The sequence below is a fragment of the Primulina eburnea genome, chromosome 8 (genome assembly GCF_022965805.1).
Source record: "Primulina eburnea isolate SZY01 chromosome 8, ASM2296580v1, whole genome shotgun sequence".
NCBI classification, from domain to species: Eukaryota; Viridiplantae; Streptophyta; class Magnoliopsida; order Lamiales; family Gesneriaceae; genus Primulina; species Primulina eburnea.
Genome location: NC_133108.1, coordinates 15,116,169 through 15,260,347, shown reverse-complemented (window position 1 = coordinate 15,260,347; position 144,179 = coordinate 15,116,169). Strand labels below are relative to the sequence as shown.

At 37.3% G+C, this 144,179-nt stretch overlaps 3 protein-coding genes and 1 long non-coding RNA gene across 8 annotated transcripts; 3 read left to right on the top strand and 1 right to left on the bottom strand.

The window, feature by feature from the left end:
* Positions 1-20,612: 20,612 nt before the first annotated feature.
* Positions 20,613-24,841, top strand: LOC140837809 (uncharacterized). 2 transcript variants are annotated; one of them, XM_073203913.1, is made up of 4 exons: positions 20,613-20,999; positions 21,849-21,991; positions 24,182-24,274; positions 24,460-24,841. In XM_073203913.1, exons 2-4 carry the CDS (start codon positions 21,849-21,851, stop codon positions 24,551-24,553), a joined length of 330 nt encoding a protein of 109 aa, XP_073060014.1. In that variant the 5' UTR covers positions 20,613-20,999; the 3' UTR covers positions 24,554-24,841. The 2 variants fall into 2 exon arrangements, 1 of the variants encoding a protein (XP_073060014.1); XR_012119468.1 differs by lacking the exon at positions 24,182-24,274.
* Positions 24,842-69,869: 45,028 nt separating this feature from the next.
* On the top strand, positions 69,870-85,952 carry LOC140838898 (proteasome activator subunit 4-like). Of its 3 annotated transcripts, XM_073205513.1 has the most exons (35): positions 69,870-70,189; positions 71,224-71,326; positions 71,430-71,542; positions 72,032-72,154; positions 73,106-73,207; positions 73,297-73,462; positions 73,990-74,106; positions 74,199-74,266; positions 74,360-74,461; positions 74,534-74,750; positions 74,932-75,165; positions 75,242-75,369; positions 75,501-75,618; positions 75,704-75,922; positions 76,001-76,156; positions 77,014-77,090; positions 77,205-77,413; positions 77,789-78,005; positions 78,102-78,181; positions 78,267-78,384; positions 78,457-78,627; positions 78,882-79,047; positions 79,132-79,175; positions 79,267-79,309; positions 79,435-79,580; positions 79,800-79,894; positions 80,065-80,963; positions 81,965-82,243; positions 82,340-82,435; positions 83,058-83,236; positions 83,666-83,747; positions 83,898-84,022; positions 84,828-84,920; positions 85,490-85,643; positions 85,743-85,952. In XM_073205513.1, exons 1-35 carry the CDS (start codon positions 70,029-70,031, stop codon positions 85,782-85,784), a joined length of 5,442 nt encoding a protein of 1,813 aa, XP_073061614.1. In that variant the 5' UTR covers positions 69,870-70,028; the 3' UTR covers positions 85,785-85,952. The 3 variants fall into 3 exon arrangements, with proteins under 3 accessions (XP_073061614.1, XP_073061615.1, XP_073061616.1); XM_073205514.1 differs by lacking the exon at positions 69,870-70,189 and having other exon boundaries at positions 71,435-71,542; XM_073205515.1 differs by lacking the exons at positions 69,870-70,189; positions 71,224-71,326; positions 71,430-71,542; positions 72,032-72,154 and having other exon boundaries at positions 73,107-73,207; positions 73,297-73,401.
* A 15-nt stretch (positions 85,953-85,967) lies between these two features.
* Positions 85,968-87,164, bottom strand: LOC140838900 (transcription factor MYB80-like). The gene is made up of 3 exons (XM_073205516.1): positions 87,032-87,164; positions 86,808-86,937; positions 85,968-86,683 (listed from the first exon to the last, which is right to left on the bottom strand). Exons 1-3 carry the CDS (start codon positions 87,162-87,164, stop codon positions 85,978-85,980), a joined length of 969 nt encoding a protein of 322 aa, XP_073061617.1. The 3' UTR covers positions 85,968-85,977.
* LOC140838901 (uncharacterized) lies at positions 86,184-118,413 on the top strand. Of its 2 annotated transcripts, none has more exons than XR_012119678.1 (4): positions 86,184-86,313; positions 86,409-86,553; positions 86,662-87,455; positions 118,321-118,413. It is a non-coding gene; the product is annotated as an uncharacterized lncRNA (long non-coding RNA). The 2 variants fall into 2 exon arrangements; XR_012119679.1 differs by lacking the exon at positions 118,321-118,413 and having other exon boundaries at positions 86,662-87,170; positions 87,276-87,364.
* The last annotated feature ends 25,766 nt before the right edge of the window (positions 118,414-144,179 follow it).

Here is a 144,179-nt window from a genome sequence, read left to right as displayed (position 1 = left end):
CAATCTAACCCGTTCATAATTTAACGGGACGGAGAGGTCCTCGGCCACGTTCACCGACTTCCAAACCCATTCATAATTTGGTCACAAGACATTTAGCATACCTCAAAAACTTAAAAGATTTTCATTGCACGTCATACATACTTACTTGGCGTTGAGGGATTCGTTGGACTTCGATCGGTGCCATTGCTGCACATACTAACACGAATTTGCATACTTAACTTGCATAACTTAACGTAGAAATCATACTTACTCTCGAGTTCAATCATTACTTAGGACGTTCTAAAATTTCCCATGACACGACCTTGATAATCCTTGCCCTAAACCATGACGTCACACTTCAAAACATGTTACAAATATTTTCCCCAAAACATGCAAGACACGGACCCCGTGCCCAGGTCCGGCTCCGGGTCCGTGTAGGCACTGTAAAGTGTGTGTGCAGAAAAGGGGAGACACGGACCCCGTGCTTAGGTCCGTGTTGGGGTCCGTGTAGACTCTGGAAAAAGACATCGAAAAGGAGGAGGGGCACGGACCCCGTGCATAGGTCCGTGTGGGGGTCCGTGTAGCCTCGGGAATTTGGCACTGCGAAAGAAACAAAGGCACGGACCCCGTGACTAGGTCCGTGTGCGGGTCCGTGTACCCACTGTGATCGCGAACTCACGAAAATCTTGTACATGCTTCGCTCAACTTTCTAGACTCGGTTGCACTGACTATGAATCGACACCCCAAGACCCACCTTGGCATTCCATAACATCAACCAAATTCGTACAAACACCCAAAGCAATGAGTTCACCTTACAACATATACAATTCAAAGCATAGCAGTTGACACAAATTCGTTTCTCACGACTCCTAACGCATTCGAGTGCCTATCGACACTATACGACGTATCAAATGACATCCCAACATCATACTAATCATACCTAGACGCAGCAACGATCACCCGTCGATCCCCAACGAAGCCTGCAACAAAAACTTCAAGAACACAATTTTCTAAAAGTCGCAGTTTGAGCAGCCCCGCGAAAAACATCATAACTCACTCAATTTTGATCCAAAAATCTCGAATTTTATATCAAATCGAAGGCATCGAAAAGTTATAAAATTTTTTAGTTGAAAGTTTTCTCAAAATCTCGACAGAAAAATCGCAGATTTCAACAGAACAGTGAGTTACGAGTTTTCAGATCTAAAAAGTATTTCAAACGCATTCAAACCATTTTCCGCTCAAACGACGAATGTCACACATGGATTTTCACGCATAAAATAACAAAACGCATACTATGACAAGATCGATGCAGAAAGAACAGAATATACATGCCTTTTGATATTTAAAGATACCGTAACGACGACACCGAAGCGGAGACGGAGCGAGGCTTGATCCGGGACGATGGCGGCTCGTTTTTTCTTTGAAAGAAACCAACGAAATTTGCTGGAATATCAAGGGAGGGGGCGGCTGCTCTAGGCTAAGAACCCTAAGGTGTTTTTCTCAAAATTTAAAAGAGTTTGAATGAAATATGGGTGTGTGTTTGTGTTTAGGCGTGAATAGGTGGGTGTAAAAGTGTGTAGTGTGTGTGTGTGGCGTGAGTTAGAGATAATTTAAGGATAAAAATTTGTTTAATCTCTCAATTAAAACTGTTAATAACATGCTAATTAAAATTACAAATAACTTGATAACTCTTTAAATAAAATGCTAACACCCCACTAGAATACACCAAAACACTAGCATTACTACATTTAAAATAAAACACACACAAGTGAGAAATTTTAAGAGTTTTAAAATTTCTAAACTCACCTAAATAAACAACTTAAGCTTTAAACTGCTAAACTTAATAAATTACTTAAAACGCCCCATTCTCAACTTAAAAATAAAATTCCACCTTTAAGTAGCCAAAAATCGTCACCGGGTCTTTTCCTCAATCTCGCCTCGAATAGTCGCCTGAAACAAGAAACTTGAGAAAGACATTTTAACGTGCGTCACATGAACATAAATAATTTAAAACAATGCATTTCAATAAATCATGCACTATTAAGACTCGTTTTAAAATTAAATACATGCTTCAATAATCAAATAAATGCATGGGTTATACGTGTACTGAATTTGGGCACTACAGAACGTGTCACAAAGGTCATCATATGGTTCAAGAAAATTATCCATGGCCAGATTTTGCATGTCATAATTATGAGGAATGTGCTAGAAAATCGAGTGAGCATCATGTTAAGAAATATGTTATAGGAGACCAAATGACCTCAGATGCCACTGGGGGAAGACCCGGTCATGGAAAACATGTGCAAGTGGTAAAGTTGTCAACAAGTGAATGCTCGTGTAGGAAATGGACATTTTTGGCATCCCATAACACATGATATTTGCACAGCTGAATGGAATTCGCTATACCAAAAGCAATTGTGCGACCATGGTATAACATGCTTGAGTACTCAGCAACATATGTGACAAATTTTTAACACGTTGCAGATGAGAGATATTCGGATGAACCCACATTTGAATTGCATCACAACCATGTTAAACGTGAAATAAATAGAAGTGATAGAGATAGAAAATCTCATTTGAGGAATGAGATGGATAGACCTGTAACTAGAAAGAGACGACAAACAACAAATATATAAACGTGACATTAGGTTTGAAATTTTCAATTTCACTACTTTTTGAATTGTTATTATTCACAAATAATTGTTGTATTGATATATTTTATTTCAGGAACAAAAGATGACTGCCACATCAGGAATATCGATGATTGAAGAAGAATTTCCAGCATTGTGTATTAATATATGTGTTTTGTATCCTTGTTTGAATGACAAGTAAAATATGTTAGTAATAATATTATTTATTTTTCCTTTTCATTTATTATGATTTTTATTATGATTTATTTTTCCTTTTCATTTTGTTTGAATACTAGTTTGAATGATAGTTATTTATTAGTTGAATGTTAGTTATTGTGATGACCTATTCTTTTGATATTGTTAAAGTCATTGTTATCAATCGAAGACGTTGGAATAAATCGTCTCATTCTGAACTATAACATGGCGATGAATCTCTACAATCTCGGAGGAGAACAAAGGGCAAACATATCGCCAAGTATTATTATCGTATGAATCATTAATGATTTTTACGTAAATAACATTTTTGTTGTACACAATCTAATTAAACTGGAAACAATAATAAAAATTTAAAAAAAATTAGTAATTTTAGAAATATCTAATCATAATTTATGCAATCAAAAAAATCCCTTATAATTCTTACAGTATGCGTCGGTGTATCAGTGTAACTAAACACAAATTTCCACATAATATGTTGTATTGATATATTTTATTGATATAATGAGATTGATAGACATGTAACTGAAAGGGGGTCGATTAAGGTGCCCGAAAACGCAACGGACGTTTCAAAATATTTTTCTTAGCAAAAACCGAGCACCTCAACCGCTATAGTGTGTAGCAAATATATAAAAAACACATAATGATATTCGTAGTGTGTTTTAGAAAATTACCTATCAATCTTTTGAGATTGATGATGGCTCCAACCAAGTTGTAAACAACTTGGCTCTTGATAGGTAGACAAATCTACAAGCCTCCTTTGAGCAAACCTTGCTCAAAATAAAGCCCACCACCAACAAGCTAAATCCACTCTAATTTTGTATTAGAAAAATTAGAGCATTTTTCATTTGAGAAGAGAGATTTTCCTCAATAATTGAAGAAAGAAAAATGAAGGAAAATGAACTCTAAAATTTTCGGCCAAGGGGTTTAGAAAAGGGAGGAAAAAACTTTCTTGGTTGTGGAAAAATTGAAAAGAAAAAGTTGCATGTGCATGTCATGCCATTAACTCAAAAGTTGCCTCCAACCTTTCACCTCCCAAGCATGCAATTATATTTGGGCTTGTAATAATTACAAGGCCCATGGACTTTTATTTAAATGTCTCAAACACATTTGAGTCCATTTAAACTTACTTGATTTTACTCAAGCCCACTAGTTTAATAATTATTTCCAATTGGGCTCTATAGGGCCCAATGTTATTTAATTAATTCAACACCTGAATTAATTTAATTATTTGGACTCTACAAGGTCTACTTGTGTTTAATTAATTCAACATTTGAATTAATTTAGTTTAGTCCATAATAATGTTTATGAAAATCACAATTTTCAAATACATTATTTGTTTGGCCAACTTTTTAATTTAAGAACACTTCCTCAAATTAACAATTACATTCTCCTTATAGAAGTCATACTTCTATTTTTCTTTGCGCTTATAAACTCCTTTATAAGCCGTTCAACACATTGAACTATTTTTAACTTCTCAACGGGATCTATAAAGTTAGCACTTGTGTGACCCTCAATGGTTCATTGATACAACTAGCCGTGGGTTCATATCTCCATGTGATTCGACACTAAACATGTTCTTATATGAGCATACCTCAATTGCTCCATTCTTACTTATCAACTCCTTGATAATAAGAACGTCAGAAATCAAGTCTGATAGTACCCAACCAATCATGTTAAAGCTTAGCGGCATCGCTTACCTGATTCCCTAGGTATCAAATGATAGTGCCTGCAAGAATCATTCAATTATATTTAGCGTACAGTACGGTTCCTTCAACTCATATATCCCGACCGATTCGACAACTATTGGTATATCGAGGGCTACCAAAGAATCGATACTATGTGTCATGTCGTAGTTGCATCGATGGTGTAATCTATGAAACCCATTTAATAATTACCATCATACTCTGATCAGAGATTTCAAACTACATATACATGAGATCACATAGGATTTCCATACCCGAAGGTAAGCGGTGAATCTCCGACTACAATGCATCGACTCCTATATGTTTCGAAAAACACCCAACCTTGCCACCTGATGAACTCATTTCTACGCTTCATGACATGGTGAATGAGTAATAACAAGATTGCCTTATCTTTTAAGAAGGCCAGAGCTAAGCAAACTGATCTCATAGACAACAAAACTGAAATTGATGAATCAGTTGATCTGTTGAGTCTTAAAAGGGAGATTGCTGAGCTCAATGCTGAAAGAAGTAAGAATCAATCAATGATTCAGCAGTTGATGCTTGAAAATTCAAAGCAAACTGAGCTTATTAAAGCATGGAACAAATCATCTGTTGCATTAGCTGAAATATAAGAGAAACAAAAATCAGTTACTGATAAAACTGGTTTAGGGTTCAACAACCAAGATGAAAATTCCACCAGTGATACTGAGCCTAAAATGAACATGAACAAAGGGAAATACATGCACTTTGTAAAATCAGTTGTGGTACAAGAACAACTAGAGCCAAGTAAACAAGTTATACAGCCTATTGAAAATAAAAACAAGGCTAGAAGATATGGTATTTGTTATAGCCCAAAAATTTCAACTGACCCACAAAGTCAGTCATCAAAAAAGTTCAGTAATAAATACTTGAACTATTCAAATGGCTACTCCAATTAGTATAACATCAAGCCAGTTTAGAAAATATATCGGCTGAATAACAAGTTGAAAAAGGCTAAAACTCATATTGCTTCATCTGCACACTACACATCAAGCACACACAAGCCGAAAAAACTATCTGGAATACAGCAACTGGAAAGTCAGTTAGACTTGTCCAAGTCTGGGTTCCTAAAGTACTAATCAGTTTAGAACCCAAATAGTTATGGGTACCAAGATTATATATGACAGGTAAAAACAAAGAATCAATCTGGTATCTGGACAGTGGATGCTCGCGTCATATGATAGAGGATGCAAGTTTGATATCCCAACTGATCAAATACACTGGTCCAAACATAAGTTTTGGAGACAACTACAAAGGTAAAACTGTGGGTAGGGGGAAGCTTATCTATGGTAATTTTACGATTAAAGATGTTTTATTAGTTGAGAATTTGAAGTATAATTTGATTAGCATTAGTCAGTTATGCGACAATAAATTCTCAGTTCAGTTTGACAGACACACTTGTTCAGTTAGAGACTCAACTAATGAAATCATCCTAACTGGAAATCGTTGTGGGAATACCTACAAAGTCAGTTTGACTGAACAATCTTATGCACCAGTTTGTCTTAAAGCTTCCGAATCTTCTAAAAACTGGTTGTGACATAAGATATTGAACAACCTAAACCCTAAATTTATTGTCTATCTGAGTAACCATGATCTTGTAACTAGTTTTCCCAAAATAGATTTTTCAAGATAAAATTTGTTCAGCATGTCAGTTTGGTAAACAAGTAACATCTTCATTTAAAATAAGGGTTGTAAATTATCTTTCCGATGCTTAGAATTGCTACATATGTATCTTTTGGTCCTATACCAGTCATGAGCTTTGGGGGAATGAAATACTCTCTAGTAGTCGTGGATGACTTTTCAAGATTTTCTTGGGTTATTTTTCTCAAATCCAATTACCAAACTGTTGTACAACTGATTAAGCTTTTAAAATGACTATTAAATGAAAAATCAATTGAGATCGATCGAGTAAGGCCTCATCGAGGGACTGAATTCATCAATCAAAATCTTTCACAATTTTTAGAAAATTCTAGAATCAAGCATGAGGTCTCAGCAGCAAGAACTTCTCAGCAAAATAGTATAGCTGAGAGAAGAAATTGAATCCTTAAAGAAGATGCTAGAACAATGCTTGCTGATTCTAGTATTTCTCAAAGATTTTGGGCAGAAGCAGTAAACACTACATGTTATACTAAGAATAGATCAATGATTAACAAGAATCATGTGAAAACACCGTATGAAATCTGGCATGGACGCAAAGGTGTGGTTTTTAATTTCTAGATATTCGGCTGCAGATGTTTTATTCTTGAAAATAGCAAAAATCATTTAAGAGTCTTTGATTCTAAATCTGCAGAGGGAATATTTCTGGGATGTTCTTCAGTTAGCAGTTTTTTTAACAAATGCACTTTGAATGTAGAAGAGTCTATTCATGTTGTATTTGATGAATCTGTGCTAACTGATAAGCCAACTGATCCAGTTGAGCTAGTTGATCGATTTACAGATATCAGTTTGGAGGATGATAATGAAGAGGAGAATCATATTTTTCGAAACATACTTCAAACACCAGAACCAGAAGTGTTGGATCAATCAGTTGAACAAGAAATTATTACTGATATTCAGTTGGTGGAGCAAATTGATAACAATCAGTTACCAACTGATACAGCAACAACTGAAACTGAAGAAAATATTCAGTTGCCAATTGAAGCAGTTGCTGAGATGGATGCAACAAATACTGAATACAGATGGAATAAATCACATCCACCAGAACTGGTGTTAGGTAATCCATCTGATCCAGTAAGAACTCGAAATCAAATGTTTAATTTATTTGTTCATTCTGCTTTCGTTTCCCAAGTGGAACCTAAGAAAACTGATGAACCTCTTGCTGATCCTAATTGGATAAATGCAATGCAAGAAGAACTAAATCAGTTAAACCATAATAATGTCTGAAACTTAGTTCCAAGACCAGTTTCTAAAACGATTATAAGTACAAAGTGGGTATACAGAAACAAACTCAACAAAGATGGTTTAGTTGCGCGCAACAAAGCAAGACTTGTAGCACAAGGGTACATGCAAGAAAAAGGAATAGGTTACGATGAAAATTATGCATCAGTTGCAAGACTGGAAGCAATCAGAATGTTTCTTGCCTACGCATCTTTCAAAAATTTCAAAGTCTACCAAATGGCCGTGAAGATTGCATTTCTGAATGGTCAGTTGCAGGAAGAAATATATGTTGAACAACCACCAGGTTTTGTTAATCACTCTCTTCCTAATTATGTATATCATTTGAACAAAGCCTTACATGGTGTTAGAAAAGCTCCAAGAGCTTGGGATGAAACTCTATCAAAATTCCTAACTGATCATAATTGTACTGTTGGATCAGTTGACAAGACTCTGTTAAAATTCAATAAGAACGATCACATTTTACTTGTGCAAATATATGTTGATGATATTATTTTTAGGTCAACTAACCCTAAATTATGTGCGAAATTTGTCAAGCTAATGCAGGAAAAATTCGAGATGAGTATGATGGGTGAACTGACATTTTTCATCGGTTTGCAAGTGAAGCAACTGGAGGCTGCTATCTTTATCACTCATACAAAATACACGAAGGAATTATTTAAAAAATTTGGCATGGAAACATGCTCAGCAGCAAGTACTCCCATGAGTTCATCTTAGGGGTGTCAATCGGGTGGGTTGGGTCGGGTTTCGGGTCAACCCGCAAAATTTTTTTTATTTTTTTTTCAACCCGAACCCAACCCGAACCCGAAGCAACCCGAAAATCCCCAACCCGAACACGATCCCGTGTAACCCGACTCAACCCGTCTAACCCGCCTAACCCGAATTTTATTTATTTTTTAAAAAACATTAATGAAAAAAATTCAAAAAAATAAAAAATAATAATAATATTTTAATTTAAATACATAATAACAAAATTTCCGATTTAAATTTGAAAGTTTAATTGTAGAAAATTAAAAGTAAATTTATTAAATCAAATAAAAAATTATTAAAAAAATAAAAATATGCAAAATAAATATTAAATGATGAAAATTTATCATATAAATATACAATAAATTTTGTTCAAACATACAATATATAAAAATATAGGTAATATTTTCAAAAAAAAAGTTCGCGGGTCAACCCGCGACCCAACCCGACCCAACCCGAAACCCGCCTAACATGACACTAACCCGAACCCACCCAACCCGAACCGAACCCGAACCCGAAAAACCCCAACCCGAACCTGATTTTTTTCGTGTTGGTTCGTGTCGGGTTGACGGGTCGTGTCGTATTTTGACACCCCTAGTTCATCTATTAAACTAGACAATAATCAAGGGAGAATATCAGTTGAGACGACACTTTACAAAGGTTTAATAGGTTCATTATTGTACCTAACTGCTAGTCGTCCTAATATTATATTTGATGTTTGCATGTGTGCTAGATTTGAGGCAGATCCTAAGCAATCGCATTTTTCAGTTGCCAAACATATTTTAAAACATCTTAAAGTCACACAAAATGTGTGTTTATGGTATCCTAAGGATTCTTCTTTCAATTTAGTTGGATATTCAGATGCAGATTATGCAGGATGTAAGCTAGATCGTAAAAGCACCAGTGGATCATGTCAGTTTGAAGGATCGTTTGTAGAGCACCTTGAGTTGCTTCAAACAAAATATTCTCCAAGAGCTACAATAGCTCGTGTTCTAAGAATGTATACACGGATGAATTAGATCGAGTTTGGTATAGAACAAAGCAGAAAACACTCGAAATAATCCTTCATTAAGAAACACTGATATATTTGTATATTCTGTGTAACTAAATAACCAAAATACTAGATTAGTTTTTCAATTCATTAGTTCAGTTATGATGAGAACTGAACTGGCGGATGCTCTAACTGGTTAAATCGGTTTGAAAACAATAGTTAAACAGTTAAATACACAAGATATGTTTATGGATGTTCGGAGACTTCAACTGCTCCTACGTCACCCCTTCTACCACCTCGGGTAGGATTCATTAGAAGACTTTGATTTCTACAAACTACTTGTACAAATACATCCAGCTTGGGACTTATCCAATGCCTCAATGAACTCCTAGACTAGACTGAAGGCAGCACCTTCCAGTCAACACTTCTTTAATGTCTATGTGAGAAAGACTACATACAGAAGTTTAGTGTCTTTGTGCAAGACTGTATTTGACTGGTGGTGGTGTGTGTGAGAGAACTGATCTCTGAAAACTACCCGAAAGTGTTCTCACACACTGAGGGAAATATGCTTCTAGACTAAGCTTATAACACGATGATGTGTTCCCTCTGGGCTGATTGCCTCTTGTAAGCCGATATGCAATATGCGTGCCCTTTCTTCTAGACTAAGCTTACACTAGAGTATGTCCTCTCTCTTGTTCTTCTTGCTGATGGTCTTGAGCTTGTATATATAGAGGCATTGAGACCGTACTTCAAGACTCATCCCATGTGATCATTGCAGCTTTGAATGCATTCCTTGGTATTGTGTCTTGACTTTTCTGACATGCCTTCAGGAAATTCTCGGCTTTAATCTTTGCTGCAACGTCCATTATTGTACCTTTAATTGTACAGATATTTGTATCTTTGTGTGTAGCTGGAGTCCACTAAGATAAGCTTGTATTGATCTGTAACTAAATAGTTTCTAACTGATGTTCCTAACTGGTCATCTGAACTGATCTTTAGTTGGACTAGTGAAATCAGTTGGCTCGTCAGTCGAACTGATTTCACTCTTTCAATTGAACTGGTCAGCTGGATTCTTCATCAATTGAACTCTTCATCAGCTGTCCAAGCTTCTGAAGATCTTCTGCTGAATCATCCATCAGCTGGACAGTCAGTTAAACTGTTCTTTGATATGTCAGTTGAACTGAGTCAGTTTGGTCGATCAGTTGGTCTTTTCAGTTAACATATCGATAGCTTTAGTTTTACCTCGCTTAACTTATCAGTTAGAAGCATGATCAGTTCCTAGCTACCTGCATACTAAGGCAAATCATTAGAAACAAAATAGCAAGTTTTGTTAACATCAAAATCAAGATTTCGAACATGAAATGTTCCAATACAGTTTCTAGGAGACAGACTGATCTCATGGTTCAGCAAGAAGCAAACATCCATAGCAACTTCCACAATTGAAGCAGAATATCTTGCTGCTGGAAGATGTTGTGCACAACTGATCTGGATTCAGCAACAACTAAAGGACTATGAAGTCATTGCAAAAGAATCACCAATATTTTGTGCAAAAGAATCACCAATATTTTGTGATAGTACAAGCACGATTGCAATTACATACAGACCAATTCTTCACTCCAGAACTAAGCACATTGATGACAGGCATCAATTCATCAGAGATCATGCTCTGAATAAAGCTATCAGACTGGAATACATTCCAATTGAACAACAAGAAGCTGACATCTTCACCAAACCATTACCAGAGACAAGTTTTATCATTTTCGCAATATTCTTGGTTTAATTGATTTATTTTAATATTTGATTATGATATGTCAGTTGTCATTTTCTTTTATATAACTGTTTAGTTAGTCATAATTAGTTGTCATTTTTATAACTGTTCAGTTAGTCATTCTCACTTGTCATTTTTATTTAAATAATAACTTTTCAGTTAGTTATTATTAGTTAATTATTTGTCAACTGATATCAGTTCATTTGCAGATAAGGAAAGAACAATGAATCGAAACAAAAATTTTATTGATAAAATCTAAACCAAATTACACAATTCATCTCTGTTCCAGCGGCATCTTGCCAAAGAGCCAACCATCTAGTCAAATCATGACTGTTGATTCTCCTGGAGGCTTCTGAAGAAGAAATACTTTCAAGCACATTCCATTTCTTCATGAGCATCAGATGAATCAGCACATCATCTTTAACAAGCTCGGAAATATGATCAACTTCAGCATGTCTCTGATACTTCCTTGCAGTTGATCTCTGCTTAGCAGTAGCAGGAAACTCATCACTATGTATTGATTGGAGTTCATGAACCTTGGTCCAAGTGGACATAAATTTTCAAAAGACGAAATTTTCAAGAGCATTCTTCAGTGTATCCAAACGATGAGGTGCCAATGCAGGATGAGGGACGTTGGAACTGCTTGAACAATCCATCATTGTTTAGATTTTATCATCAAATAACAATGGTCTTTTTTATAGGCAGCCCTTAAAGAGACATGAGGAAGACGAAGAGTCATCCGTTACCAAAATGAACTTAACTGATCCAGACTAAGTTTCTCTTACCCTTCTTTTATTTATATGCATTTATTGAGGGGGAAAATCGAATATAAATGGTTAACTGAGAAGACCATAGTCAGTTGGTCCTCAACTGAAATGATTCAGCTCATAACTGGTCACTCAGTTGCTGGCCTAACTGATCTTCTCCATTAAGTTAACCGATAAATCGATAAATATTCCATAATAATTGATGTGACTATTAATTACGTATTAAATGTACGTCTTTCAATAAATAGTATTTTAAATTGTGGCCCCACGTAGTCCACTTGAATTCTACAGACGCTTTAATCACACGTACACATGATGTCACTTAATTTTCATGGACTGACACGTGTCAAAAAATTTAAACAATCACATACAAACATACTTATCCCCGTCCCATTTCAGTTCTTCTTCCTTTACGTGCAATTTCAACCTACAGAGCAAATCAACATCCTAAGCTTTCTTTCACACAGAAAATGAACTTTTTAATGGCAAACCAAGTTCCTGCACACCTGCTGAACGCTATAGCTATTGACTTAGATTCAGTCATGTCTGTTCAAGACAAGGCAATCAAGAATGTGTTTATCAAGATTGAAGCTGCTGGATTAAAGCCATTTCTTAGACTTTCTTCCCAAGAAATCTACCCTAAGGAGATTTAAGATCTTTATGCCAACAGAATCATTTCCGCTGATGGAAATATCACTACTACTGTCAACAATTTTCTGCTGATGATAGATGAAGATTCCTTCAGCAACCTCTTTCAGCTGCCAACTGATGGGCTAGCAAACTTCTCTGAGGTCAAATCTTCTGATGTTGAGGAGACACAAACTCTACTATCGGTTGACGGTCGGAAAATCAAATTTTCCGATCCAAAGAAGAAACTGAAGCCGGAAATCCAACTTCTGGCTGATAGTGTAGCCAAAGGGCTTCTAACAAAGGCATGATCATTTGCTGCACTTACTTTGGAGAAATTCCAAGTCATGACTGCCATCATGACTGGCAAAAGGATGAACTGGAAGGATATCATCTTCACCCTACTAAAGAATATGTTTTAGTCCTCTAAGCAGTCCAAGGGATTTTCCGTACAACTCAGCTATCTGCTGAAAGTTAAGGGCTTAGTGGGTGACTCGTCTGAGAGATAATCCAAATTCAAGATTTTAATGCTAAGAGTGTTCAGCTACCGAAGCTCAAGATGGACATCTCTCCTGAGTCAAAGTGAAAAAGAAGATGTGATGTAGAGGGCACCCAAATCAGTTAAGAAAGCAAGAATGGAAATTCAGTAAAAGGCGCTTAAACAAAAATTGATCGTCAGTGAGACTCACTCTGAGAAGAGCCTGTCTCCCAAGATACCAAAAAGCCCATAACTCAGAAGACAAAACCAGTGATGGTTGTGGGCATCATCCCATCTCAGAGGCTTATTCAATCTGGAGTTGAACAGCAGATCAAGGCTTGTAATGCCCGAGATTTTGATTACTGTAATCTGATATGATTTGTGGATAATTGTGATGTGATTATATACAGAACGGATCAGACCGGGAAAGTGAAAAGAAGACTGAAGTATGTGCAAGGAATAGACCCCTCGCGCATATGCGCGACCGAAGAGGGCACATATGCGCGAGGCAGGCAGAGAACCTCGAGCATATGCGCGACGTGTATTCGCGCATGTGCGCGAGGGTACCCGAGAGTTGTAAAGAATTTTGAAGGACCTCGCGCATATGCGAGGAAGAGGTGCCCGCATATGCACGAGCTGCTGTGAAGGTTACGCGCCGAGACATTATGTCTCGCGCATATGCGCCAGGGATGGTCGCGCATATGCGCGAGACGTGCATCACCTAGGAAGAGCCACTTGCCCCTAACATGCATGATATATAAATATATATAACAAGCTTTCTCTCCTCAGAATTCAAGGAAGAAGAAAACGAAATCTTTGGAGAAAACTTTAAATTCTTGACTCTAGACTTTGATTTGTGACAAATCCGTCCGTCCGATTTTGAATCCGACTTTAGTACTGTGTTCCTATTGATGCAGGCTTCATACGGACGTAAGTTTTCTTATGTTTTGATATTTCTTGAAATTATGCTATTGCCAGAATCGGATATGATTCATATATGATGTTCTTGACATATTAGACATCGTAAAATCGAAGTCAGATTGGAAAACAGATTGATTATGAATTCGTTATGATTTTCAGAGTTAAATTGATTGAGAATTGATATCAGAATTGTATTATTATCGATTATGAAATGTTGAGATTGATATTTGATTGATGTTATATCGCTGGGTATATTAAGACTGCGTCATTATGCCGCTGAAACAGAATTTGATTGAGTTCTGATTATATCCAGTATCGATTGAGTAGTGTATTGATATTATACTCTTTGATATTGTAATTTCCAGATTGAGTATTGACAGATTCGAATCAGAGACTTCGACAGAATCTGATTTACATAAAGAAAGGTATAAATCAATGTTGATTCGGGACTAGACAACTCGAGTTTGATTTAACTGGAGTTTCCCAAAATCACATACTGAATTTCCATTGCTTTGATATTTGCAATGTGTGATATTAATAGGCTTATTCTATTGAACCGCCAAGTTACTGGACTTTTGGGTATATCGATGTGCTTAGGAGCAGATCAACTTCTATTACAGATATTCGATATAGATAGCCAAAGTCTGGGAATAAGAACGTACCACCATCTGGCTCGGGAAAGTAGGTGGGAGAACATTGTATTCTTATTCAACCGAGATCTCTATATTAGAAATGAGTCGAGTCTGAAGTGACGAGTCTAGAGTTTTATTTATTACTTGATATCGATACATGTCTTTCAGATTTGATACATGCTATTGATATATGTTTCATGCTTTTATATATGCTTTTATATGACTTCATGTTTACATTATTTATACTGGGATGTATTTCTCACTGGAGTTATCCGGCTGTTGTCGTGTTTGTATGTGTGCATGACAACAGGCGGGACATGATCGGGGTTGAGGAGATGAAGAGAGATCGTGATTAGAGTGGAGACCACGGACCTTGATTAGAGATAGGGTTTGGACACTTGATATTTATTTGTTAAACCTTAGTTTGAATGATTGTATATAGTACAAGACTTGTACTTTAATACTGACATGTATATTAGAATGTATTCCATTACGTTCCGCATTTAATATTGTATTTTAAAAAAAATAAGACCCTGTTTATTATAATTGATTAAATTGTCCCAATGATGATTAAGAATATGATCAGTGCCCGGGTCCCCACAACAGGTGGTATCATAGCGATAGATCCTTTAGATAGAGAAAGAATTTAGTGGGCGGGGTAGATTGAGTTTTCCTTTCCTTGCTTTTGATTGCTAGCATGATTTACTGCTTTAATACATGTTTACCTGATTATTTGATTTTGATATCGTAATGTGTATTATTGAGAACGGATCAGAAACGATTCTTGATCAGCAGTAAGATGATCGGAGGAGGACTGAAACAGATTTGTGGTATTTGGTTGCTAACCCTTTTGATAATCAGATATGCCTCCTCGAAGAGTACCGGAACAGGGTAGCACTTCGAATCCTCCAATGGATGTGACAGCAACACCAATTGAGACATTGCTGAAGAGATTTCAGTCGTTCCATCCATCGACTCTGAAAGGTACTGAGACTTCAGTTGACTGTGAGTGTTGGTTAGACGATATAGAGATGTTGTTCGATTCCTTGGATTACAGTGATGAGCGCCGAGTCCGACTGATAGGGTACCAGTTGCATGAAGTTGCCAAGAACTGGTGGATCACGACAAAGAGGGCTTTGGAGCATCGAGGTACGAACATTATATGGAAGGTTTTTAAAACTGAGTTTTACCAGAGATTCTTCCCAGTGTCGTAAAGGAAAGACAAGGGAGCAGAGTTTGATAATTTAAGACAGGGCCAGTTGAACATTGAAGAGTATGTGGCCAAGTTCTCTACCTTGTTGAGATTCGCTCCACATATGGCTTAGAATGACTAAGCTGTGGCTGATCAGTTCATCAATGGTCTGAATCCAGAAATTTTTACATTGTTGAACACAGGGCGACCGAATAACTTTGCTGATGCCCTAGACCGAGCTAAAGGAGCTGAAGCAGGCCTGATTAGACAGAAAAGAGTTTCTTATGTTCCTCCATCACCGAGACCACAGCAACCGCCTCCCAGATTGAGAGTGGCAATAGTAATGGTGGAAAGAAAGATTTCCTGAAGACTAGAGGAAAGCAGTTTAAGAAGTCTGGCAGTAGTTCTTCTAGCTCTAGTGGTTCCAGACAGAGCCAGAGTTATACCGGGGCTTACTGTAGAACTTGCGGAGGGAGACATCCCACAGAACAATGCCAGGGAGTGATCGGTAGTTGCAACATCTGCAGACAGCAGGGACCTTTTGCGATAGTATGTCTATAGAGAGGTTCCCAAATATCCCAGGGAGCCGAATCATCAAGATCAGTAGCACAGACTGATAGACGATCAGCTGATGTTCATTCGTTCCAGCCAGCACCAGCTCAGTCACAGCAGAAGCCAGGACGAAGCCAGACTGTGAGCCAGACTCCTAGACAACTGGCCATAGTATTTGCTTTGACGGAGGAGCAAGCCCAGGAAGCACCAGATGATGTCGTTGCAGGTAACTGTTCCTTATGTGGTTACCCTGCTTATGTATTGATAGATACGGGTGCTTCTCATACATTTATTTCTGAAAGATTTGCATTGAGTCATGCATTGCCTGTTGAGTCATTATCATCTGTAGTGTCTGTCTCTTCTCTGTTGGGGACATGTTTGATATCAGTGAATTCTATAAAACATTGTATGCTACAGTATGACGGGCATGAGATTGAGTTAGATTGTATCGTACTTGGGGTCTGATTTTGACTGCATTATTGGTATCGATATGCTAACCAAGTACAGGGCTACTGTTGACTGTTTTCACAAGATTGTGAGATTCAGACCAGATATGGCCGATGAGTGAAAATTTTACAGTAAGGGTTCTAGATCTAGAATTCCTTTAATATCCGTATTGTCTATGACTCGATTGTTACAGAAAGGAGCAGAAGGATTCCTTGTCTATTCAGTTGATTTACTGAAATTGAGTCCATCATTGGCTGATTTGCCAGTGGTGCGCGAGTTTGCTGACGTCTTCTCAGATGAGATTCTGGGATTGCCTCCGACTCGAGAGATAGACTTCAGCATTGAGTTGATGCCTAGTACAGTTCCGATTTCTAGAGCTCCGTACAGAATGGCACCAATTGAGTTGAAAGAATTGAAAGATCAGTTAGAAGATTTACTGACCAAGGGTAATATCAGACCGAGTGTTTCGCCTTGGGGTGCTCCAGTATTGTTTGTGAGAAATAAAGACGGTTTAATGAGACTCTGTATCGATTACCGGCAACTGAACAAGGCAACTGTAAAGAACAAATATCCCTTGCCTCGTATTGATGATTTATTTGATCACTTGCAGGGTTCTTCTGTATATTCCAATATCGATCTAAGATCTGGATATCATCAGCTGAGAGTAAGAGATTCTGATATCTCGAAGACAGCATTCAGAACCAGGTATGGACATTATGAGTTTATTATCATGCCGTTTGGGTTGATGAATGCTCTAGCTGTGTTCATGGGTCTGATGAACCGTATATTCCAGAGATATCTTGATGATTTCGTTATTATATTCATCGATGATATTTTCATTTATTCCAAGAATATGATTGAGCATGCTGAACACTTGAGAACTGTATTGAGAATTCTGACGGCTGAGAAATTATACGCTAAACTGTCAAAATTTCATTTTTGGCTGAGACATGTTGTATTTCTAAGTCATATCATATCCGGAGACGGTATTTCTGTTGATCCCATTAAAGTTGATGCCGTGATCAGTTGGCCCAGACCGACATCAGTACCCGAGATTCGTAATTTTAAGGGTTTGGAAAGATATTATCGACGATTTATCAAAGATTCTCCAGTATTTCCAAATCGATTACACAGTTAACTCAGAAAAATGCTCCATTTGTGTGGTCAGAAGACTGTGAGTCCAGTTTTCTGGAGTTGAAGAAGAGACTGACCAGTGCTCCGATACTGACTAGCCCCTCAGGTACTGGTGATTTCATTGTGTATTGTGATGCTTCTCACAAGGGGTTATGCTGTGTTTTGATGCAGCGAGGACATATTATTGCTTATGGCTCGATACAGCTGAAGCCACATGAGACTCGTTACCCAATTCATGATCTTGAATTGGCTGCCATCGTCTTTGCATTAAAGATATGGCGACAGTACCTGTACGGTGAGAAGTTTGAGATCTATTCTGATCATAAAGCCTGAAATATCTATTTTCACAATCAGAATTGAATATGAGACAACGAAGATGGCTTGATTTACTTAAAGATTTCGATTGTGAGATCAAGTATCAACCAGGAAAGTCCAATGCAACAGCTGATGCACTGAGTCGTAAGGTATGTTCTTTGTCCTTATCGACTATTGGTGTGTCAAATTTGATAGAAGATTGATGTTTGTTTGGATTGGTATTTGAGACAGATCATAGACCGTTGAGATTATATGCTGTTCAAGTTGAACCAGAGCTGATTTTGAGAATCAAAGCAGCTCAGAAAGTTGATCAGAATGTACAGAATTCGATATCGATGGTCAGAGCAGGGCATCGATCAGAATATAAGGTACGTGACAGCGTACTGTATGTGAATAATCGTCTTGTTGTGCCAGATGTTGCAGATTTGAAACAACAGATATTGTCAGAAGCGCACAGCAGTCGATTTAGTATTCATCCTGGTGGCAGAAAAATGTATAATGATTTGAAAAGACAGTTTTGGTGGAAACAGATGAAAGCTGATATTGCAGAATATGTTTCCAGATGTCTGAATTGCCAAAAGGTAAAAGCTTAAAGAAAGAAACCCGGAGGTTTATTATAAAGCTTCTCTATTCCTGAATGGAAATGGGATCACATTTCCATGGACTTCGTGACGAAGCTACCGAGATCCTCCCGAGGTTGTGATGCTATTTGGGTCGTAATTGACAGATTGACCAAATCCGCATGCTTAATTCCGTACAAGATGAAGTACCGACATGATCAGATGGCAGAGATTTATGTAAGAGAAGTGGTCAGATTGAACGGAGTGCCGAAGTCGATTGTTTCAGACCGTGATCCTCGGTTTACTTCGCACTTCTGACAAAGTTTACAGCAGGCCCTTGGTAGAAAGTTACATCTTAGTACCGCATATCATCCACAGACCGACGAACAGTCAGATCGGACTATCCAGACACTGGAGGATATGGTGAGAGCTGTAGTGCTTGACTTTAGCACTAATTGGCAAGATGCATTGCCACTTTGTGAATTTTCGTACAACAACAGCTATCAAACGAGTATTGAGATGGCTCCATTCAAAGCGTTGTACTGAAAGAAATGCAGATCCCCTCTGTATTGGGATGATATCTCCGAGGTTCCTGAGACTGAACCTAACATGATCAGAGATATGACAGAGAAAGTGAAGCTAATTCAGAAGATAATGAAGGCAGCTCAAGACAGACAGGCCAAATATGCCAATGTCCGATGTAGACCATTGGTATTTGAGGCAGAAGACCGAGTATTCTTAAAGATTTCACCTTTCCGAGGAGTTGTCAGATTTGGCAAGAAAGGGAAACTGTCTCCACGTTGCATTGGGCTATATGAGATTCTCGAGAAGATAGGAGATCGTGCCTATCGACTCGCACTACCGCCTTCATTATCTGGGATACATGATGTCTTTCATGTATCCTTATTGAGGAAATATCTTCCTGATGATTCACATATTATTCAGCCAGACGAGGCCGAACTTTATGAGACATTGAGCTATTTTGAAAAGCCGATTCAGATTCTCGATCGGAAGGAAAAACAGCTCAGAACGAAGACTATTCCGCTTGTGAAAGTTCAGTGGAGTCGTCATGGCATTGAAGAAGCTACTTGGGAGACAGAGTCAGGCATGAGACATAGATTTCCTGAGTTATTTCACTGATGTGAGTATTCTTATTTAGCTTCTACTATACATTTCTTTCTATTATGATTTGATTGCCTGTGATTTCGGGGACGAAATCAGATCTTAGGGGGGGAGAAATGTAATGCCCGAGATTTTGATTACTGTAATCTGATATGATTTGTGGATAATTGTGATGTGATTATATATAGAACGGATCAGACCGGGAAAGTGAAAATAAGACTGAAGTATGTGCGAGGAATAGACCCCTCGCGCATATGCGCGGCCGGAGAGGGCGCATATGTGCGAGGCAGGCAGAGAACCTCGTGCATATGCGCGGCGTGTATTCGCGCATGTGCGCGAGGGTACCCGAGAGTTGTGAAGAATTTTGAAGGACCTCGCGCATATGCGCGGAAGAGGTGCGCGCATATATATATATATATATATATATATATATATATATATATATATATATATATATATATATATATATATATATAACAAGCTTTCTCTCCTCAGAATTCAATGGAGAAGAAAACGAAAGCTTTGGAGAAAACTTCAAATTCTTCCGTCCGTCCGATTTTGAATCCGACTTTAGTACTGTGTTCCTATTGACGCAGGCTTCATACGGACGTAAGTTTTCTTATGTTTTGATATGTCTTGAAATTATGGTCTTGCCAGAATCGGATATGATTCATATATGATATTCTTAACATATTAGACATCGTAGAATCGAAGTCAGATTGGAAAACAGATTGATTATGAAATTGTTATTATTTTCAGAGTTGAATTGATTGAGAATTGATATCAGAATTGTATTATTATCGATTATGAAATGTTGGGATTGATATCTGATTGATGTTATATCGCTGGGTATATTGAGACTGCACCATTATGCCGTTGAAACAGAATTTGATTGAATTCTGACTATATCCAGTAGGGGTGTTCATTATTCGGATATAACCGAAAAAACCGATCGAATTTTGTAATTCGGTTTTTTTGGATCGGTTTTTCGGTTCGGTTTTGGATTTATTTTTTGAAATATTCGGTTTTCCGGTTCGGTTTTGGTTTTTATTTATTGAAAACCGAAATATCCGAACCGGCCGCATTTTATGTTATATTATTATTTAGACCCTAGTGTTTCCAGCTTTTATAGATTTTAGTCCAAAACTTTTATTATTTATAATATAATTTATTTCCATATCTAACATTTAAAAAACTTATCCGGTCCTAGCAGAAAATGAGCGCTTTCTCCCTCACAGAAAATCAGCGCTTTCTTCCTCTTCTCTTGAGTCTTGACTGTGTTGTTCGTTGATTTTCAGTTTTCAGGTACTTTTACGATTTCTCGAATTTTTATGTTTCTTTTTTTGGGATGGTGAAGTGGATGATCTTCTTTGTGTGTGTTGGTTGTACGTTCTGGGTTTGAGCCCTCCTGTGTGTATGTCAAGATTTGTAGTTTAGGTGTTTTTTTTTCGGTGGGCATGTAGTTTCGAACTTGGGATGAAGTTTCTTAACCCATTTTTATTAATAGCTCAGGAACGAGAGAGTGAGGGCCGAGGGGAAAACAAATTCAATTATTGGTTACTATTTTTGTAATTGGTCTATTTACTTAATGGAATTTGAGTTTCAACCGATTTGTATGTGTGGGGGCACAAATTGAAGGCGTCACAGCCAGGTGTTAATTTCCAGAAGCTTGTGGGGCTCAAAAATTGTGCTATATTGAAAATCATTGTATCTTCCATAGTTTTTAATCCTCTTAATGTTAAATGTTCATTTATCTAAGAGGGATTTAACACCGGATGAACATTTGTTTTGCATTTGATGAATTGGTTTTCGGGAAAAAATTGTTTCCAACTTTTTCCAGAGTTTCGTTGGGATTTTAATTGGATCTGGTGTATGAATTTGGCGAATATGCGGTGTTGTATGCGGTTTGCATATGTGAATAATAATTTTTGTTCATCTGTATAACTTCTTTTTTTGCGTATATGTGATTTTGTAATTTTTTGGGTGTAGTTTTGAATTTGAATAATGGACAGCTTGTTAATTAAATAAGGTTACTTTCTGTGTAAATTTAGCATTTATGCTGTTGTTTATCCTTATTTTCTAAAATTTTACCTTTGTTGGATTTTTTCATTTTTTCTTATTTTAATCTTCATATTATGTTTATTGTATTATTAGATGGCTGAAATTGATGGTACACTCGGTGAAAGTAGAAATTCAAATAACGAGCCACCTATTGATTCTTCTGCAAAAACCACTGAAGATTCAAAGAAGAGAAAAACCGTAAAGCCTAGATCAATTGTGTGGGAACATTTTGAAAGGTATGTTGATTGTGATGGGAATAAAAGAGCAAGGTATCTTTATTGTAGTTCAAACTATGTTGCTGATTCAAATGTCAATGGAACATCTTCTTTAAATAGTCATCTGAGAAAGTGTACGCAAAATCCTCATAATGCTGGGACTAAACAAGCCAAATTAAGATTTCAAGAAAATTCAAAAGATGGTGAAAATTCAGTTAATATTTGGATATTTGATCAAGAAGCATGTATAAAATCATTAGCTCAGATGATAATTATGGAGGAACAACCTTTTAGTCTTGTTGAAAGAGAAGGGTTCAAGCATTTTATTAATTTAATACAACCTCTATTTCGAATTCCTTCCCGTGCTACAATAACGAGAGATTGCTTTGAAATTTTCTTGGAAGAAAAGAAAAAACTTAAGTTGTTTTTCAAAGACACACAACAAAGAGTATGTCTCACAACAGATACATGGACTTCAATGCAGTGAATCAATTATATGTGTCTCAAAGCTCATTTTATTGATAAAGATTGGAAACTGGACAAGAAGATCTTGAATTTTTGTCCAATTAGTAGTCATAAAGGTGATGATATGGCAATTGCAATCACTAAGTGTTTGATTGATTGGGGTTTGGACAAACTGTTCACTGTTACAGTTGATAATGCTAGTTCAAATGATACGGCAGTGAAAGAACTTTCAAAACAATTAAGCAAATGGGGAACTAATTTCATGGATGGTAGTCACCTTCATGTTAGATGTGTTGCTCACATAATCAATCTTATTGTTCAAGATGGATTGAAAGAAGTTGGTGATTCTGTGAAACGTGTGAGACAAGCTTTGAGATACATTAAGCAATCTCCTGCAAGGATGAAACGATTCAAAGATTGTTGTGAAATTGAAAAAATAGAGAGTAAAAAATCATTGTGTTTGGATGTCCCTACTAGGTGGAATTCGACCTATTTGATGTTGAATACAACACAAGAATTTGAGAATGCCTTTGTGAGACATGGTTTTCTTGATCCTGGATTGTTGGATAATCTTCTTAATCACACTTGTGAATATGGGAATATTGTGGGTGCTTTTGTTAATGATGACGGGAAGAAAATAAGACACATGGTAAAGTTTCTTGAAACTTTTTACGAACTTACCTTAAGAGTATCGGGGTCATCATATGTTACTTCAAATGTTCACTTTCATGAAATTGGTGAAGTTGCTTGCATTTTGAAAATGCTATTGGATAGTGATGATACTGATTTGAGTTGTATGGCGGAGAAGATGAAAGCTAAATTTGAAAAGTATTGGGGCGCTCCAGAAAAGATGAATAAGATGATTTTTGTTGCTTGTGTGTTAGATCCTCGTTTCAAATTTGAGTATGTTGCTTTTGTTCTTTTGAATATGTATGGAGAAGAGAAAGGAGGAAAAATGAGAGATGGTCTAAAGCTCTATGTGATATATTTATATGATGAGTATCGAATAAGAACTTCAAAAGAATCTCAATCTTAATCATCGGCTTCAGCTAGTAAAACAATTGACAATGACATGTCAAGTTATGGAAGCGCACATAAAAAAACCTTAATTCAACAAGAATACTTGAGGCACAGAGCCATGTGTGGAATTATGGGTGCTAATTCAGAGTTGGACAAATATCTTGGTGAAGAAGTAGAGCCTGGAAATGAAAATTTTGATATCTTGCTTTGGTGGAAAGTTAACAAGCCTAGATTTTCTTTTCTTGCTGAAATGGCTCGTGATGTGTTAGCAATTCCTATTTCTACTGTGGCGTCAGAAAGTGCATTTAGTACTGGAGGTTGTGTGCTTGATCCATTTAGGAGTTCGTTAACTCCTAAATTAGTGCAAACTCTTGTTTGTGCACAAGACTGGATTCGTAATGAATCTTTACATATTACAGTAGAAAAAGACTTGGATAAGCTCGAGAAATTTGAAGATGGTAAAAGTTACAAAATTTTTAATATTAATGTGAGAAATATTGTATTTTTTAGTTGATAAAAATATTTTTTTTCCAGATTTGGCCAACTTGGAAAGAGGTGTTCCTTGTATGACTGACATATAATTGCATCTATCAATCAGGAAATATCAATTAATTTATATTAAATTTTTGTATTAAGATTAGGAATTTATGATTTATAGACTTTCATATTTGATTGTTGATTTAATAATTAGTGGGATGATTAACATTTGTGCGTTTGTTTTTTAAGATGTTGCATTGATTTAAGATTCAGTAGGCAATCTGGCATCAACTACTTGGATCACCTCCCTTTCTTCCTTCAAAATTGCGACACCATCATCAAGTATTATCTTCAGTAGCTTTTTCCTTCATATTTTTTTACTTTATTGCTATGATTTGAATTTTGAATATATGTCGGTGTTAGTTCATAACTGAGTTTGTGTATATTTTCCCTTGGTTGTATTGCCATTTTACTTAAACAAACAATGTCTCTGTACTAACCTTTTTTTAATTATGTGTGAATAACAGATTGGGAGTACGAGAGTTCATCGGGCTATTATTAAGAGAAAAAAGGCAGCTGAAAAGCCTCAAGCTGTATCTGAAGAGGAAGCAGCTGCCATGAAGGCTAGGGAAGCTGCAAGGAAGAGAGCCGAAAAGAGAGAAAAACCATTGCTCGGACTTTATTATAAGCATCTAAATTAAATGTTTGAAAAAATTTATGTTTTTTTCACTTTATGATATATTATTAATTAAACCGAACAAACCGAACCGTATAAATCGGTTCATTATATTACCAAACCAAAACCGAACCGAATTACAATTGATCGGTTTCGGATTACATAATTCAAAAACCGAAAACCGGAAAACCGAACCGAAATTAGATAAATTAAAACCGAACCGACCGATGAACACCCCTAATATCCAGTATTGATTGAGTAGTGTATTGATATTATACTCTTGGATATTGTCATTGCCAGATTGAGTATTGACATATTCGAATTAGAGACTTCGACAGAATCTGATTTACAGAAAAAAAAAGGTATAAACCAATGTTGATTTGGGACTGCACAACTCGAGTTTGATTTAACTTGAGTTTTCCAAAATCACATACTAAATTTCCATTGCTTTGATATGTTGCAATGTGTGATATTAATATGCTTATTCTATTGATTTATAACAAAGCATGAGTTAGAGTCTGGGGCAGATATGCCTAGTCTTTGGCAGAACCGCCAAGTAACTGGACTTTTGGGTATATATCGATGTTCTTAGGAGCAAATCGAATTCTATTGCAGATATTCGATATAGAAAGCCAAATTCTGGGAATAAAAACGTACCACCATCTGGCTGGGGAAAGTAGGTGGGAGTGTAACGACCCGAAAATCAGACTATGTATAAGCCATGGATAATTATTACTATTTAAATTTAAAAATGATTTATATATATATATATATATATGAAGGGTCTAATTCATTTGGATATATATATATATATATATATATATATATATATATATATATATATATATATATATATATATATATATATTATATATGAGGGGTCTAATTCATTTGGATATTTGACAAGTCATAACTATTTATTTTAAATGCAAAAGTTTAATTTTATCTTTTCAAGATAAATACGCGAGGTCGGACCGGAGTTTAGATATTTGAGATAAGATTAATAATAAGACAACTATTCCTAAATTTAATTTAAGGCAAGAAATAATTTAATTTGAAGAAAATGAATGTTTTAGGATTTATTTAATTAATGGGAATCAAATTAGTAAATAAATTCTATTAGGTTCAATATTTAATTAAAGTTTAAGTAAAATGTGTAAGCAATTGGGGATGAACTAATATAGGGTAAATATATTCAAGAAATTAAACATAGCATTTAAACATTTAAATTGAGGTCATGTATGCCTTGCAAAAGTTCTAAACAAGATGCTAAACTAAATTAATTTGTTAATGCATTAAAATAAATATAAGGAAGGTTTAAAATTTTAAACAATTAAAATGCAAGGTTTAAATAAAAATATACAATGCAAATTAATAATAATAACCAACATTTAAAATATTTCAAAGGTTGGTAACCCTCAAGTCAAACCATCTCTAATTGCACTTCTATAGTGTATTCATTCTCCACCTTTAAGTCACCAATTATGATTAATTCAAATACTATAATGCACCTTAATCCTACTCAAGCCACTAACCTAGCAAATCAGCGTGTACATGCAGTAAAATAAGAACAAAGCATCGGCTGTTATGAACAAGAAGAAGTATTTCAAATTCCCTCAACCCCTAGACTTGTAACCCCCAACTTAATGGATATTATTACACCTTTAAGACCTCCCATATCATTCACTTGCATCCCTTACACTTCCTACAACCTTAAGTTTCGAAAACACCAGAAAGATCAGCAGCTTAGATCGTGAATGTAGCAGAAAATCAGTAAGAGATCAAGAGGGAAGCCAACTCCGATCCCGTCGCGTCGTATTGTCGTTTTGATTAGTTTTTCTTCAAAACAAATTCCAGGCATGTATATTGTGAGGCCCGGGGCCGAAGAGGGCGGGGGGTGATCGCCGGTGTCATGAGAGGTGGCACGGACAATGAGCGGCTCCTGGCAGGCTTCTAGGTGGAGGGAACATGAATGAACCGTTCTTACACCGGAAAGAGAGGGATTCCGAGACTGTTCAATGTAATGGACTGTACAGTTGAAGAGGGCTTAAAAGATTTGATTTGTACTACTCATATCACGAAGGTGCATCTTCTTTTCGGTAGCTCATCACATAAGAACTCCAAAGTTAAGCGTGCTTGACTTGGGGCAATTTTGGGATGGGTGACCTCCTGGGAATTTTCCTAGGGTGCGTGTGAGTGAGGACATAAGCACGCTGGAAAGACTCGTCTTGATACAGTGAGGACAGTCGTCGAATCTGGGGCGTTACATATATATTGTTTCTTTGCTCTTCAATCAAGTCATATTAGATATTTTTAAGCATTATATGTTCATGAACCAAGCAACATCACGAAAATTACAGCAACATCCAAGCAAAAATCTACACAGAATTTCTTGGCTTTCTTGTTTTCCACTTCACGGTTTGGTGTGTTTTTGGTTGCTCACAGGGAGTTGCTCGGTTCCAGGCACACATGGCTGCTACTAGGCATGAATTAGAGTGTGTTAGAGTGTTAGTGGTTCAGTGGTTTACATCCATACACGCACAAACAAAGTAATGACAGCAACTTTTCCTTAAGTGCAGAATTTGAGTCCAAGGTTTTATCATTTGGTGGTTTAAGGTGAGAGTTCGAATCATGGTTGTCCTAGGGACTGTAGCCATGGTTAGAACCCTTCCATACCACGTCTAGGACGTGACCAAGGTATCCTTTCAAGGTTTGGTTCATGGTTCCCTCAAAATTTTTAAAACAACAACACAAGTGCATAGTTCGAATTTTCCATTTCCTGTATTAGTGTGTCTTCGATTTTGGGGTGTGGTTTGGATTGTGGTTGGCTTCTAGCCCTTAGCCATGGTTCAAGCCATGCCTTAGAAAGTTGGTAAGAGTCCTTGGGTGGTGATTCAAGCCATTGGTCAATAAATTTCAGAGTTTACACCCCAAACACACAAGTTGCCACTGCTGGATTTTTTGACAGCAACTTACATCTTCGGTTTTGAGGTTGGTTTGAGTTCTTGGTTGGCTTTTAGCCCATGGCCTTGGACTGGACAATACCCTAATGAGTTAGGAAAGTCGTGTTTTTGGCCGTTCATGATTTGGTCGAGTTTAGAGGTCGTACGAGAATTTACGGTGAAAGGTGCCAAAATGACTCTCGAAAGAGTGTTTTATGTTTTTGAATTCCTTTCACCTATTTTCGTGTTTTATAGTTATAATGCATATTTTTCAGTATGTTTGGGGTATTTTTAATCATGGTTAAACGTCGGTTTAATGTTGGTTCGGGTTGGTACGAAGCCATGGTTAAAAATCAAGTTGTTGGTCCGAACCGTCTCGTTTTTGAGTTATTTGTTAAGTTTTTGTCAAGTTAAAACTATTTGCATGTGTCACATATTAGAATTAAGTCACAGCGAGCCTGGGAACGATTCAACTCATCCAGTAAAAATAAGGTTATAATTATATTACGTGCATAAAAATATAAAATGTTTATTTTTGAGATATATGCTATATGTCTTGTGGCCACCTTATGCTTATGGGTTTGGAAGTCGGTAGGCGCAACCGAGGACCTCTCCGCCCGGTGACTTACGACCGGTTTATGATTATGTATGGGTACGGACATCCAGTCCAAGGGCTGTGATTGATCTCTACCGCCCAGTATACTGTGGTTTAGTCTGATCAGGCGCTTACGCTATGTTATGGGCCACTTGCTTAGAAACATTATCTCTACCAGAAAATTATGATATGTTATGACAGAGCTCTATTTAGCAAAGCTTTTACGTATGATTTTTAGATATGCACGTAGTTATAATTATTCACGATACGATTTTCACCATGCGCTTTACGATACGTTATTTTTATGATGCACGCGATTTAATGATATATTTACTTGTTATTCACGATATATACATGTTGAGTCATTAGACTCACTAGACTTGATTGTTGTAGGTATTGATGAGGCCGAAACCGCGGGCGGAGACCAGTGAGCGATCTTGGGACAGCAGTAGTAGACCCGAGGACCTCATGATTTAGTTTATGCACCTTTTATCATTTATCATTCAAACTCGATTTTAACATGTTGGATTATTTTTAAATTGTTGTTTGAAATACAATGTTGACTTCCGCTGTTATTTTAAAGTTAAAATTATTTACATGTTTATTTTATAAATTGGGCAAGTTAATTATTTATTTAGAAAAATTTTAATAATTCTGCAAAATTATGAATACGAAATACGGGCCTTTACAGGGAGAACGTTGCGTTCTTATTCAACCGGGATCCCTTGATTAGAAATGAGTCGAGTCTGAAGTGATGAGTCTAGAGTTTTATTTATTACTTTATATCGATACATGTCTTTCAGATTTGATACATGCTATTGATATATGTTTCATGCTTTTATATATGCTTTTATATGACTGCATGTTTACATTATTTATACTGGGATGTATTTCTCACCGGAGTTATCCGGTTGTTGTCGTGTTTGTATGTGTGCATGGCAACAGGTGGGACAAGATCAGGGTCGAGGAGATGAAGAGAGATCGTGATTAGAGTGGAGACTACGGACCTTGATTAGAGATAGGGTTTGGACACTTGATATTTAGTTGTTATACCTTAGTTTGAATGATTGTATATAGTACAAGACTTGTACTTTAAGCTGACATGTATATTAGAATGTATTCCATTACGTTCCGCATTTAATATATATTTTTTAAAAAAAAATTAGAACCTGTTTATTATAATTGATTAAATTGTCCCAATGATGATTAAGAATATGATTAGCGTCTGGGTCCCCACAAGGCTACTCCACTAAGAGTGATACCAGTTGGAACGTCAACTGATGATCATTTACCTCTAGTTGCTGCTCTCAAGAATACTATCACTGAATATGGTGATAAGAAAAAAATCTGTTGGAGTTAAGGCTCCACTCATCACTATATCCGGCCCAACCTCTCTGCCAGCTGCAAGACCTAAGGGTGTAGTGATTCGAGAACAAGTTGATTCAACTAGATTAGGACTGAGCATCTCTCATGTTCTGACTGATTCAAAGGGCAAAGAAAAGATGACTGAAGAGCCCAGACCAACCAACACCATTCAAACTCACATTGACCTTATCTGGAAGGAGGTCAATGAATTCTCTGAGGATAAACTCAAAACTTATGATGAATGTGTGAAATTTAGAACTGTTGTGTTTTCCAGACAGTTGCAGAAGAAATCAGTTTTAAAGAAGTTCATTGCCCTGGAAACAATTGTTCTAAAACTGGTCGAAGCCGCTACAGTGGTTCAAGCACTGAAAAGAAAGAAATATTTCTTTGATCAGGTATGGGCAAAGAAGCTAAATCAGAATATTGGTCAGCTACGCCAGAATTATGATCCCACCACCAGCCCAACTGCTCTTAATGACAAAGCAGTTCATGACCAACTCGACATGGATCTGTTATCTCTGCAAATGGCGATCAAGAATTGAGAACTGGATCAGGAACTAATCATTCCAGAAGATTCTCAAGAACTTTCATCAGATGAGCTAGCTGATCAATCAGCTCAACCAGAAAATCCATCCAAGGACCCGGTTACTGACTCTGTTGAACAGGTAAATGATCCTTCTTCAAAGGATGCACACCAGTCAACTGATGTTCCTCAGTCCTCAACTGCTGGATCTGAACTCTACACGGACACTGAATTATCATTGGCAAATATTGATGAATTCATCAAATCAGTTGCCTCTAATATTCAACTAACTTCTACCGAAGCAGTTGAAAATTGTTTGCAACTGAAGAACTAGTTTTTCAAGAACAATCTCAACCAACTGAAGAGACAGTTCAGTTGACTTCCACAACTGAACAAGCAGTTTTGAGAACTGAAGAAGCAGTTCAGGCATCCTATATTACTGAACAGATTATATTTGAAGAAGTGCCAGCTGAACAGCCTTCCATTATTTCAGCTATTCAGACAACTAAAGCATCAGCTGAGCGACCAGTTCAAGAAACAGCTGCTATTTCAACTGATCTTCCACTTGAAGCACCTTCGGATTCTGCTGCTGATCCAACTTCTTCTTCTCCACAGCCTCAACAGGCAGCTTTACCAGAAGATATTTCTGAAATGGTCAATCCTTCAATTGAAACAACTGATGGGGCCCTGGTAATCTTCGATCAAGAGAACAAAGAGCAGGAACCAGAAACCTCTGGAGCCATGTCTCCTGGCATCTCAATAGAAAACGAATCTTTGTTGGAAGAAATTCAGGCAATTCAGACCAACCTCGTCGCAAATTCAAAAGGACGTAACTTCATTATTCCTTCAAATGGACGAACTTCGGAAAGACAAAGTGTCAGCTAAAGCTCATTTCCAGACTCAAGCTTTGGTTACAAGACGCCTTGAATTTCTGGGAAGCACTATGTCCAAAAGAATGGATTTACTGCAAGATATACTATTGAATGCATTGTCTAATCTCTCCTCAGATGTGCAAATCTTATCGAAAAAGGTTGATGGGTTTGACAAAGGGGGAAGAACAAGAACAAGGAAAGGATCGGCCAGAGAAATCTTCGAAGACTATCAAGAATAAATAGAAGATTATTTTATTCAAATTATTTGAAGATTATTTCATTCCTTCATTCTTTTATTCTTTGTACGAATCTGTACATTGAAAGAGTTATTTTATCTACAATGAGTTCAGTTGATCAGTATCAATTCTTAATTTCAAAGTGTTATATTTGAAGAACACATAAAATGCTTCAACAATGCATATTTAAAATAATGGAAATGATAAGTAAATGCAATAAACAAATAGACACGAATTTTTTTATGGATGTTCGGAGATTTCAAACACTCATACGTCACCCCTTTTTCTCCTTGGGAAGGATCCACTAGAAGACTTGATTTATACAACTTTTTGTACAAACCAATTCAGCTAGGACTTACACTACTGCCTAACTGAACTCCTAGCACTCAAGATTGTAGGTAGCACCTCACAATCAGCATATTGTTTAATGTTTCATATGCAAAGACTACAAAAACAATGTTTTACGTCTTTGTGTAAAGACTAACTCAACTAATAATTGAAGTTCAACTCTCTTGTATATATGTGAGTGATTGTGTGTAAGGAATCCATTACAGTGTACATTTCAAATGTATCCTTACATAAAGGCTTGTACTCTCAACTAGCTGATTTCTTCATGCTAACTGTCATGCTTTGAATTCTCTTCAAAAGCTCTTGTTTGATCTACAAGATGTTGTATTTATAAGTCCCAACAATGATATATACGTTAGACACAAGAATATGATCGTTTGTAAAGTTTCTGTACTGTTTCTGAAATTGCATCGGTCAAATTCGTCTTTCTGGACATTTTCCCGACTGGTCAACTCAACTGGTCATTCAGTTCAACTGGTTAGCAGCTGGTTCAGTTCAGTTCAGTTGGTCAACTGATGGTTTGATTCAGTTCATTTGGTTCAGTTGGTCTGGTTCAGGTGATCTGCAGCTGGTTCAGTTCAGTTGGTCTAGTTCAGTTGGTCAGCAGCTGATTCAGTTCAGTTGGTCTGATCTATTTCAGCTGGTGTGCTCAAAACAGCCTAACTAATTTCAGTTTGTGCAGAACCAGTAGCTTCATCATCATTTATCAACATCTCAAGCTTCGATTCAGACTTTGACTTCTGAAAATGATTTGTTTATCATCGTCTTATCTTTCCAACGCATACTAAATTGCTTCATTGCAATAACCGAGCTGAGAGATATGACCAAAATAACGCAGCTGCTCAAACTCAACTGATTGTTGTCTTCGTGCGATCAGTTATGATCAAATACAATCATTTTGACCTAGATAACATCCGATTTTGCCCAACTGACATGAATTACGACTTGCTCGAAATTGGGTTTTCTGATCAGTACAGTTGGCGGAATGTCATTTGAATCATCCAGTTGAGAGAAATCATCAACATACCGAAGCTTGCCAGAAATTCAGTTTGTGCAGAATTCAGTTTCAGCTTGCTTCTTGTGTTAATAACTTCACACTTGAGTAAATATGTTAGAAACACAATAACAAGTTTTGTTAACATCAAAATCAAGATTGTGAACATGAAATTTTCCAACACTAAATACGCTCGAAAACTTTGAGATAGTTGCGTAAAACATCCAGCGGAGAGACGAGGGAGAGATTCTTTGAAAGAAACTTGAGAAAACCTAAGGAGAAAGCTGCAGGAAATTCAGAATGTTGATGCTGAATATTATGGGGGCGGCCATGAGTGAGTGGTTAGGTTTAGGGTTTGCTAATGTATAGTTTAAATCATAATATAAGTTGCTAATGAGTCCTTAATTAAAAATAAAGGTATTAAAAGGGTTTTGAGCCCATTAATCAATAAAATAAACTCATCAAGTCCAATAACACTTCTGAAAAATATTTTCTTTATGTACGTTTTGAAAATCATGCCTGAACCCTCAAAAAGTCCCCCGACTTGCTACATTTTACGTATCAGTTTAAAATATGACCGGACGAGTAAAAATACCTTAAGAATGCCTATTTTCAAAAATCACCCTTATTAACACCATATATTAAATAATTAATAATTATTATTAATAAAAACATTTTTCCTTAATTATCCCCGGTCTCCGTTTCTCGTTCGAGCGTGAAAACTATTAAAATCCCTTATGCATGAAACTTTAATAAATCATGAAATAAACACATATCCATGTAATAATCATGCAATTAATGCATTAAAATAATTTAATAAAATACATAAGAAATTTGATAACTTGCATGGATGAAGTTCACGCGAACATTCAAATTTTTGGTATGTTACAAATGCGATGACCTATTCTTTTGATATTGTGAACGTCATCATTATGAAGCGAAAGCGTTGGAATAGATCGTCTCATTCTGAACTGTAGCATCACTCGATTGGGGCGATGAATCTCTACAATCTCGAAGGAGAACAAAAGGCAAACATATCACCAAGTATTATTATCGTATGAATCATTAATGGCTTTTACATAAATATCATTTTTATTGTACACGATCTAATTAAACCGCGAAAAAGGAAAAAAAGTTAAAAATAATAAAAATTAAAAAATAATTAATAATTTTAGAAATATCTAATCATAGTTAATACAATGAAAACAATCCCTTATAATTCTTACAATATTCGTCGGTGATGGGTGTAGCTAAACTAAAATTTCCACATATTACATTAAAAATGCAAAAACTTGTGTGAGACGGTCTCACGGGTCATATTTTGGGAGACGGATATTTATTTGGACCATCCATGAAAAAGTATAACTTTTTATGCTAAGTATATTACTTTTTATTGTGAATATTGGTAGAATTGACACATCTCACAGATTATAATCCGTGAGACGGTCTCACATGAGACTCACTCCATTAAAAAATATATTTACATATTCGATATTTTTAAAAGTTTATATATGACATCAATTTTCAAATATTATTGTTCACCTGTGGGAGCAACTGGAAATATTTGGGGGCCACCAGCAAGCTCAATAATAGATACACCATGTCTGTCAGGTTTAAGACATTTAGTCACACTCAAGACCCATCTCTGTCAATAATAATAATAAAGTTAAAAAAATCAAATGATGTAATCAATAGTCAAATACTTTACATATATATGCAGGATGTGTAAAGGTTCAGTTATAATACACTTTTCTTATATGTGTTACACTGCATACCTCGCGATATAGAAATGTTAAAATCCCACTCCCCAATTGTAAGATTGCACTCAGTTGATATCCCGGAGTAAATGCAAAAACCATAGCTTTGCTGACTATCTTTGATAATCTGAAAACATTATTCATGTGATTAGCATCAACGCCACATATCAGATATATTTAATCACATCAACCTTCGAGGTGTCATTATCAAAACCTGTATATTCACAATTAACGTGTAATTAAAGTGACCGCTTTAAAAACACGATGGTTGTTGCGTGATTTCTTGATTGCTCGCAAGCGCACGACATCAAGTTATAGTAAAATGTACTTTTTGAGTGCAAGTGTCGATCTCACGAGGAGTGTGTATAAAAATGTATATCAGTTCTTGTAATTAAAATAGTCAAGACTTTATTTAGAAAAATCAAAAGAGATTTTGTTTGTTTAATCGAACTAATTGAAAACAAAGAATTAATCTAATCACCGAGTTGAGAAATAACAATGAGAGAAAATATCTAGAGAAATGATTTCACCAAGTTTCCACGTTAATTATTCCCAGTTAAATTTACATTCATGAATTCCAATTATTTAATGGCCAAGAACACTTAATTATTTTATTCCCCTTTCCCAAGTGACGAATAAAGTGTATCAATCAAACTCCGATTCAATTATTCGTAATAAAATCTAAGTTCAATTGATAAATGCAAACAATGTTCTTACATAAGCCTCGCTAAAGTTATACGCCTTCCGAACGCTATAAACATTCAACGATGTGTCTCTAATGATCTATAATCATAGTCCCTCTCCCGAGTTGTAAGATCAATCAAACAACGCACAATTTATGGCCAGTAAATTGCGGTAAAATAAACACAGAGAACACAATTAAACAACAGCGGAATTCAATCAAATAAACAACTGCGTCAGATCATCGTATCCACAAAGTTACGTCATTGTCTAGACTAGAAAATTAGTTCATGATGGATTCTAAATAAAAGCAAAACATGTTTGAATATTTAGACATCGACAAAATAGAAAATAAAGACAAAAGAATCAGATAACAAATTGGAAGTGTCGTCTCTGTCCCCAGATTCGTCGTTCTTCGTCTTTGATCTTGTTCCCTCGCGTCTTTCCTCTCGAGAACGGCTGCGTCGTATGTTTCTTCGCCTAGCACGAATGATTTTCTCGTATAGTTCTTTCCCAAGGCGGCTGCTCCGTTTCTGACCTAATTCACGGCTTTTATAAATTTCTGGAACGCGGTGCGCGCGGTTGCGCGAGCGCTACTGCTCATCTGCTTGTGTCTGCGCGCGCGAGGTCGCGCGAGTTGTGGTGCTGCCGCGCGCGCTTCTCGGGACTTCCTGTTCTTTTGTGCGTGCACGGTCGCGCATGATGTCGCGCGGTGGCGCACGAGCTACTGGTTCTCGCATGTATTGGTGCGCGCGCACCTGCGCGTGATGTGGCGCGGCCGCGTGCGCACCTCTGCCCATCATGCTGTTTTTAGGCGCGCGCGACTGCGTGTGAAGTGGCGCGGCCGCACGCGCACCTTTGTCGGATAGAGTGCTCAAGGCTGTGCAACTTATCCTCTTTTGCGCACCGCTCTGTTTTCTTGGTCCAATTGGCTTCGTTTCCACTATTTTCTTCATTCCTGGAATGACAACAAAAACAAACCAAAAATCGCATAATTCTGTTCGAAACAAGCATAATTCAAAATGGATTCTAATATAAATTAAGTGCAAATTTTGCACTTATCAAACCCCCCAAACTTGAACTTTTGCTAGTCCCCAGCAAAATAAAATAAAAGCAAATAATTAAGAAAAATTAACGCTAACGACTATAGTCATGGATATGCAAAAAGTGATGTTGGCCTCCGACGTATCTAATTTCATGTGATTCACGATTTCCCAAGAGTCACGTGCGTGTGTGATATGTCAATGTTCATTTATCTAATCGAATGCTCAAATAGAGTTGAAATACACATTCGCCTTATAGAATCAAGAAATCATCAGCTCAGTGCAACTCACACTTCATTAAAATACAAATTCACATTCATAGATCAAATAGGACTTTATCGGTGATTATTTGGCTCGAAATATAGTCAACACAAGTATGCCAAAGATGAGATCACACAATGAGATGCTTGCAAGCAAGTGATTAAAGTTTATACGTGTTGAAAATTTTTTTCAGGTATCCATAAGCATGACTTGAACAACTTTTCTCCACTAGTATATTGGATAAATGTGACAAAGTCAATAGGTCTTGTAGGCTTGTACGTTAGGCTACGGCTCATGGCTACAATAAAGGTATGGAGATCAAGATTTGAGAGAAATAATTGAAATTTATAATTCTCATCCTCATTTCATTCACCATCACTTTATGGTTTTCTTCCCAATCATATCCTCCATTTTCCAATTTTTTCTTTTTTAACCACTTTTGTTTGATTCATTCCTTTGATTGTTTTTCTTCTCCTTCTTTTTTGTATATTTTCAACTCCTTTTTGCACACTTCAATTTTTTCGTTTTCTTTTCAAGGAGTGTTTGAATCATTACAACACCCATCAACTTATTTCTCTCTAAATTAGGTAGGACAATAAGTGAATAAGCTTCATTAGGTAGTTGTTGTGGAATGTAGAATAGATACAAGTGGGGGCTAATTGTATGTCATTGACATACACCACTTGATTTATAGCAGGCTCAAAATGGGACACTAGGGATATTTCATTTTCGTTTTGTAGGCTCGAAGGCTCAAAACGGCTCCAAAGATCGCCTAAATCATTCCTATGTCACATATTATCCGTATTTCGACTCGAAAAGTGTTCAAACAAATTCTAGATTTCCGTCAATCCATTAGTCAACTCATACAAACTAATCACATGTATTTGCTCAACCAAAAATGATATACGAGGTAGGTACAAAAGAAATTTTAATCATCTCAATTAATTCGAAGCTCAAAGGGCTATAATTGACAGTAAACAAAGAATATATGCTCAAAGATATTGTGAAAAAAATTGCCTAGATCATTTCTATGTTTGCAAAAGTGTCAATCAATGTCATGCAAGAATTACCAAGAATCGGATCTCCCTAATCTATTTAGCATCACAGGCATGCAACTTGTCTCTAAGCAACGATAGTATCAACAAACACGACAGTGCAAAATAATTGTGACTCCTAAGTTATCATGAACACATATATATTTCAGGATCGCAATTCATTTTTCATCATCGGTCACCCATTTTACTTATCCATGACTCTACCTAACAATTCTAGCATGCAATAAAAAAATCAAAATAACTACTGAGAAATAAAAAAAATGCAGAAACAAAATTGTAACAAGCAATTTTACCTCCCCCCAAACTTAAAGTATGCATTGTCCTCAATGTATAGAAATAAAGAACATGACAACACATACCTCGCTCTCGAGTGTTAGAACTCGGGGGTCGAGTCATCGTTCTTGGTATCTTCAGCATCATCGTCCATGGGCTGTGGCGGTGATAGATTTGGTGGTGGGTACTGTGTTGGCCATGTTGGATATGGTGCGAAGGGAGCATCCCCGGGTCCAGTAGGTGGAAAACGTTGGGCGAGCACCGATGTGAAGTCCATCATATAAGACATGAAATACCAGTAGTGTGTCGGTGTTCGGCCAACTCTTGGCGCTGAGCCCGCATATCATGTTCCATTCGTAACATCCTGTCAAGCAAACTGGTCCGAGGCATCGATGGTGGTGGCGGCGGCTGGCGTTCTCTGGCCCTCTGATTATAAGCTGTCCTAGCCTCCTGTCTTTCCAATTCGCTTTGAAAGCGCATGCAGTCTGGAGTATATACTGTGATTGGGCCCTTTGCTTTCAAAACATGTTCATCTGCGCCCCATTGCAAACCGGCATGAAGACATAGGACAGTGATAGTATGTGCACAAGGGAGGCTGACGGTCATGAGTCCCGTACCAGCACGCATGATAAAACTGTGAATGAGCTTCCCAAGATCCACGATCTTCCCAGTCCTTATGGCGTAAATCAACACAACTTTATCCTTTGTAATTTCTGTCTAATGTGAGGAGGGCATGATTCGTGATAGAATAAAAGATGCCCAACTACGTGGGTCACGGCGTAACTTCAGAGTGACTGGGGAGCCTTGGTTCAAGCGCCATTCTGCACCTTCGATGCATAAGCTCCTGATAATCGCATCGTAATCAACATTTCCAGCAATCAAAGTGGTATACTTGTCATTTTCAAAACTCGGCAGATTATAGATAGCATTAATGGTTGCCGAATCGAAATAGACCAGTTGCCCTCGTACCAAAACTCCGTATTCCTCGTGTTTGATTCTCAGATTCACATAGAATTCCCGAACTACAGATATAACTGCATCTGGCAGTGACTGGGCTATATCTACCCACCCTCTGTGCACAACTTCCTCAATTACAGCACAATTAAGGTATGTAATATCTATCTCTCTTTCTTTAATAATCGACCTAGACATTGTACTCTCGTAAACTCGGAATGCTTCCTCGTTCCAAAATTTATGAGCATCATAGGAACGAGAAGAGGAAGCCACATCCTTCGATCTCTTTCTAGGCGGAATGATTATCAACAATACCCACACTTATAATCAACAAATATAGACACAATGCCACCAACAATTGCTTGAAATCTGAAAAATATCCCCACACAATAACAACGTAGAAGAAACGGTAACCTTGAGTATAGAAGATTAACCGTAGATGACTGTTGGAAACTTAATTCCGGCGTTTGACAAAAGACTCAACTGAATTCAGCAACTAAAAGCTACCAACTGATCGACTTAACTGAACCTAGCTTAACTGATATTTCAGCAGATATTCTCGCCAGTTCATTCTCGCCAACTGATTTGTTATCAGCTGATCTTTCAGCTGTACACGTCATAAAGTGAAAACGACAACCGACAAATAGTACAGTCTTCTGCGAACTGGTAGTGGATCGCCGCATTTCAGAAGTTGCAGTGTACGATCTATCAGGGAATATTGACGTGGCAAACAACGGCTGTTATTCAAATAAATGTTACCGTTGACAGAAGCCTATAAATAGTCGAAGAGAGCAGCTGAAGAACTACCGATTCTGAACTACTCATTTTACTTGCTGTTACTCTGCGAAAATATTCTCTCAACTTCGTCAAATCAAAGCTCAAGCTTATCAGTTTTATCAGTAGCATTCAGGCTACGTTTTGAGCTAGAAAAAGCACTTTGTAATCTTTGATAAATTGTACAAGTTGTGCTAAGATCACTTGTGATCTGTAAAAGAGTTGTTAACTAAGAGTTTCAGTTTTGGCAATAGATAAGTCCAAACTGAAGTGGGTCAGTACACGTTATTGTATTTGATCAAAGTCTTTTAGTGAATATCCTATCTTTGTGATAGAAGGGGTGACGTAGGAGTTATTCAAGTCTCCCAACATCCAGAAACATTTCCTGTGTTATTTACTTTCAGTTATTCATTCTATCTTTCAGTCAGTTAGTTTTCCGCAACTGTTTTATTCAGTTTAACTGATTGTTATCGACCGACGAGATACTTGAGTCAGTTTGTAACAAAACTGTACCCAACCTTTCGAAGAAGTTTTAATCTAGCAAGTGTTTATTCAACCCCCCCCCCCTTCTAAACACTTTCACGTTGAGTTAACCGATCCTATCAAGTGGTATCAGAGCGAAGTTTATCTTGTCGTAGAACATATTCTCTCAACTGATTCAGTATGTCTTCTTTCAACAAAATTCCTATGTTTTCCAGGGAAGACTTTGATGACTGGAAAATCAGAATGCAGGCTCATTTAGCTGCACAAGATGATGATATGTGGTACGTCATAACTGACGGGCCAATGAAAATTTTGAAAGCAAACACAGCAGTTGCCATCACCGAAGGGGCACCTCATAGAATTGAAAAACCCAGAGATGAGTGGACTGCTGAAGATAAAAGAAAAGCAAACCTTGACAATGTAGCCAAGGACATACTGTATAAAACACTGGACAAGATAACGTTCAGTAAGATCAAGATGTGCAAGACAGGAAAAGAGATATGGGAAAAGCTGATTCAGTTATGCGAGGGAAATGAGCAAACAAAGGAAAACAAACTTTCTGTTGCTGTACAGAAGTTTGACAACATCAAAATGAAAGCTGGAGAATCAATGCTTGAATATGATGAAAGAACCAGTGGAATCATAAATGAACTGAATGCACTTGGAAAAGTGTATACAAATAAAGAAGTGGCTCTCAAGATTATCAGAGGACTTCCCAGGGAATGGGATGTCAAGACAATGGCCATGAGGGAATCAAAAGACTTGAACAAAGTTGAAATTCATGATTTGTTTGCTGATCTGAAAGCTTATGAGTTTGAGTTACAAACTCGAGGAGAAGCAGAACCATCAACACCTTCATCAACTACTGCTCTAACTGCTATAAGAACAGAACCAACTGGTTCAGTTGAAAAAGCTGCAGATCTATTGAGCAATGATGCTATGTCATTGTTTATCAGAAAGTTTGGTAGATTCATGAGGAAGAATCAGGGAAATTTTCAGAAGAGCTACCAAAGAAATAACTCCAGAGAAGATTCAAACGCTTGCTATAACTGTGGAAAGCCAGGACATTTCATTGCTGACTGCCCAAAACCAAAGAAGGACAGTCAAGTCTCAACTGAACGGAAAAAGAAATCATATGAGCACAAAAGGAGACCTAAGGATGAAAGGAAAACCTATAAAAAGAAGCATGAAGTGCTAGTAGCTGAAGAAAGCAAAGCCAAATGGGCAGAGACTGACAGTGATGAGTCAGAAGCTGAAACTTCATACAGTTCTAGTGAAGAAGAGGAAGAAGTCAAGTGTCTGATGGCTGATGAGACAGAAGATCAATCAGACAATCAGCAGGTATTCGACTTTAGCTCAACTGATTTCACTAGAGAAGAGCTTATTTCGACTCTTCATAACATGGTCAGCGAGTATCAAAAGCTTGCTCTATCATTTGATAAAGCCAGAGCAAAGCAAGATGATCCCTTGGACAACAATACTAAAACTGATCAGTCAGTTGATATGTTGAGTCTAAAAAGGGAAATTGCTGAGCTCAATGCTGAAAAGAGCAGGAATCAATTGTTGATTCAAAAATTGATGCTTGAAAATGCAAAGCACAACGAGCTCATTCAGGCTTGGAATAAATCTTCAGCAGCTCTAACTGATATTCAGAATTCGCAAAAATCAGTTGCTGACAAGACTGGACTAGGGTTCAGTAGTCAAAGTGAGATGTCTTCCAATGATACTCAGCCACAACTGAATATGGACAAAGGAAAATTCATTCGCTTTGTCAAATCAGTCGTGGAACAAGAACAGCTTGAACCAAGTAAACTGATTGAACCGCCCTTTGAGAACAAGAACAAGGCAAATAGATATGGTATTGGATATAGTCCAAAAATTTCAACTGACTCTCGTGGTCAAACATCGAAAAGAATTTCAAAACGATTTTCAAATGAATACTCCAACTACTATAACTGTAAGCCTGTTCAGAAACGATATCGGCCGAACAATCAGTTGGGAAAGGCAAAATCACATATTGATTCACCTATGCATCACACACAAAGCACACACAAAACGAGAAAGACCATATGGAATACAGCAACTGGACGGTCAGTCAGACTGATCCAAGTTTGGATTCCTAAAGGACTAATCAACTTTGGACCCAAATAAACAAAGGGTACCACAATCTTATTTTGTATGTGAATGCAGGTAACAGGTACAACTGAAGATTCAGTTTGGTATCTGGACAGTGGATGCTCAAGACACATGACAGGTGATTCAAAACTGCTATCCAAACTGATCAAATACGATGGTCCAAAGATTAGTTTTGGAGACAACTCGAAAGGTACAACTGTGGGTAAGGGTAAGCTTATCCATGGTAATTTTATCATTAATGATGTTTTATTAGTTGGAAATCTCAAGTATAATTTGATAAGCATCAGTCAGTTATGCGATAATGGATTTTCAGTTCAATTTGACAAACTTATTTGCTCAGTCAAAAACTCAACTGATGAGGTCATTCTAACTGGCAAAAGATGTGGAAACACATACAAAGTCAGCTGGAATGATCAACCTTATGCACCAGTATGTCTTATTGCCTCAAAATCTTCGAAAAACTGGTTATGGCATAAGAGGTTAAACCACTTGAATTTCAAATCTATTGCATATTTGAGTAAACATGATCTTGTGACTGGGCTGCCCAAAATGGATTTTACAAAAGACAAAATTTGCTCAGCATGTCAGTTTGGCAAACAAATAAATCTTCTTTAAGAACAAGGGTCGTAAATCTTCTTCCTGATGCTTAGAACTATTACATATGGATCTCTTTGGTCCAATACCGGTGATGAGCTTAGGGGGAATGAAATACACCTTGGTGGTTGTAGATGATTTTTCTAGATTCACTTGGGTCATTTTTCTCAAGACCAAAGACCAAACTGCTGCTCAACTGATCAAGCTTTTCAAAAGATTATCAAATGAAAAATCAGTTGGAATTGACAGAATCAGATCCGATCGAGGAACTGAATTTATCAATAAAATTCTTTCAAACTATTTAGAGAATACTGGAATCAAACATGAGCTCTCAGCAGCAAGAACTCCTCAGCAAAATGGTGTAGCTGAAAGGAGAAATCGAACACTTAAGGAAGCTGCTAGAACAATGCTTGCTGATTCTAGTATCTCTCAAAGGTTTTGGGCAAAAGCAGTGAACACTGCGTGTTACACTCAAAACAGATCAATGATTAATAAGAATCATTTGAAAACACCGTATGAGATCTGGCATGGAAGAAAAAGTGTGGTTTCTTACTTTAAAATATTCGGCTGCAGATGTTTTATACTCGACAATGGTAAAACTCATTTAAAAGCTTTTGATGCTAAATCTGCAGAAGGAATATTTCTTGGTTATTCATCAGTAAGTAAAGCTTACAGAGTCTTCAACAAAAACACTTTAAATGTTGAAGAATCTATTCATGTTGTTTTTGATGAAACTGTACTAACTGATAAGCCAACTGATACAGTTGAGCTAGCTGACAGATTTACAGATATCAGTTTGGAGGATGATGATGAAGAAGATACTCATATTAATCAAAGCAATCTCCAAACACCTGAACCTGAGATATTAGATCAGGCTGTTGAATTGGAAGCTAATCAGTTAGTAGAACAAACAAATGAGATTCAGTTGCCAACTGAAACAGCTCCAACTGAAACTGAAACCAATCAGTTACCTACTGAAGCAGTTACCAATTTGGAATCAACAAATGCTGAACTCAGATGGAAGAAATCACATCCTCCAGAATTGGTGATAGGTAATCCATCTGATCCGGTAAGAACGAGAAATCAAATGCTTAACTTATTCATTCATTCAGCTTTTGTATCTCAACTGGAACCAAAGAAAACTGATGAAGCTCTTGCTGATCCTAACTGGATAAATGCTATGCAAGAAGAGCTAAATCAGTTTATCCATAATAATGTCTGGAACTTAGTTCCAAGACCAATTTCCAAAACTGTTATAGGTACAAAATGGGTATACAGGAACAAACTGAACGAGGATGGTTCAGTTGTGCGCAACAAAGCAAGGCTAGTTGCACAAGGATACAGGCAGGAAGAAGGAATTGATTATGATGAGACATATGCACCAGTTGCAAGACTGGAAGCAATAAGAATATTCCTGGCCTATGCATCATTCAAAAATTTCAAAGTGTACCAGATGGATGTTAAAAGCGCATTTCTGAATGGACAGTTGCAGGAAGAAGTCTTTGTTGAACAACCTCCAGGTTTTGTTAATCATCACCTTCCTGATCATGTCTATCATTTGAACAAAGCCTTATATGGTCTTAAACAAGCTCCAAGAGCTTGGTACGAAACTCTTTCAAAATTTCTAACTGATCATGATTTTTCTGTTGGATCAGTTGATAAGACGTTGTTCAAATTTTCTAAGAATGATCATATCTTACTTGTTCAAATTTATGTTGATGATATCATATTTGGGTCAACTAACCCCAAATTATGTGAGAAATTTGCTAAGTTGATGCAGGAAAAATTCGAAATGAGCATGATGGGTGAACTGACATTCTTTCTTGGATTACAAGTGAAACAATTGGATTCAGGCACCTTCATCAGTCAAACAAAATATACAAAGGAATTTTGGCAAAAGCAGGATCATTCGCTGCTCTAACTTTAGAGAAATTTCAGGCCATTACCGTTATTATGGCTGGTCAAAAATTTAACTGGAAGCGTCTCATTTTTAATGTTCTGAAGAATATGTTTCTGTCTTCTAAACAATCCAAGGGCTTTGCAGTTCAAATCAGTTATTTACTGAAAGCTAAAGGCTTAGTGGCTGAGGACTCTGAGAGAACATCGAAATTTAAGGTGTTCAATGCAAAGAACACAATGCCAATCAAATCCAAAATGGACTTGACCACTACTCAGTTTGTGAAAATCAAACAGGAAATTGGGACTCAGTTAGCCGCTCCCAAATCAGTCAAGAAAACCAAAACGTTGGCTCAACTGCAGATTGCCAAAAGAAAGTTGGTTTTGAGTTCATCAGAATCAGAAAAGACTCCATCTCCTCACATTGTGAAGAAGCCAAGAACTCAAAGGGTTAAAACAACTTCTGAGGTAACCAGTCCGACTGACAAAATGATTTCCTTCACTGATCAGCAACCTATAGAAGCAGTTCCTCTGCAGATTATTCCACAAGATGATTCAGCAAGTACCATAAAAAAATCGGTTAGGACGCAAGCTCCTGTTACTCAAATATCTCGACCAATTGGTGTGGCACCTGCAAGACCTAAAGGGATAAAGTTTATAGAACCGGTGGAATCAACTCGAACAGGACTGGAAATCCCTCATATCTTGAGTGGTGATAAAGGAAAAGAGAAATTGATTGTGGAACCCAGACCCTCAAACCCAATTCAGACTCATATTGATCTCGTATGGGCAAAAGTGAACAGTTTTGCTGCTGCAAAGACTAAGTCCTATGACGCTTGGGTAGCCTATCGTACTGAAGTTTTTGCCAAGCAACTGAAGGAGAAGTCCGAACTGAGAAAATTCATCAAGTTGGAGGCCCTCGTTCTCCGCACGGTCAAAGCTGCAACTATTGCTCAAGCCTTGGAGAGAAAAAGCTATTTCTTTGATCAGCTGAGAGCAAAGAAGTTGGCTCAAATTGTTGCTAAACTTAAGAACAACTACTTGCCAACTGCCCCTACTGCATATGCTGATCAAGCTGTAATCACTCAGCTTGACACTGATCTGATGGGGATACTATCTCGAATCAAATTTTGGGAATCGGATCAAGAACTCGTGGTCTACCAAGGAGATTCAGATGATGACAATGAGGAACAAGTTGAAACAGCATTCTATGACAAAACAGCACCATCATCCGCCTTAGTTCTGGTTCCAACTGGAGAACAAGTTTCTGATAAGCTTCCTTCACCACCTGTTGAACAACTACTATATACTGAAGCGGAGCTATCTCTTGCTCATATTGATGAAGTGATTCAAGCAGTGGTAGAGGAGTCCCACTTTAGTGCACCAGTTAATGATCCAGTTGATCGCTCTGCTGATCAAACCAATCTACAGGTCACTATTTCTTCAGTCGAAATTGTTCCACCAGACCAATCTGCTGATCAGGGCTTACAAATTGATATGCCAGTTGAATCAATTGATCATTCACTAGAGGCATCAGTTCAGGTTGTGTCACCATCAACTGTACAACATCCTCCCTCACCATCTTTAGATCAAGAAGAAAAGACTGCTGATGAGACTCCGGTTCAAGGGACAATAACTGGAACTGATACTTCAGTTCAGCCAATTGCTGATACCAAGATAACTGACCAAGCCTTGGTCATTACTCAGCAAACAACAAGTGAACCAAGCACTTCTCATCAATCCAACCCTCCATCTTCAGCAGATTTTGATCTCATTTTTGAGGAAGTCCAACATATGCAGGACAGCATGAATCAAATAATTTCGGCCATTTCCAAAATTCAAAATACGCAACTTTCGCACAGTGTGAAGTTAGACGATACTCAGGAATCCATCAAAAGACTGAAGGCCATCGAATCTGCTGTTACCGCTCTTTCTTTTGCAGTCAGTGACATTCAGAAAAATAGAGGTATCATATCCGGTCTGACTGCCACTCAAGAACTCATTAATCAACGCGTCAACAATGTGGAATCGCTTATGTCTCGGAAATTTGATCTACTGCAAGTCACACTGTCTACTGCTATTGAAAATATGTCATGCTCTGTCACGGTTCTTTCTTCTCACGTTCGCAAGCTATCTGACAAGATGGAGCAGTTTGACAAAAAGGGGGAAGAGCAGAAGAATTCTTAGTAGTACAGCAGTATTGATTGTATCAGATTTCTATTATTTCAGTTGTTGATCTTATTTTATCTACTATGCAGAATTCAGTTATTTATTCCAAGTTTTGTCAAAACACCATAAAGGGGGAAATTGTTGGAAACTTAATTCCGGCGTTTGACAAAAGACTCAACTGAATTCAGCAACTAAAAGCTACCAACTGATCGACTTAACTGAACCTAGCTTAACTGATATTTCAGCAGATATTCTCGCCAGTTCATTCTCGCCAACTGATTTGTTATCAGCTGATCTTTCAGCTGTACACGTCATAAAGTGAAAACGACAACCGACAAATAGTACAGTCTTCTGCGAACTGGTAGTGGATCGCCGCATTTCAGAAGTTGCAGTGTACGATCTATCAGGGAATATTGACGTGGCAAACAACGGCTGTTATTCAAATAAATGTTACCGTTGACAGAAGCCTATAAATAGTCGAAGAGAGCAGCTGAAGAACTACCGATTCTGAACTACTCATTTTACTTGCTGTTACTCTGCGAAAATATTCTCTCAACTTCGTCAAATCAAAGCTCAAGCTTATCAGTTTTATCAGTAGCATTCAGGCTACGTTTTGAGCTAGAAAAAGCACTTTGTAATCTTTGATAAATTGTACAAGTTGTGCTAAGATCAGTTGTGATCTGTAAAAGAGTTGTTAACTAAGAGTTTCAGTTTTGGCAATAGATAAGTCCAAACTGAAGTGGGTCAGTACACGTTATTGTATTTGATCAAAGTCTTTTAGTGAATATCCTATCTTTGTGATAGAAGGGGTGACGTAGGAGTTATTCAAGTCTCCGAACATCCAGAAACATTTCCTGTGTTATTTACTTTCAGTTATTCATTCTATCTTTCAGTCAGTTAGTTTTCCGCAACTGTTTTATTCAGTTTAACTGATTGTTATCGACCGACGAGATACTTGAGTCAGTTTGTAACAAAACTGTACCCAACCTTTCGAAGAAGTTTTAATCTAGCAAGTGTTTATTCAAGCCCCCCTTCTAAACACTTTCACGTTGAGTTAACCGATCCTATCAATGACTCTCGGCGGTAGAAGGCGGCGGCGGCTGGATGATGTTGGTGGTGTGAAAGCTTTGATATGATGACTTGTGGTGTTGAGATGAGGGAAAGTAGGTTGTGAGTTGGAGTGGAGGAGTTGTTGGAGTTGAGTACTTTTGGAGGAGTTTGTGGCAAAGGGAGGTGATGGAGGCGGTGATGTGAGGAGAGGATTTGTTTTGAGAGTAGGGTTTGAAAAGAATGGGTGAGGAAGATGAGAAAATCGGGTTTTTTTTAAAAAAAATCTACGGCGCGCACGGTCGCGCATGAAGTGGCGTGGCCGCGCGCTTACTTCTGTCTCCCAGCCAATAATTGAGTGTGCGTGGCTGCGCGTAAAGTGGCGCGGCCACGCGCGCGCCTCTGGTTTCCTTCGATAATGAGGTGCGCGCGGTCGCGCGAGAATTTGCGCGGTGGCGCGCGAGCTTCTGTGCTTGCCCACTGGTCTCTAGCGCGCTGCTGCGCGAGTTCTCGCGTTGTGGCGCGCATGCGACTGTCCATTTTTTTTTCTTTTCTTTATGTTTTTTTTAATATATAAATCACACCTTCAAAAATTAAAGCAATTTAGTAATTCCTTCTGCAGTTATTTCTGCGGATAAATGTGGGGACCCGGGCTCTAATGCTTTTCTTTGGGATTAAAACGGATCATTAATATAACAAGTGGGTCAAATTTTTGCTTTTACATTAACTCAAACGAAAGCTAACATAAGAAGTCTCTATGTTATTCAACAACAGAATATACAAACATAAGATACAAATATGTCTGGTTCCAAACCATATTAGACAACTAGTAATTAAATACAGTACATGCCAAAAGTACAACTACTAGTTCTTCTGCTATGCCCGAGATCACCACGCTATGTCCATCTCTCATCCTCTGCGTGACCCAGATCCTGCCCCACCTGTTGTTATGCACACATACAAACATAACAACAGCCGGAAAACCGGTGATAACAAATCCCAATATAAACATGTATACATGCATATAACCAATCATAACATATAAAACATGCTATTATGAATAATGTACATATGCACATGTAATGCGAATCAAATCATGTCTGGACTCGACTCGACTATAACTCTAGGGATCCCGGTGTGAATAAGACGTCACTACCTACCCTCCAATCGGGGTAATGTACGTCTCATTCCTAGACTTCGGTCTGAGCTGTATCAACGGCGGCAATAAGAGTAATACCTACTCCTATGCTGAGATACACCGAAACGTCTAGCTATTTGACAATGCCTGTCAAAGACTCTCCTATCTTAGATGCAATGAATATCAATCTGTAAACAAAGTATCATCATATTCATATCTGAATATCACACTGATCATACATGCTTGAATACACTTCTGAAATCAAAGCATAAACATGTTAAAAGATTGAATATAATGCTATACACAATTCATAAACATGTTACAATATATCTAATAATACTAGTATGTGATTTTGGTTGGGAAACTCAAATAATATCTTATTTGAGTTACATCTCCCCAAACAAAACATGACTTATACCTTTCTTTGCTAAACCTTTATCGATGTCGAGGTCTCGATGTCGAAGTGAGGTAAGATGAATCTGAAATGGAATGTTGATACACAATTTATCAATTACTAATCCAAATCAACACCTATCCACTCTCAATACTTGATCTTGATATAATTTGACGGCATAACGACGTAATTCTCGACACCGGTCAAATCAATACAACATAATCAACACCAAACTATATCCTCAATTCATAATCATCACAATATCCAAGTCAAGATCTCAAAATCTGTATATACTTCATTCTATACATGCTGAAAAATCGTAATAATAGCATACGATATCCGTTCCTCGATCCGATTGTACTTCTACGGTGTCAATAACTACAAGAACACATTCTAAAGCTTAAACCATAATTCTCCCAACATATATAATTCAAAACATGCTGGAATCGAAGAAAACTTACATCACCTTGTAGCTAATAAAGAGAGGAGTTCAAAACCGAAGTCGGATCAAAGTTTGGATGCTTAAATCTTTCACAATCACAATTTACAAGTGTAAAGAAAAGGTAAAGCTTCCCTCTCTGAAATCTGCCGAATTCTTGCTGAAATAAGAAGGAAATCGTGCCATGTTATATATATATTGCATGCCTACACACACATGGCAAAGCTTTTGAAGGACACGTCTCGCGCATATGCGCGGCATTACTCGCGTATGTGCGCGAGACCTTTGGTCTCGAAAATACAACACTCGCGCATATGCGCCGTTCCTTTCGCGCATATGCGCCCAAGCTGCTGGACCGACTGCGCATATGCGCGACTAAACTCGCGCATGTGCGCCACAGCTGCTGGAAATATCGCGCATGTGCGCCACTTCCTTCGCGCATATGCGCCGATGCTACTGTAATGCTCATGCATATGCGCGCATTTCTTCGCGCATATGCGCCATAGCTTCGGCCCTTTACATTTATTCTTAACCTTTCTCCTCTTTTCTCATGTCTTTCCTATTCCCATTTTACTTAGTGTTTCTCATGCAATGTCATGCACTCTCACATCCTCAATACCGCATTAATGAAGACTAATAAATCTTGAGCCTTACATTTCTCCCCCTCTGAGAAATGATTTCGCCCTCGAAATCCAAGGCACTCTATATACAAGATGTAATAAAATTAACACTGACTAAATACTTACATCATAAAAATAACTCGGGATGTTTCTGTCGCATATCTGCTTCTGTCTCCCAAGTCGCTTCTTCCACGCCGTGACGACTCCACTGAACTTTCACAAGTGGAATAATCTTCGTTCTGAGCTTCTTTTCTTTCCGATCAAGAATCTGTATCGGTTGCTCAACATAGCTCAAGGTCTAATCAAGCTCCGCTTCGTCAGGCTGAATGACATGAGAAATATCTGGCATATATTTTCGCAACATCGATACATGAAAGACGTCATGTATCCCAGATAGAGAAGGAGGAAGTGCAAGTCGATAAGCTCGATCGCCAATCTTTTCAAGAATCTCGTAAGGACCAATGTATCGAGGAGATAATTTCCCGCGTTTGCCAAATCGAACAACGCCTCTGAACGGAGAAATTTTCAAGAATACTCTATCTCCCGCCTCAAATACTAACGGTCTACGTCTGATGTTGGCGTATTTCGCTTGCCTGTCTTGCGCCGTTTTCATCCTCTTCTGAATGACTTTCACTTTCTCTGTCATGTCACGAATCATATCTGGTCCAAGTTCTGGTACCTCTACAATGTCATCCCAGTATAGCGGAGATCTGCACTTCTTACCATATAAAGCTTCAAACGGTGCCATCTCAATGCTCGTCTGATAGCTATTATTGTAAGAGAATTCACAAAGAGGTAGAGAATCTTGCCAACCAATGCCAAAATCTAGCACGACGGCTCTCAACATATCCTCTAGAGTCTGGATAGTCCGTTCTGACTGTCCGTCTGTCTGAGGATGATAAGCAGTACTCAGGTGTAAAGTCGTACCTAAGGCCTGCTGTAAACTGTGCCAGAAGTGTGAAGTAAATCGTGGATCACGATCTAATACGATAGACTTCGGCACTCCATGCAATCTGACTACCTCTCGCACATATATCTCCGCCATCTGATCGTGTCTATACGTCATTCTGTACGGAATGAAACAAGCAGATTTGGTCAGTCTGTCAATAATGACCCAAATCGCATCGCAGCCTTTAGATGATCGAGGTAACTTCGTCACGAAATCCATGGAAATGTGATCCCATTTCCATTCAGGAATAGACAAACTCTGAAGTAACCCTCCGGGCTTCTTCCTTTCGGCCTTTACCTGTTGGCAGTTCAAGCATTTAGACACATACTCTGCAATGTCTGACTTCATCTGTTTCCACCAGAACTGAAATCATTGTACATCTTTCTGTCCCCAGGATGGATGCTGAACCGACTACAGTGTGCTTCGGACATAATCTGATGTCTCAAGTCTGAAACATCTGGCACTACAAGGCGGTTATTGACGTACAAAACATGATCACGTACCTGATATTCTGATACATGTCCTGCTCTGACCATCTGAATTGATCTTTGCACATTCTGATCGGTTCGTTGAGCTTCTTTGATCCTCCAAATCAGGTCTGGCTCAGCTTGGATAGTAGCGAGTCGTAGTGGCTTCTTATCTGTATCAAATTCTAATCCAGAGAAACAGCAATTTTCAACAAGCTTCGTAACACCTATCGTCGATAAGGATAAGGCACATACCTTTCGACTCAAGGCGTCTGCCGCTGCATTTGACTTTCCCGGATAATATTTGATCTCACAGTCAAAATCTTTCAGAAGATCTAGCCATCTACGCTGCCTCATATTCAGTTCTGATTGAGAAAATAGGTACTTTAGACTCTTGTGATCGGAAAATATCTCAAATTTTTCGCCGTAGAGATAATGACGCCAAATCTTTAATGCAAATACGATAGCCGCCAATTCCAGATCATGAATGGGGTATCTAACTTCATGTGGCTTTAATTGTCTCGAGGCGTATGCGATCACATGGCCTCGCTGCATAAGAACACATCCCAAACCCCTATGAGAAGCATCACAATATACAACGAAATCACCCGTACCTGAAGGTATCGTCAGTACTGGAGCACTAGTCAGCCTTTTCTTCAATTCAACAAAGCTAGACTCACACTCCTCTGACCAAACAAATGGTGCATTCTTTTGTGTCAATTGAGTTATTGGCTTTGCAATACTGGAGAAATCTTTGATAAATCTTCTGTAGTATCCGGCTAAGCCCATGAAACTACGTATTTCTGGTACAGAAGTCGGTCTCGACCAACTGCTCACAGCTTCCACCTTACTTGGATCTACAGAAATACCATCTCCAGAAATGATATGCCCCAAAAAGACAACTCGATTCAACCAAAACTCACACTTTGATAATTTCGCATACAGTCGCTCGTTTCTCAACGTCTGCAAAACAATTCTGAGATGCTCTGCATGCTCATTTCTGTTCTTCGAATACACCAAAATATCATCGATGAAAACAATGACAAATTCATCCAAATACCTCTGAAAGATTTGATTCATCAATCCCATAAATACCGCCGGAGCATTTGTTAAACCAAAAGGCATGACAATAAATTCTTAATGTCCATACCTGGTTCGAAATGCTGTCTTCGGTATATCTACATCTCGAACTCGGAGCTGATGATATCCGGATCGCAAATCAATCTTAGAATACACAGAGGATCCCTGCAACTGATCAAATAAATCATCAATCCTAGGCAAAGGATATTTATTCTTGATCGTTGCCTTGTTCAGTTGCCTGTAATCAATACATAAACGCATCGAACCATCTTTCTTTCGCACAAATAGCACCGGAGCGCCCCAAGGAGATACACTAGGTCTGATATATCCCTTGGCCAGAAGATCTTCTAACTGTGCTTTCAATTCTTTTAGTTCGATGGGTGCCATCCTATACGGAGCTCTCGAAATAGGGACGGTACCTGGTACAAGATCAATACTAAAATCTACCTCTCGAACCGGAGGTAATCCTGGGATTTCATCTGGAAAAATATCTGGAAATTCCCGTACTACTGGCAAATCTGCCAACGCCGTGCTCGACTTCTGCATATCTACAGCATAAATAAAGAAACTATCTGCTCCTTTTTGTAACAATTTGTTCATAGTAAGAGCCGAAATCAAGGGAATCCGAGATCTGGAACCCTTTCCGTAGAATTTCCACTCTTCTGCCATTTCTAGGCTGAACCTGACAATCTTGTGGAAGCAATCCACGGTGGCTCTGTACTTTGTTAACATGTCAATTCCAACAATACAATCAAAATCATCTAACCCGAGTACTATGCAATCTAGATCAATTTCATGACCCTCAAACCATAAGATGCAATGTCTAACCGTAGTCACCGATATCAATCCACTTCCTAACGGAGAAGTAATAGACACGACATCTAGTAACGACTCAACAGGCAGAGAATGCAATAATGCAAATCGTTCTGATATGAATGTATGCGATGCACCCGTATCTATCAATATATAAGCAGGATAACCGCAAAGGGAACAGTTACCTGCAATAATATCATCTGGGGCATCTTGTGCTTGCTCTTCAGTCAAGGAAAACACCTGAGCCTGTTGTCTCTGAGGCTGACTCCCTGGCTGGCCACCTCTGGCTCGAGGCGGGGTCTGTGCTGGTGGCGGCTGAAATGAGTGAACAGATGAAGCTTGCCTCTCAGGTTGAGTCACGGAGGCAGACGATCCTGCAGCCTGGAATCTCGATGCACCACTTCTCTGAGGACAGACCTTGGCATAATGCCCCGGTTGCTTGCATACGTTACACCTGCCCACTACACCTTGACACTGTTCTGTGGCATGCTTACCTCCACAAGTACTGCAATATCCACTTGCCACCTCTAGACTCTGGCCAAAGCCTCTCTGTCTGGACCCGCTGGAGCTCGAAGAACTGCTCCCTGCCATCTTAAACTGTTTACCCTTTGCTTTCAACTGATCTTTGCGTCCGCTGCTGCTACCACCACTTTCGAATCGAGGAGGAGATTGTACTGGAGGTAGTGGCGGTCTTGGACTCGGAGCAACATACGGAACACTCCGTTGCCTAAGCAATCCGGCTTCTGCTCCTTTGGCACGGTTCAATGCTTCAGCGAAATTATTGGGTCTCCCGGTATTAACCAATGTAAAGACATCAGGATTTAAGCCGTTTATAAACTGATCTGCCATGGCCTCATCATTACCTGAAACGTGAGGTGCAAAGCGAAGCAAAGAAGAAAATTTAGCAACGTACTCTTCAATGTTCAATTGCCCTTGCCTCAGGTTTGCAAATTCAGCGCCTTTATCTTTACGGTAGGATACAGGGAAGAATCGCTGATAGAACTCCGTCTTGAATGCTTTCCATGTAACCTCGGTGCCACGCTGTTCTAGTGCTCTCCTTATATTCACCCATCAATACTTAGCCACATCTTGCAGTTGATGGCCAATGAGTTTCACTCGTTTCTCGTCACTATACTCCAGAGACTCGAATAACATCTCGATATCCTCCAACCAGCTTTCACATTCAATTGCATTTTCTGTACCCTTTAAAGTCGGGGGTCGGAATGACTGGAATCGTTTTAATAGAGTCTCCATGGGCGTAGCAGTGACGTCCATCGTATCTCCGGATGTGCTACCCTGCTCTGGCGCTGGTGGTCGTAAAGGAACGGCTGCTCTTCTAGGAGGCATGTATCTAATAATCCAACTGATTAGAATACAAGATATACAACTGTCTCAGCCCTCCTCTAGTCAGTTACCTCTGATCTAGAATCGGTTCTGATTCAGTCTTAACCAATACATGCTGTAATCAATCAAATAACGAACAACATGTAACAAGGAAAGAAATAAACATGCTAGCACATCATAGAGCAAGGAAGAAGACTCGATCTACCCCGTTCATTCTATTCTATCTCAATCTATACAACCTATGGCTCTGATACCACCTGTTGTGGGGACCCGGGCTCTAATGCTTTTCTTTGGGATTAAAACGGATCATTAATATAACAAGTGGGTCAAATTTTTGCTTTTACATTAACTCAAATGAAAGCTAACATAAGAAGTCTCTATGTTGTTCAACAACAGAATATACAAACATAAGATACAAATATGTTTGGTTCCAAACCATATTAGACAACTAGTAATTAAATACAGTACATGCCAAAAGTACAACTACTAGTTCTTCTGCTATGCCCGAGATCACCACGCTATGTCCATCTCTCATCCTCTGCGTGACCCAGATCATGCCCCACCTGTTGTTATGCACACATACAAACATAACAACAGCCGGAAAACCGGTGAGAACAAATCCCAGTATAAACATGTATACATGCATATAACCAATCATAACATATAAAACATGCTATTATGAATAATGTACATATGCACATGTAATGCGAATCAAATCATGTCTGGACTCGACTCGACTATAACTCTAGGGATCCCGGTGTGAATAAGACGTCACTACCTACCATCCAATCGGGGTAATGTACGTCTCATTCCTAGACTTCGGTCTGAGCTGTATCAACGGCGGCAATAAGAGTAATACCTACTCCTATGCTGAGATACACCGAAACGTCTAGCTATTTGACAATGCCTGTCAAAGACTCTCCTATCTTAGATGCAATGAATATCAATCTGTAAACAAAGTATCATCATATTCATATCTGAATATCACACTGATCATACATGCTTGAATACACTTCTGAAATCAAAGCATAAACATGTTAAAAGATTGAATATAATGCTATACACAATTCATAAACATGTTACAATATATCTAATAATATTAGTATGTGATTTTGGTTGGGAAACTCAAATAATATCTTATTTGAGTTACATCTCCCCAAACAAAACATGACTTATACCTTTCTTTGCTAAACCTTTATCGATGTCGAGGTCTCGATGTCGAAGTGAGGGAAGATGAATCTGAAATGGAATGTTGATACACAATTTATCAATTACTAATCCAAATCAACACCTATCCACTCTCAATACTTGATCTTGATATAATTTGACGGCATAACGACGTAATTCTCGACACCGGTCAAATCAATACAACATAATCAACACCAAACTATATCCTCAATTCATAATCATCACAATATCCAAGTCAAGATCTCAAAATCTGTATATACTTCATTCTATACATGCTGAAAAATCGTAATAATAGCATACGATATCCGTTCCTCGATCCGATTGTACTTCTACGGTGTCAATAACTACAAGAACACATTCTAAAACTTAAACCATAATTCTCCCAACATATATAATTCAAAACATGCTGGAATCGAAGAAAACTTACATCACCTTGTAGCTAATAAAGAGAGGAGTTCAAAACCGAAGTCGGATCAAAGTTTGGATGCTTAAATCTTTCACAATCACAATTTACAAGTGTAAAGAAAAGGTAAAGCTTCCCTCTCTGAAATCTGCCGAATTCTTGCTGAAATAAGAAGGAAATCGTGCCATGTTATATATATATTGCATGCCTACACACACATGGCAAAGCTTTTGAAGGACACGTCTCGCGCATATGCGCGGCATTACTCGCGCATGTGCGCGAGACCTTTGGTCTCGAAAATACAACACTCGCGCATATGCGCCGTTCCTTTCGCGCATATGCGCCCAAGCTGCTGGACCGACCGCGCATATGCGCAACTAAACTCGCGCATGTGCGCCACAGCTGCTGGAAATATCGCGCATGTGCGCCAGTTCCTTCGCGCATATGCGCCGATGCTACTGTAATGCTCATGCATATGCGCGCATTTCTTCGCGCATATGCGCCATAGCTTCGGCCCTTTACATTTATTCTTAACCTTTCTCCTCTTTTCTCATGTCTTTCCTATTCCCATTTTATTAGTGTTTCTCATGCAATGTCATGCACTCTCACATCCTCAATACCGCATTAATGAAGACTAATAAATCTTGAGCCTTACAATAAATCTCCATAAGTAAGAATACTCCAATCTATAGAGTTTGTTGGAGATTTAGATTTCAATCTATTTTTTACTCTTTATGCAAAAAGAACTGGAAGTCCAGAAATAAATTTTTCTTTCCAGAAATTTGCATTGCAATCATTTCTGGTTAAAACTTTTGTCATAAACACATCTTTATACCATCTGAATTCAGATAGTATTGGACATCTTAAATTCATTAATTGTTCTTGAGATTTATCTAATTGAAGTTCATTTGCTCCAATAAAATTAGATAGAATAGTATAAATAAGTGTATTAACCGCATCAAACTCTTCTCTTCCATTTAAATCAATTATAGAAGAGTTGAGAATTTTATTCTTTGCATCTTTTGAAAGATAGAAATCCCACCAACCTTGAAGTTGGCGAGTAAAACCAGTGATAATAGCTTGAGAAATTTTCCTATCATTATTATCTTTTATTTTTGCTGCAGAAGAGTATATTAACATTTGTTTAATAACAGTTTTAATCTGATATTCAGACTTTTCATCAATGTTTCACTCAGTAATGGCTTCACCATTAAACTGAACTTAATCTTTCTTTTCTTCAATTTGAAGATCTATAGGTGTTGCCTTTTTATAAAAAGGTTTTACGATTGAAACTTTATGCATTTTATTAATCTGCATTTCATCTTCAGAAGAACATGAAAAAATTTCAAGTTGTTCATCTTTGGTAATTACCGAAATAGAACCTTTTTCTTTTATATTTATTTTTTGTATTTGGTCTATTAGGCATTCCATAAAATCTTCATCCTTTTTAGAGTTTAAAAGAAATTTTTCTTGCTTAAGAATAGGTGGAAGTTTTATCATCAAAGCTTTTGAACTTTCACCTCTAGAAATTTCTTTTTTAGGTTATGAAAGAATTTCTTCTATCCTAGTGGTTTGATTTCTTAGAGAATGTAAAGTGAGATTAGTAAAATTATTTTGCTGAATTATATAGTCAAAATTACCATGTCCTATTTCAGATTTTATGAGAGTAGCATTAATCTCTTTATTTCCCTTTTTAATTTGTAAAGTAGTAAAAGGGGGATGAATCTCTCTAGATTCTTCTCCAGTTTCATGAACATATAATTTATATGTTGATTCAAGAGTATTATAAAAGAATCATTGGTAAAATCTGGAAATATTTTATTTCTTGCTGGAAAATATAGATTTTCTAACCATTTGAAAAAATCTAAATTTAATTTAGTTTCTTCCACCCATTCTTTATATCTTAAAGAATATAAAGCTTGTTGCTCTGAATTTAAACAACTTAAAAACCATTTTTTCTTATCTAAAATTTTAACTTTTTCTAAACTTTTTTGAATAGGATTATTGTGATTAATAACCATAACATTATAACTCATATCAGAAAAAGTAGGAGAATCTGATTTTTTATTATTAACAGAATAACTTCTTTGAAAACGAGAAGTGCTAGATTCAGGAAGATCAACCTTATATTCCGGTTGAGATATATTATCCTTAGTTTTTTGAAGACCAGATATACTGATTTTTTCAAAATGAGATATAGATGAAGTAGAATTTCTACTTTCTTCTGGGAGTTTAATTCGTAAATGTCTTTGGGATGCGAATTTTATTTCAACATCACCATCTACATATTGAACTATACTTTCTAGTTTTCTAGATTCTTCTTTAATAGTAGGAGCAATATTCTCCATTTTCCAGATTTCTGGTAAAGTGACTTGATTCCAATTTATTGTTTTAGGAATCATAATATTAATTTTATTAATATCGATGATAAAGAGAGTAATTTCACCTCTTTTAGAACTAATTTGATTAGTATTAATTCTAAAATTAGAGATTGTAGAATTCATAACTTTATAACAAATTCTATATAATAGAACAACATTTTCTGTACCATCTATCATATTGAAGCCTTCAGTTTTTATATTTAAGGTGAGGGTTTTTATGATATTTGGATCAGAAAGAGATATAAGGAAATTAGGAAAACAACTAAAATGTATTGGTACTTCACATAATGAAGACTCTACTATTCCTAATAAGGAATCTTCAAACTTATTATGCCTTTGATCTCTTACTAAAATTAAGGCAGAAGTATTTAAACCTACTTGTATCATGCCCAGATGCATAAATCTATAAGTTTTCATATGAATATTTATAAGATTTTGAGATAACAAACTGAAAGAATCATAACATCCTTTTAGGGGAATAGCTTTTTCTATAGTTTTTATAATATAGTCAGATTTAAAATTAAATCCTTTGGATCTATATATCTTCGTATTAGAAGATACTGGTAATTTCCAGTTTTGAATATTTTTCTCGAAATTTTTGGAAATAATTAATTCTTTATTTTTAGTATTACTACTTGAAGATTTATTCTTGTTAAAAGATCGTATTATTTTATCCATTCAAGAATTTAATAGATACGGTCAAGGATTTACCCCTTACCTTACCTTTTGGCTTTACAGGATTTATGGAACCCGACTTGTAGAGCTACTGCCTTCCTTAATAAGATAAAAGAATATGATATATTACAAGAATAAAACTTTATTGAAGATTTCTTCAAGATTTGTGGCTCTGATACCACTTACAACAAACAAATACTTTAAAAGCTTATTATAACAAACAACCTTAATTTAGGTTGTAAGAAGATCTTCAAATCTTCGCCTTTAAGCAACTAGTTGAGAGCTCTGTTTTTCGTATGCCTTTAAGGTCAGCTTTGATCTTTCCAGATGAGGATATGTAAACCACTGTTTATAAACAGAATTTGTTTCTGGATCTTTTAATTGATTTTCAAGATGTTCAATTTGAGATTTTATTAATTTAATCTTTCTTTTTAAGATTACAAAATAATTTGCAGATGGCATGATATAATCAAAGGGAGGATCATAAATGTAATTATAAGGCATATACTTACATAGTGAAATCCTGAAATCTGAAATAGGAAAGTAGAACTCTGAAGAAATTGCTCGCAAACTTCTTTTATTTAGAGAGAAGCTATTTTTTGGTGTGTGGTTCACAGAGGGTAACCACTCCTCTTATAGATTCAAAAAGAAAACAGTACTCTCACTATCTATATTACTTAAACCAATACAATAAGGACACGTACACAATAAAAGATAAGATTACAGACTCAATAATACAATCTTTTTACAAAAGGCTTTTAGTCGGTGATGGCATACAACTCACATATCCACTGAATTATGCATTAAGTAATGCAAAAATGTCATCCCCATCATAAGGATCTTGTGCATCTTGATCTTGATCAACATTCTCTGTCATAGGAGTGTCATCTTCCATTTTATCTTTTCCTTTTGAGGAGGTAGATGCTTGTATGGATATATTTGATTTTTCACCGAATACTTCTGAAAACATAGAAGTAATGGTGTCTTTATCCAAATGTTGGAAAAGTTCTTTAAGTAAGGTGGTCTAAGTCGGGGTGTCATGATTCATATTTCTCATAGTCTCTTTAGCTGATCCAAGAGCAATTACTCCATGTCGATCATAAGTTTTACCTTCTGCAAAGAAATATTCTTTGCCCCACCATTTTATTAAAATTTTTCTAATTAAAATAGTAGGGGCGAATTTGATTTCAAATTTTTCTTTAGCCATTTCCTGAAGTCCATATTCCCATCTTATGATCCAGGGAACATTATATTTGTTTTGATGCTATTACTTTAACATCTTTTAAAAGAATATCTTTGGCATTGCAATCGACTCTTAATAAAAACTTCTTGTTTAAAAGATCACTTCAAATTTTGTAATACATTTAACAATAGAAAGAATTTATTTCTTTATTGTAGAATAATTCTTTTGAGTATTATTCCAAGTTCCAGAAGTATATCTCTCAAGAATTTCTTTAGATGTATTATCTAATTTTTGTTTAAGTATTCCTCCATATCCAATATCAGATGCGTCTATTTCAACTATTTTGAATGCTTCAAAATTAGCAATAGATAAACAAGGGAGTTCTTTAACTCTTTCTTTTATTTTTTGTATTGCCAAAGTATGACTATTAGTCCATGGTTGAGGATTTTTCTTCAACCTTTGAAATAATAATTTACAATCTTGTGCAAGATCTTTATAAAAATCTCCGATATAATTAAGACTTCCAAGAAATCTTTGTAATTGATTTATATCAGTGATTTTATCTGGAAATTTATCAGCAAAAACTATTGCTCTTTCTATAGGAATCATTATTCCATTTTCAATATAATGTCCTAAAAATTTTATCTTAGTTTGAAAAAGTTTTACTTTTTTCTGATTTACTGCTAAACAAGCTTTTTTAGTAGCCTGTATAAATATATTAAGATGTTTAAAATGCTGAACTATATTATCAGAATAAATAAGTACGTCGTCAATATAAACTATGATATAATCAATATATGAATTATAAGTTTCATTCATTATATTTTGGAATTCCATTGGAGCATTTTTTAATCCAAAGGGCATTACGTTCCATTCGTAATGTCCAAATGGTAAAATCCTGATTTTAAATCAAAAGAAGAGAATATTTTCCTTTTAAATAATCTATTTAATAAATCTCTTTTATTTGATAATGGATGCTTTATCCATTTTAATGCTTTATTAAGAGGTTTATAATTGATAACAAGTCTTGGAGCTCCTCTCTCAATTTCTGCTGCATTTTCTACATAAAATGCAGGACAACTCCATGGACTATTACTTGGTCTTATCAATTCTTTTTTAAGAAGGTTATCAATTTCTTCTTTGCAATAATTTAAAAGTCTAGGTCCCATAGCTATAGGCCTAGCTTTAGAGGAATTTTGTCCTCAATAAAATCATCCGTATAAGGTAGACTAACTTGATGTTTCTTCCTATTCCAAAAGGCATTAGGAACATCAGCACAAATTTCTTTAGATATATTTTCTGAAATAATTTTTATTTTCCTTGAATTTTTTCAGAATTTATTTTTTCTTTAATATTTTTAAAAAGAACTTCATCTTTTAATGAAGTAACAAAATTTTCTTTATTATTTACTATTTTTTGTAAAATATTAATAGATTATGAAACAAGTATAGTGGTAAATGGGAAAAATAAATCATTTCCCTTAATGTTAGTATATAATCTTTTTTCATTAGTTTTATTAATAGGAAACAACATTTGGAAAGAGGGGTTCCTAAAATAACAAGAGTAGATATATTTCTAATAAGCATAAAATTAGTATTTAAACAAACTCCAGAATTACATATTGTCACATCAGACAATTTGTAATTAACTATAAGAGGTTGCTTAATAGCAGCTGTTATAAATTGAGTAGTCTTTCTATAATATTTAGAGGGAACAATTCCTTCACTGATGCAATTTACATCAGCTCTTGTATCCAGAAGTGCTTCAATAGTAATTTTAATTTTTTTATTAATAATTAATGTTACTTTTGAATACCATTTTTGAGAAATGATTTGATCAATTTTATTGACCCATACCATTTGATTTATTTCATTATCATCTTTGGGTAAAATATTTTCTTCTTCTTCTTCATCAGAAGTTGAATCTTTTTCCCAAATATGATCATTATTAATACTAAGAGTATTTACTCTTTCTTTTAAATATTTTATCTCAGATTTTATCTGATCTATTTCTCTTTTTAATTCGGAGATAGTAGGTTCTCTTTCTTTTTGTTTAGCTTTTTCTAACATTTTATTAGAAGAATATAAATCATGTTCTTGTACAGTATGTTGTACAAGTTTAGTAGGCTTGTGATTTGCCATATTTAAATAATGTTCTATAGCTTTTCTTTTTTCTATGGGGTCTTTTATTTGTTCTATAAGATCTAAATTGAAAGTTTCTTCATTTGATATTACATTTATTTCTAATCCCATAAAATTTATGAGACAAGTATCACAATCACAATCTGGATTACAAATTTTAATTTCTGATATTTCAAAATCATTATCTGAACTACTATTAGAATATTCAAATGATTCATCAATAATGTTGATATAAAAAAAATTTTGTCTTAAATCTTCTTCTTTATTATGAAGAATATTTAACAATGATTCTTTTAAATCATTGGTTATATTGAAATTTTTAATCTTTTTCTTGACATAACATTTATTAGCTTTATGTCCAATTTTTCCATATTTCCAGCATACTGGAACTTTAGTAGAATCAGATTTCATAGGTTTTTTAAACCTTTTCTTATAATATTTTTTAGGTTTTTCTTTTTCTTTTGGATAATGTTTCTTTCTTTTGAAAGGAAATCTTTTTCTTTTCTTATCCCTTTTAGGATATTGTATTGGTTGAAAACCTATTTGCTCGCAAAAATCACCAATAATATTTCTATTTTCTTCTTTTTGCATATCAAGTTGTCTTTTTAACTTGATATCATTGCAAAGAGTAATTCCTTCTGCAGTTATTTATGCGGATAAATCTCCATAAGTAAGAATACTTCAATCTATAGAGTATGTTGGAGATTTAGATTGAATCGTGGGTTGCCTCTCACGCAGCGCTTGGTTTAATGTCATCAGTCCGACTGTCACTAATCCTGTTCATGGTGGGTCGTATGATGTCTTGGATGCCCTTATTGCCACCAGTTGACCTTCAACTGAAAGGGGATATGGTGACCGGAAGCGCAACGGAAGTTAAAAATTTTAATTTTTCATCAAGAAATTCGGCCACCTCGTGATATTGTGTAGCAAATACAAAAACACCAAAATGTCATACATAGGGTGTTTATAGAAATGTACCTATCAATCTTAAAAGATTGATGATGGCTCCAACTAAGGTATAAACACCTTAGCTCTTGAATGGCAAGACAATCTTCAAGCTTCCCTTTGAGCCCACCTTGCTCAAATATTAAGCCCACCACCAACTAGCTAGAACCACTCTAATTTTGCACTAGAAAAATTAGAGCATTTTTCTTTGAGAAGTGTATTATTTCCTCAACAATTGAAGACCAAAAATATGGAGGAGAATAAGATGAAATTTCGGCCATAGCATGTTTTGAGGGAAGGGGAGACTTTTCTTGGTGTGTGAAAAAGTTGTTGTGGTGTCCCAAAAGCATGCCATGCCTTGGACATTGAAAAATTTGTCTCCCAACCTTTCACCTCCCCATGCACATTCTATTTGGGTTTGTAACAATTACAAGGCCCATGGACTTTTATTTAAATGTCTCAAACACATTTGAGAACATTTAACATTTACTTGATTTTACTCAAGCCCACTAGTTTAATAATTAATTCTAATTGGGTTCTACAAGGCCCAATGTAGTTTAATTAATCCAACACTTGAATTAATTTAATTATTTGGGCTCTACTAGGCCCACTAGTGTTTAATTAATTCAACACTTGAATTAATTTAATTTAGTCCATAATAATGTTTATGAAAATCACAATTTTAAAATACATTATTTATTTAGCCAACTTTTAATTTAGGAACACTTCCATAAATTAAAAGTTACATTTCCCTTATAGAAGTCATACTTCTATTTTTCCTTACGCTTATAAACTCATTTATAAGCCGTTCAACACATTGAACTATTTTACTTCTCAACGGCATCTAGAAAGCCAGTACTTGTGTGGCTCTCAATGGTTCATTGATACAACTAGCCGTGGGTTCACATCTCCATGTGATTCGGACTAAACATGTCCTTATACTAGCATACCTCAATTGCTCCATTCTTACTTATCAACCCCTTGATAACAAGAACGTCAGAACTCAAGTCTGATAGTACCCAACCAACCATGTTAAACGCCTAGCAGCATCGCTTACATGATTCCCTAGGTATCAAATGATAGTGCCTGCAAGAACCATTCAATTATGGTTAGCGTACAGTACGGTCCCTTTAACTCATATATCCCGATCGATTCGACAACCATTGGTTTATCGAGAGTTGTCAATGAATCGATACTATGTGTCATGTTGTAGTTGCATCGATGGTGTAATCTATGAAACCCCTTTCATAATTACCACCATAATCTGATCAGAGATTTCAACCTACATACACATGATAACACATAGGATATCCATACCCGAAGGTAAGCGGTGAATACCCGACTACAATGCATCGACTCCTATATGTTTCGACATAACACCCAACCTTGCCACCTGATGACCCCATGAGAGTCGGTAAACAAGTCAAAGTGTAATTCTAGCACATAGAGTCTCAATGTTGTCCCAGGTCATAAGGACTAATGGTGTACAACCATAAACTAAGACATTTCCACTCGATAAGTGAGAACCACTTGGAAAGTCCTTTATGGAGGGTTGTTCAGTGCACTCTACCAGGAGCATCTATCTGCATGCTCGGACATCACAATGTCCCTTACCAATGAAACATGGTACTCACATCGCAGATACTAGTCTCTAACTCGAGCGGCCTATATCCTTCTTAGTGGCGGATGAATCGACTAGAAACCGTTTATAATATACAGTATTACAAATATGAGTTTCATGATACTCATCATATGAGCATCTCATATTCTTTCTACTATTTGTATGTTCAAGGGATTTATCTATGTAACTAGCATGGGTATACAGATAAAGATTTGCCAAAAAAATAATTTCAAATATTATTAAAATAAAGATTGCTTATACATAGAGTTTCATTGTGAACACTCGGACAACACTTGGCTCGATGGGCACCTACTCCAACATCAACTTCTATGGTCATCTTTCCTCGTTTCACGTCAATGATTGCTCCAACAGCAGCTAATAATGGTCGTCCTAGAATGACGTGAACGTCCTGACTATTATCCTTATCGAGTACCAAGAATTCTGCTAGAACTTTCAATTTGTCAATCTTCAGTTAAACATCTTCCACCATGCCCAATGGTACCTTCACTGATTTATCTGCCAGCTACAAGCTTAATTCTTTGGGTTTTATCCTGGTTAGTCCAAGTTTATCGTAGATAGAACTTGGCATTATATTTATGCTCGCGCCTGAGTCACAGATAGCCTTTTCCACTACATGACCCCCTATTTCACATGGTACGATAAATTCACCGGGATCTAGCAACTTCTGAAAAGGATTTTTTCGTTTTCCCTTCTGTAAATTCACCTTCCACCTGCTCTACAAACTCATCATTAGTGTGTAGGTTCTTGAGATCTTCAAGACCTTTTTTCTTTTGAAATTCAGCTTGTAATTGTAAAAATCTCTGGGGGTAGGGAAGTAAAGAGATATCAATGCATTGATTTAAATCACACCTCTCAGATTTCTTACCTCGGGCTCTTTTGGTTGGACTTTCATTCCGAACAGGTTTGAGTTCAACATCCTTCTCTTCTCTACCTACCACACCAATCTCTTCATGATGTATAAAAATGGCATTCACTTCTCTTAGGTTTGGGTCTGCAGTCTTTTGAACTGCACCCGACGGTTAAGACGTGAGTTGCTTCGTTATCTGCCCCACTTGCGACTCAAGGATTTTCAAGGTTGCACCAATACTCGCCATGTGTGTCTCAAGCTTGTCCAGTCTATACTCAGTTCTAGACATCCTTTTACCAGATTCAACAACAAATGTTCCAACTAAATCTTCAAATGATGGTTTTCCTTCCCCATTTGATGTATTGAACCCCGGTGGAGGATTCAACACATTTTCATTATTTGCATAAGAAAAATTTTCATGATTTCTTAATCTTGGATGATAAGTATTAGGGGGAGGGTTACCTCGATATCCTCCGAATCCTCCAAAATTTCTGTTGTTGACGTACTGAGCTTCTTCAGGAAGAGCTTGTTCTTCAGCGACAGTCGATGGACTCTCAGTTTCTGATGTGATTACTTTATTCATCGATGCTATTTGAGTGGTCAATGCAGATACCTGAGCAGTGAGTGACGTAATAGGATCCACAGCATAAACTCCAGCTGTCCTTTTTACTCCTGTCCTTTCAGACGACCACTGATAGCTATTATCGTCATCTGTTCAAGCAAGTCATAAGCTTGCTCGGGAGATTTAGCAAAGATCGTGCCACCAGCTGCAGCATACACTGTTCCTCTTGTTTGCCTATTTAGACCGTTGTAGAATAATTCAATCTGCACCCAGTCTTCGAAGCCATGGTTTGGGCACTTTCTCAACAGCTCCTTGTATCTTTCTCATTCCTCATACAATTGCTCAAAATCAGTATGCCTGAACGTGCTAATCTCAATCTTCAACTGTGCAGACTTTGCAGGGGGGAAGTATTTTGCCAGAATTTTTGTCGCCAGCTCCTGCCATGTTGTGATACTTCCCAAGGAAGGCGATTGGAGCCATCCTCTAGCTTGATCCCTGAGAGAAAACGGAAACAAACACAGTCTAATAATATCATCAGGAACATTATTAATCTTTACCGTATCTGTTATCTCCAAGAAGGTCCTCAAATGAACGTGAGGATCAGAAGTGGCAGTCCCAGCAAACTGGTTTTGCTGAACCATATTGATTAGAGCAGGTTTCAGCTCGAAATTATTTGCGTTGATGGTCCCGTTTCAATACAAGAGTAATGATTGTTGTTCACTAGTCTGAAGTGATCTCTGATAGGTATAGCCTCTAGTGGGATGTGTCTGTCATTTTCTCTGTGTTCAGCCATTGCTTGGATCTCTTTCCTCCTTGTTTTTCTTAATTTTCTCGCAGTACTTTCGATCTCCGGGTAAAAAATCAGCAAGTCTGAGTTTTGCGATCTTAGCATACACTGTCAAGCAGGAAAAATGAAAAACTTTATCAATATAAAATAAAATAAAAATAAAAGCTCTAAATTAAAATCTAGACTAATTGGTAACAATACTGATATAAATTCAAATTTGACACTCCCCGGCAACGGCGCCAAAAACTTGTTGCGTGATTTCTTGATTGCTCGCAAGCGCACGACGTCAATTTATAGTAAAAGGTACTTTTTGAGTAAAAGTGCCGATCCCACGAGGATTGTATATAAAAATGTATATCAGTTCTTGTAATTAAAATAGTCAAGAATTTATTTAGAAAATCAAAAGAGATTTTGTTTGTCTAATCGAACTAATTGAAAACAAAGAATTAATCTAATCATCGAGTTGAGAAATAACAATGAGAGAAAATATCTAGAGAAATGATTTCACCAAGTTTCTACAATAATTATTCCCAGTTAAATTTACATTCATGAATTCCAATTATTTAATGGCCAAGAACACTTAATTATTTTATTCCTCCTTTCCCAAGTGACGAATAAATTGTATCAATCAAACTCCGATTCAATTATTCCTGATAAAATCTAAGTTCAATTGATAAATGCAAACAATGTTCTTACATAAGCCTCGCTAAAGTTATACGCCTTCCGAACGCTATAAACATTCAACGATGTGTCTCTAATGATCTATAATCATAGTCCCTCTCCCGAGTTGTAAGATCAATCAAACAACGCACAATTTATGGCCAGTAAATTGCGGTAAAATAAACACAGAGAACACAATTAAACAACAGCGGAATTCAATCAAATAAACAACTGCGTCAGATCATCGTATCCACAAAGTTACTTCATTGTCTAGACTAGAAAATTAGTTCATGACACATTCTAAATAAAAGCAAAACATGTTTGAATATTTAGACATCGACAAAATAGAAAATAAAGACAAAAGAATCAGATAACAAATTGGAAGTGTCGTCTCTGTCCCCAGATTCGTCGTTCTTCGTCTTTGATCTTGTTCCCTCGCGTCTTTCCTCTCGAGAACGGCTGCGTCGTATGTTTCTTCACCTAGCACGGATGATTTTCTCGTATAGTTCTTTCCCAAGGCGGCTGCTCCGTTTCTCACCTAATTCGCGGCTTTTATAAATTTCTAGAACGCGGCGCGCGAGGTCGCGCGAGTTGTGGTGCTGCCGCGCGCGCCTCTCGGGAGTTCCTGTTCTTCTGTGCGCGAACGGTCGCGCATGATGTCGCGCGGTGGCACGCGAGCTACTGGTTCTCGCATGTATTGGTGCGCGCGCGCTGCGTGTGATGTGGCGCGGCCATGCGCGCACCTCTTTCCGTCATGCTGTTTTTAGGCGCACGCGGCTGCGCATGAAGTGGTGCGGCCGCGCGCGCACATCTGTCGGATGGAGTGCTCGCGGCTGTGCAACTTATCCTCTTTTGCGCACCGCTCTGTTTTCTTGGTCCAATTGGCTTCATTTCCACTATTTTCTTCATTCCTGGAATGAAAGCAAAAACAAACCAAAAACCGCATAATTCTGTTCGAAACAAGCATAATTGAAAATGGATTCTAATATAAATTAAGTGCAAATCTTGCACTTATCAATGGTAGATGCTCATATCCCAACAAATGGAAGCATATGTGTCGTCATTCATTCACTCTATGTGAATAATCTACTTCAGTCATGGTCTCACCATCAATTTTAAGCCTCAAATAATTAAAATATCTTGTAACATAATTATTGTCTCATCATAGCTAAATTGAAACGTATGTGTCTCACGGTATCACCATTCAACAAACCCCTAAGATTTAAATACGTCAACACATGATTGTATTTATTATTTCCAAAATATAACACCCAGATAAGATTATTTCGTGCTTCACTCGTATAATATTATCAACGTTTTCAAAAGAAACTACTGATGAAACACGCTTGTAAATACAGACCATCGAAATCGACTGAACCTCAATTTGCAGTCATCCTATAATTCAAATCTTCAAATATGAAGTTTACGTAAATATTAGTAGTATGTTGCTGAATGTAAGTGAACAAAGGACCTGCATTGTTTACTGGTCGTGGACCATCTGCACCGTCAGGCACGAACCTACATGTAAATTATTTATAAGAAAAACCGGTTCAAACCGCCATCCGGTCCGGTTGCTCGTTGTCTTCTCCTCATCCTTACATTTCATTTCTTGTGGGAAAAGAAATAAAAAAGGAAGACCGACTAAAACAATCGCATATAAACACAAACTAACCCCGGGCTTAAGCAAGTTTCCATTCTTCACATCACCGCCCAGAGTTTTTCCCGATTCGGAATTTTGTCTCAATAACGATTTAACTGCGGAGTATGCATCTCTACAATGCATGGTTGCCACCCCCGGTGGCTGAGGAATCGAAGCGAGAGAAGCTGGCTTTTGCTGGAATCGTTCAGTCTGTTAAGGAGTCATTCAATCCGGACGATCCTGAATCCGTTTATGCTTCTCTTAAATGGGTCTCCCTTCTTGACCTGTAAAGTATTATCACCCTTAATTCTTTATCTTTCTCAGCTTAACCGCATTTCAGTTAATCATTGTTTCTGTGATTGCTTGAATCTGCAATTTTGTGATGTATTGAGTTTTGGCACCCGTCCTCAATTCGGTATTCTGTCTTGAATTTCAGTAGAATTAATCATTTTGGTACTTTTGGCTTCCATTTTCTAGTAGATAAGTGCATTGTGGTCATCCCACTCCAGTTTTAGCATATGGTTTTTTGACTGGAACAGGAATCTTTTCCCGGGAACAATAGAGTTTTGGTTGAGATACTATCTACTGATATAACATAGGAAGGTTCAACAAAAAATTTGAAGTGTTCAGTTTTGTTTAACAACAAAAGTGAAAGTTCTGGTGCGTTCTTCTTTGTTTAGCAACACAATAAAAAGACGAACAAGTTCTGACCCCATTTCTGCCTGTGCCACTTGGAATACGTAATTAATTACATTCTCTTTCATTCACAAACTGGGGAAGTGAAGGGGAATTATTAGAATTTAAGGCCACTTTCGTAATTTGTAGTGTAATAAGGTGTTGAGGAGAGAATGACAATGTGAATTGGCTTTGTATTTGACAAGCAGAGTAAAAACTGTAAAATGGACAGCCTTATGGACCCATGTGGTTATGCTTACAAACTATCAATGTCGACAGAAATTGAAATGATAATGAACCAGGATGGATCAACTTTGATTTGTTTACTGGGAGGCCTTAATTCGGGAGGCCTTAATTCAGACGTAGGTGCCTGGTGGCGGGATGCCTTGGGCCAAGGTTTTTGTCTTATGTTTTTATATTTTAAACATTGTTTCCTCTTTCACTCTCTGCCGCCCTCCTTCTTCTTATACTTATGTTTATTTGTCATGTTATTCCTATTTTTTACGCACTTTGTGTTAATTAGTTTTTTTTCTTTAGTTTTTCTTGATGGATCTCAAGGTTTTCTTTATCAGATGCAGATATTATCTTGTCATACACAGTATGTCTGTTTGATTGTTCAAGTTTTACTCTTCATCCATTGAGCAGTTTTATAAAGGCCAAAAGTGAGCTATCTCTCGAAGATGTCTCTGCCATGGTAGAAATTGGAATGAAACTATTTCAAATATCAGAGAACAAGCTTCATAGTCAGGTTGAGGATTTATGTAATGCTGGTTCCTGCTGGAGGTCTTGTTCACATATTTTTAATACGTGCTCTGATTTTTTTTTTTTTTTGGATGTGATTTCTTTATTAGGTTAGATGGGGAAACCTTCTAGTAAGATTGTTGAACAAATACAGGAAAAAACTGTCCTTGAAAGTTCAGTGGAGGCCTCTATATGAAATTTTGGTTCACACACATTTCTCAAGGTGAGCTCATAATTGGGACAGCTATTTGGTGTTAGTGATTCTATGAAGACATGGTTTCACTGGGTTGAATAAACATTTTTGTTACATTAGAACGTGGCATTAAATTAAGCAGTTCTTTTATATACATACGAATTTCTTTTCATTCACTTAAGCACAGTGGTTTCTTTCCCTTGTTTGCCATGTTGCATGGACTAATCATGACATGGCTTTGGGCACATTTATGTTATCAACCTCGGGGTTCATTTAACATTGTAAAGCTTACACTGCACTTGTCTGGATGTCTATGTTGACAGAGGTACTTGAGCTTTACCAGATGATTCATGTAAATAATTGTTTTGTGGTTAGATTTTTTTTAGTTCTCTATAATTGTCGCATATATATTACAATCAAAAGGTTGTCAGAGTCCTGTGCTTTATGGTATTCTATGGTGTCTTCTACTTTTGTTTGCAAATAGTACACATACAAATTAGGTCTCACTTTCTGATACAGGAATACTGGCCCAGAAGGATGGAGATTGAGACAACGACATTTTGAGACAGTAATTTCTCTTGTTCGATCTAGTCGGAGATTTTTTCCTTCAGGTTCCGCCTTAGAGATATGGTCTGAATTCAGGTATTTTTGTCGTTTATCTTCTTTGAAATTTATTTTTTAATGTTTGAGACATAAATCACGAGTTTTGCATTATCAATATCAGGAGGATAATGAGTTGAAGTAATCTGTATCATTAAAAAAGTATACATTTCTTGTATACTTAAAATTGTGCCACTCATTTGACCAGATCATCGGATGTGTGACACATAGATTATAGTGTGTGTGGGGGGTGAGGGACAATTTAAGTGACTCAACTTCTGATTACTTGACGAAAAACAAGATGAGCTATGTCACTATCGGATGAAAAGAAGGTTTTATATAACAGGCCGAGTATTTTTTTGCTTAGATGCAGCGTCGCACACAAATATGATATAGGATTTTTTGTGTCTTGAGTTATGCTCAGGAATTTTTTTCAGGAAAGGATGCTAGTACCTCTGTAGTACTTCCTGGTGCATTATATCATATACTCTCTAAGAATGGGAATCTATAGCATCATAACAAGTTGGCTTATTACATACTCAGTGGAGATTACTTCTCAGATTTATTTGCTGCTTTTTTATTTGTTTCTTTCTTCTTCGAATGGCTGTAGGTTAAATAGTTAGTTAAGTTTTTTGATTTCTAACTTCATCATTACTCATTTTGACTTTAGTTACCTTTTTATTGTTTAATTTCTTACGAGTGCATGCAACTTTTTAATTTTTGGTTTGACATGACTTCAAGAAACTGCATCTTTTAATTTATAGCCAATTGTTCATGTCTTCTGTTGATTTGACTGTTCAATATTTTTTTCTTTATTTTAGTCCTGACTTGTGGTTCTGATCTCGTGAACCGTTGTTATTCATTGTTTGATATTATTTCTGGGAAAAAAGAGCAACTTTTGCCTATCCATTACATTCTTCCGATGTGTTCAATGAATTTTATCTCAATTATTAGTTTTTAACACATGCTTTATTGGATGAAATACATTTTCAGATCTCTAATGGAAAATCCATGGCATAATGCTACTTTTGAAGGTGCTGGATTTTTGCGTCTTTTCCTCCCTACAAACTTTGAAAATAAGGATTTCTTTCTGCGGTAAACGACTACTTTGTTTTTGTAGATTATTTTCTGATGACTTAGACGTTACTTCATCATCATCTTGATTTTTTCCCCTTTCATTACAGGGAATGGGTGGGAACATGTTTAGATAATTGGGGTTCAATACCAAACTGTCAATTTTGGAATAGCCAATGGGCCTCTGTGACAGCTCGTGTCATAAAGAGCTACAGGTTCATTAACTGGGAGGATTTCACACCAGTTTTATTCAATATATATTTGAATATGTTTGAGGTAGAATCTGTTTAGTTAACAGTTTTAGCTGGTGTATTGTCATTTTTTAAATGTTAGTTAATAATAATATATGCGTTACTGGAGATTTTCTACTTCATTAATGGTTACCACAAGAATCATCAAAAAGTCCCCTGAGAACTAGGTGCTGCCATAGAAGTCAGCTAAGCCCCAGTTAGTGTGCTTGGTAGGTTTTAGCAGGAAGTTTGGCAGACTGGCTTGACCTCTAGGGTTCAGATTTGTTTATACTTATTTAATATACATTTGATGCTATGTTCGTTAATTGAGTTTCAACTCGTACTCTGCTTTCTATCTCTTATTTTCCTATGATCTGTTTCGAGTTTTGAGGAATAGCGAATATTTCATTTGTCAGATTGTATTCTTCATTTACAAACCAGTCATTCATTTCATATAAAAGAATCAAAGAATAATTTATGGTTGAGTATACTGTTGGAATCAATACAAAATCATGAAACATTTGTCCAAGAAACTTATGTTCTGAAATGTGTGCATGCATGATATATGTGTAGGTGCCTGTGGCAAATGGGAGTGGTTCATGTCCTTTTTCTGTAGATGTTCCGAGGAACACGATATTTCTATTTGCAAATCGAACTGGCATACCATCAAAGGCAGTTGCTAAATCAATTGTAAGGCTTGTGTTTACTACCTAAGCAATCTAGTGGTGGTCCACTGAACTTGAAGTAATGGTTTTAATTACTTTATCTAATTGCTAATGCAGGTGTATCTGTTGAAACCTGGTAGCTTGGCTCAAAAGCACTTTGACGATTTAGTCAACCTTTTAGAGCAGTTTGTTTTCTAGAATTTTATTTACATTTTTTTTTATACAAAATGTTGGTTTTATGCATCGCAATTTATATGTTTTGTTTTTCGATTTTTTAGATATTACCATCCTTCAAATGGTGGTCGTTGGACTTATTCATTAGAACGGTTTTTGTTTCATTTGGTGAATTTATTCCAGAAGCGGTTGCATCAGGAGCAATTGTAAGTTTTCTTCAATACAAGAGTACTATTATGCAATGTGTTGGTATACTTTTTGATGAGTCATTGTTCCAGGAGTAAAGATGCCGGTGAGCAATCTGAACTATTCATTACCCAGGTTGATAAGGTTTCTTTTGTTAAGACCGTGCTGAAGTTGATTGACCGGGGTCAGTATAGCAAAAACGAGCAGCTTTCTGAAACAGTTTCCGCCGCAACTTCTATTTTGTCATACATAGAGCCATCATTGGTTCTGCCGTTTTTGGTGTCTAGGTTTCACATGGCTTTGGAAACTGTAAGTTGCATATATGAGTTAACAGTTCCACATTTTGGAAAGATAACTGATTTTTCTCTCTCTCTTCACTTCTAAATTTTCAAATCAATATATGTCCGTGACAGCAGCATAAAGTTAAAAACCTACTTTTTTGTAGTCATGCTGACAACTTTATTCATGATCAATTTAATGGTATTATCAGATGACAGCCACCCACCAGTTGAAGAGTGCCGTGACATCTATAGCTTTTGCCGGGCGGGCACTGTTTTTAAATGCTTTATCTCCCTTGGATGTGAATTCAACTAGTGTCAATGGACCTGATCCATATGCTGATCTGCTGATGGTTGCTTTGTCCAACGCATTACTTGGAATGGATGCCAATGATCCTCCTAAAACCCTAGCAACCATGCAACTGATCGGTTCCTTATTTTCCAGCGTGAGGGATCTTTTCACTACACATATCCTTAACACATGAGCTGTTCGGACTGAGCTCGATCATCTTTTGTTTGCAGATGTCTACCTTGGAAGATAATATGAATGGAGCTTCAGTAATTCCTTCAATTCGCTTCTCGGAGTGGCTTGATGAGTTCTTATGTCGACTATTTTCCTTACTTCAACACTTGGAACCTAGTGGTGTCCTGTAAGTAATTATATTTGCTTTTTTATCTAGTTGCCTATACACACATTTACATATGCACGCACAGTCTGTAGCAATATGTAACAGCTTCTCTCAGACATTACCGTCGGTCTAAGTAGCCATTCTTGCTGCAGGAATGAAGGCATTTATTCACCAGCAAGTTCAGGGACTTTCCTGGTTGAGGATGGTCCCTACTACTTTTGCATGCTTGAAATAATGCTTGGGAGGCTCTCAGAATCTCTCTACAAGCAGGTGATTTCGATATCAATATGAGTTTCTTTGTATTTAAATTTTTGTTTGAAAATATTGTTGTGAGATTGCAAATAATATCAAACAGGCACTTAAAAAAATTTCCAAGTTTGTTGCTACAAATATTCTTCCTGGAGCAATTGCAGAGGTTGGACTGCTTTGTTGTGCTTGTATTCATTCAAATCCACAAGAAGCTGTTGTTCAGCTCGTTAAACCAATTTTAGAGTCAGTTATGTCCTCATTGAAAGCAACACCAGGCACTGGTTTTGGAAGTGGCACAACTTCAAAAGCGTCATCATCTAACAAGGTTATTCTTCTCTAAATGACTCCGATAAGTTTAATTCCCACCAGGATATTTTATCAGCTTATACTTATGTTTCTTTAGGTAAGAGGCACTCTGTCACCAGCTCTTGAGACATCAATTGTTTATCAGTTGAAAGTTCTGTCAGCTGCAATATGTTATGGTGGTCCGGTGCTTCTACATTATGGGAAACAATTCAAAGAAGTTATTGTTTCTGCATTTGATTCAAGATCTTGGAAGGTTTTTCTTCTATCTTATTGACATAAATCTTAGAGAGTTCTGCACATACATCTGGTCTAACTGTCTAAGTAGTTTGTTTAACACTTGAAAGGTAGTTGAGGGAAACTTTCAAGCATGAATTTTAGAGGCTAACGGGATTCATTAATTACATATTTCTCTAGTATCCGGAATCTCCAATGCTATTCCCCCAAGTTCTACATGTTTAAATGAGTTAGTGATTTAATTTTGAGAAGAGACGTGCAACTATTTCTGAAGGTGTGGTAAAATTATGTTACTCTTGATCCAAGGCACAAAGATATTAGATCACCTGTGTATTCTTGTTGTTTGAAAATGCTAGATTTATTTTTGCCCATCATGATGGATCACAAGCTGATTTGAATAGCATTTTTTTATTGTAGTATTTTTTTTATGGTTAATTTGAGGTTGGTTTCTTGCTAACTATACAATATGGAGTAACACAGTTGGAATCTACTGAGTGGAAAAAGAGTGTCATCTCATTGTTTGATAGCACACATGAAATCCTATTCTTATTCTGGTTAATTGTGACTTCATGCATTTGGTATCCATGCTAACTGTATTTGTATGCCCTAGTAGAGTCGCGGAAATGTTATTAGAAAGTGTATGATATGGAACTTAACTCAAGCAGAATTTAGTGGGTGAAGAAAATATTCGTTTGTTTATGATTAGACACAAGTATTAAGCCGTATTCTTATCTAGGTGTATAATTCCTTCATGCACTTGGGATGGTAATTGGATTAGTATGCCTTGGTGGAGTTGTGGGCATCTTATCTATTCTTTTCGGTAACTGTTCTTGGAATTCGAAATTGGATGTTTATAAAGTTTTGAAAAAATTGCAGGTCAATGGGGCTGGTGATCACATCCTCCGTTCTCTTCTAGGCAGCCTTGTTCACTATTATCCCATGGATCAGTACAAGTATGCCAACTCTTGTCACATTTGGTTCAGATTCTTTATGCGACATGTGGGCAAGCTATATGTCAATTTAGCACGCTTGTTTTTGACTTGTGTTGTAATATCATGTCTTTTTAGGTGTGTTTCGTCTTACTCTTTTGCTACTACACTGGAAGAATGGATTGATGCAAAAGATTTTTCCCTTGATAAGCCACTGAAGTCACCAAAGTGGCATGTACCTACTAAGGAAGAAATTCAATTTGCAAATGAGCTACTGAAAATGCACTTTGAAAATGCATTGGATGACCTGTTAACAATATGTCAGACCAAAATCCACTCCGATGCAGGTAGTACCTGGTTGCTCATCTTAAATAAGTTTATCTGTGCATGTAGCTTCCATAAATGTTCTTTTACCAAACTGCTTGGTACTGCTGTGGAGCTTTATACCATAAAGTTATATATACGACAATTTAGCGAGATACACATGCGTGCATAATTGTGTTTATGAGTATGTGATCTAAGGCTCTATTGATGGCTGTAAGTTGTCATTGTGGAATGCATTACAGAAATGATTTCGTGACAACCTTGATATCTAGTTTGCATTTACGTACCAAGAAGATAAACACAAGTTTTCTTTCTGTTTTCCTGTCCTAGAGTCATCAGTAAAAGATTCTATAGTTTCTTTGCTATCTTATTGACTGACTATGTACTTTAACTGCCAGGAGAAGAGAAAGATCACTTGAAAGTGACGCTTCTGCGTGTTGACTCTTCATTGCAAGGTGTTCTATCATGTTTGCCTGATTTTGCACCATCGTATCGGAATGGAATGGGCAATGATGCAAGCAATGTTCAGTTTTTGATTGCTGGAGCCACAGGTTCATGTATTGGTAGCTCAGAATTACGACAAAAAGCTGCTGATGTCATCCACGAAACTTGCACGTATATTATGTTTCTTTCTTTCTCTGCTAGTGTTGTCTCCTTGCAATCACGTTGATGCTAACTTATCTGAAACTCATCATTGTTGCAATCCTGCAGATATTTGCTGAAGGAGAAGTCTGATGATAGCATTTTGTTTCTACTCGTCATTCGTATAATGGACACATTAGGAAATTATGGTTGGGAGACCTCTTAGACAGTTCTCATTTTTGTTTCTTCTTGGTGTTTGATATCATGCGAATTATTTGTTGGTAAATCCTCCAGGAAGTGCTGAATATGAGGAGTGGTCGAATCACAAGCAAACCTGGAAACTGGAATCAACTGCCATTGTAGAACCACCAATCAATTTTATTTTGTCATCTCACTCTAAAGGAAAAAGAAGGTAATGAATCCACTGTTATATCCTGTTGCTATGTCAAGGTATGTGTATTTTGATTCTGTGTGCGTTATATAGGCCTCGGTGGGCAATTATAGACAAAGCTTATATGCACAATACGTGGAGATCATCGCAGTCATCATATCATTTATACCGGGCTTCTGGGAACATTTTTCCATCTGACCATTTGACTCTGCTAATGGACGATCTTCTTAAGCTCGCTTTGCACAATTACGAAACAGTTAGAGGGTAAGTGTATTACTTCTTTTTTTTGCCTTTGTTTTTCTGCTTGAATGATATGGGAATTGAGAGATTAAGAAGGTTATCCTTTAATCTCGTTTTGTACTATATTATATGTGGAATTCTAGTTTCAGCATTTTTGAGTGGTAATCAAACTCTCTCCTCTCTCATCATGTCAATGTACATGTAATTCCAACCAAAAGTTCTCCACTTCCTTTTTCCTTGATTATTATATATTTCTAAATTGTTTGTAATATCCTCAGAATGGCAACAAAGTGTGTCCTCAAAATGATGAAAAGATGGCCATCAACAATTTCAAATTGTGTGCTCACTCTTTCTGAAAACTTGAGAAATCCCACCTCGCCTGAAAATGCAGTCTTAGGCTCTTGTGCAATACTGTCATCCCAAACGGTTCTCAAGCGTTTGACGGTACAACTTTTTTTTAGGTAATTTGCGTCAAACACTGTAAAGTTACTACATGCTAATTCTTCTCTTCTTCTCCCTTAAATCCAGGACATAAAGGCTCTTTCTTCATTTCTTTGCGGAATTTTGTTCAGGTAACATTTTATGATGTTTACATAGTTTTCGCTCCAAAAATCGCTTTTCAATGAATGACAAGAATTTTATTTAACATCTTGTTGCTTGTAGTTCCCACCATGAATCACTGAAGGCTCAGAAAGCAATTACTGAGGTGAGATTGTTTGATTCATCCCACCTTTCCCTGTGTTTTAGCCGGTTTAAATTTTCAAGATTACTCCTCAAGGAGTTTTTAGACCATATCCTATATGTGAATAACATTAGATGTGATGATAACAGCTTTTCGTCAAGTATAATATTCATTTTTCTGGAGTATCAAGAAGCTTTTCCCGGGCAACTGGCAGTCATGCGGATGGGACTGATTTTACAGATCTCATTACTGAGATTGGTTCTATGAGTTTTGAAAGCTCCAACTTGCATTGGCGGTACATATTGTTCTCGTTATGTTTATTGGAATTACTGTTACTTCTATTTTCTTGAATGGGTTATTGATACTGTTGTTGCAATATCATCATCCTTAGGTTATAGAATGTACAGTGTCAGGCATTATGCATATCCTCTGCTGTGACTTCCAGATGTGGTTACTTTCCTTTTGTGGTGTGCATACCTACAGATTTGATTAAATTATTTTGTTTTAATTTCAGGTATAATTTAATGGCTAACAGAGTTCTGCTGTTGCTGGCTATGGCTTCTAGAAATGATCCAAATTCATCTAGAGAAGTTTTGAGTGAAATTGCTGGTTTGTAATTAATATCTTGTCATGCCTTCTATATCTGAGTGTACTAAGCTGAAGATTGGTTTCTTATTATTTGATTGCTTTATTATCCATTACATTTTCTATCTGCTGTTTAATTAGTAAAATTCAAATTTTTCTCTGATTCTATAATGTTCAAATCCTACCCATTTCAGGTCACTTTTTGAAGAATCTGAAAAGTCAACTGCCACAAACCAGGATACTGGCAATTTCTGCTCTAAACACGCTTTTGAAAGAGTCACCGTACAAGCTTCCTGAACAGAATTTAAATGTTAGCGGTGAATTGCAGAGAGATGCTAAGTCATCCCTTGAAGGAGCTTTGACTGATATTTTTCAGGAAGAGGGATTTTTTAACGAGACTTTGAATAGCCTTTCTCATGTTCATATTTTCTCAGATGCAGATGGTGTCAGTTCTAGAGGGCATCATGGGATCAGTTCCTTGCAAAGTTTTGCTGACAAGTCAATAACTCGTTTCTACTTTGATTTTTCTGCTTCCTGGCCTCGTACCCCTAGTTGGATTTCTTTATTCGGAAGTGATACCTTTTACTCAAGCTTTGCACGAATTTTTAAACGGCTTATTCAAGAATGTGGCATGCCTGTTTTACTTGAACTAAAAAGTGCGTTAGTGGATTTTGCGGATGCTAAGGAGAGGTCAAAGCAATGTGTTGCTGCCGAGGCTTTTGCTGGAGTTTTGCATGCTGATGTTTCTGGCGTCTTAGAAGCATGGGATAGCTGGATGGAGGTCAAATTGAAGGACATTATCCATGCGCCCTCTCTGGAATCTATTCCAGAGTGGGCGGCTAGTATTCGTTATGCAGTCACTGGGAAGGGAAAATCTGGAACCAGGGTTCCTCGTTTGAGGCATCAAGTGATTGGCTGTCTGATGAAACCTTTACCTCAGATAGTTGCTACTTCTGTAGTCTCCAAACGCTACACTTTTCTTTCATCAGCTTTCATTGAAGTATCTCCACCACAAATGCCTGAACTTGAAATTCAGATGCATTATGAACTTGTAAATGAACTGCTGAGTAATATGAGTCATTCATCTGCACAAGTAAGCAAAATTATTCCCTTTACACATCCTTAAGAGTGTGCGATGTTGATTTCTACTTGTCGAACTAAGTGCTTTATTATCTTCCATGCCTATGGTTATTGGTTTTTTCTGAAACTAGAATTTATTAAAAATGGATTATTCTTTTAGTAATTTCCATAAGCAATTATCTTCTACTCGGGGATTACAAATAGGGTTTTTGGTACGACTGTGTCTTTCCGTCTAGGCTTGAAAATTGATGGCCAGAGATTGTTGTGATTTACCTGTGCTTTAAAGCTGCGGTTGTGGGGAAGAGATCTATTTTCGGATGGTTGGTGTTATTCCAGCAACCTAGAAAGGAAATTTAGTCAAACCCTGTGCGGAAGCAACTTTTTACAGTTCTCTAGTTTTCGTCGAATATTGTGCTCATGTGTTTTTCCATCCTGTCAATTATTCTATTTTCGCAATTTTTTAATACTTTTAGAGAATTATCTTGATTGTATAATAACAATCAGGAATTGAGAATCCAGCCACAGTAATCTCACTTTTCCATTTTAACCTGTTTGCTACTTTGTTTCCATAATTTTACCTTTCCTTTTCTCTATTTTTTTCCCTATATAATCGAAGTTCTTCTCTTCCCTTCTATTTTTAAGTTATTGATGGTCTTCATCTTTCTTGCGATCCATTTTCTCTTGCTTCTGGACTTGCGTAAAATTCTGCTTCAAATCTTCTTGGAATACCGTTGGCTTATATATGTAATGTTTTTTATGGGATGTTTCTTCTTGTCGTCTTTGGCAAGCGCTTTGAAATGATACGAGTGATTCCAATATTTGTAGTTTCACCACCGGTAGATCATAAATTTGTCCTATTCATAGTATCTGTTGTGCTGTCTTAATCTACACTATGTGAGTGCTCTTAGCAGAAACCAATTTCTCATTCCCATGTGGAAAATATTACTTCTTACACTCTTTTACCCACAAATGTACTGCTATCTTCTGTCAAGTTTATTAGTCTTCTCTGTACAGGTCAGAGAATCTGTTGGTGTTACGCTTGCTATCTTATGCTCAAACCTTCGGCTTCACGCTACTTTTGGTAACGATCACTTGCATAATGTGGGTGCCACATATGCGGATTCAGGGGTTGCAGAATCCTGGGATCAATTTTTAGTAAAGCGCGCATCTGGACTGGTAGCTAATATACAAAACCTTAATGCATTGGAATCTTTGGTGATTCCAACCGGAAATATATCTGAGAATGGGATCTCAGATGACCATTCTAAAGATGATATAAAATGGATGGAAACGGTATTTGTGCTATTAAATTGTCATATTTATCTGATGGGTTGGTTGGTTGGTTGTCATTTAGTAAACAACTAACACAGTTCTTTGCGACGTGGGCAGTTGTTTCATTTTATGATTTCATCTTTGAAGTCTGGAAGATCCTCGGTTTTGCTGGATGTTATTGTGCAACTCATGTTCCCTGTTATATCTTTACAGGTAAATTTAGTCAGTCGCCTTTTGGGGTTCTGCAGTGATTTTTTTCCCATTTTTATTTCTGAAAATGCATGTGATGCAGCACAAGTTTAATGATTTCCCTATATATATATATATTTTGTATCTGGTTGTTTTTTAGATTTATTTTTAAAATCACCTAATAGCAGTTAAACTAGAAATCTAATCATCTGAAAGTGAAGGTCTGGATTAATGTTTGTTGCTGCGAATGAATATTTTTCTCTTCTTCACAGAAAAGTAGATGAAACACAAACAATTCAAACTAAAGTACTAAACTAGCTTTAATATTTTAAAAATTGGATCATTTATTCATGAATTGTTTACATGTTGCATGGTTCAACTAACAGGTGTTTGGATGTATGACCATCTCTCAGTTGTCCATGTATTATTCTAACGATTACACTGTTAACCCTGATTTCTATCATTAGTTTGTTATTGTAGTTTTAAGCTATCATTCGAGTTAGAAAGTACTGCGCTGTAATTTACTACATGCCAAAAAGAAAAGGTTATGTTGGCCTGAAAATTTCTCTTTATATATCTGTTTACAATGCTGTGATTTTTGTTGTGCCCTAAGTCTACAATTAAGCTTGATAGTTGTTCCTGATAGGAAACATCAAATAAAGATCTATCGAATTTGGCGAAGGCAGCATTTGAATTATTAAAATGGAGGGTGTTTGGGGAACCCCATCTACGCAAAGCTGTGCCCATTATTCTTTCTTTAGCCGAAGATCCCAATTGGAGAACTCGATCTGCAACTTTGACATTTCTGCGAAGTTTCATGTACAGGTATCATAACTGATTTTGTAAGGCACAGGCAAGATTATGTAACATGCTCTCATGTTTGTCATAATTCACCTAACCATATTTTAAATTTCTTACACCTTTGATTGATTTTCCAACACTGGCTATTAGATGTGTATTTTTTAGTATCTAATGAGAGACTTGGTTTTCTCAAATGTCCAACTATCTAAATTATTTTTGATTGTTTCTTAAGTATGCATTTTATAAGATCTCCCTGCATTAAATATTTGTAAGTTATGATAATTGTACTAATCTTGCTTTTAGTCATGAATGATACATTGTTAGTCAGCTCCAAAGCAGCCCTACCTCTGTTTCGCAAGTGGGAAACTAATATAGTTGTTAGTTTTAGTATGCCAAAGCTACTCTTTGTGATTTCCTAACAATGTTTAATATTACTTCGTCATCCTGTTCCAGGCACACTTTTATTCTCACCAATGTGGACAAACAGCAGATATGGCAGACCGTAGAGAAGCTGCTGACAGACAATCAAGTTGAGGCAAGTTTCTCATCTGATACATTTCTTGTTTAGACAATTTACAAATTTAGCTATTGGTATCAGTTTACAAATCAAATGTAGCATAATCAATTATCAGTCACATCTCACTATATGAGTTCTGGCAAGTATGATCATCACAAACTCGTTCAGGTTAGGGAGCATGCTGCGGCAGTTTTAGCAGGGTTAATGAAGGGTGGGGATGAAGACGTAGTTGATGATTTTCGCCGTAGGGCTTATGGGAAAGCAAATCTTCTACTTAACAAGAGGAGGCTGAGGTTGTTTTCTTGCTTGGACTTTACATATGCCATGCTCTTTATTGTCCTCCTCCCACCCGGCATTGCCTACCATTACTTCCGAAGATGACTTTAACCCCTTTCCATATGAAATTTTTCAGTCTTTGATTTTTTTTTTTTTTTTGTAATTTTTATGTGCTTGTTCTTCTAGTGAAATGCATATGCAATATGGTAGCTTTTTATATTTATTGTTTACTGAGCTAAGATTAATTTGTAGAGCACTGCTACATGGTTCTTTTATATTTTAAATAGCATTCAAATAGATATAGCCCGCCCTAGAACCTAAAGAAATTTTTAACAATTTGCTAGATCTAAACCTATTTTGTATGCTGCCCTTGCAAGTCATTAACTTGTGCGATCTTTTTTCGAAAATATATAACTTTTTAGCTCGCAATTTTTTCTGATTGACCATTTAACAGGGAAGAAAACCACATGGAAACTTGAGTCACATAGGAATTTTGAAAAAAATACTCCTTTACTGAATTGTAGTAGTTTTGCTCAAATTGAAGAGTGGTTATCATTCTATCCTTTATGGCATTTCCATGTCCATAATGTGGTAATTATTGTTGACCAATGGTATCGGTGTCAATGTATGGTTATTTTACTAGCGTGTAATTATCTATTTCGTAATTTCTTGCATGTGCATAGCTGGTTTGAACATTATCTATGAGAGGAGAGGCAACTTGAATGTGATGTGGGTTTTGGCTCCTGAAATACCACAGTTCTATATGCACTCCATGAATCAGTGTCTTTGTCCTGACCCTTGATCACTCCTTCACTCTTACAGAAGTAAGGTTTCTGCAGTGCCGATGGCATCTATACATGGTTCCATACTTGCTTTGGCAGCTTGCGTGTTATCGGTTCCTTATGATATGCCCAGGTATGTTCGATTCTGGACATATTTATCTCGCACCAAGATAGTCAGGAAAGAGCATATAAAATGAATAGTGGGCGTTATTCTCTTGCACACCGCAATTTACTTTACTCATGTTCGAATAATCTAATATCAAGCTTGTATTTCACCTTTTACTCTGTATGATGTTCTGTTATTTTTCTAAGGTTATCCTGCTTGGTATTTTTGTGGGTGAAATGAATTTCCCTATTAAGATATATGTGAATTAGTCTTAACCTCTGTTTTGAAGATGCAATTTTGTTGAAACTTTAAAACTATTGCTAGTAATTCCATTTGTTAGCTTCGGTTTTTCTGCAGGAACCAGGTTTTAAATATGAATGTTGGAGTAATATTTTAAAACCTTGTTCATTTCTCAACCTGAAAGTTGGAAGATGCTTATATCGGTTTTTTAATATATTACCATAATCAGTGTTCTAGACACTGTATTGACAAGTTGAAAGTACGATGGCTGTAGACACGGGCAAAAGTTCTTTTTTTTTTTGCTCAAGTGATATTCTTTATCTGCAAATAGTAAACGATCTAAAATTATGTCCCAGTTGGTTACCTGACCATGTCACCTTACTGGCTCGTTTTGTATCGGAGCCATCACCCCTGAAGTCTACTGTTACAAAAGCAATTGCAGAATTCCGCCGCACCCATGCTGACACGTGGAATATTCAAAAAGATTCATTCACTGAAGAGCAACTTGAGGTATAGCCATACAAGTGATTTCCTTTTCTACTGAACAGTTGTCTAGTATGAGTCAAACATGAGCTCTTTAATTAATGAGTATATCGTCCATGCTTGCAGGTTCTGGCTGATACATCGTCTTCGTCGTCATACTTTGCTTGATGGACATTGTATTTTAAAACACCTCTCCCCTCACCCAAGGCAAATAGACAAAAAAGGAATAGAAACACAGATACATTATTTGTTATCTTTGTAGTGATGTAATCAGATAATTATTTATAAGGTTTTCTTTACATTTTTCTTATCTATAAGTTCGCTATATTTTTATCTGGAATATATTCTTGCCCCATTTTTCCTAACTCATAGAATTAATCAAATCATCGGATGGTAAATCCCACAAGGAGCAGTCTGAGTTGAAAATATTGGATCCAATTCTTGTTTCTTTTCTACTTCCAGAGTTCTCCCCTTGTTCATCCTCGAGGTTTTCATGCAAATGACCATGCTGGTCCCCTGCAGTGCACGTGCTCCCAGTGCACAAACTCTGGCTCCATGGAGATACATCCCCATGATCTCCAAAAAACGCTAGTTCATAGCGAAATCCAGAATCTGATCCTGAACGAGTGTTGAAAATTCTATCGAGATTCACGGAAGTTGTTCCAATAGGGTCCCAAGGCTTATTTATTGGAAACGAGTCAGGCTCATTTATGGCATTTGACAACCCAGATTTGATCTTTTCAATTGTATCATCTTTATTATCTTCGGGTTTAATGCAAATATTGTGGTTAGATGAAGCTGTTCCACATTGCTGCATCTGGAGGTCGATACGTCTCTTTGTGAGGAGATGAAGCATTTCATCTTTGAAGCACCCTAAGGCTGCTTCAGCCAAATTTGGAGCCTGTTGTGGTGGAAGCGTGGCTATCTCTGTTATGAGGTGAGAAAATGGCTTGTGTGTGACGGGATCAATTCCCATACCGGAAAGCTTCTTCTTGAGTTTGGTGTTCCAATGATTTTTAACATCATTGTCTGTGCGTCCCTGCAGCTGGGCAGCAATTACAGACCATCTGTTTAATACAAGGTAAGCAATTCCTACCGTCAGGAGAACTTTTCATATAAAATCGATGAATAAAAAACGAAATTTAATTGTATGAATCGCTGAAGAACTCTATTTTCTGAGTTCGATGTTACCGGTTTCCGAGGACCGAGTGAAGGGTTATGATAGTCTGCTCTTCTGCCTCTGAGAATTGCCCGTGTTTGAGGTCAGGACGGAGGTAATTAGTCCATCGCAATCTACAGCTCTTCCCACATCTCTGAAGGCCTGGAAATTAATATGAATCAATGAATCATCCAGCATGATAAATTTCTTTGAAGAGTAGTAATGTTATTCTGATCAAATCAAGATCGAGGAAAACCAGCATGCTTGGGAATGAGACGCCAGTTCCTAGTTCCATTTTGAGCAATGTAGGACGACAGTTTCTGGTCTTCCTCCGGAGTCCATTGCCCTCTTTTGACATTCTCCTTTTCACAGCATGGAATTCTACCCATTTCCCAGTATGATTTCAACTACTTTATATGATTTTCAGACAGGAACTTTTTAATATAGTCGGATGTATATTCTATTCTAAAGAGATGAAATACTAAACATGGCGGCGTCAGTTGGTGATTCTTGGTGTTATATCACACTGTGGACTGGACGTGTAGTAGTAGTTAAATAGAAAGAACGTATGCACGGTGGTGGAGTTGCAAATACACAAAAACTGAATGATTTTATTAAAGAATTCAACTCCCCATTGCTCGTGTGAAGAAGAGGCTGGTAGCTCACCTGCAAGACGCCTGGTCAACTCTCTCTCTCTCTCTCTCTCTCTGAATGTTTTATGTGTGTATCTGTTTCCGGGTTGACTGAGGTAACAATAACATGAGGCAAGGAAAGGTGGGTTGGGTGGTTTACAGATTAGATCATACAAAACAACAGGGATTTTTACAGATTTTCCGAAAACCAAGGTTGCTGTTGCATCATGTTTCTTGCAAAAAAATCATGGTCGTCTTTCTTTGATAAAATAATCATGTTTTCCTTAGCATTGCAAAGGTTTCCTGCAAGAGTACATGGTCGGGTTTTATTTCCCTCTGTAGACCGAGTGTGCGCCGCTTTTTTTTTTTTTTTTTTTTGACTTACGAATTGCAAAGGTTTTCTTTTCAACCGCTAATTATGTTTCACATTGAGCAACTGTCTTTTTAGGGGTTTGTTTCACGGGTTTTTTTTAAAAATATTATAAAATAATAAAACCATTATAAAAATATGGCAAATCTTAAAACTTTGTAAAACTATGGCAATCCGGGACTTACTGTCCCGGATTCAAAAAATCTTTTTCTAAAAAAAAAACAGAAAGTGAGGGCTCGGATTTTAAAAAAAAATAAAAGTGGATCGGCGACGGTTTGGAATTACCGTCGCTATTAGCGACGGTTTAAAACAAACGAGCGACGGTTTTAATCAAAACGGTCGCTAACAAATCCGTGAATCACTATCCCGGATTCTAAGAAGCCATGCGTGTGTTTTGTTCCTCTAGCTAGAAATGCGGGTATTTTTCTATCATTGTCGAAAATAATTGTTCCTCGTATTTATTCTCGCAACTTATTTCTTTCATATGATTTATACATGCAAAATCCATCTTTTTTACTTAATCATATAATGTTTGTGAGCAAAATTATAATTACATTAATATAATATAAATAATACAAACAAAATATTTCAAAAATTAATTAAATTACCTTCTCAGACGTAATTATACGGAACTTGTAATAATATCAACGGACGATGCTAATATCTGAAATAAATGACAAGTCTTATAAAAAAAAATTACACAAATAAATGACAAGTATTATAAAAAAAATTACACAAAAAATTACTTATTAATATATAATTATAATATTATCAACGAAATTAAAAATTACATCTTCGTATCTCTTCAAATGAAATAGACCATAAAATAAACAAATAATATTAATATATGATCGAAGTAGAAAAGATTGATTTTGAATGTATAAATCATATGAAAGAAATAAGTGGCGAGAATGAATACGAGGAACAATTATTTTCGACAATGATAGAAAGAATACTCGCATTTCTACCTAGAGGAAGAAAACACACGCACGGCTTCTTAGAATCCGGGACAGTGGTTCACGGATTATGTTAGCGACCGTTTTGGTTAAAACTGTCGGTAATAGCGACGGTTTGTTTTAAACCGTGGCCAATAGCGACGGTAATTTCCAAACCGTCGCCGATCTACTTTTATTTTTTTTTTTTAAATCCGAGCCCCCGCTTTCTGTTTTTTTTTTAAAAAAAAAGATTTTTTTGAATCCGGGACAGTAAGTCCCGGATTGCCATAGTTTTATAAAGTTTTAAGATTTGCTATATTTTTATAATGGTTTTATTATTTTATAATATTTTTTAAAAAAAAAACCCTTGTTTCACCCTGCCCGTGCAGGCATCTACGGGCAATGAACGGCCCAGATCACTCCACATGAGTGATCCGGGCCCATCTCCCTGTATAAAAAAAGAAAAAATTGACTCGGAAAAATCCGAGCCGTTGGATCGATCCCTGCGGGCAGTAGGGTCGACCGAACCCTTTTTAAGAGGAACTAAAAGTCGATTTATTTAGGAGATGAAGAATGGAACTTGCAATCGAACCCATTGGATAAAATTAAGCAGATCTTATAAAATCGGTTGCGATCGAATTTTTTAATAGAATTTTTTTATAACAAATATTATTCCGATCCAACTATAATATTTTTAAAAAATGTCACATTTATTTTTATTTTTATTTTTTTGAAAGAAAATGAATACATGATGTATATGTGTTTGTATGATAATAATACACATTTCTCGATTTTTCTCATATTTTGCATTATTTTTAAAAATTTCACGAAATCGCCTTGCTTTTACAATTAAATTTATTTAAAAAACAACTCATTATTACCATTAAAATTATTATTATTATTTAAGGTTTTGATAAGAAGATGTGATACTTTATTCCACATGGTTTGAATATTGTTATTTTAAATGGCTTATGATGAGATATAACGAAATTTTTAACAGTTTTCATAAAAAATCGGTAAATATGAAGTAGTTACATGAACTTAGAGAAGGTGTTTTAACATGGGCTCACGACGTGTTGGGGGTTTTTTTTTTAAATTAATTTAAATTTAAAATTTATTTCAAAACTAATTTGAAAAAAAAAACGGTTGCACAACTAATGCAATCTGTGCTTGGTAAACGCGGACGGTCCTCCTCGTGTCACGCGGCACTACTCCATTCATCCAATCCTTATCTTACCCGATTCCTTCTTCGTTCTTCCCCTCCTCTTCTTTCTTCCTCTTATCTTTAATCTCTCATTCTCGCATTCATCCGTTTCTCAATTCCTCACCGAAATTTTTTTTGACGAAGTTGAGAATATCTAGAGCATAGATCAGAATGGCAGATAATCAAAATCCAGAAGATCCCAGTGTCCTCTATTTACAAGCGACACATATGTCATCAAGCGTGTCTTCGTTAACAGTTGATGATATTGTCAAAGTGAAAAGGTCAGACCATTTGATTTGGAAGTTGTATATTGATAATTATTTACACAGGCGTGTACTCGCATATTTAAATCATATGGGTTTTTATGGAGTTTTAGAATGTGGCTCTCAAGTTATTGATAATCATTTGATTACTGCGCTTGTTCAACGTTGGCGACGCGAGACACACACGTTTCATTTTACTTGTGGTGAAACAACAGTGACATTACAAGATATTTCAATAATTTGGGGTCTAACAATTGATGGTGAAACAATAACTGGAGTATATGTGTCACATAAAGTTGAGGAATGACAACGCATTTGTTTGTATATGTTGGGATTTTTGCCAGCATCAAAATATTTGAAAGGTGGTCATCTGTCTATGACTGCACTACACAATCATAGTATATCTAACCTTGTTAATGATGAAACTTCAGAAGTAGATGTTGTGAAATTTACTCGTTGTGTTGCGTTAATGATTATTGGAGGAATAATGTTCCCTGACTACCAAGGAGGGTCAGCTAGACTTATATTTTTGCAACTGCTACGAGATATTGATAACGTGAAGTCTTATAGTTGGGGTAGTGCAGTTTTAGCATTTCTATACCGTGAGTTGTGTAACGCATCACGTGTAGAGAAGACTACAATGGCTGGAACTTTATATGTCCTACATGTATCATTAATGTGATGTGAATATTTAACATAATATTTTGGTTAAATTTGTTAATTTTTTTATTATCATAAGTAGATATGGGCATGGAGCAGGATTAAATTTGTTAACCCCGATCGAAATGGGTTAACATTAGTTGTACCTCACGTTGATTCGGATGCTTTCATTCCAGTTTCTCTAAATGGTACACGGTAATGTTTAAAATTTATGGTGGTAATATCATATATATCTTGTCTATTTTGTTGATATGTAATTTATTTTTTTTTATAATTGTAGGTGGAAATATGGATTTAGTTACACACATTCGCCAACACATTCTGTAAGAATAATAAGTGATTCTCTAGATCGTATGAATAATAATGAGGTATTATAAAATGTTAATACGTAATATTGATGACACAAAGACTATTTTGTTTTGATTGATTCATACGACAACAAAATATGGCGATGTGTTTGTCCCCTTATATGCTTTGACATCGTGGAGATGCATCGTCCTAATCGTGTAATGCGACAATTTCGGAGACGACAATCAATTCTTGGGTCTGCCGTCAACAATGACGATATTCATAATATCACGAGAATAAGACATCGAAACACCGATTGGAGATAGTATCATAAAAATTCAATTGAGTTGTGGAATAATCGGCTCAGACATGTTTGTAAAGGGGTGCGACACGGGCGATCGATGCAAACTGACGATGCAACCAAGTGGGTTTGCAGGAGACTCTAAGATTATTACGTCAGCTGAATTGAATATTGCAGGAACCTCTAATACTCAACCTGATTTTTTCAGTGATCCAAAGTTTGGTGATTTTCGTCCGTTTGATCAAACTGATTTTCAGACTCCTTTTTGGTCGAACACACAAAGTTTCACGAATTTGCTTAACGTTGGACCTCAGCATATTGTGCATGACACTCGACCACTGAGGAATGTTATTTTCCCTATCACTTATCAAGGTTACTCAAATGAGGAAATTCCTGAAAATGTAGGATTGCGGATATGGACGAGAAGACGCAATCCACCTGATTGTGGAACAGGAAGCCATTTGTATCATTTTAATGATGAAGATGATTCTGCTAATTAATTGTAAATATAAAATTTCTATTATTTCTACAGTATAGTGTTAATAAACGAAAGGTAAGATGAATAAAAGTGCAGGAAAAATAACACAAATAAACAAAGATGAAATAAAAAATATAAACATAAACGTTCCAATTTTTTTTTAAATTTTACACAACTCAACAGAAGAAAATACGCAATCGAAAGTTAAGATGAAACAACATAATTCAGCTAGCATCATGAATCGTTGATCACTACTCATCCTCGTCATTATCTGGTGGTGGCACTTCTGTTGCATTCCCTTGCGGCTGATAGTCATATTGAAAATTGAACGGAGGAATGTACGGAGGAGGTGGATGGATTGTCACTGGGTCAACACCCCTCTCGACCATCGTTGTCTGCATCATGGACTCGATATATCCGAGATGTTCATTTTGGTTCAAGTTAACTTGTTCCTGATGAGCCATGAAGGCAAACATCTCATCTACTTTGTCGTTTAGGGACCGTCTGTGGGGTTGTGTTCGACACGGGGCGGCGGTACTCGATCCACCTGTATCTCCCTAATCCGTCCTGAAGTCTAACTGTCGTTTAGCGTATTTCCGCTGCAAGTCCTGTCCACAAATGGGCTTCATTGGTTGCAGCCACTCTTCATCATCACGGAACACAACCCCTGCCATTGTACACAACTCTGATATGATACAAAAAAATAAAAGCCCGATGTGTCTGTTATGAACGCTCATCAAAATTTGAGAATTGATAAGTTTTCCCACATTGATTGGGTAACCCTGAGACAAAGCATATAGCACCACGGCCCACTCCTTTTGTACTTCACTTTTGTGTGAGACCGGCATCATTCTCCTCGCCAAAAACAAATACCAAAGAGCATTATCGGCCGTCAGATATTTTTCATCAAAACAACTTGGTGACCCTCCTACTGGTTTCCATATCGCCCCTGGATGACACAGGGTGTTGATTATCAAAGTATAATCAGGGTTAGCAACCAAAGCCTGGAAGGCGGAATCATCGACCTCGGGCGTTTCTAAAAAAACATTGATTATACCCGAGTCAAATGATACAAGTTTACCTCGAACAAAGACCTTGGCATCCGTCCTCTCACCCGCATTTGCATAAAACTCTCGCACCACCAATACAACCGCCGCTCTCGGTTGAGTTCCAAATTTTTCCCATCTGCGCCTCTCCAACCCCAGAAGAGGCCCAACGTATCGATCTTCTCTTTGTCTACGAAATCCCCGCTCGGTAATCGGGTTTCTATTAATTTTGGCATGTTCATACCGCGCCTGCGCTGCATCACTAACAAATCTAGTTCTATCAAACGAAGAAGAAGAAGAAGAAGAGCCGGGATTACCTTTCACCTTCTTGGGTGCCATGTTTTGAGAATGAGATGAGATGGTTTGAGAATGAGATGAGAATTTGAGAATTTGTTTTGAGAATGAGATAAGGAGAAGGGGAAGGGGAAAGATAAATGAGAGAGATTTTGAGAATGGTGGATTTGAGATAAGGAGATAAGGAAATGGGTGGAAAAGAGGAAACATAAAGGAAAGGGAAAGGGAGAGGGAAACAAAAAAAGATGGGGGAAGCTCTCGCTCGAGCGGTACTAAGTTACCGCTCGAGCGGCGGGGGTGCGCTGAAAAATTTGCGCACCCCTCGCGCTCGAGCGGTGTTACCGCTCGAACCGCTCGAGCGCGAGAGGTGCGCTGGAAAATTTTCCAACGCACAGCTCACGCCCAAGCGGTAACAAAAAACCGCTCGAGCGCGAGGCGCTCTGGAAAATTTTCCCGAGCACCTCGCACTCGAGCGGTAACTTGAGCATCCCTCGCGTCCGAGCGAGAGCATTTCGCTAGAAAAATTTAAAAAAAAAAACTAAACGAAATTTTTTAAAAAATTATAAACCATTTTTTTATTTTGCACATGAAATAAAAAAAATAACAAAGTAAACACGAGGTAAAGAATTTATTTCTCATTTAACAGATCAACTGTTATTACAATTTAACAAAATAATTCATCAATGTTGTCTCTGTCTAGAAACAGTTGTGTCCATCTCATTTCTTAATCAAGTTGTTCTATCTCTACCAACTCTTCTTCTTTCACGTCTAACAGGATCGTGGTGCAATTCGAAAGTTGGAGGGTCCCAGTAACGCTCATCTGCAAGAGGTTGAAATCTGCCTTCGTAAGTCGCTAAGTACTCAGATATATTATACCATGGCTGCACAAGTGTCGTGGGTTCCAACGACTGCCACTTTGCAGTACAAATAGCATGAGAACATGGTATGCCAAAAATCGTCCATTTACCACAAGAACAATCACTCGTTGATAACTTGACCACCTGCATATGTTGGACACGACTTGGTCTTCCTACAGTTGCAACCGAAGCAATTTGCTCACGTACATCATATTTGGCAACACGATGTTCATTAGATTTTCTCGCCCACTTGTCATACATCCGACATGCATAATTTGACCACAGCTGATTTTCCTGAACCATACGACCACCTCTACTCACACGTTCAATAAAATATTATACGCACCTCATAAGTGTAAAGTGTACTATGGCAGATATAGGAAGTCCACGAGCACCCTTCAACACACTATTTAAACACTCCGACATATTGGTTGTCATCACCGAACGACGCCAACCACCGTCATGAGCCAAACTCCATTTTTCTTTCTCAATTCTAGCCATATATCGGTGCGCCAAAATGTTTTTATGATTGATTGCCTCCATTATTGATTCAAACTTAAAAATTTGATTTTGTGTGCATGCCGCCCAGCATAAATCTTTCAGATGCACGTCTTTGAATTTAGCGTTAAAGTTTGAACACACGTGTCTCAAACAAAAACGATGCACACCGTATGTAGGTTGAAAATATGGTATCTCTGCAGTTGCGCGCACGATTCCCTTATGTCTATCAGAAATAAGACACACGTCGTTTTCACCACGAACAACATGTCTTCCTACGTTCACCAAGAACCATTTCCAAGAATCTGTTGTTTCTTCATCCACAGTAGCGAATGCTAGCGGTAGAACTTGATTGTTCGCATATACTTAATCTCATACGAAGGATTACAACGAACAACTCCCAATAGCGTATGTGCCACCATATCACTGTTCAGATTCTTGTGGTCTATACCAACAGAGGTAGATATACATGTGTGAGGCCCGCCATATTTTGTTATTTTCCAATAATCAGTCTTGGCCTTCAAAGAAGCGCGAAGTCCCCGTCGACAAATGACCGTAGAAGAATTATTTTTACAACGTAACTTCCACAAACTGCGTGTGCTAACCACGACACGGTACTCACGCCTGACAACTCTGACTGAATAATCCTTGATAGATGCAATTAGATTATTTTTATCTTTAAATAACATATTGATGCATAATTCACCTCTATCGACAAAATCATGAGGCTCTTCACCAAAATATTTATTGAAAAATGATGGCATCTCAGAAGTGTTTGACAGAAATGGTACGGTCTGCCTCTGTAATGTGTCACGTGGTGATTTTCGAGATGATGTCCCCTCATCAGGATTTGTAAAAGTATTCACTTAATCATCAACATTCACTTCTTCTTCTTCAGACTCGTTGTATGACATATCGGGTTCGGAATCAGTCCTCCAAATATCATCATTATTGGCCTGATCCGGACAACGAGCGCTCGTATCTAATGTTGGATTCGGCCAATATGTAGCATTATTTTGTTCCGACGAGACATTTATATATTGATCCCAAGGCCCACTTACATCATCGAAACTCATATTACCGAGTCCTTCAGTAACCTGTGGAACATAAGATTCTTGCTCCTGGAAACTATCATATGTAGACGTACCGGGTTGGTTATAAAAACCTGAATCGGATGCATGTGGAACGTAAGATTCAGGATCATCAAATCCAACATTAAGCTCAATTGAATTTTCTTCCACGTACAGATGCAAAACATACATGTTATCACATTGCATTATGAACTGTAAAGCATCGTCATCAACGAGATTGACTTCAATATCATGCCAAGATGCCCTCTCCATGAATGAATACTTTGTTGACATCTTCAGAGAAAAATTCGCTAGAACATTTTATGCACAACTTCAACTAACTCCATCAAATTAATAGATCGTAATACTCGTATCGGTCTAACAAATGGAATTCTATATTCAATCGATTCATTATCGCTAATTACATTACCACCAAAATATAAGAGTACGTCGATGTTAGACATTTTGTCAATGAAAATTGAGAGAAAATTTAAGAGAAAGTTGATACCTCGTTCCTCGAATTTTTCATCAATTATATAGGAGAAGAAATGAAAAGACTGTATAACTTCGATTCTTATTTGAATTATTGGTCTTCACGTGATTTTTCAGAACCTCACCTTTCACGTGAAGTTGTCAGACATAGACTGAATGAACGAACATTAAAAATCGAAAAAATATATAATTTTTTTTTACAAAATACACCTTCTGCGCTTAGGAAGCGCGGACGGTGCTCCACTTAGGCACCGTCCACGCTTGGTAAGCGCGGATTGCATTAGTTGTACAACCATTTTTTTAAATTAGTTTTGAAATAAAATTTTAAATTTAAATTATTTTTTAAAAAAACCCGACGTGTTGGTGTCGGTCTCTCAGATAATGCATGTAATTAAATGATAAATTAAATAAAATAATATCGATAAAAAATAACAATCGTAATATTGATGTGCAAAGAAAAAATTAGTTACATTAATTAATGGTCTGGACATTGTCTTTTATAATCGGAAGATGGAAATGTCTAAATATTGACAGTTAGTTTTATACTATTATTAAATTCGAGGAATAATATTTTCGAATTATTATACATTTTTTAAAAAAAATTCGGATTATTATACTATTATTATAGTTTTGTAATTATTATTTTTTAAACATTTTATTGAAAAACCCCGAAGTTGACCGGTTTTTTTAATCTTAAATAAAAGTAATAATATTTTGGATTAGAAAATTATGCTGTAATACAAGTTTGAGATGCGAACTCAAAACCAATTAATCGAATTTTAGATTAAGCTTAAATTCGTTCTTCAATATCACAATTCATCTTTCTCTGAACAAGTAAGCAAATGCAGCTCAAGATAGTCCCAATCCCAAAAGTAAAAATGTTACATAATTCACGAGTTGATCACGGCTTTAAACTCTACACGATTATGCAATCAAGAAGTATAGTTCATCACAAGTCACAACACAAGAGATTACGTGGTTCGGTCAATCGACCTACATCCACGGGAGGAACAAACCAAGACTTTATTCACAACACTTTGAATGTACAAGATACAAGAGTTCTTCCTCTCAGAGCAATAATATTCTTCCTATCACTCAAGAACATACACTCTCCCTTCTTATCCTTGCCTACAATCGTGTGTTCTTTCTTTGGTTCAGAGAGCTAGGATTCCTTCTTTTGTGGAATTTTTCTTCCTTTTATATGTGTAGCTACAGCCTTTTAGCTTCCCAATCAGTCCTTGAGCTGGCCAACCGCTCCTTAACTGTCTTCTAACTTCCAGTAGCTGCACACACTCACCTACAAACCACCTCTCTAGTGTTTTGGTGACACACGCATCCATCAATTTTCACCTTGTCTCCAAAACAAAAACTGTCTTGGTTGCTCCTCCTCAATCTTCCGAAGGGGAGATTATCTTCTTTCTGTCAAGCTTACCAAGTCAAGGCATTGCCTAAACTTGGTTTGAGGTAAAGCTTTCGTTAGCATATCCGCAGGATTATCATCTGTAGATATCTTCTGAACTTCAACATCTCCTTTTGAGATTATATCTCTCTCAAAATGTAATTGACATCGATGTGCTTACACCTTTCATGAAACACGTGATGTTTTGTGAGATGCATAGCACTTTTACTACCACAGTTCACCACTACTTGCTCTTGCTTTATACCGAATTCTGCCACTATACCTTTGAGCCAAATTGTTTCCTTAATAGCTTATGTAAGATCTATATATTCCGCTTCTGTAGTTGACAAAGCAACCACTGATTGTAGTGAGGCCTTCCAACTGACGGACGTCCCACATAAAGTGAATACATACCCTGTTAATGACTTCCTTGTGTCCAGGTTCCCAGCATAATCTGAGTCCACAAAACCTTCCAGTGGCTAGTCTAATTTTTCTTGTTTTGGAAACATCAGACCCAGTTTGATGGTTCTCTTTAAGTATCTCAGGATCCACTTCAGTCCTTCCCAATGCATCTTCCTTGGATTAGTCATAAACCTTGATATCAGACTTATAGCATATTAGCATGTGAAAGATCTGGACGTGTGCACACCATTCCATAAATTATAAACCCCACACAATTTGCATAAGGTACACTTATTATGCCCTGCTCTTCTTTATTTTCAGGAGATTGGTTCCCGGATAACTTGAAGTGTTGCCCTATTGGTGTCGAAACTTGTTTGGACTCGTGCATTCTAAACATTTCCAGGACCTTTCTGACGTAGCTAGCTTGACTGAGAAACAAGGTTTTTTCTCTCCTGTTCCTGATTATCTCTATACCCATAATTCTTTTGGCTTCCCCTAATTCCTTCATGTCAAACTCAGAGTTCAAGAGCTTCTTGAGAACTTGGAGCTCCTTGGTGTTGGTGCTTGCAATTAGCATGTCATCAACATATAGCAATAGGAAGGTAGTGACTGTATCACTTAACATTTTCACCTTTTCATGTAAACGCAGCTGTCAAAAGAGCTCCTAATGAAGTTTATCCTTATCATAAATTCATCAATTTTTTTACACCACTGTCAAGGACTTTTTTTAGGCCATAAAGAGATTTTCTTAGCAAGTAAAACTTATTGATGTTCTTTGCTTCAATAAAAACCTAAGGTTGTTCCATAAATATGGTTTCCTCAAGATCACCATGAAAGAAAGCAGTTTTGACATTAAGCTGCTCAAGTTCAAGATTAAACTGAGCTACTAATGCCAACATCAGTCTTATAGATGTGTGTTTAACAACTGGTGAGAAGATCTCATTAAAATCAACCCCTTCGACTTGAGTAAAACCTCATGCAACTAATCTCGCTTTAAACTTTGGCCTTTTGTCTTCACAGTTGGCTTCCTTAATCTTATACACCTATTTTCATCCCACCACTTTATGTCCCAACGGTTTACTTACTAGCTGGCAAGTCTCATTTTTCATTAATGAGTCGATTTATTTGTTCATGGCTCCCAAACATTAATGCTTGAATTTCCCACTTACAGCTTCGTGATATTTAGTAGGTTCTTGGAATTCCACGCTTTCAGCTGTAACTAATGCAAAAGACACTCTCATACGTTTATTTCTGAACGATTTGCATTGATTCATGTGTTGCCTATTGAGTCATTATCTACTGTAGTGTCTGTCTCTTCTCCTTTGGGGACATGTTTGATATCAGTGAATTCTGTAAAATATTGTATGCTACAGTATGACGGGCATGAGATTGAGTTAGACTGTATTGTACTTGGGTTGTCTGATTTTATTGTATTATCGTTATTGATATGGTGACCAAGTACAGAGCTATCGTTGATTGTTTCTACAAGATTGTGATATTCAGACCTGAGATGGCTGAAGAGTGGAAATTATACGGTAAGGGTTGTAGATCTAGAATTCCTTTGATATCTGTTATGTCTATGACTCGATTGTTACAGAAAAGAGCAGAGGGATTCCTTGTCTATTCAGTTGATGTACTGGAATCGAGTCCATCATTGGCAGACCTGCCAGTGGTGTGCGAGTTTGCTGACGTCTTCCCAGATGAGAGTCCGGGTTTGCCTCCGATTCGAGAGATAGACTTCAGCATTGAATTGGTACCAGGTACAGTTCCGATTTCTAGAGCTCCGTACAGAATGGCACCGATTGAATTGAAAGAGTTGAAAGAACAGTTGGAGGATTTACTGGCCAAGGGGTATATCAGACCGAGCGTGTCTCCTTGGGGTGCTCCAGTATTGTTTGTGAGAAAGAAAGACGGTTCAATGAGACTCTGCATTGACTACCGACAACTGAACAAGGTTACGGTAAAGAACAAATATCCCTTACCTCGCATTGATGATTTGTTTGATCAGTTGCAGGGTTCTTCTATCTATTCCAAGATCGATATGAGATCTGGATATCATCAGCTGAGAGTCAGGGATTCTGATATCTCTAAGACAGCGTTCAGAACCAGGTATGGACATTATGAGTTTATTGTAATGCCATTTGGGTTAACTAACGCTCCAGATGTATTTATGGGTCTGATGAACCGTGTATTCCAAAGATATCTTGATGATTTCATGATTATATTTATTGATGATATCTTGATTTACTCGAAGAATATGATTGAACATGCTGAGCATTTGAGAACTGTATTGAAAATTCTGAGGGCTGAGAAATTATATGCCAAACTGGTTGTATTTTTGAGTCATATTATATCCGGATTCTGTATTTCTGTTGATCTTAGCAAAGTTGAGGTCGTAATCAGTTGGCCGAGACCAATATCTGTGCCAGAGATTCGCAGTTTTATGGGTTTAGCAGGTTATTATTGATGATTCATTAAAGATTTCTCGAGCATTGCTAAACCTATTACGCAACTGACTCAGAAGAATGCTCCGTTGTTTGGTCTGAAGAGTGTGAATCCAACTTCTTAGAGTTGAAAAAGAGATTGACCAGTGCTCCGGTGTTGACTATCATGTGAGGTACTTGTGATTTTGTTGTTTATTGTGATGCTTCTCACAAAGGAGTGGGTTGTGTTTTGATGCAGCGGAGACATGTGATTGCCTATGCCTCAAGACAACTGGATCCCCATGAATCTCGCTACCCAATTAATGATCTTGAATCGGCAGCCATCCTCTTTGCATTGAAGATATGGCGACATTATCTATACGGTGAGAAGTTTGAGATTTATTCTGATCACAAGAGTTTGAAATATCTGTTTTCACAGTCAGAGTTGAATATGAGGCAACGAAGATGGCTTGATTTATTGAAAGATTTTGATTCTGAAATCAAGTACTATCCGGGAAAATCTAATGCAGCAGTTGATTCACTGAGTCGAAAGTTATGTTCTTTGTCCTTACCGACTATTGGTGTTTCGAATTTGATTGAAGATTGCTGTTTGTCTGGACTGGTATTTGAGACAGATTGTAGACCGTTGAGATTATATGTTGTTCAACTCGAACCAGAGCTGATTTTGAGAATTAAAGCGGCTCAGAAAATTGATTAGAATGTGCAGAACTCGATATCGATGGTCAGAGCAGGGCATCGATCAGAATATCAAGTTCGTAATAGTGTTTTGTATGTGAATAATCGTCTTGTTGTGCCAGATGTTTCAGATTTGAAACGACAGATATTGTCAGAAGCGCATAACACTAGATTCAGTATTCATCCTGGTGGCAGAAAAATGTATAATGATTTGAAAAGACAGTTTTGGTGGAAACAGATGAAAGCTGATATTGCTGAGTTTGTATCAAAATGTCTGAATTGCCAACAGGTGAAAGCCGAAAGAAAGAAACCCGGAGGACTATTACCGAGTTTGTCTATTCCTGAATGGAAATAGGATCACATTTCTATGGATTTCGTGACGAAGCTACCACGTTCATCCCGAGGTTTCGATGTGATTTGGGTCATGATTGACAGATTGACCAATCAGCATGCTTTATTCCGTACAAGATGACGTACAGAAATGACCAGATGGCAGATATTTATGTCAGAGAAGTGGTCAGATTGCATGGAGTGCCGAAGTCGATTGTATCAGACCGTGATACTCGGTTTACTTCGCACTTCTGGCAGAGCTTGCAGCAGGCTCTAGGTACGAAATTACATTTGAGTATCGCATATCATCCACAGACTGACGGACAGTCAGAGCGGACGATCCAGACACTTGAAGATATGCTGAGAGCTGTAGTGCTTGATTTTAGCACTAACTGGCAAGATGCATTGCCACTTTGTGAGTTTTCGTCCAACAACAGCTATCAGACGAGTATTGAGATGGCTCCTTTCAATGTGTTGTGCGGTAAGAAATGTCGATCCCCTTTGTATTGGGATGATATCTCTGAAGTACCTGAGATTGGACCTGATATGATCAGAGATATGACCGAAAAAGTGAAGCTAATTCAGAAGAAAATGAAGGCAGCTCAAGACAGACAAGCCAAATATGCCAACATCAAACGACGACCGTTGGTATTTGAGGCAGGAGACCGAGTATTTTTAAAGATTTCACCTTTCAGGGGAGTTGTCAGATTTGGCAAGAAAGGGAAGTTGTCTCCACGATATATTGGGCCGTATGAGATTCTCGAGAAGATAGGAGATCGTGCCTATCGACTCGCCTTACCGCCTTCTCTATCTGGGATACATGATGTCTTTCATGTATCATTATTGCGGAAATACCTGCCTGATGCTTCACATGTTATTCAGTCAGCCGAGGCTGAACTTGACGAGACATTGAGCTATTTCGAAAAGTCGATTCAAATTCTCGATCGAAAGGAAAAACAGCTCAGAACGAAGACAATTCCTGAAAGGATCGATGAAACGGGTGAAGAGTGTTTAGAAGGGGGAGTTGAATAAACACTGCTCAATTAAAATTATTCTTCGACAAACTGATTTCAGTTGTATTACAAACTGAATCTAAAATATCCTTTCGGTCAACAAAAATCAGTTAAACTAAACAAACAGTTGCGGAAAACTAACTGACTGAAAGATATAGTATCTAATTGAAAATGACAACTGAAAGTAATAACACCACAATTTGTTTCTGGATGTTCGGAGACTTGAATAACTCCTACATCACCCCTTCTATCACGCAGATAGGATATTCACTAAAAGACTTTGATCTAATACAAAAAGGTGTACTGACCCACTTCAGTTTGGACTTATCACTTTGACAATACTGAAACTCTTAGTATACAACGCTTTTACAGATCGTAACTGATCTTAGCACAACTTATAGAATTTATCAATCGATTACAAAGTGCTATATAAGCTCAAGAGTGTAGTATAGAATGCTACTGATATAACTGATAAGCGTGAGCTTGATTTCTGAATGTAATTGGATATTTTTGCAGCGTAACAACAAGTAAGATAAGATAACTAAGAGTCGGGTTCTTCTTTAGTTGCTGTCTTCGACTATTTATAGGCTTCCCTCTCAATGGTAACATTAAAGATATTTGAATATTCTAACCGTTGATTGCCACGTCGATATATTCTGACAATCGTACACTGTTCATTCTGAAATGCGGCGAGCCACTACCAGTTGCAGATAGTTGTACTATTTGTCGGTTGTTGCTTTCAACTGATGACGTGTACAGCTGAGAGATCGGCTGGTAAAGATCAGTTGACGATGGAATAGACTATAGTTGTAGCGATCAGTTGACTGGTGACGTGTTCAGTTATGTCGATCAGTTAGTCAAATTCAGTTGCTGGATTCAGTTGGTAAATCTTTTGTCAAACGCCGGAATTTTGTTTCCAACAATTTCCCCCTTTATGGTGTTTGACAAAACTATGGTGAAAGATACTTGATTTAATTCAAAGTAGATAAAATAACTGAATCAACTGAATTCACATTTCTTCAAAATAAATACAACAGATACTGCTCCTATTGTTTCTTCTGCTGTTCTAAGATCTCCTTGATCTCTTCCCCACTTTTGTCAAACTGCTCCATCTTGAGAGATAGCTTCCCAACGTCAGTAGAAAGGAGCTTGACAGAGGTGGAAATGTTATCGATAGCAGTATTCATAGTGATTTGTAGCAGTTCGACTTTTCTTGACATAAGTGACTCCATACTGTCGACCCGTCGGTTTATAGAGTTTTGAGTGGCAGTCAGGCTTGAAATAATTCCTCTATTTTTCTGAATATCATTGACGGCGAATGAAAGAGCGGTAACAGCAGATTTTATATCCTTTAGAGTTTTTAACGATTCCTGATTATCGTCCAACTTCAGAGTATGAGATAATTGAGTGTTTTGAATCTTGGAGATGGCAGTAATTATTTGACTCATACTGTCTTGCATATGTTGAACTTCTTCAAAAATGAGATCAAAATCTGATGAAGATGGAGGATGAGATTGTCGAGAAGTGCTTGGTTCACTTGTAGTATGTTCGGAAATTATCAAGGCCTGATCAGTTGATATTGTTTCAGCAGCATCTCGAACTGAAGTATCAGCAGCAGTAATTTCTCCTTGATCCCGAGGTGGTGAAGGAGGATTTGGTTCAGCAGATGGTGACACAACTGAAACTTGTGCCTCTAAAGGGTGATCGATTGAATCAACTGGCACATCAATTGGGATAACCTGATCAGTAGATGGATCTGGTTGAACATGTTCTTCTACAGAAAAAACGATTTCTGGATTGATTTGATCAACAGAGTGATCAACTTTGTCAGAAACGGGTGCAATCTGGGATTCTTCCACAACTGCCTGAATAACTTCATCAATGTGTGCGAAGGAAAGCTCAGCTTTAGTATACAGTTGTTGTTCAACAGGAGGTGAAAGAGGCTTATCATGAGCTGGCTCTTCAGTTGGAACAAGAACTAAAGCTGATGATGGTTCTGTTTTGTCAGAGAGTGCTTCTTCAAATATGTCCTCGTCGTCATCATCTGAGTCTCCTTGATGGAGAACCAATTCTTGATTCAATTCCCAAAACTTGATTTGAGATAGTAGTCCTAGAAGATCAGTGTCTAGCTGAGTAATTACAGCTTGATCAGCGTAGGCAGTAGGACTTGTAGGTAAATAGTTGGTCTTCAGTTTGACAACAATTTGAGCCAACTTCTTTGCTCTTGTCTGATCAAATAGATAAATTTTCCTCTCCATAGCTTGAGCAATTGAGGCAGCTTTGACTGTCCTGAGCACAAAGGCCTCCAATTTGATGAATTTGCTCAGTTCGGACTTCTTCTTCAATTGCTTGGCAAAGACTTCAGTGCGATAGGCTGTCCAAGCATCATAGGACTTAATTTTTGAAGCAGCAAAACTGTTAACCTTTGCCCATACAAGGTCAATATGAGTCTGAATTTGGTTGGAGGGTCTGGGCTCTTCAATCAACTTCCCTTTCCCTTTATCAGTACTCATGATGTGAGGGATTTCCAATCCTGTTCGAGTAGATTCCACCTGCTCTATAAATTTTATGCCTTTAGGTCTAGCAGGTGCCACACCAGTAGGACGAGAGATTTGAATCAGAGGAGCTTTGATCCTAACTGATTCCTTTTTGGTACCAGTTGAAACTTCTTGTGGGATGACCTGCAGAGGAACTGCTTCTATAGGCTGCTGATCAGTTGTAGAAATCATTGCATCAAAAGGAATGGATACCTCAGAAGTTGTTTTAACCCTTTGAGTTCTTGGTTTCTTCGCAATCTGGGGGATGGAGTCTTCTCTGACTCAGAGGCACTCAACACTAATTTTCTTTTGGCGACCTTCAGTTGAGCCAACGTTTTGGCCTTCTTAACTGATTTAGGAGCTGCTAACTGAGTCCCAATCTCTTGTTTGATTTGCACTAACTGAGCAGGAGTTATGTCCATTTTGGTTTTGATTGGCATCGTGTTCTTTGCATTGAACACCTTAAATTTCGATGACCTTTCAGAATCATCAGCCACAAATCCCTTTACTTTCAACAGATAACTGATTTGAACAGCAAAACCTTTGGACTGTTTTGAAGACAGAAACATATTCTTCAGGATGTTAAAGATAAGGCGCTTCCAGTTGAGCTTGCGATCAGCCATAATAACAGAAATGGCTTGAAACTTCTCCAAGGTGAGGGCAGCAAATGATCCAGCTTTTGCCAAAAGCCCTTTAGCAACTACATCAGCAAGCAACTGAATTTCATGCTTCAGTTCCTTCTTAGGATCGGAAACCTTAATCTTCCGTCCATCAGCAGAGAGAAGGGTTTGCATTTCTTCAATATCAGATGCTTTAACATGAAAGTTGTGCCAAACCATCAGAAGATAACGAAAATAATTCCCCAAGAGAGTCTTCAGAGATGGTCAGCGACTGATGCGCGCACATGCGCGAAATGGACAGAAGACCTCGCGCATATGCGCGAAGTGAGGGCGCGCATATGCGAGAAGACAAATGCAATTCCAGAGAACCTCGCGCATATGCGCGGAGATGGGGCACGCATATGCGCGAGCTGCCGAGTAATTGATGTCGAGACCAGTAGGTCCCGCGCATATGCGCGAATGATGTACGCGCATATGCGCGAGACGTGTTGTTTAAAGAAGGATGATGCCTTCCCTTGGACATGCAATATATATATAGAAAGGTTGCAATTGTTCTTCAGATTTCCAGGTAAGCATCGAGTGTTCCGGGGGAAAACTTTAAGTTCTTGATACTAGAATTCAATTTAAAGAAAATCCGCCTGTTAGATTTTGAATCCGACTTCAGTACTATGTTTCTATCGACGCAGGCTACAACTGGACGTAAGTTTTAATAAGTTTTGATATGTCTTGAAATTATGATATTGCCAGAATCGGATATGATTCATATATGATGTTCTTGACATGTTAGACGTCGTATAATTGGAACCGGATTGAAGAACGGTTACCGTATGAAATTGTTATGATTTTCTGAGTTGATTTGATTGAGATGTGATATCAGATTTGTATCGTTATTGATTATGAGTTGTTGTAATTGATATCTGTTGATATTGTATTGATGAGGATATCGGGATTGTTCCGTTATGCCGTTGATTTTGAGTTAGATTCAAATTAATCAGATTTGGTATTGATTTGAGCAGTATATTGATATTTTACTTCTTGATATTGTCATTGCTAGATTGAGTATTGACCGACTTCGAATTCCCGACTTGAACGTTGTCAGAACTGCAAGTAAAGAAAGGTATAAGTCAATGTCGAACCGGGAGAATGACTCGAGTGTGATATACTTGAGTTTCCTAAACCACATACTTATTGTTATTATGTGCATTGATTTGGATTGATTTGCTTGTTCTATTGATTTATAGAAAACATGTATTAGACGATTGGTCTCGTGACATAAGGGCCAGATGGTGATAGAATCGTCACTGACCCATTGCACATTGTCACAGAATAGTGATTGGCGGAGGTGCCAAAGTCTTTGACGGATAGGTCAAGACACTGGATGTTTGGTTTATATCGATGTTTGATTAGAAGTGGATTTACTTCTATTACTGAGATTTGATATAGTATGCCAACGTCTGGAAACCGGGATCCCTAGACTAGGAATGAGTCTAGTCTGAGATATAGAGTTATGAGTTTATTAACAGATTTATATTTGATTATGTTTCAGATTTTGATACATATTACTAATATCTGTTTCATGCTTTATATTGATTATATGATTGAATGTATCGTTGATTTATACTGGGATGTATTTCTCACCGGAGTTATCCGGCTGTAGTCGTGTTTGTATGTTTGCATGGCAACATGTGGGACATGATCAGGGTCGAGGAGATGAAGAGAGATCGTGATTAGAGTGGAGACTACGGACTTGGATTTTAGATAGGGTTTGAACACTTGATATGTAGTCGTTAAACCTTAGTTTTCAATGACTGTATATGGTACAAGACATGTACTTTGTTTTCGATGTATATATTCAAATGAATTCCATTACGTTCCGCATTTGTATAAAAAAAAAATTAGACCTAGTTTATTAAATTGATCCAATTATTCCCAAAAAACGATTAAGAAATGAATTAGTCTGGGTCCCCACAATCGCAATTCTCACATAATTATATTTCTGATATTCGATGTTTATGGTGTCTAGAGGTAGGATATGATTTTCATCATTGTCCGAATGAGGATGTGAAGGTAGGGGATTCCACTTCCATCCTTGCCAAACTTGTGGATGATTTGAATGTTGATATTCCAATTGTGTCTCATGCGAGTATTGAGTGTTGTGCTGTGGAGGGTGAGTTGTTAGATGATGAGCAAGTTGTTTCTTTTGCTCAACTTTCTACGAATGTAATATGTATTGACGAATCAATTTGTTATGAGTTGAGAGAAAAAGAAAATGAGATGGCCGAAAAAAAGAGTGCTAAAAAATGCGGGATGGCCATCGATGAACAAAAAGAGTTGTGTGACAAAAGAGGCCAAACAAAAAAAAATGAAATTATATGTGTGGCTCGAAAGAGTGAGGATGAGTGACTCTTTATTTTGAATAAACCACTTCATGTACATCTGAGAAAAGTTGGTTTATTTTATTTTAATGAAATAGCCGGTTCGATCCCGAGCATTGTTAAACTCTACTTGCAGGATTGTGGAAAAGGCATGAAATGTATTTATCTCCCTAGCTATCAAGAAAGACAAGATTTGAGAACAAATCTTTTTGAAGAAAGAGAGTATAATATGAATATAGTCAGCCACTATGCGTTCCAAGAACCAATCCCGAGAGGACGAGTGAAGATGTTGAATGTTGCCCTTCATTCAACCAATGAAAGCTTGGAAATAAGGCTTGAGGGGTTCGGGTTGCATCACCATCAAGTAGAGGATGAATTGGAAGAGTATGATACGAATCTGACCGGGCATGGTGTGCAAATGATTGGAAGGAGATTTAGAGAGCGTCGTTGTTTCGGACCTTCAAGCTCAATAATGATGAATCAAGCATACCCAAGCAAGTGGTGGAGTTCAACCAATAATATAATGAAGTATTCCCGAACAACCAAGCATATGAGTGCAAAATGGCCCAAGAAAAGCAGCGCAGCAGCACGCGCTAGCGCAGATGTGCAGAAGCAGCAGCACGCACTAGCGCAGATATGCAGAACTGTGCGCGCGCCTGCGCCAGAAGCATTGCAGCAGCGCGAGCTAGCACAGAGCAGAACTGCGCGAGTGCCAGCGCCAGAAGCAGCGCATCGGCGCATGCGCCCGCGCCAGATGTGGCGCCACCGCGCGCCTTGAGCTGGACAGGAGCAGAACCTTGCGCGCAGCCGCACGCACCGCTGTGCACGAATTGTTAACGAAACCCTAGTTTCGGATTTTCTTGTTACTTTTTCTTATTTATTCATTGTAAAACATTCTGAACAAACATTAATTATTGAGTTATATAAAATTTCTTTGAGTTTCTATCAAACATTCAAGGCTTTTGCTTTGTTCTTAAAAATCAAACTTATCAAAGATTTCATCTTTTTGTGGCTTTTTTCAATTGTTTTCGCACAGATTGTCAAAGACATATTCTTCGAAGTTCGTCAGAAATTCGAGTTCTATCGTGAATATTTGTTGCTAAGCTTTCATCGCTTAGAGATGAATATCACAAAACAGTTGCTTGTTTCAAAAGATCGGGACAAAACAACGTTCTTTGTTCATCGAATCGAGGGCGTGACTCTGTTTTTGAGCGCGTTTGATTTTCTTGATTGAAGAATCGTATCATTTATGATATGAATATAGCCAGCCACTATGCGTTCCAAGAACCAATCCCGAGAGGACGATTGAAGATGTTGAATGTTGCCCTTCATTCAACCAATGAAAGCTTGGAAATAAGGCTCGAGAGGTTCGGGTTGCATCACCATCAAGTAGAGGATGAATTGGAAGAGTATGATACGAATCTGACCGAGAGTGGCGTGCAAATGATTGAAAAAGATTAAGAGAGCATCGTTGTTTCGGACCTTCAAGCTCAATAATGATTAATCAAGCATACCCAAGCAAGTGGTGGAGTTCGACAAATAATATAATGAAGGAGTCCCGAACAACCAAGCATATGAGTGCAAAATGGCCCAAGAGAAGTAGCGCAGTAGTACGCGCTAGCGCAGATGTGCAGAAGCAGCAGCACGCCCTAGCGCAGATGTACAGATATGTGCGCACGCTCGTGCCAGAAGAAGTGCAGCAGCGCGTGCTAGCACAGAGCAAAACTGCACGCGAGCACCAAAAGCAGCGCATCCGCGCGTGCGCCGACGCCACAGCGCGCCCCGCGCTGGATATGAGCAGAACCTTGCGCGCAGCTGCGCTAGTTCACGCGCAGCCGCACGCGCCGCCGTGCAGGAATTGTTAGCGCAACCCTAGTTTCAAATTTTCTTGTTTCTTTTGCTTATTTATTAATTGTAAAACATTCTGAACAAACATTAATTATTGAGTTATAAAAAATTTCTTTGAGTTTCTCCCAAAAATTCAAGGCTTTTGCTTTGTTCTTAAAAATCAAACTTATCATAGATTTCAACTTTTTGGCATTTGTCAATTGTTTTCGCACGGATTGTCAAAGAGAAGTTTTTTGAAGGTTCGTCTGAAATTCGATTGTTCTATCGTGAATATATGTTGCTAAGTTTTCATCGCTTAGAGGTGAATATCACAAAATATTTGCTTGTTTCAAAAGATCGGGACAAAACAACGTGCTTTGTTCATCGAATCGAGGGCGTGACTCTGTTTTTAAGCGCATTTGCTTTTCGTGATTTAAGATTCGTATCATTTGGTATCAGAGCTCGGCTTTTTTTATTCAAGTAAGCGTGTCCGTTCAATTCCTCGTAGGATGTTTTATAAGTGCAAGATTTGCAATTAATTTATAATAGAATCTATTTTGAATTATGCTTGTTTCGAACAGAATTATGCGGTTTTTGGTTTGTTTTTGTTGTCATTCTAGTAATGAAGAAAATAGTGGAAACGAAGCCAATTGGACCAAGAAAATAGAGCGGTGCGCAAAAGCGGATAAGTTGCACAACCGCGAGCACTACATCCAACAGAAGTGCGCGCGCGGCCGCGCCACTTCATGCACAGCCGCGCGCGCCTAGAAACAGCATGACGGGCAGAGATGCGGGCGCGGCTGCGCCACTTCACGGGCAGCCGCGCCCGCACAAATAAAGCACGAAGACCAGAGGCGCTCGCGCGGCCGCGCCACATCGCGCGAACCCACGCGCGCCCAGATACAATATGAAGACCCGAGAGCAGCGCGCGGTCGCGCCACTTCACGCGCAACCGTGCGCGCGCAGACATGAGCCACCAGGCAGAAGCTGGCGTGCAACAGCGCGACTTCATGCGCAACCGCACGCGCAGCGTCCAGAAAAGTTATAAAACGCACGTCTCTAGGTCAGAAACGGGGATTCAGCCGCCGGTAGAGAAATTGACACACGAGAGCCACAGGACACACACAAAACCGGAAAGACGGACGAAGAGAGATCACGAAGACGAAGAACAACGAATCCTGGGACGGAGACGCCACTTCTGATTTGTCATCTCTTCTTCCGCTTCTTTATTTTACTTTGTTGCGATGTCTAAAAAGTTGAACATGTTTTGTTTTCGCTTGGATTTCGTGATGAACTAATTCTGCAGTCTAGAGAATGATGTAGCTTTGTGGATACGATAATTTGACGTGGTTATTTTATATGATTTAATTCCATTCTTATATTTAATTGTGTGTCTCTGTATTTATTTCACTGCAATTTACTGGCCATAAATTGTGTGTTGTTTGATTAATTCTATAACTCGGGAGAGGGACTAGGATTATAGATCATTAGAGACACATCGTTTAATGTTTATAGCGTTCGGAAGGCGTATAACTTTAGCGCGGCTTAGATAAGAACATCGTTTGCATTTATCAATTAAACTTAGATTTTATTAGGAATAATTGAATCGAAGTTTGATTGAGACATCTTATTCGTCACTTGGGAAAGGGTGAATAACATAATTTAGTGTTCTTAGCCATTAAATAATTGGAATTCAGGAATATAAATTAACTGGGAATAATTGTCGTGGAAACTTGGTGAAATCATTTCTCTTGATATTTTCTCTAATTGTTAGTCTTCAACTTAGTGATTAGATTAATTATTTGTTTTCATTTAATTCGTTCAAACAAACCAATCTGGTTATTGATTTTCTAGGTAAAGTCTTGACTCTTTTAATTACAAGCATTGATAAATATTTGATTTACACTCCTCGTGGGATCGACACTTGCAATCCTAAATATATTTTACTATAACTTGACATCGTGCGCTTGCGAACAATCAAGAAAACACGCAACAATTTTCAATACCGACTTTCGTGTAGCGATTTCTATGTATTTGTTGAATCTACAAAAAAAAAAAAATCACGGTACTGTTCATCCGTCGGATTCACTGTTCACGGCACTGTTCATCTTCTGATTTACTGTTCATCGCCATCGCATTTACTATTCACGATACTGTTCATACCTGAAGTTACTATTCATATTCGAATTACTGTTCATCGAAAGTGCTGTTCACGGTACTGTTCATCGCGATTCTACTGTAGCGTCGTACTGTTCACTCGAAAAAAAAAGGGGTACAATATGCTTGATAGTCAATTTCAGTCGTAGAATTTGGTAAAAAGATGGAGGAAGAATTTAAACCTTTACGTGAAAGGTATGGGCAAGTGGATGAGGATGAGTAAAGAGGAGAGAAGCATGGCGACACCAGCGAGGAGTTCAAAACGTGGATATCAAGGTACATCGCAATTCTCACATAATTATATTTCTGATATTCGATGCTTATGGTGTAATGCCCGAGATTTGATTTGTGGTTAATCTAAAATGATTCGTTGATTAATTGATGTGATTATAGAGGGAAAGGATTAGACCGGGAAAGACGAGAAAAGACGCAAAATATGTGCGAGGGAGACGCCATTCGCGCACGTGCGCGGTCTGTTGCGCACACATGCGCGGAATTGCCAGAAGACCCCGCGCATATGCGCGGCGTGAGGGCGCGCATATGCGCGAGGTTTCCAGTTGCCAAAGGAAATGTCCAGAGGACCTCGCGCATATGCGCCGAATGAGGGTGCGCATATATGCGAGCTACCATGAGACAGACGCGCCGAGACATTATTTCTCGCGCATATGCGCCGAAGAGGGTCGCGCATATGCGCGAGACGTGTTAGCTCAAGGGATGAGCCACATGCCCTGTACATGCAATTGATATATATATATAATCCTTCCTTCAGTAATTCAGATGAAGGAAACGAGAAAGGGTCGAAGTTTGGGGAAAGAAAATCCTTACGCCTGTATATTGCAATCCATTCGTCTGATTTTGAATCCGACTTCGATACTGTGTTCCTATCGACGCAGGCTACAACTGGACGTAAGTTTTACTACGTTTTGTCATGTCTTGAAATTATGATGTCAGAATCGAATATGATTCATATATGATGTTCTTGACATGTTAAACATCGTAGAATCAAAGACAGATTGAAAAACAGACTGATTATGGAATTGTTATGAATTTCAGAGTTGATTGAGTTGAGATATGATATCAGATGTGTATCCTTATTGATCAGGAGTTGCAGGAATTGATATGTGTCGATTTGTATTGCTGGGTATATTGAAATTGGGCAGTTATGCCGTTGAAACAGAATGTGATTTAGTTCTGATTTTATCCAGTATCGATTGATTGGGATATTGATATTGTATTCCTCGTTATTGTCATTTCCAGACTGAGTATTGACAGACTTTGCGTTCGAGACTTAGACAGATTCAGAAAGACAGAAAGAAAGGTATGAATAAATGTTGATTCGGGTCTGCACAACTCGAGTTAGATTGACTTGAGTCTCCCAAAATCACATACTGAATGATTATTGCATTTGTTATTTGCAATGCTTGATATTGATATGCTTACTCTATTGATATATAGCAAAGCATGAGTTAGAGTAGGGCAGATCTGCCTAGTCTTTGACAGAACCGTCATGGCAGAACCGCCAAGTCACTGGAATTTTGGATATATATTGATAGACTGAGGAGAAGACCGACTCCTATTGTAGATCTTCAATATAGACCGCAAAAGTCTGGGACTAAGAACGTACCACCATCTAGCTGGGGAAAAGTAGATGGGAGAACGTTGTGTTCTTATTCAGATCGGGATCCCTAGATTAGGATGAGTCGAGTCAGAGTTTAGTAGTCACAGAGTGTGATTCAGAGATTGTACTGATACATGTTTTGCAGATTTGATACATGTTATTGATATGTGTTTCATGCTTTTATATGACTACATATTTTATATATTTTTTATATGACTGCATGTTTACATTGTTTATACTGGGATATATATCTCACCGGAGTTATCCGGCTGTTGTCGTGTTTGTATGTGTGCATGGAAACATGAGGGACAGGATCAGGGTCAAGAAGATGAGGAGAGATCGTGATTAGCGTGGAGACTACGGACTTCGATGTAAATAGGGTTGAACACTTGATAATTAGTTGTTGAACCTTAGATTTAGATTAATGTATGTTGTACAAGATTTATACTTTTATACTGATATGTATATTAGATTGATTCTATTACGTTCCGCACTATATAAAAAAAAATAGACTCTGATTAATTATATTGATCCAATTATCACAATAATGATTAAAAAGATGATTAGAGTCCGGGTCTCTACATATGGTGTCTAGAGGTAGTACACGATTTTCATCATTTTCCGAATGAGGATGTGAAGGTAGTGGATTCCACTTCCATCCTTGCCAAAGTTGTGGATGATTTGAATGTCGATATTCCAATTGTGTCTCATGCAAGTATTGAGTGTTGTGCAGTGGAGGGTGAGTTGTTAGATGATGTGCAAATTGTTTCTTTTGCTCAACTGTCTACGAATGTAATATGTATTGACGAATCAATTTGTTATGAGTTGAGAGAAAAAGAAAATGACATGGCCGAAAAAAAGAATGATAAAAAAAGCGGGATGGCCATCGATGAACAAAAAGAGTTGTGTGAAAAAGAGGCCAAACAAACAAAAAATGAAATTATATGTGTGGCCCGAAAGAGTGAGGATGAGTGACTCTTTATTTTGAATAAACCACTTCATGTAAATCTGAGAAAAGTTGGTTTATTTTATTTTAATGAAATAGCCGGTTCGATCCCGAGCATTGTTAAACTCTACTTGCAGGATTATGGAAAAGACATGAAATGTATTGATCTCCCTAGCTATCAAGAAAGACAAGATTTGAGGACAAATCTTTTTGAAGAAAGGGAGTATATCTGAATATAGCCAGCCACTATGCGTTCCAAGAACCAATCCCGAGAGGACGATTGAAGATGTTGAATGTTTCCCTTCATTCAACCAATGAAAGCTTGGAAATAAGGCTCGAGTGGTTCGGGTTGCATCACCATCAAGTAAAGGATGAATTGGAAGAGTATGATACGAATCTGACCGAGCGTGACATGCAAATGATTGGAAGGAGATTTAGAGAGCGTCGTTGTTTCGGACCTTCAAGCTCAATAATGATGAATCAAGCATACCCAAGCACAAAGATGAAATCTGTGATAAGTTTGATTTTTAAGAACAAAGGAAAAGCCTTGAATGTTTGAGAGAAACTCAAAGAAGACCGAGCGTTTTTTTGGCCTCTTTGAGCAAAAGAAACAACTTGCACATCATCTAACAACTCATCCTCCACAGCACAACACTCAATACTCGCATGAGACACAATTGGAGTATCAACATTCAAATCATCCACAAGTTTGGCAAGGTTTGAAGTGGAATCCATTACCTTCACATCCTCATTCGGACAATGATGAAAATTATGTACTACCTCTAGACACCATAAACATCGAATATCATAAATATAATTATGTGAGAATTGCGATGTACCTTGATATCTATGTTTTGAACTCCTCGCTGGTGTCGCCATGATTCTCTCCTCTTTACTCATCCTCCCACTCTCATCCACTCGTCCATACCTTTCACGCAAAGGTTTAAATTCTTCCTCCATCCTTCTACCAAATTCTACCAACAACGACTGAAATTGACTATCAAGCATATTGTACCCTTTTTTTTTTTTTGTAGATTCAACAAATACGTAGAAATCGCTACACGAAAATCGGTATTGAAAATCCTACGAGGAATTGAACGGATACGCTTACTTGAATCAAAAACCAAATGATACGATTTTTCAATCACGAAAAGCAAACGCGCTCAAAACAGAGACGCCCTCGATTCGATGAACAAAGAACGTTGTTTTGTCCCAATCTTTTGAAACAAGCAACTGTTTTGTGATATTCACCTGTAAGCAATGAAAACTTAGCAACAAATATTCACGATAGAACAATCGAATTTCAGACAAACCTTCAAAGAACTTGTCTTTGACAATCCGTGCGAAAACAATTGACAAACGTCACAAAGATGAAATCTTTGATAAGTTTGATTTTTAAGAACAAAGCAAAAGCCTTGAATGTTTGAGAGAAACTCAAAGAAATTTTATATAACTCAATAATTAATGTTTGTTCAGAATGTTTTACCCGAAACTAGGGTTGCGCTAACAATTCCTGCACGGCGGCGCGTGCGACTGCGCGTGAACTAGCGCAACTGCGCGCAAGGTTCTGCTCCTATCCAGCGCGGGGCGCGCGGATGCGCTGCTTCTGGCGCTGGCACGCGTGCAGTTCTGCTCTGCACTATCGAGCGCTGCTGCACTGCTTCTGGCACGGGCGCGCGCACAGTTCTGCACATCTGCGCTAGCGCGTGCTGCTGCGTTGCTTCTCTTTGGCCATTTTTCACTCATATGCTTGGTTGTTCGGGACTCCTTCATTATATTATTTGTTGAACTCCACCACTTGCTTGGGTATGCTTGATTCATCATTATTGAACTTGAAGGTCCGAAACAACGGCGCTCTCTAAATCTCCTTCCAATCATTTGCACGCCACGCTCGGTCAGATTTGTATCATACTCTTCCAATTCATCATCTACTTGATGGTGATGCAACCCAAACCCCTCGAGCCTTATTTCCAAGCTTTCATTGGTTGAATGAAGGGCAACATTCATCATCTTCAATCGTCCTCTCGGGATTGGTTCTTGGAACGCATAGTGGCTGGCTATATTCATATCAGTAACTATCTCGATTATTTTCAAAACCACGGTCGCGTCCACGACCACGACCTCGATTTCGTCCTCAACCAAAATCTAGTCTATAACTTTGATTTTGGTTTCCATATTTATATTCATTTTTTCTTACGACATTTACTTCAGGAAATTCCGTTGAACCAGTGGGTTGTGCCTGATGATTTCTCATTAACAGCTCGTTATTCTTTTCTGTCACAAGGAGACATGCGATAAATTCAGAATATCTCGAAAATCCACGCACTCTATATTGTTGTTGTAGAGTTATATTCGATGCGTGAAAAGTGGAAAATGTTTTTTCAAGAATTTCCAATTCAGTAATCTCGTTCCCACAAAATTTCAATTGCGAGGTTATTCTATACATCGTTGAGTTGTAATCACTGACATTTTTAAAATCTTGGAATCTCAATGTATTCCATTCATCCCGAGAGGTCGGAAGTATAACTTCCCTTATATGTTTAAATCTTTCTTTTAATCCCTTCCATAAAGCCATGTGATCTTTTTCAATTAGATATTCACATTTCAATCCCTCGTCGAGATGTTGACGCAAAAATATCATGACTTTTGCCTTTTCTTGTGATGTCGATATGCCATTTTCTTTTATGGTCTCATTTAGACCCAATGACTCAAATGGATTTCTACATCGAAAGTCCATGACATATAATTTTTCCCCGTAATATCAAGAGCAATGAATTCGAGTTATGCCAAGTTTGACATGGTGGTACTAAAAAATTACGATGCATTTATTATTTAATGAATATTGCAATACAAAGTAATGGATAAACAACAAATACAAGCATTCGTAAAAATAAAAAAAAACGCACAAGGAGGATATTCTCCGATAAATACAATACTCGTGAGTATGATAACCAAAATAATTAAAAATAACCTTGATAAAGCCATCTTCTTTTTTCTTCTAAAAATTTGATGAATAATAATTTTTAGAGAAGAAGAAAAGGTTTGAGTGATTGAATGTGTTTGTGAGATCATGTTTATAGGGCAAAAGGTAGCCGTTTTGTTTTCGTTTATGACCGTTGGTATACAAAAAAATAAATGTATGTATTTGTATAATTTTATGGTAATAATATGATGTATACAATATTATTCAAGTTTAAATAATTATGTATAGCATATCACATTATTATAATAAAGTATCATAAGGTATTTTGTTTAAAAATCTTATAGGCTTTTATACTTGTCGTATCCCTTACCGGGAGTGTGGGATGTCGTCTTAACATCCTCCCAGGATTTATAACAAGTTTTTTGAAAAATTTATTTTTATTATTTCTGATCTTTATTATATAATAACATTATATTATATATTAAATATATTCACAATAAATAAATAAACGATAAAATAAATATTATTACTTTTGTTACTTTTTTCTTCTGTCTTGGAGCTTGGAAAAATATGGAGAACTTTTAAAGCTTCGTGCTGATAACGTGTTATGAAAAAGTAAAAATTTATAGTAAAAAGTAAAAATCTCAACCCCTCAAAATTTACCAAACTACACACTTTATAAAAATTCTTTCTCTACTCAGTTGTGATTTTCTTTACAAATGAGATATCTATTTATAGAATTTCTCTGCTAATAACCAAAAAATAAATTCATCATTACATACATTATCACACACTAATTTTCAATATTTACAACTCTTATTTTCAACAGTCAAATATTCAATATACATGTTTTAAATATTAATTTTCAAAAAATTTTAACTTTTTGTGCAGTTGACATATATAAACTCCTCCAAATTTTGTAGCCGATGGTTCAAGTCCATTGTATCCAAACTAACGTGTCTATGTTGGGTTGAGCAATCGAAAAATGATGATTGTGCTGTTGTACGGTTTAAAAGATTTGAGTTGTATTTTTATCAATAGTTATAATTTTTTTTACAAAGACAAGTGTTTGGTCCTACATAACGGCACAACTATATTAACACAATAAGATTATGTTAAATTCTTGAAACGTCTGCTATTCGTTTTCTTAAATCGTGCTAGAAATGTTTTTTTTCTCCTTAATCTCCATAATTCAAAATATACGTATATATAAATACTTTAAAATATATTGTCACTACTTTAAAATTAAACACCCAACTAACATTTAAAAATCCAAGGGAAAATATTTTAAAGCATAAAATCGTCAAACGTTTTACCAACCTAAAAACATTATTTGAAAAGTATAACACATACTATAACCTCTCAAAAACCACTCATAACATAAACAATTTCATAAAAATATCTTTAACATAACTTAAAATCATAAATCATAAACTAGTGCGGAAAACTAGCGTCGCTCCTCGGGTTATGTGCACCTTCAATCTAGCAAAGTCAACCATCAAGACCTCCATTAACATAATCACCTTCATCAATCACACTTAGTGAGTCTGAAGACTCCACACACTATAATCTCGATAAAAAGTACTACATATATAGATCACATGCAACAATAAAAATACTTGTACTTAAAATATCTTTTACATGAAGATGCATAAACTTTAAACAATAACTTTTTCATAATGATGCATCAACTTTAAATATAAACATTTTCATAAGCTTTTCATAAACATTTTCGTAAACCATTTCATAAACACTTTCGTAAACCTTTTCGTAAACATTTTCATATCACCATCAACATATTCATATGAACATGCATACTTTAAACCTCAACATTTTCCTTTTCCTCATTCATAACATTTATCCTTTCATCATGATCATAAACATTTTCTTTTTATTGAATTCAGATAGTTAATTGTGACTTTCATCATCCTCAAAAGTCGATAGATCCATTTACATGTAACCACAGTACTGGGCGGCGAGGACATCAGTGACGATCTCTCGTCAACTGAGCCTTGGCCTATCCTCATCGAATGGAAATACGATCGTCGGGCTCCCTCTGGGGCCTTCTCCCATAAATGGGCTCTTTCCGGGGCTTTTTCCCTCACGATATCCTCATTCTTATCCTCATAACCTCAATAGTCACAATTACTTCACTTCCTTCAACGTTTTACATTTTCATCACTTTACAAAAATCATGCATTTAATATCCTCTTTTCTTTTAAAAACAAGCATGCAACATCCTTTTTAACGTTATCATTTTATCATAAAAATCCGTAATAGTTTAAAATAAATATTTTTAACATCATAAACTTTTAAAATAACATTTTGACACGTTAAATCATAAACATTTAAAATAAGCATTTTGACATAAAAATCCCTAAACATGTAACATTCCATAAACATTTAAATTAATCCTTTTAACATATAAAATTTCATAAACATCCATACCCATTGTAAACAGCATTCAGCGCACTGTCATGACGTTTACTAATTTTCTAGGTGTAAAATGACTGTTTTACCTTTAGACGTAAAATTTTACTTTTTTGACATTTTCTTAATTTCATTGACTCTAAAATGTCTCAAATAATTATTTAAGCTTACAAGAGTTTTCCCATAATTTTATCTAGCTTAAACCGATAACTTTTAAATTAATCTTTAAATATAACATATTAATGCGTCAAAAATCTCGAATTAACCCAAAATTTAATATAATATTCCCAAATTAAAAACTTAGACTTTTAAACATTATTTGAGCTTAATTATAATTTTTCATATTTTTATGAAGCTTAAAACTAGGTTTTTCTATTAATTCTTTAATTAACGTTTCGTGCGGCGATAAAATCTCGGAGAAATCCAAAACTCATTATTTGATCCCAAATTTTAAACATAACATTTTCATCATTTATTCTACCCTTCCAAGTCATGAACCACACCCGTGGACCCATGGATTCAAATTTAGTCGTATTATTTTCAAAATTGACACCTTATCGAACCACTCGAGCCATCTCCAAATTTACTCGAGCCACGCCCGAGCCACCTCAAGCCAACCCACCTAGGGACGCTCCTGACCAAGGCCATCCCGTAGAACCAGCCCCTAATTCACAATCACTCCTGGAAACCGACCCAATTGCATGTGATGTGTGTCCGTGAATCTCCTTCCCTTCACCAAGACTCCTAGCCAACTAGGACACCTCCAGCCCTCTAACCACAGACCACCGATGACCTTTACTGACCCTAGACCTGTCCTAGACCCGAGCCACCCCTATCCTGAGCCACGCAGCGAGACAGTGCAAGTGCACAACAACCGGCGCGCCTATGGCCCCTTCACGCTCTCATGATTTTGCTCGGCCCTTCCTGAACCAAACCATACCAGCCCTTGACTCAACCCTGGACCACCCTCTCTAGACCCTAAAGGACCAGCCTGGCTCGCCAGCCGTGAGCCGTCCCCCAGCATCCTTCTTCCTCTGCGCACTTTGGAAGAGTCCTTGCACCAACAGACTCTTCCTTGCTCACTGCCCCTTGAGTCCTAGCCATGCTAGGACTCTACCAGCCCTCACACCTGACCCTCCTCGAACCCCGGCTAGCCATGTGACCCCATGCATAGAAACTGAGCCATAGCATGAAGAACAAGCCAACCCAATCCCACGGTTCTTCTTGTTTTTCTTGCCCATGGTCCAGCTTCTGCTCAATCAGTTTGTGCAACGTTTTGGTGGATTTCTATGACTCTAAAACTTGTGTAAATCATCCTTGATCATATCCTAGCCATGACAGCCCCTTTAGCAACCATATAATCATGTTTTTGGTACAAAAATCAAGCTTTTAAAATCACATTTGATGCATGAACGAAAATAAAAAAATTTGTCCCTTATTTTTCATGCAATTTCAAACATAAATGTATAATATAGTGTGATGATGAGTAAATGGAGAATATGACGGGCGTGCCTTTGCGTATTTAACGCACGAATATACGTTGATGAATCGAAGAGCGATGACGACGAGACCTTGGCTTGAAATCCTAAGAAAAACTTGATGCTTTTCCTTGAAGGATGTGTGTGCCGTGTGATATCAAGAGGGAAGAGTTTGGGGAGAATTTTGTCTTGTTGATAGGAGAATGGGTGTGGGGTTTCGGGAGGGTTATGATTAGGTTTAGTATATTATATACTAATTTAATCAACCAACAAAGCTTAGACACATTAAAAAACTTTATTAGGTCCCTTTTAGCCCATTAGTATTAAATTAAAATATTAAAATAATTTTGCTTAAACGAGTTTGTGAATTTATTAGCCAGGTTGGCAAAAATGTTTGTATTTTTATTGAAAAACCAACACCAATAAAAATTACGTCTCGACGTATAAAATCACCTCAAAACCCCATATTTTCAAAAATAATAAAAAGTATCACCCATCTTTTAAATCATTAAAAAAAATTAACCAATAAAAACATTTTCTATTATTCAGCCCTCGGTCTTCGTTCTTCGATCGCAACTCGGATAACCTTTACAAATACATTTTAATGCAACCATGTAGAAAAATATATTTTAAACATGCAAATATGCACAACATAATTAATTCATGTAATTAAAATATTTAATTAAAATACAAGAGAATTTAATAATTGGATGCATGTGGTTCGTTTGGACCTTCGAATTTTCGAGGCGTTACAATTCTAGTTGCCTTTCTTAATTGTTAAAATCAAACCATTGAAGAGGGAGAAATATGGTCTTGCAAATGAATAATTGTTATGTTTAGACATTTTTACCATCTTTGACGTAAACTATGTCAACTCCCAAGTTTGTCGGTGATCATGAGCCCTATCACCCACTTGCTTTGCTTTAATATAATAAATGTATTTCTGTTTGTACAATTTTATTTTTGTAAAATTTAATTTTTGAGATTTTAATAAATTTTTTAATTATAAGATAAGATAAATTTGGTATTAATAATAAGGGGAATTTGTCAAAAAATTCCTATTCACATTCTCAACCTTTTCTTTACTCCCTACCCCACTAAAACTTTGTTTCAACTTCCCATATCTTTCAAATTTCCAAATTTACCCTTATATTTTTATTTTGAATAATTGATTTTTCCTTTGTAAATAATGACACATCATGCTTCCGTAAAATAAATTAAATCTTTTACCTCTTTGACCGGAGTACCACCGGGTTATATCCACCGTATTTTACAGACTGCTCCTCACAGCCCAACCACGCAATCGCAACCGATGGTTACCGACGTAGATTCCTTCAGCAGTACTTGGCACAACCCTAATTCGTTTCCTACCTTAGGGTACAATAAAAGATAAAATTTTGAAAATAATACATGGTAGGGGCTAAGAGCAAAGATCTCTTTATTCAAACACTAACATTTTATTAATACATAGTAACCTCCTGTAGAGGAGGACAAAATTGTTTTACTAATAGTAGCTGAACTAACTACACACATATACCTGAAAGAAAATTATTACAAATGATTTGAAGAAAAATGAAGAAGTTGATCAATGCCTTCATCTTCCTTCTGCTTCCTTATTTATAGAAGGCTTCTTCGGATTTTGAAAGTTAATTTTTGAGATTTTAATAAATTTTTTAATTATAAGATAAGATAAATTTGGTATTAATAATAAGGGGAATTTTTCAAAAAATCCCTATTCACATTCTCAACCTTTTCTTTACTCCCTACCCCACTAAAACTTTGTTTCAACTTCCCATATCTTTCAAATTTCCAAATTTACCCTTATATTTTTATTTTGAATAATTGATTTTTCCTTGGTAAATAATGGCACATCATGCTTCCGTAAAATAAATTAAATCTTTTACCTCTTTGACCGGAGTACCACCGGGTTATATCCACCGTATTTTACAGACTGCTCCTCACAGCCCAACCACGCGATCGCAACCGATGGTTACCGACGTAAATTCCTTCAGCAATACTTGGCACAACCCTAATTCGTTTCCTACCTTAGGATGTACAATAAAAGATAAAATTTTGAAAATAATACATGATAGGGGCTAAGAGCAAAGATCTCTTTATTCAAACACTAACATTTTATTAATACATAGTAACCTCCTGTAGAGGAGGAAAAACTTGTTTAGCTACTAATAGTAGCTGAACTCACTACACACATATACTTGAAAGTAAATTATTACAAATGATTTGAAGAAAAATGAAGAGGTTGATCGATGCCTTCATCTTCCTTCTGCTTCCTTATTTATAGAAGGCTTCTTCGGATTTGAAACCCGGACTTCAAATCGTGATAAGCCTTTACAGATTGCATATGGACCATGTAGTTGTTGAGTGGTCCCTTCTTGACCTGTCTTTTTTCTAGATTATTAATCTAGAAATTAATTTCTCATCTTCTTTTATTTCTCTAAGATACCATTGACGATGAGTATATAAGAGATCTACGGTAATCTCATCTCCTTTTTCCTGGAAATGTTGGACTAGCCATTTAAGAGCATCCGCCTCCTTTCTCTTATAATTGATTCTTCTTTTATAGACTTTCAGATATACTCGGTACATCTTTAAGTTTTGATTTCGGTGTGTTTAACTGGTTCTATTTTCCTTTATTTATAGTGTAAAGTTTTGGGTCCAGTTTTTCTTGTTTTCTTCATTGGATTCCTTTTTTAAATAAATTATCCAATGTTACTTTGTCTTTTACCACTCATTATTAGTGGTTCTTGTGTCTTTTTCCACCGATTAATGGTGGTCCTGTCCTTGCACTCACATGGTGGTGGTCCGGATTTTTTTTTATTGGGATAGTCACATGTCTCCTTTAGCTTTGTCGAGGAATCATTGTCTTTCGGTGTCCTCGAGGAAAACGTGATTGTGGTCTATCCCCACTTGTGCTTGTGTCGGTAAAGTGTTTCTGATCAGATCTCGGTTTGAATCCTTTATCGAATTCAGGTTCCTTCTGGTTTTGGCATTCTGGACAGATGTTTTCAAATCATCTTCCTACATGTGCCATGTTACAGAATTTTCGACGAGTTTCTTTACTTGCCGGCAACTTGCTATTCCACAAAAGATTTCTCTTTTTCTCGAATAAATCTTCTGCAAAACTTGTTGTTTTTCATGTCATGGTATTTAGCAGGAATGATCCGTTCACTAAATGATTATAAAATTTGAACGGAAAATTGACTTTATCCATCTCAGTGAGACAGACCCATAAACCCCAAACTCTTTTCTGGTAGAAATGTCATCTTCAGCAATTGAAGCAACCAGAGGTGTTTCTTCTGTCGGAGGGTCCTTGATAAATTTCTGAATATTTGTATCTGGCCTCCTTAACTTGATGAAATGAAAGGCTTCGTGTGAGCCTTTCCCTGTTGGTTCTGGTGCTGCACTGAAAAAGTATAGCTCCAAAACATCTCCTTTGGACAAATAATCATTATTCGCCCAAGTCTCGTGAACAGCTTCCTGGATCAATTTTGGTAGTTCTGAAATCTCTGGAAAGCTGGGTGATGTGGTATATACTGAAGCAAGAGCCCCAAATTCATACCAAGCCTTGACCTCCTTGGGATATGAATTAGGTTTCATCCATACCCTAGGATATCTTCCTGAAACATCAACAATGTTGGTAGCTGGGTTAATGCCTACTCTTGTTTTTAATTTCTCCCAATTCTGTTGGTAAACCTGAAATGTAGAAATTGTAACTTCATTAGTACCAACCTTAGTTTTGCCCATGTCAGTACGAGGCCTAAGGTTGATTTCTCCCTCTTCAATCCCCGAGGTGAAGTGTTGACTTGAGGACTCGAGATAAGTATCCGGAGTCTCAATTTTTGTTTCAGCCAACTCATCTGGAGATGATCCTGACTTAACACTTGTGCAAGGGGTATTTGAATCCCCCGCTCCAGGTCTAGAATCCTGTACTCCAAAATTCTCCATTTGGGAAGCCAATGGCTTCTCAATGCCTTGGAGGATAGGACTTTGCATTACAGACCATAACTGAGTATATGCCTGTAAACATCCTGTGATTCGATCAGAGACAATTCTCTTATCAGCTTGTTGTAAACTTCTCGCAACTTCTGCGTTTACGGCCAACTTGTTAAACTCGGTTTGAAGCATTTCAAGGTGTTCCCTCAAATGCTTCTGCATCTTGATAATAACATCAATGTCAATGCTTTTCATTTCTTGTTAAAAAATCTGCAAGAATATTTTCATGAGATTTAATAATAATTATATCAAAAATATAATTTTGACATAAAGCTTACCATCTTAACAATCTGGCCTTCTCAGGTTTAGACTCAATTCTATTTCTTAAGAAAGCTTTCACCTGTGTATTATCAACTTTCAAAGTAAATTTCTTTGCAAGTAAAAATAATGGCCATTTTTCAAAAGCCCTCTTTACTGCATAGAATTCCTTTTCGTTGATATGACATCTTATGGCTTCTGCATCTGAGAATAACCCACTACAATATCTGCATTGTTGTTCTCCATCTGGGGTGAGCTTAGTAAGAACTGCTGCCCACCAATGATCACTGACATCAGTATATAATACCAGATCATCTTTGTCTTGAGGAATAGCCATTTTCGGAAAATTTTTACAAAACCTTCTTAAATGGATACGTTCTTCTGTGTGTTCTTTTGTCCATATAAATCTTGCATCTTTTTTCAATAATGAATTGAACACCTTCCTGTGTTTTGCTAGGTTTTTAATAAGCATCCCAGCAAAAATAACAACTCCTAAGAAACTTTGAAGTTGTTTCTTGTCTTTGAGACTTTCTGGAAAATTCTGCACTTTTTCCACTATGTGTTCTTGCAGAATTATTCCTGACTCATCGATTTCAATTCCGAGGAATTCAATCTTTTTTGTTGCAATGACCGCCTTCTTTTCAGATAAGACCAGTCCTTCTTTTTTACAAACATTAGAGAAAATCTCTAAATGTTTGACATGTTCTTCCATATTTTTAGATGCTATTAAAACATCATTAATATAGACAAACATAAATTTGAAATAATCTTTAAAAAGATTATCCATCTTTCTTTGAAATATATGAGGTGAATTAATCAATCCATTGGTAATACTTCCCAGATATAATGTCCTTGAGGTGTGGAGAAACCTGTAAATTTCTTGCTTTCTTCCTGCATCCGAATATGGTAGAATCCAAATTTACAATATAATTTAAAGAATATCTTGGCGTTGCGTATGCAACTAATCAAGTGTTATCTACTAGGTATGAAATACCCATCAAACTCCAGAATTTTATTAATTTCTTGATAATTAATAACCAATCTGGGTTTTCCTCTTTTTATCTCACCATGATTTCTTACCAAAAAACCTGGACTGCTATATGGTAATATACCTGCTTTGATCAAACCAAGGTCTAAATGTTCCTTGATTATAATCTGCATATCCCTTTGATCAATAATATTCATTGGGATAGGCTTACAACGGACAAATTCATACTATTTGTCTTCCTTAATCTTAAGGCACACTTTGAGTTGATTTCTGTCTCACCATGCCAAGGGATCTTCATTATAATTTTCTTTCATCCTCTTCTTGACATCTTCTAGTGATACCTTGGATTCAAACTGTACCTCATTCTTATGTAGAGTTATTTTAAGGCATTCTATATCTTTTGGTTGGAGTTCTTTATCGGCTCTCAACTGGAGCATTGTTTCTCCAAACCGTCTTGAATCCTTCATTTTTGGGTTCAGAATTTTTCCTGAATCACCACGCTTGCTGCGAAACTGGATTGGCAATTTTCTGTAAAATGCCTCTCGTAGTCTCTGGACTATGATTTTGTGATCACATGGTGTGGTGAACACTAATCGTCTAGTCTCATTTTCTTGAGTATATGATTTAAACATTTGTAGCAAATTATTTCCTAACAATATGTCAGCTCCTGTATCATGAAAATAAATTGGTGGTGTCTTTACCTTGTACCAAGGTGTTTGTCCAGCACCGCCGATCATGATTTCAGTCATCTTAATCCCTTTACATAAGATTAAGATTCTTCTGGAAAAATCTCTTCCAGCAATCTTGGGTAATTCTTCTTCCAAATTATTTGGAAAGACTCCTCGTTTAGCTGTACAGATTCCAGCACCTGAATCAATATAAGCTGCAAAATATTATGTCCTATATTGTTCATATAACATTCCTACCGGAATGTATATGGAGAATGGACTTGTGGTCATTGGATTTTCCACATCTTATCTTCTGCCATAAATTCCATCCCATACTGTAGATGTTTCCAAAGTTTGTTTTCCTCGAGAAACTCTAATCCAAGAATCAGTCGATCTGATTCTTTTCCTAAAATTCCTTGAACATGAACTTTCAATTCTCCGATATTAATCAGTCCTTGGTAAGTTCCTATAGTAGCTTGTTCCAAATAGTATATGGTATTACAAGAAAATTGATTCATTTGTTTCGTAATATCAAATACTATTTCTACTTCATTCCACCCTTCTGGGCCTCTAAGTTTTCCTATCGTAGAAAACCTTTTTAGCTCATGTTGGGTCTCTATGACAGGATTTTTATCCTATCTATAACTTGTAATTCTATCTCCCTGAAAAGATAGTCTTTTTTATTCCAATATAAGACTTAAATTCTTTTGTAGAATCGGTTTGTCTTGTATTTGAATATCTGTTTCCTGTATTAAAGGAAACTCAGCTCTTTCTAGATAAATTGCATGAGCAAATTTTCCAAATATCTCAGGAATTTCAATAAACTCGTTTCTAATAAACAACTTTGAATGATGTGTATTGGATAGAGCATATGAAATCTGATAGGTAATAGAATATGTTCTATTACCTTCTTTCATCAACCTTTTTTCCTTGCATTTTGATGCAATGTCAAGGCTCGGCTGAAATCTCGATCTGCCAGGTTGTAGGCTATCCTTGGATAGATTACTCCTACAATCTTTCCTGCACAGAGGTTTCCTGAGATTGTTCCCAGTACAAAATCTTGTAGATTTCCCATTTTTTTATCGCATATAGCAATATCAATAGGCGAATCTATCCCTTCTTTGAAAGTACCCTTTATCATAATTTGAATTGCTCCAATATGAATCCAGGACATGGTCCTTGCTACTTCTATCTTGAGTTTTTGTAATTCCTCCTTAATTTCTTCGGAAGGAATTAACTGCATCTCCATTCTATTTCCTGTAAGTTCCATCGGGATTTCCATATCCCTTCTAGAAACTTTATAAATTAGATGATGTTTTCTGTTTCTTAGGCCAAGACTTCCTAAGAACTTTTCTACTTGTCCTGCAGAGAAACCTTGGTATCTCTGTAGACTCGGATTTTCTCTCATGATTCTTTGAACCATGTTATGAGATATTGTTGTCTGGCTAAAAAATCCAGATAGATCTTCATGTGTTTCGTGTCGAAACACCTCGTCTTCAGTCGGATTCCGATTATGTTCCATCAGATTCCTCCTAACTTTAGATTTCTTCTTCTTCTTCATATATACTTTCATCTGAGGCAATATCCTCAAACCGGTATACTTGAATAAGATCTTGATAATAAACCGCTTCTTCAATATCCGGAGTAGGATCGAAGCTTTTAATACCTCTTTTTTCATTTTCTGGACAGTTAGTCTAAATATGACCTCTTGCCCCACATGCCCAGCAATTACAATCTTTGAAACTTTCATTAGCTCGAGTATGAGCTCTTCCGAAAGTTTTCTTCGTAAGTGTTCTTCATGTGCTTCGAGATGAACTCAATGCTTGGGATAATATCCTACTTCTTGATTGTCCTCTTCTATGTCCAGATTTGTAATATCTGGCTTTTTGTCTAGACCATTCTGTTCTTGGTCTCCAAGAACTTCTTTCACTTTGAGCATAAAGATGAGTCCTGAAACTTTTCTTCTTATGCTTTTGTGGTTTACTTCCAATAATTGTTAGAAGATCATTTTCCTTACAACACAAAGGAGTTCTTTTGTGATATCCCTTAAGCGTTTGTAATTCTTCTGTAATGCTGTCTTGTAACACCATTCTGCCAATTTTCCTTTGAGGAAAGAGGCTCTTCGTGCCAGCGTATTTGGATTTCTAGGTACGTATTCCTTATGAGCATTTCTCTCCAAGGGCTTGGCAATTTTGCGAAGAAAATCTGCATAGCTATATCTTCTTCGACTCCTGAATTCCATCTATATTTAGTAAATAACATAATGTATTCATCCACTAAACATATGTCATGTAATTCAAGACTATACAGAGCTTGAGTGTATTTCTTTTTCTTCTCTGTATCTTGACTGTTGAAATAATCTACCCCTATAAAATGTGCTTTAAATAGGGTAGCCATTTTTCCAGCGATCTCACTAAGAGATTCACCAGCTAGGACTGAATCTTTCATGTCTATAGAAGTCATGTCCCAAGCAATTTTTACTGATCCCATAAGACTCATTTCTAAAAGTTTAATGAATCCTTTTTTGTTGAGATCGAATGTTCCTGCTGCAATTCTCATAGCAGATGTCCAGTCATCTATGAGATCTTCTCTGTTTTTGAAGTCTAATACATCAAGGTTATGCATTACCCCGTAAGGATGTATCGGATCTAGAACAGTTTTCCCATAAGGTGTTTGGTGCAAGGGAATTTGACTTCTCCTTGACCTTGTTCCTACTGGGTGTGAACTTCCACCAGTATGGAAATCAGATTGAGATTCTCTCATGTTTATATTCTGAGATCCCACACTTTCTCTTGGTGGTTCCTGAGAAGATGACCAGGTTATAGCAGGTATTTCACCTCCTGCTGTGTTCATCTTTAGATCTACAACTTTGACATTTGCGAAAGATTCCGCAAGTTCTTGTAGATCTTTTAAACCAATCCTTTCTAAAGTTGTCATCAGATTAATTTCTTTTATGAGACAGACTTAATTAGATTAATCATCTTTTCTTTTTCAGTCAGAGGTTTTGAAACCACTCTGGCCTTACCTTGTTGATGTAACTGTGACACCCTGACCCGATACAATTAAAATACAGCGGAATTTAAAATTTTCTTTCAAACATGGAAGGAGTTTCAAAATACATTTCATAAAAGTGTTTACAAAATAACAACATGATCATTCCAATGACATAACAAAATACAAAATATCATTAGTGTGATCATGTTACAAAATGGTACAAAATAATCATCCTTCCAATCTTCGTATGCATATGACCCCCATCCACAGTCAACGTCCCGTCCGTCGTTCTTATCTGCATCACATGAAAATAACTGAAATGAGAATAAATCTCAGCAAGTGGAACTCTTACATAGCAATGATACATAGTATACTCTGTAAAACATGGCTTTTAAATCATAAATACCATCGACTCTGAAACATGAATACTGTAGCAATAACTGTAGCAATAGCATAGCAATAGATAGCAATACGATGGTATTCTCTTTTCTATGGTTGGATTGATATCAATAGTATCTGTGACTGTGGTTGCCAATATCCCATCAATATAAATCGATAACTGTGAGGGGATAAAAGCCTATGGTCGATGATCATCTAATTGCATGCAATGCCATGGCTATGATAAATCAATCCAATAAAACATTTGAATTCTCAATAGCATTTAAGGCCGTCGTTTCGCAATCTCATAATATTTCTTGTATTCCCTTTATAACAATGGTGAGACATACAATGCCTCCAATAGATAATCAATGAAATGAATACATAGCAATGGATCAATGGAAGGGAATAACACTTTGAAACCTTTAAAACACAATACATATAATATCATGTGAGCAAAAAAGATGAAATTCCACTTACTACCAATAGAACACCTCAAATAAGCTCTTGGTACACCACCTACAACAATAATCCATAAATAACACCAGTATCAACTCTAGATCCACAAGTACAAGCCAAATAATCCATTAAACAACTCAAACATCAAATCCAAAATAACCCTTAACTCAAAACCTCGTTAGAATCGCACCAAAAACTTACCTAAGCTTCCTTATACCATGGAGAACGTTGATCTCAAGTCGGAAATCCAAACAAAGCCAAGAATCAAAGATAGGAAGCAAAAGAAATGGATGAAAACCCTTGGTATTTGAGAGAAAATCTCGAAAAGTAGATAGGATAAGGTATGGAATGAAGTCAACTCAATCAAAAAGGTACTAAATAACTCGCCCATACTTACACCGCGGGTGCGCCAACACAAGCACCGCGGGTGCGCCATGCTCACGGCATACCAAAATAATTCTCATGCACGATCACCGCGGGTGCGGTGCTACAATTACCGCGGGTGCGGTGCACACCGCGGGTGCGGTCCTTGCACTGCCGCGGGTGCGGTCATGCCACTGCCCTCAAAATGCAAAATGATGAATAGTACACCGCGGGGGCACTCATCTAAGAGCGCGGGTGCACTCTACTCACGGCAATGAACAGTACAAACTCAACTAAAATCGATCCGAAACGCTGAAACGAACAATCAACACCAACTAATACCTCAAATAAATAATAACCAATAATACTATAGCCCAAAACACAACTATAAACGACTAATCATAAACCCAATTAACACAATAAAGCTTAAACCGTACCGTACACCGGGCTCGGCTATTACAATCTCCCCTCCTTAGAGGAATTTCGTCCTCGAAATTGACGTCACGGCACGAACAACTCAGGATACCTCTCTCTCATCTCAGTCTCTGGTTCCCACGTAGCCTCCTCGATCAAATGGTTCCTCCAAAGGACTTTAACGATGCCGATCTCTTTGTTCCTCAATACTCTGACAGTGCGATCCAAAATCTGGACCGGAATCTCTTGGTAAGTCAAATTCGGCGTCAAGTCCAATGGCTCGTGGCGAAGAACATGGGAAGGATCTGCAATATACTTCCTGAGTATCGATACATGAAACACATTATGGACTCTGTCAAGATCGGGCGGTAGGGCTAATCTGTAGGCTCGGTCACCAACTCTGTCCAATATCTCAAATGGACCAATGAATCTAGGACTCAACTTGCCCTTCTTGCCAAATCTCATCACACCCTTGAGAGGTGCTATCTTCAGAAAAACATGATCGCCAACCTCGAACTTCAAAGGTCTGCGACGAACATCTGCATAACTCTTCTGCCTCGACTGAGCAGACTTCATCCTCTCTCTGATAACTGCAACAACATCGGCAGTCTGCTGGACCAACTCGGGACCCAACATCTTCCTCTCTCCAACCTCATCCCAAAACAAAGGGGATCTGCACTTCCTGCCATAAAGTGCCTCATACGGTGCCATGCCAATCGTCGCCTGGTAGCTATTGTTGTACGTGAACTCCACAAGTGGCAGCTTAGAATCCCAACTACCAGAATAGTCAATAGTACAAGCTCTGAGCATATCCTCCAGAATCTGAATGACTCTCTCTGACTGACCGTCGCTCTGAGGATGATAAGCTGTACTGAAAGCTAATCGAGAACCCAAAGCTCTGTGAAGACTCTTCCAAAACTCGGAGGTAAATCTAGGGTCACGATCAGACACAATCGACACGGGCACACCATGAAGTCTAACAATCTCGGCAATGTAGTCCTCGGCATACTGAGACATCGAATACGTCGTCTTGACTGGGAGAAAATGAGCCGACTTGGTCAATCTATCAACAATGACCCAAATGGAATTATAACCCCTCTGAACTCTGGGCAGACCAGTCACGAAATCCATGGTGATGTGCTCCCACTTCCACTGAGGAATCGGCAAAGATAGCAATGTCCCAGCAGGTCTCTGATGCTCAATCTTAACCTGCTGACAAGTAAGGCACTGAGAAATGAACAAAGCAATATCTTTCTTCATACCTGGCCACCAGTAAAGTCGACGAAGATCCTGATACATCTTCGTACTGCCTGGATGAATCGAATAAGGTGCGGTATGAGCCTCTGTCAAGACGTCTCTACGAATATCGTCGCCAGAAGGAACACAAATACGGCCTCTGAAAGTCACCAAACCATCACCATTCAGACTAAACTCTGAATTCCCTCTAGCCTCAGCTCTAGCTCTCAACTCTGTCAACTGAACATCAGTCGACTGCTCTCTACGGATCCTGTCCGTCAAAGTAGATCGAATGACCAACGCTGAAAAGCGAGCAATGGTACCTGGAATCACTAGATCAATCTCCTCTCTCTGCAAATCCATCAACAATGGTCTCTGAATCAAAGAACTCAAAGAAGCACTCGATTTGCGGCTCAAAGCATCAGCCACCACATTCGCCTTCCCTGGGTGATAACTGATGGTCACATCATAATCCTTGACAAGCTCTAACCACCTCCTCTGTCGCATGTTGAGCTCTTTCTGCGAGAACAAATACTTCAAACTCTTGTGGTCTGTAAAGATCTCACACTTTTCGCCATACAGATAATGTCTCCAAATCTTCAGGGCGAAAACCACAGCTGCGAGCTCCAAATCATGCGTCGGATAATTCTTCTCATAATCTTTCAACTGACGAGACGCATAGGCAATGACCTTACCTCTCTGCATCAACACTGCACCAAGGCCTCTCTTCGACGCATCGGTATAGACAACAAAGTCCTCTGAACCACTGGGCAAAGAAAGAACAGGAGCTGTCGTCAATCTGTCCTTCAACTCCTGAAATGCACTCTGGCAATCAATAGACCACTCGAACTTCACAGTCTTCCTCGTCAGATTGGACAATGGCAGGGCAATCTTAGAGAAACCTGAAATGAAACGACGATAGTAACCTGCCAAACCAAGGAAACTGCGAACCTCTGAAACAGTGGTAGGAATAGGCCAACTCTGAATCGCCTCTATCTTCAATGGATCAACAGTAATGCCATCTCTCGAAACAACATGGCCTAGAAAAGAAATCTGATCCAGCCAAAACTCACACTTCTTCAGCTTGGCAAACAATCTCTTCTCTCGCAACAACTGAAGAACAACTCTGAGATGCTCGGCATGAAGCTCTCTGGTCTTGGAATAGATCAAGATATCGTCAATGAAGACAATGACGAAGCTATCCAAATAAGGCTTGAACACACGGTTCATCAGGTCCATGAAGACTGAAGGGGCATTGGTCAAACCAAAAGACATCACAAGAAACTCATAGTGACCATACCTGGTCCGGAAAGCTGTCTTAGGGATATCAGACTCCCTAACCTTCAACTGATAGTAGCCAGACCGAAGATCAATCTTCGAGAACACAGTGGCACCATGGAGCTGATCAAACAAATCATCTATCCGAGGCAACGGATACTTGTTCTTGACAGTCACTTTGTTGAGCTCCCTGTAGTCGATACACAGCCGCAAGGAACCATCCTTCTTCTTGACAAATAGAACCGGAGCTCCCCAAGGCGAAGAACTCGGACGAATAAAGCCTTTGTCTAAAAGATCATGCAACTGAGTCTTCAACTCCTTCATCTCGGTAGGGGCCATCCTGTACGGAGCCTTAGAGATAGGAACCGTACCTGGAGCTAAATCGATCACAAACTCAACATCCCTATCCGGCGGCAAACCCGGAACATCATCCTCAAACACATCAGCAAACTCCCTCACCACATCAATATCATCTACATTCAACTTAATCAATCTATCAACATCCACAATAGAAGCAAGAAATCCATCGCAACCTCTACACAACAATCTCTCAGCCTCAAGACAAGAAATAAAAGGAAGGACCAGCGAAGTACCTGCACTGGCGAGCGCTCCTCCCTGGCCATCATCTGCAAAAGTCACCTTCTTAGCAACACAATCGATAACTGCACGGTAAGTCGAAAGCCAATCCATGCCAAGAATAACGTCGAAAGCAACCATAGGGATAACAATCAAATCAGCGAAGACAACTCGCTCCTCAATACGAACAGGGCACGCAAAGACAATCGATGTCGGGCACAACACGTCCCCCGAAGGCAAAACAACATTAAGATGAAGGGGAAGAATAGAAGGAACTATACCCAAAGATCTCAAAAATAATTCAGACATAAAAGAATGAGTAGCACCAGTATCAATCAAAGTAGTAGCTACTCTGCCTGAAATCAAAATAGTACTAAGAATCAATGAAGATTCACGATTAATACCTTCCTTCGTCATGGAAAAGATACGACCCTGCACCTTCCCTTGGCTATCTCCCCTCGGGCAATTCCTGGCAACGTGGCCTGCCGCGCCACAACGAAAACAAGTATGAGTGCCCAATCTGCACTCTCCTCGATGATGCTTACCACACTTTGGACACTGCGGCTTCTCAGGATCAAATGGAACTGGAACTGGCGGAGGTCTAGGACTCGACTCCATCTTGCCCTTGCCCTTGAAACGATCCCTGCCCCTCTGATTAGAACCCTGGCCTCTCTGAGCAATGGCCTGGTGTGTCTCTTGCCTCTCCCGGGCAATGTCCTTCTCATCCTGCTCGGCCAACAATGCTTTGGACACAATCTCCTTGAAAGTAACAGCTTTGGACATGTTGATGTCACGACGAATCTCAGCTCTAAGGCCTCGAATGAAATGAGCGCCTTTGTCTTTGTCGTTCGAAGCAATATACGGAGCAAATAGGCAACCTTCCTCAAACTTCAGAATATACTGGCCAACATCCAAGCTCCCCTGTCTAAGTTCCAAGAACTCCGTAACCTTCCTCGCTCGAAGTGCGTCGGGGAAATACTTGTCGTAGAACAAGTCAGTAACTCTGACCACTTCAGTGTCGCAACATCTACTCCAACTTTCGTAGCATTCCACCAGATACGTGCAGCTTTAACCAGCAAGAACACTGCACAGCTAATCCTGTCTTTATCCTCGTACTGGAGATGATCGAAGATAGCTTCAAGCGCCTTGACCCACTCGACAGCAACTAGAGGATCGGTGCTACCTGCGAATTCCGGTGGATCCATTCTCTTGAAAGCAGAAAAGACGGCATCAGTGCCAACGGCCTGAGCAACTTGACCTCTCACTTGGCCTCGACCCTGACCTGCTCCTTGCAATCGGAGCAACTGCTGAATCTGATCGCTATGCACCTTGGCTTGCTCCTTAAGCAACTTGCCGAACTCGTCGACAACTCTCGAGGAAGAACTATCCTCACCCTCTGCCGCCTTACGCTTAGGAGGCATACTCTACAATTGCTCACAAGACACCAATCAATAAATAACAATGAATAGATGCAAGAAAACATACCCGGACAGTTGAAAGTAGACGAAGTCATATGCATTGGTCCGAAGAACCGGTGCTCTGATACCACTAAATGTGACACCCTGACCCGATACAATTAAAATACAGCAGAATTTAAAATTTTCTTTCAAACATGGAAGGAGTTTCAAAATACATTTCATAAAAGTGTTTACAAAATAACAACATGATCATTCCAATGACATAACAAAATACAAAATATCATTAGTGTGATCATGTTACAAAATGGTACAAAATAATCATCCTTCCAATCTTCGTATGCATATGACCCCCATCCACAGTCAACGTCCCGGTCCGTCGTTCTTATCTGCATCACATGAAAATAACTGAAATGAGAATAAATCTCAGCAAGTGGAACTCTTACATAGCAATGATACATAGTATACTCTGTAAAACATGGCTTTTAAATCATAAATACCATCGACTCTGAAACATGAATACTGTAGCAATAACTGTAGCAATAGCATAGCAATAGATAGCAATACGATGGTATTCTCTTTTCTATGGTTGGATTGATATCAATAGTATCTGTGACTGTGGTTGCCAATATCCCATCGATATAAATCGATAACTGTGAGGGGATAAAAGCCTATGGTCGATGATCATCTAATTGCATGCAATGCCATGGCTATGATAAATCAATCCAATAAAACATTTGAATTCTCAATAGCATTTAAGGCCGTCGTTTCGCAATCTCATAATATTTCTTGTATTCCCTTTATAACAATGGTGAGACATACAATGCCTCCAATAGATAATCAATGAAATGAATACATAGCAATGGATCAATGGAAGGGAATAACACTTTGAAACCTTTAAAACACAATACATATAATATCATGTGAGCAAAAAGGATGAAATTCCACTTACTACCAATAGAACACCTCAAATAAGCTCTTGGTACACCACCTACAACAATAATCCATAAATAACACCAATATCAACTCTAGATCCACAAGTACAAGCCAAATAATCCATTAAACAACTCAAACATCAAATCCAAAATAACCCTTAACTCAAAACCTCGTTAGAATCGCACCAAAAACTTACCTAAGCTTCCTTATACCATGGAGAACGTTGATCTCAAGTCGGAAATCCAAACAAAGCCAAGAATCAAAGATAGGAAGCAAAAGAAATGGATGAAAACCCTTGGTATTTGAGAGAAAATCTCGAAAAGTAGATAGGATAAGGTATGGAATGAAGTCAACTCAATCAAAAAGGTACTAAATAACTCGCCCATACTTACACCGCGGGTGCGCCAACACAAGCACCGCGGGTGCGCCATGCTCACGGCATACCAAAATAATTCTCATGCACGATCACCGCGGGTGCGGTGCTACAATTACCGCGGGTGCGGTGCACACCGCGGGTGCGGTCCTTGCACTGCCGCGGGTGCGGTCATGCCACTGCCCTCAAAATGCAAAATGATGAATAGTACACCGCGGGGGCACTCATCTAAGAGCGCGGGTGCACTCTACTCACGGCAATGAACAGTACAAACTCAACTAAAATCGATCCGAAACGCTGAAACGAACAATCAACACCAACTAATACCTCAAATAAATAATAACCAATAATACTATAGCCCAAAACACAACTATAAACGACTAATCATAAACCCAATTAACACAATAAAGCTTAAACCGTACCGTACACCGGGCTCGGCTATTACAATCTCCCCTCCTTAGAGGAATTTCGTCCTCGAAATTGACGTCACGGCACGAACAACTCAGGATACCTCTCTCTCATCTCAGTCTCTGGTTCCCACGTAGCCTCCTCGATCAAAAATATCGTAATATTTTTTTAATTTGATTTTTAAAATTTATTTTATTTTTTGAACCGAGTGTGGATATTTTTCAACCCATCTATTTGATTTATTTTAATTTTATATTTAAATATCTAATTATTAAAATAATATAATAATATTTATAATTTTTAATATAAATATTTATAATAAGTAAAACAAAAAAAAAATAAAAATAAAGAGCTATGCGCCAAATTGGAAATGGAGCTGCACTATTTTGCTCCCTTGGAGAAGAAAACCCTGCGTCTTCTTGTCATTTTGGCATAAGGTTGGAGATATTAAAGAGACTCTATGGTTTTATATATATATATATATATATATATATATATATATATATATATATATATATAAAACCATAGAGTCTCTTTAATATCTCCAACCATGGTTTTATATATATATATATATATATATATATATATATATATATATATATATATATATATATAAAACCATAGAGTCTCTTTAATATCTCCAACCTTGGCGTATATATAAAACCATAGAGTCTCTTTAATATCTCCAACCTTGCGCCAGAATATATATATATATATATATATATATATATATATATATACATATATATATATATACCTTTAGGTGATGCGGTTATTTGACTCAATTAATGGCATTCTTCACATCGTGAAAAACACCATATTTAAATAATAATCGTCGTGGAGATGTGAATTTTAAACCAATGAGTGGTTAAGCAGATTGAATTTATAATAGGAATATTAGTTGTGTTCAACCGTCAACACGTACAAGGTAATTAAAAAAGAAGAAAGATAGAATAACATGGCATATTGATTAATTAAATAAAAAATTAAATATGCATGATAACTTCACTTGATTTCAAACAGAATCGTTTGGTAGGTGAACTCCATGTTCTGAAATGACATGTAAATCTCCTTCTCATGATCTCAACTTTTATTTTATGCTAAATTATATATGCTACACAACTTCAGTTATAAAGAAATAATGATTTAATCATGATCAAGTGTCATTACTTAAAATAATAAAAGTATGTCTTCAACAACCAGTTCAGAATCCCTGAAGAGCAGTTCGAAACCAGCTCTCAACTTCCAAAGGGAGATCGGACTTTCCCAACAGAGATTAGAACTTCTGAAGTATCGTGTCAAATGAAAGTCGACGCATAGGAGCTCAGAGCTTCCGAAGTTTAAATCGGAGTTTCCAAATGGTGAAGTGTGATGTCCGAAAATCGGTCAACTTAAACCGCATGCATACAAATTGTTTAAATTACTTATTTATTTTATTTAATTGATTTTAAATACTTAAATGATATATTTCATATGATTAAATGTTTAAATTGCATGATTTCATGAAATTAAAGATTTTGTTTGGATATTCGATATTAAGCCGAAGAAAAGAGACCAGTGACATGTAAGGCCCGAGATGTTATTACTGTAATTTGAGATTACTCTGAAATAATTTATCTATTAATCGAGAAATTTATAGACAAAACGGATCAGATCGGGAGAACCGAGAGAAGATTTGACATGAATTATAAGGAGAGTTCCCGCGCACATGCGCGACATGTATCGGCGCACATGCGCGAGAATTACAGAAGCATCGGCGCACATGCGCGACTTGAATGTGCGCACATGCACGGAATGTCCAGAATGATCGGCGCATATGCGCGACGTAAATGGCGCACAAGCGCGAGAGGCAGAAATGCGAAAGATGCCGAGCAGAACTACCGGCGCATATGCGCGGCTGTGCGCGCGCATATGCACGCGGCATGCAGAAGGGAAAAGTGCCACTTGCCTTAACTCTTGCAACGTGTATGTATATAAGTATATATATATATATATATATATATATATATATATATATATATATATATATATATATATAAACCATTCAATTCTTTCAGAATTGATAAGAAGAAAACACGGAGGAATAGAGAAACATCCGTACACCTTTTCATTAGATTTTGATTTCTGAAAGATTTGTCCGTCCAATTTTAAATCCGACTTCAGTACTGGTTCCTATCAACGCAGGCTACAACTGGACGTAATTTTTGTTACATTTAGACATGATTTGAATTTATGATATTGTCAGAATTGAATACGAATCAGATATGATGTTTCTGCTACAGTAGACATTGTATAACTGAAGTCAGATTAAAGAATAGACTGTTATACAATTGTTATGATTTTCAGAGTTGAATTGATTGAGATTTGATATCAGAGTTGAGTTATTACTGATTTAAGTGTACCGATATTGAGATTATGAATTGTACTTGTATTGCTTATGAATTCTTGTATTATATCTGTGATGTTGAGATTGACGGGATATCAAGACTGTATTGTTATGCTGTCGAAACATCAGTAGATTGATATTGATCAGATTCAGTATTTATTGAAATTGATCAGATTCAGTAATGAATTAGATTGTATCGTGATATCATTGATATGGATTAGATTATACCTTGTTCAGATATGGATCAGATGATATACCGATTTGAGTATTGATCAGAACAGGTCTTGAATTGAGTTATATACTGATATGGTATTTATATGATTGTCATTATCAGATTTGGATATGGACAGATTGGGATACGAGACTTCGTCTTCATCAGACCGAGAAGACAAAGGTATTGATGTTTATTGGGAGATCGACTTGAGTTAGATTCTACTCGAGTTTCCTAAACCACATACTTGTATGATATTGTTTTTATACCTTTACGTGTTTAAATGATTATGTTTATTCTATTGAATTAGAAAGTAGAAAGCAGAAAGATATTGAGTGAGAGTCACTGACAGAGGGGCCAGACTATGACAGAGACGTCACTGACCCATTGCACATTGTCAGAATAGGCATAGTCTTGGTAGATACTCCAAGACACCGGACGTTTGGTCATATCGATGTGATTATGAGTAGAGTCGCTCTTATCATAGATATTTGATATAGCGAGGGCCAAGTCCGTAAATAGGAACGTATCAATTTCAACCACCGCGAATGTAAGAGATAGGTGGGAGATTTGTTACATTCCTATTCACCGGGATCCCTAGATTAGAATGAGAGATGAGTCGAGTCTTAGATATTGAGACTAGAATTGATTTACAGATATGTATTGCTTTATGTTTCGTAGATTACGATTCATGTTTTATTTACAGACTAATATTGGTACATGTTGTTCGATTTTGATACATGTGCAAAGATATAATTCATGCTTTTATGTTAATTCATTTAATTGCATGTATACATTGTTTATACTGGGATTTATTCTCACCGGAGTTATCCGGCTGTTGTCTTGTTTGTATGTGTGCATGACAAAAGGTGGGACAAGATCGGGGTCAAGAAGATGATGAGAGAAGACGAGTTTAGAGTGGTGATTTCGGACTTATTGTAGATCTGGTTTAATACTTGAAATTAGTAATTGAACCTTAGACTAGTTTGAACTAGATGCATGTTGTACAAGATTTGTATTATTATACTGGTTTGTATAATAATTTGATTCCATTACCTTCCACATTTTAAAAAAAAATTTAGACCCTGTTTATCTTAATTGATAATTAAATCCCAAAGATGATTAAGATGATGATTAGCGTCCGGGTCCCCACAACAGGTGGTATCAGAGCGATATATCCTTTAGACTGAGATAGAAGAGAATGAGCGGGGTAGATTGAGTTTTCTTTCCTTGCATGTGATTGCTAGCATGAGATTTATTTTAATGTTGACGTACATTGTGTGTGCTAGCATGAGATTATGCTTTACTGCTTTGAAATACATGTTATCTAATTATCTGAATTGGATTGGTAATATGTATTATTGAGTATGAATCAGATTTGATTCTTGATCAGCAGTAAGATGATCAGAGGAAGATTGGAACAGGTTTGTAGTATTTGGGTACTAATGTTTTGATAAGCAGATATACCTCAACGGAGAATTCCAGAAAGGGGTAGTACTTCGACTGAACAGATAGATGTATCAGAGACTCAGATGGAAACAAAGTTGAAAGAGTTTCAGTTATTACAGCCGCCGATTCTGAGTGGTATCGAGACGTCTGAAGATTGTGAGAACTGGTTTGATGACATAGAAATACTGTTCGATTTACTTGATTGTACAGATGAACAGAGAGTTAAAATGGTGCCTAACCAGTTACGAGAAGCCGCTAGGAGTTGGTGGATGACAAGTAAAAGAATGTTAGAACAGAGAGGTACGGTGATTTCGTGGGAAATATTCAGAACCGAATTTTATCGAAGATTTTTCTCAGTTTCGTATCGAGAGGAAAAGAAAGCAGAATTTGAGAATTTGAGACAAGGCCAACTGAATATTGAAGGATATGTTGCTAAATTCTCTACTCTACTGCGTTTTTCTCCTCATGTAGTTGGGAATGATGAAGCTGTAGCGAATCAGTTCATCAGAGGATTGAATTCGGAGATAGTTGCATTGATGAATATACAGCGACCTTACCATTTTGTTGATGCCTTGAGTAGAGCGAAGAGAGCGGAGGCGAGTCTGATTAGACAACTAGAAAGGGTGTGTGCGATGGAACCCCTAGACACAGCAATCCCCTCTTCGATTCGATCGCGGCAGCACGAGTGGAAAGCAAGATTTGCTGAAAACTCGAAAGAAACAGTTTAAGAAGTTGGGGAGCGGACTGAGTGGTTCATCTAGCTCCAGTGGTTCTAGTCCGAGTTATACTGGAGTGTATTGCAGAACTTGCGGAGGAAGAAATTCCACGGAGCAATGCCAGGGAGTTACTGGTAGTTGTCATATCTGCCGACAGCCGGGACACTTTGCTAGAGTTTGTCCACAGAAAGGGTCCCGAAGATTTCAGGGAACAGGACCATCTGGTGGTAGTGATCGAGGAACAGACCCAAGAGACACTTGATGATATAGTGGCAGATACTGTTATTTTATGATTAGACTGCATATGTATTGATATATACTAATGCATTTCTTACGATTATCTTTAATTGAGTTGCATTGAGATATGCTGTATCTAGTGGATCTGTTTGTACTGTAGTATTGATTCTTTACCTTTTGGGGGAAATGTTGATATCAGATATTGTTGTGAAATATTTTATACTACGGTAAGAGATGGAGATAGAGTTAGATTATGATGTACTTGTGTTTTCAGATTTGACCGCATTATTGATATTAATATGCTGAACAAGTACAGAACTATTATATATTTCTTTCAGGAGAATGTAAGATTTAGACCGGATATGGCTGAGTGGAGATTCCACGGTAAGGATTCTAGATTCAGAATCCCTTTGATATCTGTATGGTTATGACTCGATTGTCAGAAAGGAACAGATGGTATCCTTATGTATTCAGGAGACCTACTAAAATCGAGCCTAACATTGGAAGATTTGCCAATGATATAGGAGTTGGCTGATGTTGCCAGATAAGATTTCAGAATTGCTTTATATCAGAAAAATAGATTTCAGAATTAAATTGAGATCAGGTATTGTTTGTGCTTTAGAATTTAGCACAGAATGACATTGAATGTACAAAATAATACAGAATGAATTGAAAGATCAGTAGAAGAGTATCGACCAAGAGTTACAGCTGATTTAATGTTTCTCTTTGGCATGTTTCAGTATGTTCAGAGATATTCTGATGATTTCATGCTCATTATATCTATAATATTTTGATATATTTACAACATCTGATTGATTGAATCGAATATTTGAAGATTTTATTGAATATTCTGAAAACGGTGATGATTGTATACAGAAATTGTTCAGATATGAATCCTGCTTGAAACAGATTGTATTCAGAGTAAGCGATATCTGAAGTTAGTATACCGATTTGTTTTGACACAGTTGAGATTGTGATCAGTGGCTGAAAATGATACCGATATCAGAAAGATCAGAAATTTCAGAAATTTAAAAAATGTCAGAAATTTATTTTTGGTCTGAATTGACAGATTATCGTATACGATT

Bases quoted from the DNA above. Each gene is read 5' to 3' on its own strand.
- LOC140837809 (XM_073203913.1), top strand. From the start codon at position 21,849: ATGGCTGAAATTGATGGTACACTCGGTGAAAGTAGAAATTCAAATAAC. The intron at 21,992-24,181 runs GTATGTTGATTG...TTGTTTTTTAAG, and splicing joins GTGTGGGAACATTTTGAAAG to ATGTTGCATTGATTTAAGAT. The intron at 24,275-24,459 runs GTATTATCTTCA...TGTGAATAACAG, and splicing joins AATTGCGACACCATCATCAA to ATTGGGAGTACGAGAGTTCA.
- LOC140838898 (XM_073205513.1), top strand. From the start codon at position 70,029: ATGCATCTCTACAATGCATGGTTGCCACCCCCGGTGGCTGAGGAATCG. The intron at 74,751-74,931 runs GTAAGTTGCATA...TGGTATTATCAG, and splicing joins TTCACATGGCTTTGGAAACT to ATGACAGCCACCCACCAGTT. The intron at 80,964-81,964 runs GTAAGCAAAATT...TTCTCTGTACAG, and splicing joins TGAGTCATTCATCTGCACAA to GTCAGAGAATCTGTTGGTGT.
- LOC140838900 (XM_073205516.1), bottom strand. From the start codon at position 87,164: ATGGGTAGAATTCCATGCTGTGAAAAGGAGAATGTCAAAAGAGGGCAA. The intron at 86,938-87,031 runs GTTTTCCTCGAT...ATTAATTTCCAG, and splicing joins TCTCATTCCCAAGCATGCTG to GCCTTCAGAGATGTGGGAAG. The intron at 86,684-86,807 runs GTAACATCGAAC...TGTATTAAACAG, and splicing joins CACTCGGTCCTCGGAAACCG to ATGGTCTGTAATTGCTGCCC.